The 144,179-nt window shown below is 35.5% G+C and overlaps 10 protein-coding genes, 1 non-coding gene and 1 pseudogene across 17 annotated transcripts; 4 read left to right on the top strand and 8 right to left on the bottom strand.

Annotated features, from left to right (window-relative positions):
- Positions 1-11,087: 11,087 nt before the first annotated feature.
- LOC110707400 lies at positions 11,088-11,946 on the bottom strand. Its single transcript, XM_021885433.1, has 2 exons — positions 11,862-11,946; positions 11,088-11,779 (listed from the first exon to the last, which is right to left on the bottom strand). Exons 1-2 carry the CDS (start codon positions 11,944-11,946, stop codon positions 11,088-11,090), a joined length of 777 nt encoding a protein of 258 aa, XP_021741125.1.
- Positions 11,947-20,540: 8,594 nt separating this feature from the next.
- TRNAS-AGA lies at positions 20,541-20,622 on the bottom strand. The gene has a single exon. It is a non-coding gene; the product is annotated as a tRNA-Ser (tRNA).
- Positions 20,623-36,543: 15,921 nt separating this feature from the next.
- On the top strand, positions 36,544-60,741 carry LOC110707373 (folylpolyglutamate synthase-like). 5 transcript variants are annotated; one of them, XR_002508474.1, is made up of 18 exons: positions 36,548-37,226; positions 37,623-37,785; positions 42,195-42,403; positions 44,072-44,137; positions 45,670-45,779; positions 46,560-46,620; positions 47,798-47,881; positions 48,739-48,795; positions 49,054-49,114; positions 51,468-51,514; positions 51,668-51,745; positions 51,946-52,104; positions 52,881-53,207; positions 53,332-53,410; positions 53,932-54,084; positions 54,330-54,535; positions 56,189-56,386; positions 60,634-60,741. XR_002508474.1 is itself a non-coding variant. In XM_021885401.1 (17 exons), the coding sequence occupies exons 2-17, from the start codon at positions 37,635-37,637 to the stop codon at positions 56,246-56,248; spliced, it is 1,896 nt and encodes a 631-aa protein (XP_021741093.1). In that variant the 5' UTR covers positions 36,544-37,226; positions 37,623-37,634; the 3' UTR covers positions 56,249-56,672. The 5 variants fall into 5 exon arrangements, 4 of the variants coding, with proteins under 4 accessions (XP_021741093.1, XP_021741096.1, XP_021741095.1 ...); XM_021885401.1 differs by lacking the exon at positions 60,634-60,741 and having other exon boundaries at positions 36,544-37,226; positions 51,946-52,092; positions 56,189-56,672; XM_021885403.1 differs by lacking the exon at positions 60,634-60,741 and having other exon boundaries at positions 36,547-37,226; positions 47,840-47,881; positions 56,189-56,672.
- LOC110707374 (glycosyltransferase-like At2g41451) lies at positions 58,671-63,751 on the top strand. Its single transcript, XM_021885405.1, has 11 exons — positions 58,671-59,174; positions 60,634-60,783; positions 60,894-60,946; positions 61,380-61,488; positions 61,616-61,750; positions 61,889-61,933; positions 62,140-62,327; positions 62,459-62,600; positions 62,703-62,749; positions 62,854-62,941; positions 63,047-63,751. Exons 1-11 carry the CDS (start codon positions 58,782-58,784, stop codon positions 63,302-63,304), a joined length of 1,608 nt encoding a protein of 535 aa, XP_021741097.1. The 5' UTR covers positions 58,671-58,781; the 3' UTR covers positions 63,305-63,751.
- Positions 63,752-63,853: 102 nt separating this feature from the next.
- On the bottom strand, positions 63,854-65,612 carry LOC110707375 (protein JINGUBANG-like). The gene has a single exon (XM_021885406.1). It carries the CDS (start codon positions 65,465-65,467, stop codon positions 64,049-64,051), a length of 1,419 nt encoding a protein of 472 aa, XP_021741098.1. The 5' UTR covers positions 65,468-65,612; the 3' UTR covers positions 63,854-64,048.
- A 635-nt stretch (positions 65,613-66,247) lies between these two features.
- On the bottom strand, positions 66,248-73,486 carry LOC110707372 (peptidyl-prolyl cis-trans isomerase PASTICCINO1-like). Its single transcript, XM_021885399.1, has 6 exons — positions 73,210-73,486; positions 73,018-73,105; positions 72,788-72,857; positions 71,445-71,542; positions 70,688-70,810; positions 66,248-70,379 (listed from the first exon to the last, which is right to left on the bottom strand). The coding sequence occupies exons 1-6, from the start codon at positions 73,284-73,286 to the stop codon at positions 70,353-70,355; spliced, it is 483 nt and encodes a 160-aa protein (XP_021741091.1). The 5' UTR covers positions 73,287-73,486; the 3' UTR covers positions 66,248-70,352.
- A 1,953-nt stretch (positions 73,487-75,439) lies between these two features.
- LOC110707370 (APO protein 4, mitochondrial-like) lies at positions 75,440-80,553 on the bottom strand. The gene is made up of 4 exons (XM_021885398.1): positions 80,286-80,553; positions 79,277-79,662; positions 77,806-78,672; positions 75,440-75,814 (listed from the first exon to the last, which is right to left on the bottom strand). The coding sequence occupies exons 2-3, from the start codon at positions 79,552-79,554 to the stop codon at positions 77,979-77,981; spliced, it is 972 nt and encodes a 323-aa protein (XP_021741090.1). The 5' UTR covers positions 79,555-79,662; positions 80,286-80,553; the 3' UTR covers positions 75,440-75,814; positions 77,806-77,978.
- A 632-nt stretch (positions 80,554-81,185) lies between these two features.
- On the top strand, positions 81,186-86,501 carry LOC110707369 (annotated as a pseudogene).
- A 6,881-nt stretch (positions 86,502-93,382) lies between these two features.
- LOC110707368 (armadillo repeat-containing protein 7-like) lies at positions 93,383-94,210 on the bottom strand. 2 transcript variants are annotated; one of them, XM_021885397.1, is made up of 2 exons: positions 93,827-94,210; positions 93,383-93,735 (listed from the first exon to the last, which is right to left on the bottom strand). In XM_021885397.1, exons 1-2 carry the CDS (start codon positions 94,192-94,194, stop codon positions 93,633-93,635), a joined length of 471 nt encoding a protein of 156 aa, XP_021741089.1. In that variant the 5' UTR covers positions 94,195-94,210; the 3' UTR covers positions 93,383-93,632. The 2 variants fall into 2 exon arrangements, with proteins under 2 accessions (XP_021741089.1, XP_021741088.1); XM_021885396.1 differs by having other exon boundaries at positions 93,664-94,210.
- Positions 94,211-96,120: 1,910 nt separating this feature from the next.
- LOC110707367 (actin-regulating kinase PRK1-like) lies at positions 96,121-100,062 on the bottom strand. 2 transcript variants are annotated; one of them, XM_021885394.1, is made up of 5 exons: positions 99,906-100,062; positions 98,670-99,220; positions 98,509-98,578; positions 96,952-97,076; positions 96,121-96,583 (listed from the first exon to the last, which is right to left on the bottom strand). In XM_021885394.1, exons 2-5 carry the CDS (start codon positions 99,035-99,037, stop codon positions 96,358-96,360), a joined length of 789 nt encoding a protein of 262 aa, XP_021741086.1. In that variant the 5' UTR covers positions 99,038-99,220; positions 99,906-100,062; the 3' UTR covers positions 96,121-96,357. The 2 variants fall into 2 exon arrangements, with proteins under 2 accessions (XP_021741086.1, XP_021741087.1); XM_021885395.1 differs by having other exon boundaries at positions 98,509-98,551.
- Positions 100,063-108,690: 8,628 nt separating this feature from the next.
- On the top strand, positions 108,691-109,872 carry LOC110707399. The gene is made up of 2 exons (XM_021885432.1): positions 108,691-109,080; positions 109,147-109,872. Exons 1-2 carry the CDS (start codon positions 108,691-108,693, stop codon positions 109,870-109,872), a joined length of 1,116 nt encoding a protein of 371 aa, XP_021741124.1.
- A 17,878-nt stretch (positions 109,873-127,750) lies between these two features.
- Positions 127,751-131,414, bottom strand: LOC110707398. Its single transcript, XM_021885430.1, has 3 exons — positions 131,399-131,414; positions 131,294-131,303; positions 127,751-128,243 (listed from the first exon to the last, which is right to left on the bottom strand). Exons 1-3 carry the CDS (start codon positions 131,412-131,414, stop codon positions 127,751-127,753), a joined length of 519 nt encoding a protein of 172 aa, XP_021741122.1.
- Between the last annotated feature and the right edge of the window lie 12,765 nt (positions 131,415-144,179).

The following is a 144,179-nucleotide window of genomic DNA, read 5'->3' as shown; positions in this document are numbered from 1 at the left end:
TTTTTGAATTCTCACTCTTCAAGAGGCCATGACACATTCCTAATTAAATAGGCAGACTTAATCCAATCTTGTGGCAACCAAAGCTCCCACTCAACTTTTGAAGTAACCAGGAAACACCTTTAATAGTCCCCTTTTACGGAATGACATTTCGATGTACCACAGTTAAATCAATTATTGAATGAAATCAATGTTCCACTCATGTCAAAGGAACCCACTAATATATCTGGAAGCTCTATACTTGAACTTCAAAGTAGGTCAATAGTTCGATCATGCATCATTTATGCATATCCATGTGATTGACCAAGCATCTCTATGCCCCTATAGCCCATGAAACTGCGCTATCCAATCAATCTTACATGCTAGTTCATTTATTGAAATCATTTATGTCCAATTTAATGATTTCAAACTAGAAACTTAAATAATTATGAATTCAGTTCACCTCTGGGGTTCATTCACCAAATCATCGATTTGGTGAACCCATCAATTCATAATTATTTTGGACACTTTATTTAACATCAAAAACCATAATTAAATAATAGAAATAATAAATTTCTGATTAAATATAATTCCGCAAGTAAATGTATTACATATGTAATAAGTTTTTCAAAACAGATACAACTTAAATTACATCACTTGCTTCAATCCATTTGCCCTAGTATGAGCCTCATGCTTGGGCTTGTAATGGGTTTAGTAAGTGGATTAGCGATATTCTCATTCATATGAACTTTTCTCATTCGTAAGGGGTTTAGTAAGTGGATCTCTCCAATGAAGTGATACTTCCTCTCAATATGTTTGGATTTGAAATGTGACCTTGGCTTCTTTGATTGAGCAATGGTTCCATTGTTGTCACACAACAACTCGATTCCTTCTTGAGAACTAGGTACACTGTCTAGCTCTGTAAGGAACTTCTTAATCCAAACTGCTTCCTTAGCTGCTTCTACCGCAACTAAATACTTAGATTTTGTCGTAGAGTCTACGACAGTGCTTTGCTTCGAACTCTTCCAGCTCACTGTTCCTCCATTCAGACAGAAAATGTACCCAAACTGGGATTTTAAATCTTCTCTGTCTGTTTGGAAACTCGCATCCGTATAGCCCTTGACAACCAACTCATTTTCGCCACCATATACTAGAAACATTCCTTTAGTTCTTCTCAAGTACTTAAGAATGTTCTTGGCAGCTGTCCAGTGTGCTTCCCCTGGATTTGCCTGAAACCTGCTACACATGCTTAGGGCATAAGCAACGTCTGGCCTTGTACATATCATGGCATACATAATGGACCCTATTGCAGAAGCATAAGGTACACTAGCCATACGCTTTAGCTCTTCTAGCTTTTGAGGGCACTGAGTTTTACTAAGCGTAATACCATGAGACATGGGAAGAATTCCTCTCTCGGATTCTTTCATGTCGAACCTGTCAAGGATCTTATCAATATAAGTCTCTTGACTAAGTCCAATCATCCTTCGAGACCTATCTCGATGGATCAAAATGTACTCGGCGTCACCCAAGTCTTTCATGGAGAGACAACTCTTCAACCATTCCTTGACTGATTCAAGCATTGGTATATCGTTCCCCATGAGCAGTATGTCATCTACATACAAGACTAGAAAACTAGGTTGCTCCCACTAGACTTCTTGTATACACAAGGTTCTTCTTCGCTCTTGAGAAAACCAAATTGTTTGATCGCCTCATCGAAACGAATGTTCCAACTCCTTGATGCTTGCTTCAGTCCATAAATGAATTTCTGAAGCTTGCATACCTTTCTAAGATTTTTTGGATCTTCAAAACCCTCAGGTTGTGTCATATACACATCATCTGTCAAGAACCCATTCAAAAAGGCAGTTTTGACATCCATCTGCAAATTTTCGTAATCGAAAAATGCAGCAATTGCTAGAAGAATCCGAATAGACTTAAGCATTGCTACTGGGGAAAAGGTTTCATCATAGTATATACCATGAATTTGTCTGAACCCTTTTGCAATCAGTCTTGCTTTATAGATGTAGGCATTTCCATCTTTGTCTATTTTGATCTTGTAGACCCATTTGCAACCAATGGGTTTGACCCCATTAGGAAAGTCTACTAGGGCCCACACATCATTTTAATACATGGAGTCCATTTCGATTTCATGGCCTCAAGGCATTTTTTAGAGTTGGGGCTCACCAAAGCCTGCTTGTAGGTTGTGGGCTCCTCATTCTCCAACAGGAAGATTTCGGAATCCTCAGTTAACAGAACATCAACAAACTGTTTGTTTCTGATTATGCTAGACCTACGTAGGGTAGGAGCAACAATAGAAATATTCTCTTCAACTCTTTGAAGATTTTAGCAAGAATTAGATTCAAGTGGGATGATAGGAGTCTCGCTAGTTGAATTAGCTTGCTCCGACGCATGATTTGTCAAACTAGTTGACTCATGTGCCCTCACCTCTGACATGGTGTTATCCACATCCATTTGTTGCTCATCTTAAATTTCTTCGAGAACCACTTTACTCCCACTTGGCTTTTTAGAAAGAAATTCCTTTTCTAGAAAGACACCATCGCGAGCAACAAACACTTTGTTATCTTCGCGATTGTAGAAGTAATACCCTCTTGTTTCTTTAGGATAACCCACAAAGAAACATTTGTCTGATTTAGGGCCTAGTTTATCGGCTTGTAAACGTTTTACATAGGCTTCACAACCCCAAATCTTGAGAAAAGATAATTTTGGAACCTTTCTATTCCACATCTCATATGGAGTCTTTTCAACTGCTTTGGACGGGCTTCTGTTTAGCACTTTGCAGCTGTTTCTAATGCAAATCCCCAAAATGATATGTGAAGATCAGTAAAGCTCATCATGGATCTAACCATGTCTAGAAAGGTTCGATTCCTCCTTTCTGACACACCATTTAACTGTGGTGTTCCTGGAGAAGTTAATTGTGAAAGTATTCCACAATCCCTCAGATGACCATCAAAATCTTGAGTCAAATACACCACCACGATCAGATCGTAGTGCTTTAATTGTCTTCCCAAGTTGATTTTGTACTTCATTACGGAATTCTTTGTACTTTTCAAAGGCTTCCAACTTGTGCTTCATTAAGTAGATATAACCAAATCTACGTAAATCATCAGTAAAAGTAATGAAGTAATTAAACCCACTTCTAGCTTTTGAACTCATTGGTCCACACACATCTGTATGCATGAGTCCCAAAAGGTCACTAGCTCTTTCACCTATTCCTGTAAAAGGTGACTTGGTCATTTTACCTAACAAGCATGACTCACAATTTTCAAATGATTCATAATCAAATGACAAAAGGAGTCCATCCTTTTGTAATTTCTAGATGCGCATTGGTTAATATGACCTAACCTACAATGCCATAAGTAAGTTGGGTTTGAACCATCTGTTCGTTGCTTTTTGTGATCAATGTTATAGACGTGGGTTGTATAATCTAATACATATAAACCATTAACCAATTTTGCGCTAGCATATAACATATATTTCCTTGAAATAAAACAACATTTGTTTTTAATTTCAAAAGAAAAACCTTCAGTATCTAAAACAGGAACTGAAACAATGTTTTTAGTAATCGCAGGAACATAATAACAGTTATTAAGAACCAAAACGAGTCCAGATGGAAGCTTGAGTTCATAGCTTCCAATAGCAAGTGCAGCAACATTTGCTCCATTTCCTACTCGAAGCATCATCTCTCCCTTTGCTAGCCTTTTACTCACTCTTAAGCCCTGCATGTTATTAACAATGTGAGCACCACAACCGGGTATCGAATACCCATGTGGAAGAGGAAGTAAGGTTAATTTCTACAACATAAACATTAGGTAACTCCTTACCTTCCATTTTCAACGGCATGTTGTGGGGAAATCCTGGTGAGTGGTAAGACCACCTACCGCAATAGAAGCACTAGCTTCCTCCTTTCTTCAAGTACTCCTCTATGTGGTTGATCAATAAATCGACAAGCGTGACTGTAGAGCCTTCATAATCATGAATTAGCTTGACGAGATCAAATCCAGCATGGAGTGAAAACAAAATAGTGTCATGAGCAGAGTCATCATCAAACGATCTCCCTAGGTTATCCATCTAATTGAGTAACTCAATCAGTTCCTTGACATGAGACCTAACTGACTGACCAAGTATGAGTTTCTTAGCCATTATCTTACAATGAATATTGTAAGTCTCAAACCTTACATTGTCAGTCCAGGAGTAATATACCATAGGAATCAAATCAACAATTTCTTTGACATTCTTGTCAATGATGCCTCCACTGCCTAATGCCCCTATGCCACCTCTATAGATAGCATGTAGGCATTCTCGCAGTAAGGTTGGCTCATAATCCTTAAACCTTCTCTTCTAACAAGTTAGAATAGAAGCTAACATGAGATTCCTGATTTTCTCTGCATTTGAAACATCTTTCGCATGCCTTTCAGGAGTTAACCCCACTGTGAATTTGCTTTCAATGGGAATGTATAACCGAGCTTTGAGCTTGTGGCTCTTAAGAACATTTCGTAGCTCATTTTCCCAATCCTTGAAATTTCTGAGATTTAGCCTTGTTTTCAATTTGGTTGGCAAGTTAGTGTTATCGTTAAAGCTATTCATCTACAAACAAAAACGAGGCAAAGTTCAATAATTATGTTTAATAAAATTTAAAGCACCATAAGCGAATTAAATAGGTTACTTTAAAACACTTTATTCAATATTAAATGATCCCAATTGAATTAAGTGATTCTAAGATCCTTTATTTGTGTAATAGTTGACCGGACTAAGGCCCTACCATCAAGCATTACATTTTCAAGGTAAGTAAACTCTTTACTAATTACAACTCTTGTAACTCTTGGTTAAATAATTACCCATCACATGTTTAATCATTACCCTTTGCTTCAAGGTTCTAAACGCTTTAGATAACCTTGTTGAGCACAACCAATTAAATGTGTAAAACGTGATTTACCCCAAATTACCTAAGATAACAAGTGACACCCTGCGGAGGCAGATCCACCACTCACGATCGAAGGGTTGTTGGGTATCTAATTGGAAAAGCAATCTCAATATTACTAGGACCTAGATTTATTATGTTGTGATTATTTAGTGAACTCTAGCTCATCATCACAAGCATCAATAAAATCTAACATGCACTACTAATTCATTAATAAAACATGACATAATATGGCCCCTTAATGCTAGGAAAACTAATAAAGCAAAAAGCTCCCACTTGAAACTTCATGGATCTCATCCACCTTGCTCCTTTGGGCCTTTACTCCATTGGCTTCTTGGATTAACTGCAACCTGTAATACTATTCTAATATATCTACTACTTAAATAAAATAAAATAAATTACAAAAATACTTAACGGTACGCATACCGTATTTAGATTACAAAAATACATCACGATGCACAGATTGTATTTAGAATCTATGAGCCATACTATTCTATATATGGCAAAAATAATATCATATACCATAAAAATTGCCATATAATAAATCACTCATCATGCTTTCCTAAACTACAACATCAAATGTTCAGGAAACATGGTACCTAATATCTCATATTTTAAAACTGTAATTAGATAATATCATATATTATTCATGACCAATTATAAAACATCATATATTTTAATTTAGATATATCAAATCTTATTTTAATCAGGAAAGATAAATCATATTTATTCTCCATGATTATCCTAACTAATTTAGGAGATTCTATCCTAATTACATAGCCAATCACATAGTTTTAAATCAATTATATCCTAAAATAATTATGGGATAATCTTATTATTTAATCAATTATTATCCATATAGAATCTTTTGCTAAAAATATCACAAAAACTTATCAAATTAACAACTTTAATTTTGACAATTATTTTTCAAAACTAAAAAATGATTTTTAAAATCTGAATTTTAAAATAAATAAAATAAAATAAAATATATTGAAAAATGCGCAAGCCACTGTGGTGTGGCCAGCTGAAGCCAGCCACGATGATTGTACACCGTCATGTGTACACTGCAAGCAGCGACGCGCAACAGCAGCAGCAATGCCGCGCAACGGTTGCATGGTGCTGTTGTTGCTCCTTCGCTGACCGGACCTGTTGCCCGCCCCCAACCCTCCCTCTTGGACCACCACTGGCGGCAGCCACCGTGGCTACGCCACCCAGCCGCGACTGCCGCCCAAAAACAGCCCCAAAAACATTTTTTTTTTTTTTAGATTTAATTTAATTAAACAACATTTGTTATAATTAAATTAAATTGGTCCAATTAATTTTAAAATTAAATCACATTCAATCTTAAAATTAGGGTTCTTCATGAAATTAATTCCCAATTCAATTTAACACTTAAATTAAATAGTTGATCATGCAAAATTCATAATTTATACAAGAAATCAAATTAATTAAATTCATGAAACATAACACAATCAAAATAATTCAAAAACCACAACACAAAATCAAAACTTTAGGGTTAAGGTTTCGAAATTTTTCAAATTAGAGTTTGGGTGGTCGAAATTTTCGAACAAAAGGGGAAAAATTCGGTCCAATTCTAGGCTAAAATCGAGCAAAATAAATCAACTTTAATGATTCCATATGTTAAATCACATTTAAAATAATAATTGCCCCATAATTAAATTATTCTCCCTCTTAATTGAATTAAAAATTGTGGACATTAAGGAATTATAATCAATATGTATATATGCATTAGGCTAACTGATACCACTGTAGGACTTTAGATACTATAAGCGGAATTGCATGAATCATATTCATAAGCATCAAATAACCAAGATCTATGCATAACACACAAAGAACACATAATTATACCTTTTAAGCGTGATTCCACGAGTGATCAAGCAAGAACTATAAGGAGAACGTAACTAGAACCCCAAACGTGATTCCTCTACTTGGTCTATGGGCAAGGACTAAACCTCCACTAATGCTAGTTAGTTGTGATTGAAAACTTTCAATCAACCTTCTACGGAGAGGAGAGGAACGAACAAGCCACGAACCACCACACCACCACCAAGTACCACCTTGGCTGGCGTCCGTACTGTAAGGATAGGGAGGAGGAGAGAGAGAAGGGCGTGCGTGAGAGAGAGAGAAAGAGAGATTAGGGTTAGGGAGCTTGGTTGCTTGCTTCACAATTCACTGTATGGGTAAATTATGACTTGTCATCAAAACCTAGGCAAGGACTCTATTTATATATCCCATACATAACTAGAGTCCATGTGAAGCCCAAACTCCTAATCCAATTCAATCTACTTTAGCCTTACTACTCACATGGCTTGTCATTACCTCATGAGGCCCATTAATGGGCTTCATACTTGTTCAATCCAATACCCTTGTGTGTGACCTCATAGGATCCATTCTATTGGATTTTGGACTATTTGACTAGCCCATAGATCATTTATAATATCTAGCAACAGACAATGACGACCCAAAAGAATGAACTAATTATCTCCATAATAGTGATCCTTGATATATCTAGTAATTGCACTTGACGAAGACATAAATCTTTCAGAACTAACTAAAGATATATACCAAAAACTATGGTAACTAAATATAAAGATATACATAATATAAATAATTATAGAATATATTGTAAATATATTCTAACACACCCCGTCAGTCGAAGCGGGAGGTTCTCGTATGCTTAGACTATCCCTGAAATCATTAAATAAAACGCGTGGAAGCCCTTTCGTAAAAATATCTGCAATCTAGTAACGGGACGATACATGAAGCATACGAACTTCGCCACGAGCCACCTTCTCACGGACGAAGTGAATATCCATCTCAATGTGTTTAGTGCGTTGATGTTGTACTAGATTACCGGATAAGTATATTGCAATCACATAGTCACATTGTAACAATAAACCAGAGTAGCCTTTTGAATAGGACAATGCAACTCTAGAAGCAAGTTTCGGATCCAACATGAATCAAAAACAACATTAGCAATACCCCTGTACTCCGCCTCAGCACTACTATGGGATAAAGGGGGTTGCCGTTTAGAAGATCAAGAAATCAGATTATCTCCAAGAAACACACAATAACCAGATGTCGAACGACGAGTGTCGGGACAACCTCCCCAATCTGCATCTGTGTAAGAGACAATACGAGCAATATTGGACTTATATAAGTGGAGACCAAAAGATAAAATACCCTGAATATAGCGTATTATGCACTTAAGTGCACTCATATGCTCATTAGTCGGAGCATGCGTATGAAGACAGATTTGCTGCACAACATAAGAAATGTCGGGCCTAGTGAAGGTGAGATACTAAAGAGCACCTGCAAGACTACGATACTTAGTCGGATAATCATACGGGGTATCTGCGCTGGCACCAAGTTTGGGCTTATTATCAACAGGAGTAAGGCAGGGGTTGCAATTAGTCATTCTGGCACGTTCAATGATATAAGCAGCATACTGTGACTGGAATAAGAACAGACCATGGGCATGACGAGTGACTGCAATACCCAAAAAGAAACTCAAAGGACCAAGATCCTTCATAGCAAATTCAGATGCCAAGAGAGTCACAATATACTTACAAAGACAGTCAGAAGAAGCAGTAAGTATAATATCATCAACATATAACAGAATATAAGCCATTTTAGAACCATTCTTGTATATGAATAAAGAGTTATCTAACTTACTGTGAGAAAACCCAATGGTAGCAACAAAATCAGCAAATCTTTGATACCAAGCTCTAGCAGCTTGTTTAAGACCGTATAAGGACTTCTTTAAAAGGCAAACATGATCTGGAAATTTTTGTCATGAAATCCCATGGGTTGATGCATATAAACTGTTTCATTTAGATGACCATGTAAGAAAGCATTCTTAACATCCACTTGATGAATATGCCAAGATTTAGAGAGGGCAATGCTGAAAACCGTTCTAATGGTGGCCGGTTTGACCACGAGGCTAAATGTGTCATCACAATCAACTCCCTGCTGCTGAGTTTTCCCATCACCTACAAGACGAGTGCTCAAAAGAACCGTCAGATTTATGTTTATGACGAAAAATCCACATTGACTGAATAACATTCACATTAGGCGGCCTTGGCAGTAATTCCCAAGTCTTATTTTCAATTAAAGTATTAAACTCATCCAACATTGCATTTTTCCAATTTTGATCATGAAGAGCACTAATAGGATTTTTCGGGATAGGTGATATATCCGTATTAGTGGAGATGTGGAGATTAGAGAAATATTTTGGATTTGGTTTGTATATGTCATTGTCTGCACGTGTGGTCATGCGGTGGGACACGGGAATAGTGGGTGCAGATTGTGGATTTGAGGGTCAAGGAGTTGGGTCAGCTAAGTTAGGAAGGTCCAAGATAGGCGTTGGGTTGCTACTGGGCCGTGAGTGAGGTTGGCCCATGGGAGAAGTGATTAGAGAAGAATTATGAGTTAAGGGTGACTCACGGATTGGGCCTTTGTGGGAGTGCGGCCCAGGTGCTGGAGAAGAAGATTCGGTGTGTGTATTTTGGCCAAATTCCGTGTTTGTTGGATTTTGGTGTTGCAGAATTAAATTCAATATAGCTGGATTGAAATTATCACCAAAGCAATCATAATAATAAGAGGGAGTGGTTTTGTGAATGTTTGAAAACGGAAACTCATTTTCAACAAAACGAACATGCCTACAAATTATGATTTTACCACTAGACATCTCATAGCATTTAAAACCACGATGATTAGGGGCCGGGCCAAGATAAGCACAAGGGGTAGATCTTTCTTGCAACTTGTGAATAGTAGTAGATGGGAACAATGGGAAACATAGACATCCAAATACACGCAAATCCGAATACAAAGGGTCACTTTGATATAGGATTTGAGTGGGGGATAAGTAATTTAATACTTTAGAGGGAAGAATGTTGAGTAGGTATGTTGCCATGGAAAGAGCATGATGCCAAAATGAGAGTGGCATAGAGGCATGTGAGAGAATTATGCGGATGATATTATTTATAGATTTTATGTGCCTTTCGGCCTTTCAATTTTAGGGAGAAGGATGGGGATAAGAGAGGCGATGAAAGAACGAAGGCCATGTTGATCAAAGAATTGTTTAAGAGTGCCATTAACATATTCCGTTCCATTGTCACATTGAAAGGTTTTTATATTACGTTCAAATTGGGTCTTGACTAAAGCATGAAAAGATAAAAATAATTGCTTAACTTGTGATTTGTTAGCAATTGGAAAAGTCCACAAAAATTTGCTATAGTCATCTAAAAAAAGAACATAATAACGGTGCCCGGAATTGCTAGCAATAGGAGAAGTCCAAAGATCACTATGAATAATATCAAACGGCAAGAAAGTATATGACAATGAGTTATTAAAAAGAAGTTTAACATGTTTCCCAAGAGGAAAAGATGAGAAAAAAGATTTACAAGCCTTATTAAAATCAATAAACTTATTACTACGAAGAGTATTGATAATAGCATCGCCAGGATGACCTAAACGAGTGTGCCAAACATCATGAGATAAAGTAGTAAAAGCTGAATGGTTAGTTGAGGTGGCTTGTGAGTTTAAGAAGAGAGGATATAAGTCCCCGACACTGTCACATCTCATTAGTCTGTTCCCCCTTTGTAAGTCATAAACAGAAAAACCAAAAGGGTCAAAAGAAATAGAAACCATATTGTCAGTGGTGAACTTACGAACAGAGATTGGATTTTTAATGAGTTTAGGTGCATGCAACACATTTTTTAGGACAAAGGGAGGATGATGTGGTGGTAAATTAGTGCTACCGTGACCAAGAACGGGAACTAAATGACCACTACCAACTACAATGTTATGATTTTTATTGCTTGAATTGAAATAAGAGGAGAGAATACCTACATTCGCCGTCATGTGAGATGTTGCGCTGGTATCCATGTTATAGTTCCCATCGGGCTGTGAGAACGAAAAAGCATGCATGGCGGCTTCAATGTCGGTCAGAGTATAGCTGGCTGCAAAAGGATCCAAAACAGGAGCAATTGCATTGAATGCTTGAGGCCTCGGCCCAAGCACACCAGGGCCCACCATAAGATTTTTAGGCCGAGTATTGTGGTCTTAGCTGCCACGAATATGCAGGGAATGGACATGGTGGAATTGTCCACCCTCCCCAACTTGGCTGCCCCTGTGGCCACGGTGACTAGGCTTACTGACGTGGTTGTTGTTTCTGATTTGGCGGCTGATTGGACTGACCACCATTGGTCCTACCGTGTTGATTGGTCCCCTTCCCTTTCCCTTTATTTTTAGAGCTATTCGTGCGCCCTTTATTATTGTTGTTGTTTCGCTTGGGAACAGAGGAAGGAGAGTCAGTTGATGTAGCCACCAAAGCGCCGGTGCGGATCCCAGAGCCACCTGACTCGCGGGCTGTACAAGCCTTAATTGTACGCTCTGCCATCTTCAACCTTGAGCGACAGCTTTCAAAGGATGGTAACAACTCCTGGTTTTGGATAAAATCCACGGTGCCACTAAAAGCTTTCGGTAGAGAGCCGGTTAGCCGTAATACCAATCTGTTGTTTGACACTGGAGCATCAACGTCGGCAAGTCTATCGGCAATAGATTGAAGGTAGTTGCAGTAAGTGTCAATGGAGTTATGGTCCTCGAAGAGAGCATTGGTGAATTCCTCATCAAGGTGTGTAGCCCGAGACGCCTTATTGTCCTGGAATAGAGCTTCAAGGTGTTTCCATGTCGCCTTTGCAGTGTCATCACGTTTGAGGATAGCATAGAGAAGGTTAGAGGATATTGTGCCGTAAATCCATTTAAGGACAGTGGCATCAAGGCGTTTCCATAATGAGAGATCCTCGGATTTAGCCTTGTTATAAGCAGCCTTGGCTGCCTCCTCTGTTGGGGGAACCAGGTGATCATAGAGATCGTGAACCCTAGCAAGAATTTGTGAATAAGGCAGCCCAAGAATGGTACATACTCTGCTCGTTGTCTAACGTGACAGGGACAAGAGATTTCACATTGCTAATGGTAAGTGCAGGATGAAATTTCTGGGACTCGGCCATGGAGATGAGAGGAAGAAGAAAGAAGAGAATAGAAGAAGCTAGGGTTTAATGGAGAAAAGGATCGAAACCGTGTCTAATACCATTAAGGAAATCAATTCCGTGCCATTTCATTCCAAGTCACTTGAAATTATACAAAAATACAAGCCTCAAGCTAGGCTACAAAATCTCTAACTGATTATCCTAATCGGTAGAGTTGACTATCTATAAGATATACATACAAAACTAACTAAAGATATATACCAAAAACTATGGGTAACTAAATATAAAGATATACATAAATAATTATAGAATATATTGTAAATATATTCTAACATACTCTCACACAGAAAATGCGCTAACCGACTGAGTAAGTAACCCCTACAAGTAACTCCCAAATAAGTAACCCCTACAAGTAACCCCTAAGTAAGTAACCCCTGAATAAGTAACCCCTACAAGTAACCCCCGAATAAGTAACCCCTACTAGTAACACCTACAAGTAACCTCTGAATAAATAACTCATACAAGTAACCCTCAGTCGGTCAGGAGTTACTTTCACACAGAAAACATGTTAACCTACTGATCGAGTAAGTAACCCCTAAATAAGTAACCCATACAAGTAATTTTTGAATAAGTAACCCATACAAGTAACATCTGAATAAGTAACCCCAATAAATAACCCCTGTCACACGTTGTGGCCAGCCACACAGAAAAGTTGTTGTTCCATAAATACAACTACTTTTTTAAAAATTCTTTCATCCCCATATATCCCCCAACTCGCCAGCCACCACTGCTTGCAACTCAATCACCACATTCCAACAATTACCCCTCACCACCCATGCCCAGCCACCACCATCAAGTCGCCACTGACCATGTCAATAAAACTCGACCCCACCATCCCACCCTTCCTCTTTAAATTCTCCCAAGCAACCACCACTTCAAAGCGAGGGAACCGAGGAACAACAAGGAAGCATGGTTTAGGTTTGGCTAACGGTGGTTTGGGTGACGACGGAGGTTTGGCTGACAACTACGGAGGGGGGAAGAGAAGGAAGCCGACATTTAATTTGGGGATGTTAACCCCAAAATTGGTCAGGGTGGGGAGGGAGAGAACCAGATAAAGGGAAGGGTGTGGTCGACAGTGGAGGAAGGGGTCGGCAGGGGGTTGGTCGGTGGGGGGGCGACTGCCGGTGCGAGAGGAGAGAAGAAAGTGGACTGGGGTGGAAGCGTGGTTGACGGCGGCTTCTCTGCGGTGGTTTGGGGATTTTAATTGTTTTTATTAATTATTAATAAAATTACTTAATTATAAAATAACCAATCTTATTTTGACACTTGGCATAATTGACTCAAACAGTCGATTACCCCTAAAACCAACAGGTCACGACTCGTTTTGAGATAATATTATATAAAGGTCGACTTATTTTAAGTTAATTTAAAAGTTGACTTATTTTAAACTAACCGCGCAAAAATTGTTTTATTTTTGACAAATTTTCAAAAAAAATAAAACCTTGCATTCTGACTTTCTCATTCTCCTTCACTTTCACTTCCACTTTCTATATCGTTAAGATCAATAGACCCCCCACTCAAATTACTCTCATATTCAATCTACAAATTTCATTCTCCATGTCACATCATCTTCAAATTAAATCCATTTTGGGCATTGATTTTTTGGGCATGGATAATTAAAACTTCATGGGATTTTCTTGAAATTCCCTATCTCAATATTTTCAGTCAATTCTAAAACTCAACACCACCGCATTTCCGCCTTCGCCACTGCCAATCTTTCGCCTTCTCCACCGCCATACGCCACTGCCGATCTTCCGCCTTCACCACCGCCGTCCGCCGCTGCCTTTGCCGCCTTCACCACCAATTTAGTTTTTTTCACTTACCAAGATTTGATTTTGTTTTTTATTTTATGTTGCTTGGTTTGGAGGAGTATAATTAATTTTGCATCTGATTATCCCCGAATAATTGAAGATATTTTTGGAAAGAATTCTACATCCTTTCTTGTATTACTCATTTCCTAAATTTTTTTTTTTTTTATAAGTATCTAAAATGGAAACCGCTACTTGAGGGTTAGTTTGGCATTGTTTTTTTTTTTTAATTTTCTGTTTTTTTTTAAAAAAAACTAAAAAAGGAAACAAGAAAAAAGTGTTTTCACTTTTTTATTGTCAGTTTTCTAAATTATCACGATTGACTAATTTTTTATTCATTATATAACATATATCATATGATTTTGAAAATCAAAAAACCAAAAAACAGAAAACCACAACATTAACCATGTGATGTAAGCATAAACTAAAGAATCTAAGTGTTAAAAGTAAAGGTATATTGGGTATTTGCAGTGTAAACAGAGACATTTTGTTTCCTTAAATGGATATGGTGCAATATTTGTAAAACTTCCTTAAAAGACAAGTGATGCAATAATTAAAAAACGAAGGAAGTATACAATTAATTACTATTTTTTAAAAATAAATCTTTCAAAAAGTTTACTCATATCTTAATGAACATATACAAATTAAAGATGAGCATTGAATACTACAAAATTTAAAGTATAAAGAATAAAAAAAGACGGAGGAAGTATCTATGTTTTGACTGTGCACATTTTTAAAGATGTATTAACCATAGTTTTTTTAGCACCGTATTATTAACAAATTTTATAGTGAAATATGTTGTTAAATAAGCAGTTTGTATTAGATTAAAGTTTTATAATATCAACTTTTTCTGTTCTTTTATAATCGCAATATATGTTTGAAAATTTACGCTATTCACACACAATTTTTTGTTCGTCCTTTATGGTTTATACGTTAGAAAACAATATACGGAGTATTCATGTGTGATATTGTTATGTCTCAAAATATACTTTTATAATATCAACTTTTTATCATTTTTACTAAAATAATACAACTTAAGATATTTTAGTTATAAAATGTGCTTTGGCACAGGTGAAATCCCCATCATTGCAATTGAAAGTAAAACAAATGGAGGGAATATATTTAAGGTCAAATCAATGAATTTGACATGTGTGTCAAATTTCACCGTGTTAATTATTCTAAGAAAAAGGTATATAAAATAACAAAAAGTGGTGTACTATAATATTAGGAAATCGAGTGGTGTTGTGTTTGATTAATGCGGAACAAGTCAATGAAAATTAAGAACAAGACTAGCGATAAAAGAAAATAAACAAAGAAGACACAAGGATTCACGTGGTTCGGTCAAATTAGACCTACGTCCACATGTGGGCGTATTCGAGAGGTTCTTCACTATAATGGAGAAAGAACGAGAGAATAATACAAGAAGTCCTAATATTAGTGACTCTCTTAATTGTGATCTAATTAATCGCCTAAAAGGTCCTTTTATAAAATAAGATAACACTAATAAACCCTAAATTATTCCCCAAATTTGAATCAAATAGCTGCCATAGAAAAAATATAATATAGTTTTAGGAAACATTATGTAAAATACGCTATGCTTCAAATTGGACCAAAAACGTCTCACTCGACCAGGTACAAACATGCCATGCAGATTACATTCCATACATGCCCCTTCCAAAAGGCCAAGGCAGAAACTTCAAATTTAGAAAGTCTGACCAGGCACGAACGTGCCAACTTCGTTAGCAATGTTCCAGCTTCCTCAATACTTAGTAAAACTGCCATTACTTTCTCATTTCTAATCGGAATTGTGCGTATGGGTATGACCAGTCGTTAGAGAACTTTTGAAACACGAGTTGTCACCTACAACTTGAATCACCTCATAATTACTTAATGATTGAGAGATATCTGCATTTAAAGTCAGCTCTACTAGATTTCGAATCACAAATTAACATAATTTATTCTTGATACCATTGTTGCTTTATTAGTCATGCATGCAATTATTACTACTTTTTTTTTCTTTTTTTTTTTTTTTTGTTTTTTTGAAAGATACTTCCTCAGTTTAATTACACCTATCATTCTAAATTTTACAATATTTATCATCCTTAGTCGTCTACTTTGTGCGGAATACATAAGAGATTAGTCCCAATAATACACACTCGATCTAACACTCGTTCAATAATCACTATCCAAAAAGGGGGGGGGGGGGGGGGGGGGAAATCTGACATGACCTATATACATATCACAAGTGAAAATGATTGTTGGTGAGAGCTCGCTATCAATGGATTCATATGAGACCGTCAATTATTTTTTACATATTTTTTTTATGGATCAAACTAATACTACTAATTATTGTACTACGTTAATTTTGCCTCACCACAATAATTATTGAGATCAATGGGTTTGTTTCTTGCTAGCTTGATTTAATTGATGTGATGGATTTGAACACGAGGCTCAACAAAGCAAATTTTAGCTATAAGCATTGTAAATTATACTTGTAATTATTTTTGTTACTTAGCCCTATAGTATAATATTTCGTATTTGGTTTAATTGATTGGGCAAAAACTCCACCGCGTTTGTCACCCAATTGATAATTTAGGCGTTGGGGTAAAGGATATATACTCCTCGTGTATAAATAAATGAAACGTTTTGCCTTTTTGCACTATTTATCTAATTCATTTTGACTAATATTGTGATTTATACGTAAAAATAAATATAATCATGTGAGTACTTGTTGGAATCGTCTCAATCAATAGTTTATTAATATTCAATTGTTGTAATTTTTAATTTATTTATTGATAACTAAAGATATTTGAAGTCACAGTTTTGCAATGGCATATGTACACAAGAGAAACATTTCATTTATTTAAACACAAAGGGAGTAACAATCTCGTAAAATATAGATCATTATCCCTTAAAGTAACAAGTTGATGTAATGAGCCTAACAACAATCAATAACTATATACTAAAAGACACACCAGCAATGACACATGTCAATTTCTGGTGTGTTCTTAGTATATTTTTTTTTTAATAATTAATTACTAAATATTATTTAAGGAAGTTATTTAAAAAAAAAAAGTTTGTTTTTTTGGCAACTATATAAATGAGCAATAATATTTACCATTTTTATGTTGATACTCAATTAATTACGGAATAATAAGGGAATATATAATCTTTTTCTAGAAGATTTATTTTTGATGGAATATTTTTTAAGAATATGATCTTGATCAAATATTCCATGTTACTTCAATTTTGTTCAAGATATTAAATTTTTTTTATATTTTATGCTATAAATAAATTAATTTGTCAAAAGTAATTAAAATAACGTACCGTGCATGGCACGGGATCTAACCTAGTTGATAATAATGTGAAGGTACATTTCCAATTTCTTCTTTCAAAAAGAACTAGATATGAAAGTAGCTGGTCTAATTGTGACTTAAGATCACTAGATTTCCAATTATGCATGAATTACTAATACAAAGCACTTCTCCCACATTGACCAGTAATAAGAAACGATGGAGATGTCACTCAAGTTAGAGTATAAAATATGGGTCAAACAATCGATTAAAGCATACCTTTCTCGGCCTTTTGGCTAAGATCAAGTGTAGTATCTGTTCTTATCAGTTTAATATCTGATACGTGAGTCATTGACTCACAACGATATTAAATTTATTTTTTAAGGGGGAGGATTCATCACGGTAGCTTGCTATCGGGATCCTTAAGCGTCGCCTTTGCGTTACACTATTGCAAAGGCCTGGCGCACCTCACCAAATTGAAACCAAAACTCTTGTTGATTTAGACTGTTACAAATAAGGACTCTTAACATTTATTTATGGTGAATGTGAGCCAATTTCCCTTTTTACTTTGTTTGGTTTTCTGTAAGGGTGTATATAAGCCGGTCCAATTTGAGATCAGTTCAATATTGATTCGTGAATGAGGCATAGTTTATGAATGGTTTGTGAAAAACTCTTTTTTTTTTTTAAATTTTTATTACTCAAGCCGAGTTCATTAAGAAGCTTTCTTCATGAATGAACTCTTCATGAACGAACTATTTAAATGAGATTTGCGCTTTTGACATTTGCTGATCTCATAATCGCATAGTATTCAATATTTATTTATTTTTTATTTAATTTTTTTTTTTTTTTTTGAAGAAACGCATAGTATTCAATCTTATCATATAGTATAGCATCATTTTATTTGATAAACCGACTAATTTAAATCAATAGTTAATGACTCGTACACTTAACTCCTTACATATACCTCTTCAGTCTTCATTGCCCTTTATTCTGGAAAACACGAAACCCATTAGTATGAAAATAAGCGGTCTAAACTCCACACTAACCTTTCCATTTATTAAATGAAAAGCGTAAAGAACGAATCATTACTTTGATACGTAGTACAAGTATATTAATATACTCCCTTCGTTCCTTAATTACAGACAAATATCTCAAAAATTACGGGAATTAAGGAAGATGGAAATAGTTGAAAAATATTACATGGGAAAGATAAAAAGTAGAAAAGGTTATATCAGAATAATAAAAAATAGAAAATATTGTATAGGAAAGATAAAAAGTAAGTAATGATTTTTTTAGTATATGTGTATTTTATATGGAAAAGATAAAAAGTAAGTAATGATTATGTGATATTTTTAGAAATAGGCATAATATTTTGAGAAACCCAAAATAGAATATTTGCCTGTAATTAAGGGACGGATGGAATAGAAAGAATTTCTCAAATTATCCCACATTGAGAAGCTACAAAAGTAATGAGAAGAATCCAGTATAAGAAGGAATTGAGTGACATTGGAGACTTACCTGGACGGGGTCAATGAGTGATCAAGAACACTCATGGCCTAGGATGATAGCTTACATTGCACTCGGGAAGCGTATCTTCTGAAGATCTTTCCAAGTGGTAGAGTCTACGTCCCTCTTTTGTATTAATCGCAACACAAGGGTGTTCACAAAATTTAAGAAAATTTATAGGATGGGGCCTAAAAGAGAATTTTTTATAATATAAAGCATTGTTAGGAGTGAGAAAGAGTAGTGTAAATGAGGTTGGTATGAAAAGGAAATAATAAAATATTTGTGAAAGTAAGGTTAGTGGGAGAGAAATTATAAAATAATGATGGGTCCTTTTCAGATATTGAAGTGTTGCAATTAATATAAAACGGCTGTAAAAAAAAAGTGTTGCGATTAATATAAAGCGGAGGGAGTAATTTGTAATAGTGGAGGCCTGCGTTCGCGCGGCCTGTATCCATTTCTATTCTAAAAATTGTAGCTCTAAGTTTATCTTTTTTCATTAATAAGATTCTAAAAATTTTATTAGAAATGTCTTTGGCCATAAATATATATATATATATATATATATATATATATATATATATATATATATATAACGAACCATAAAAACTTTATATTAGCTATATATATAAACAACGAAGTTTATGCGTAATCTATTCAAACATTGTCCACGACAAGCTAAGATCATCAATTTTAGACAATGTCAGATATGTATCCTTCTTCTCATAGCTGATATAAGACTATAGAGGGGGATACAGGAACCTAACCATCAAACAGCGAGGTTAAGTCTAAAGGGGGAGGACTATAAAAAAAATTACGTGAACGGCAGGATTTGAACAGCAACATGATTTTCTGTCATGTTTGATACCTAATTCGGCATTTCCATGAATCATACCAGATTTGAATGGAGAGGTTATGACTTTACCTAGTTACCCTGTACCAAAAAAAAACTCAAAATCATGGCCAATTACGAGTATAATGATCATCTACTTAATTTGAGGCAATATGACCTATAAAATTTAACACATAAATTTCACTCAATTTTAACATCACACTGGTTCCATATTTTTAAACTAGATTTGCTGGGAGTTTCTCCACTTAATGAGCAAGCACACGGTATTCTTTAGTAAAAGGCGAAAGAATAGTTTGCTCTGTGCTCACTACGTAGCTGCGTGAAGATTACAAAAATGAGGCGAACTTATTTATACCAGTTTTGTAGCTTCAATCATTAATCTAGTCCATGTGGGTTTAATCTGCTTAGTTTTTTTTAATCATTTATTTATTTTCTTTTTTTTAACTTACTTCCTCACCTCTAATAATTCATCTATCAGCGTTTTTAGGATAATTTTTTTTTTTTAATTATCAATTTTTGATTTTTTTTTTTAATTGTTAATTTATGATTTTATTAAGTCAGCGTTTTTAGTGTAATTTTTTTTTATTATTTTAAAATTAAAAATTACGATTTTTTTTTTTAAAAAAAGTCAACATGTAAAACGTTGTCTCAGACAGTGTTTTACACTTTGAATTTTTTTTTTAAAAATGCAGGTTATAAAACGCTGTCCGAGACAGCGTTTTATCCCTGAATCTTAGTTTGGTAAATACTTTGCCACGCATCCATTTTGCAAAATACTTTGCAAATAGGACTTAGTTTGGGAAAATGTCCCAGTCATTAACTATCGTTTTACAATCACTACCCATGAATATAACTTCAACCAGCAACGGATGAAAGTTCTACATACAGTTCTACGAAGTATATTGATACTAGTATTAAATTCACACGCAGTTTTAATTACTCCCCCCGCTCTTAAATATTTTAGACGATTTGGCTTTTATTAGAACTTTAACTACAAATATTTTTATTATACATAAGTGATAAGCCAACAACATTATCTTATTACTTGTTAACATAAAATTAACAACAGTATTAAAAAATACATATATATATAAAAAGCGTGGACGGCAGGATACGAACCTGCGCGGGCAAAGCCCACATGATTTCTAGTCATGCCCGATAACCACTCCGGCACGTCCACAACATTTGTAAAAATTCATTCATATTAATTTTGTAACCTTCTTTCTGTTAAAGATGCTAATTGTGAATGCATCATGCGACATTTTAGACCTGTATTGGCCAGTTAAATATATTTTGTATCATAATTTAACATGCATTGATCCGAAAAAAAAAAAAAAAAAATAGTAAAATTATTATTAAATCTTCCTTAGTTTCATTTTTCAAGCATTACAGTTTGATTTATACATTTTTTTTTTCTTTAGGTATTTATTTTGTCTGACACATAGTTTTAATCTATTGGTCATGTACTCCCTCTGTGTTTTACAAGTGTTGCAGTTTGACCGGTACATACTTTTAGACAATTTAATTGACTTAAATAAAATAAGAGGTAAGTGGGGTATTCAGAGTATTAAAAAATTATAAAAGAAAAATAATGGGTTAATAGTTTATTGAAAAGTAATGAATGTGAGAGGAAAAAAGTAGTAGTGGATTTAGGTGGGTATTATAAGAGGAGAGATATATAATATTTAAATGTAGTTTTTGCCAAAAAAAAAAGTGTAACACTTACTAAAATACGGTCGAATTTAGTAAGTGTAACACTTATTAAAACAGAGGGAGTAGGTATTTTATCATTTGACTTTCATTACAAATTTATAAATATCTCACATAATTATATATTTTTTTATTTGAGTGTGCATCGTGCTAATGCAAGGGTATTAATAATAGTATCATAGAACTAAATTTGGAGTAACTCTTTTTGAGAAAATTATCGGGATAAAAGAATATAACTTTGTATTTAAAGATACTTTGGCCTAGGAGGAAGTAATAATAATACTTTGGCCTTTGCACATTCATAGTTCTATACGAAATATAGCAAAAGCAATTCAAACCAAAATCGAACCAAATCGTACATTTTTATCCATTAAGAAAGAGCATGCTATTAATTTGACTAGTAGTCTTACTATAAGTCTATAACATAAATTATTTTGTGATACAAATGATTAAAATGAATAATACGGCAGACACATGTACATACATACGGAATAATTAATATGATCCCAAGATTCTCACCACTCTTAAGTTATGAATCGGAGGAGAAAATTTTTACTTTTGACACAGTCTTATAACCTCTACACTTTAGACCCCAAGAAATACTTTTTACTATGAATTCGTAGAACTTTCCCCTAGGAAAAGGGACTCCTTCCAGAAATTCTCAACGGCCACAGTCAAAGCCGAGGCCGGAGAGGGGGTTTGGAAATAGTTTTCAACCAGCAATTGACGCGCCTCGGTTATTACCTCACTAGCTGCGTCATTGCCCCAAACGCAAAGATGAATAATACACTGAGAGTTTTCTCGGTTATATACTGGTCTCATAGGTTGTTTATGTTTTGAACTATTCAAAAATAAGAACCTCAATACTACCCACTACACGAGAAAGTCTATGCATATGATATGACTTTAAAACCCCAAATAGAATATGCTAGACAGCCTAACTAAAAGTATTGTGACTATTTTTTTTATGAACAACAGTTAATTTGTCAATTCGTTGTTGATTGATTATAGAAAATGAAGAATGTTAAAACTAGATTTGCTAGGATGTCCTTTTAAGAACTCCCTTCAAAAATAAACGTATGCCACTAAAAGCAGCGAGCACACGGTATTCTTTAGTAAAAGGCGAAAGAATAGTTCGCTCTGTGCTCACTGCATGGCTGCGTGAAAATTTTAGAGATGAGGTGAACTTATTTATATCAGTTTCGTAGCTTAGTTCTTACTTTTGGTCCATGTGGGATTAATCTGATTTTCGGGATACTGCTCTAAGTATTGGGGTGTGAATGTGTGATCTCTAACCCACTAGACTAAATGGGAATGTATAAGTCTGAGCTGAGTTGAATTTGGATTCTAGTTAAAAAAAAAACAAAAAAAAAAAAAAAAATGGTGATGGGTTATTAGTCCTAAACTAGGTTGAATTCGATTCAAACTCAGCCTATTATCGCCTTGGTGTTGATATTTTTATTTAGAGTTATGCTATAAGAAACAATTTGGTGGTCGAATATGAAACACAAAGTAATCTTTGTTTTTTTTTTTTTGGTGTTTAGAGCGCTACAAGGACTGGTGATGACAATCGATGCTAAGATCTCTTGAAACCGAGATAGAAGCTCTAACCACTTGAGCTATCCCTCACTCTCATAAAGTAATCTTTGTAAGATTGGATTCAAATACTAAATGAAAGTGGGAAATTGGACGAATCAATAAGTTGTAAAACTTGTAGTAGACTTAATTGGGTATGCAATATAGTCGAATCTATTGGAAAATTTAACAATGCAAGCAACTGATTCTATCAAAAAATAAATAAATATTTGTTTGTGAAGACTCTATCTTGATGTGCTTAAGTTATTCTAACTTTATGATGATGGAAGTCAAACCCAAAACTCAATTAACCCAATATGTAACAGGTTATGGGCTGTGCAAATTGTTCAATATTATGTTTGAATTTAAAGCCCAATACACATGACAAAGTTAATGCTTTGGGTTGGACGAATATTTTGGGCTGGATGGTTGTTGAGCCTATTTCGCATATATACTTATCTTGTGATATATTCTGATTATATTTTTTTTTATCAAGATAAATCTTTGATAATGATAAGATAATATTCTCTAACAGATTTATTTTGCAGATTCCACGAAATAAAGGAAAATGATGATTTTATCATATTAATATTTGAATGTGTTATTATCCTAACAACTTCTGTTTTCAGATTCAAATAAAGCTGTTTATTTCCCTTGAAGATAGGCTGGAAATTTTTGCTGATTTGAACGTTAGTTTTGAAGCCTAACTAATAGTGAGCGTTGAACAATTAAAACAACGTTGAAGATTAAACGGCTGCTTCAAAATTCAAATTAAAAGTTCCAACTCTACAACTCTTATAAATAGCGTACAAGACTGCTGAAGAATTACAAGAATTATCAAGCTTCATATTCTACGCTAAAGCAAGAGTTGTTTAAACACATTTTCTCTCTAGTTCATAAAATAGTTGGACAACCGTAGGCGGAGATGTAGGCATATTTATTGCCGAACTTCATAAAATATCGATGTGCCTTGTCTCGTTTTTATTTTGCTTTATCTTACTCGTTTTTTATTTCTGTTTCAATTCGCAAGTTTATAATCTGAAGTATTTACAAAGTCTGTTTTTAAGTTTTGAAATAGATCTCAAAGCCTTGACATTGAAAAGTGAATCAGTTTATTCCGCTTTGAAACTGATTTCAAGACCTTGAGATTTATATTTACGAAAATTTTCCATACTCTATTCAACCCCCCTTATAGAGTATATTTATTATTTATTCCATTACCCTATTGATCCTTTAGTTTGAACTATAAATTTGGTAAGATTGTATGAAGTTCGAACGTATAATTTGAGAAAGATCTAAGATATTTGTTTGCATAACGTTCAACTAGCTACAAATTCTTATAATTGACAGACAATAAATACCTTAAAGTTTATGGGAATGTTAAAGTTTATGCAGCATGGGCCATCCTCATACTCAGGCCATCGCTCAATAATTCCACTTGAAAGTGAGGGTGGATGAGATTTGAACTAGTGACCTTTGTGTCACGTTGGCTCCGATATCATATTAAAAGACCAATTCAACCAAAATCTTATGCTGATGGTTGAAGCCTAATAATATGTTTTATACTCTATCAGGGAAGACACTTAAGGATATCGTTTTATAAAATGATTGTATAGGGCCGCTTAGCTTGTTTAACAAAACTAGCTATAGGGATTAACCCTTGTTTAGTTGTTTGGATACAAGAGTAAAAAGTGGAAATAAGAGAAGAGACATAATAAAGGAAGACATATAATCTACAGGTTAGCTAAAAATTGTAGGGGGCTGGTGAGGGAAATGGATGGGAAGGAAATGAAAGGAAATTTTCTTTTATCAATTGTTTTAGAATAATTTGTTCAAATTTATAAAGATTTGGAAGGAAAATAAATTTTACAAACTAAAATTATTATGAGAAGACACATTTACCCTATTATTTTTTCTAAAAATAAAATAAAATAAAATAAAATAATCTATGCTCTCCAATTCCTCACGAAACTCTATTTGCTAAGCTTCTCTTTAATTCTGCGCTCTTCAATTTCCCCCATTTTGATTCTTGGGTTTCCAAAATGCAATTTAACTTTGATTTTGCTAGGTAATTTAATTCATATTTTGCGATTTTTTTCTTTTTATCTTCGGAATTGTACAATAAACCAGCAAAAATATTGTAAAAGAGGTGGTGATTTTTTTTTATGTAGGTGCTTAAATAAAATAAATGAAAAAATGGGTGGTTAAATGGTGTTTTGAGGGGTGAAACAAAGCAAATTTTCCTTTTTTTTTAAAATAATAATAATAATGATGATGATGATGATGATGATAACAATAATAATAATAATAATAATAATAGTAATAATGATAATAATAATAATGATAATAATAATGATGATGATGATAATAATAATAATAATAATAATAATAATGATAATAATAATAATAATAATAAATCGCGAGTGCACATCAGTTGTTAAACGACAACAGCAACAAAAGAGTATTGCTAATGTTATTCGTACTTGGAGTGAGCCGGGTGGTAATATGTTGCTTTTGCGGGAAGCTTTGGCAGCTGGGTCTCCTCCTTTGATGGATGCTGACGAGGACCTTGATTTGGAAGAGCGTAATATCAAGCAGTGTCACAGGAAGATTTGTGATGGCCATTACACTGCTGCAGTCCAAGTTCTTTCTTCTTTTGGCTTTGCTCCTTATAATGAGGTCACTCTTGTGAATTTACAGTCAAAACATCCTTCTTCTCCAGCTCCATCCTTGCCTGATATACCTGTTGATCACTTTCATCTCGTTGCTACTTCTGCTGTTATTTTGGACCGGCTTAAGAGTTTTCCATGTGGCACTTCATGTGGTAGCTAGGGACAGTTTACGTGCTCAACACCTTATGGATTGCTTGAGTGGTGCTGCTGTGGTTGTTTCAAATGAGTTAGTTGATTCTATTTTTGGAGTGGTTAATCTTTTTCTAGCTGGAAGATGTCCTATGGAACTGGTGGAGTATATTGCTAGTGCTCCTCTCACACCTCTAGTTAAGCCCGGTGGTGGTATTGGTCCTATAGCTTTGGGTACTGTTTGGCGGCGTTTAGTTTCGAAGGTCGGTGTTGTTATGGTTGGCCAATCTTTGGGAAGTTACTTTGATGATCTTCAATTTGGTGTGGGAGTTTTCGCAGGTGGTGAGGCAATTCTTCATGCTGTGAATCGGTTAATTGAAGATCGCGGTTCTGATGTTGGTCTTTCAATGTTGTTGGTGGATTTTCAAAATGCTTTCAATTAGTTGATCGTGCGGTCATGTTACGTGAGGTTCGTCTTCGTTGACCGAGCATTTCGCGTTGGGTTGAGTTCTGCTACTCTAATCCAGCCAGATTGTATTATGGGGGGCACACCTTATGGTCGTCTCAGGGGATGCATGTAATACTCCATATTTTTATAATATTTTATATATAATTATTTATTTTATTTATAAATTAAAATAATTTATATTTCATTTTAAATGAATAAATAATTTAAATATAAAATAAGTGTGTATAAAATAATATGAGTTATTAATTTAGGTAATAAAGTGTTTTAATTTGGGTCAACATCAATTAAATTGTTGGATCAACTTGTTGGGAATCAAAGAGTTTTTAAGAGCCCAATAAGTTGGTCTCAAAGGAGAATTCAATGAGGAGTAGAATTATTAATGGTAGTTTTGTAAATAAGTGTTTTTATTTTTAAAAAGGGGATATAAATACCCCAAAACCCCAAGAATTTCACACTAACCTCAAACTTTTCCTCTTATTTTCTCTCTCCTTTTTCCTCCCTTTTTTCTCCTCTCTATCCCATGCATCTCTCTCTTCTCTTTCCCTCACAACCGACAACCGCCAACGCCACTACCACCACCGGCGAGCAACCCACGGCCAACAGCAGCACCGGCGCACCACCGGCAGCCGGCCGTCCCTCCTGTTCTCTCTCCTCTTTTCGGTTTTGGTATTAAAGAAAAAAAAAACTCTTTTCTCCTAATTTAAATTCTAAGTTGTTTTAATTAATTCAAAGCATGATTTTGATTATATTTTGATGTTGATTTTGGGTAGTTGATGTGTTAATTTATTCCTATAATTTTCAGATTCTAATTTATCAAAAACCCCTAATTTACAAACCCTAGAATTTGGGAATTTAATGTAACACCCCAAATCTCCCTTTACGAAAATACTAGAATAATACGTATAAAATATCGTAGAGATAGAATTGAGCGTATTACCGCCACGTGAAAACGTAAGGCTAACTCAAACCAACTAACTTAGCAACGGAAATAAAAACTAACTTTATATTATTAAACACTTGACCGAAGTTGGTGCATACAAACTCGTTATGAAACTTCAAAAGAAACCCTAAACTAAGTGATCAATCCCGAACTCCCGATACACGATGCAAGACATAGACTCCACCTGAAATCACGACTTCTTACCAAAATTGGTAAAAGGACTAACCAAACACAAATAGGAATACGTGTTAGCAAAAACGCGAAGTACATACAAATGCAAGACATGTCAAATTCTTTTATTAGGCAAACATGCTTCCGAAATAGTTACATTAATTCAAATGCTAAAATATGACTTTTCCAAAATTCTTCACTTTCTGTAGACTTTCCAAATATAGGCTTCCAACAAAGAAATATTTAAAGATAGAACTTTCCAAAAATAAATTTCTCTCCTAAGTGAGCAAACCCTCCCAAGCAAGTAAGACTATACTTGAGGAAAGAACAGATCATACAAAGTTCATGGTCTTACTTAACTAGTCCCGGGTAGAGGGACAATAAATATTTAATACTCAGGCCCATAATGAGCTGCAAATTTAATTCAATTCCTTTAATCATAAATAAATTCAATTTAATTCAAAAAAAGATTTCAAAATCAATCTTTTAAATAATTTATTTAAACATTCAAACAAACAATGATTCAAACAAACAATGATTCAAACATATACATATATAGAAAAACCTTTATCAAAGGTCTAGCCATCTATACGTACTTCATCCTTCACAAATTATTATCCCACCAATTACAATCACAGACGATCTCCTAAACAAACATTATAATATGTTTTAAAGGTAAAAACGGTACAAAGTTATAACTTTGAAAAGAAATATATATTTTAGTAAACTAACCATAGAAGAATTAAAGGAATAGGACTAAGAGATTGAATTCGCTTTGGAAGGAACAGGCAGAACTTGCAAAGGCCAAAACTCCGGATTGGGTGATTTTGTAGCTAACCTCAAGGATTTTTCGAGAGGAACAACAATCTGTGCAATAGTAAAAAGCTAAAAATGAGCAGAAGTGCCCGAAAACTGGCTTTAAATGTATATGGGCTGATTATTCTACGAAAAAGGTTAAGAAAAGTAAGGAAAGATTTAGGGAAAGTAAATTAAAAGAGAAGAAGAGAATTGAGTTTTGGTGTGAAGAAAATGAGAGGTGAGGAGGGGTATTTATAGTGTATAGGGAGTATGAAATTAGGGTTTTATAGCAAAGGATATAATTTAGAGTGTGAGAAGAAATAAGATTATCATTGATATATATATATATATTTTTTATTTCTACAAAGATAATTAGGAAAATACAATAGTTTATCATTTAATAATTTAAGGCGTGAAAAGATAGAATTTATAGTGTGAAAAGGAATGAATTTAAGTTTGAAAAGAAATAGGATTTACATTGGTTTTTAATTTAGAAAATTAATTAGAAAAATACAAGAGTTTATCATTTAATAAATTAGGTAAAATAACAACTAAAAATCTGGTTAAATACATCAAATATTTGGCAGCCATAACCTAATAATTATCATATAATTTTTATAATGATAAAATCAAAAATCATAATTAATTCGAAAATTCAATAATTAATTAATTTAAAATCCGAAAATAACTTTATAAAATATGAAAAATTTAGGATAAATATGATATCATTTAATAATTATCATGACCAAGAACTTGAAGCTATATAAGTTTTATAAATCGGAAATGTTTAATTTTGACTTGCACAGTAAAAATATTGTAAGAAGCTCAAGATATTTCAAAATTATTAATTAAAGATTGATTTTAAAAGATAAAATCACTTTGAAAATCTGAAATTTAATTTCCATAATTAATCATTACTTTTCGGAAATTTTAAGATAATAGTTAAAAATTAGATTTAATTAATCTATAAATCCATAATTAAATAAATAAAATCTGAAAATAAATTCATAAAACACTAAACTAAATTACGTAGTTTAGTTAAATAAATTTTGGAATATTATTATGTGATTAATTATGAAATTAGACATTAAAATCCAAATATAACTAAATAAGACTTTAAAATCCAAAAGTGATAAACTATTCATATCTACTCCAATATTTTGGCGCCTAAATTTGAAAACTTAATTTGGCTCTTATATTCAAATAATATAAAATTACTAAAATACCCTTTCTAAATTAAAATAAATAAGAAAATAATATTCAAAATTGTGGGGTATTACATTTAATGTTTATGATTTGGGTTTGATCCTAGGTTGTTGTATGTGGTTGTTAAATTAATGATTAGAACATGTTTTTAATGAGCTTTAATCCCTCAATTAATGCTAGAATTTAATTATACACACTACTTTTTAATTTTTATGTTAGTGTTTGATTACCCAAAAAGAAAAAGATTCTTGATGATTTAAATATGAATTCATAGTATTAGTGATGTTTTATATTAAATAAGTTTGCTGGAATTTTATTTAAGTCATGAAAACTAAGTTTTTTTTTTTTAAGGATTTAAAGTACCCACTTAAAGAAAAGGTTTTAAGGCTTTTAAATCATTAAATTGGGTTAATTAGTGAGGTTTAAGGTATATTATAGTTGTTGAAAATTTGTGAGAATATTGGATTAATTATAGTTATGTATTTTTATTTCTAGGAAAGTTTGGGCTAAGTGATTTCTAGCGAGTGTGGCCGAGTTTAGGCACTATTTAAGGTACGTTTGCGTATGAGAATATTTGTGTATGTATAGTATATGCATGCTAGGATTGTAAAGTATGTTTCAAATGATGAATTAGTAGCAGGTTTGATTGAATATATGCTTGGATTTGATGTTGGTTGATCATGAATTATTATGAAAGCATGTGAACATGTTATTTGAGGTATGATACAAGTTAAGTATGTATGAATCATGGAAGTATGTTTATTTTCAAGTATCAAGAAGGCATGAATTTAATAAGCAAGGCTTATGTATGTTTGAAAGAGCTAAAGTTAGAATTATTGAGCATGATTCATGATTTTATTTCTCACCCAATTATCATTGGAATTGAGTCAAGAAGTTAGTTTAATTATTTACTCACTCATGTAAGCTAAGATTGAGTCAATGAAGTTTATTAGTGCATCTTATGCACCAAAGTAGTAATAGTGCAATTTTGTGCACAAAGGTAAGGAACCTTAATTAAAATAAATAGTATGTGCTCACTAACTAATTCAAGAATGAAATGGAAGTATGTGTTGATTGTTATTATATTTGTTCTTGATTGATTGGTTGGAGTCATCACAAGTTAAATTGGTAATAAATCACGTAAAGTGTAAGAGGATACGCATCAAAACTCTTGGAACGTATACACGCATAAAATAAAAACAAGAAACTACAACTAAAATAATAAAAAAAAAATAATAAAAGCAGGTAACCAAATAAACAACTACTATTAAAACAGGTAATACCAAATAAAGTAAAAAAATATAGAAAAAAAGTAAGAAAACTCACATTCTTTGAAATTGACAAATTTATTCATTTGTCTGAATTTCAGAAAGAACTTGAAATGAAACATGCCAAGAAGAACAAGCAATATCCATATTTTGCACAGCATCAGCTCTCACTTCAGAAATAGCTCCATCAGCAGCTCTAATATCTTCAAATCCATCATCTTGCTCATCTTGAAATGAAGTAGGCTTATATTTCTAAATTATATTTTCAATTTCAATATCATTAGCCTTTTGAATCAAACTTCTTCTTTTCAATACATCAGAAGTTTTGTATTTCTGAATAATTTCCTCTAATACATTTGCATCATCCTTCTTATCAACCTTTTAATCCTCATGTTGACCAATATAAAATTCAGCCTTCCTTAAGAAACACTTTTTTTTTTTGCTTTTGCTGTTCTTTCTGTTCAGCAACATCAAAATCCTTTTTTCTTATCAAATTTTGTTTCTTTAATTGCATTTTCTCTACCTCTCCTATTTTCTTTACTTCCTTTTTCTCTTCATTTTTCTTTTTTGAACTCACAAATTCAATCTGTTTTTCTTTGAATTCTTTTTTATTCTCTTCCTTTTTGTCTTCTTTTTTCTTTCTCAAAGTGGCACACTCTCTCTTTTCTGCCTCTTCTTCTTTTTTCTTGTCAATCCTTTTCTTTTCAACACTAATAACAGACTCTTTCTTTTTTTCCCTTCTTTTTTTTCTTGTTTCTCATCATTTTTCTTAGCAACAGAAGAAACCACAGACTTTATTTTCTACATTTCCAACTGTTTAGTCTCATCTGCAACACTAAAATCAGCCACAGGATGTGTATCCTCATCTAAAATTCCATTACCATACTGCCCCTCACTAGTGGAAAAAATGCTATTAGCAGCTGTAGACACCCAAATGTGTCTCCCCAAAACCAAACCTAGTGATGAATACCTTTCATGTCATTTTATTATCGAACAAGGTGAAAGTGTGAAAATTCTAGTGATGAGGATGTTTTTATTAAAATATCTCTTCTTTCTGTTTTTGAAAGTATTTCTTTTCTTACCCTATTTATGAAAAACGTGTATACCAGTTTAGTTTGGTCCATGATATGGATTCAATAATAGTGTAGTTGGATGGGATTTGAAAAGATCTTTCCAATGATACATTATAAGCCCAATTCCGATAAATAATGAGGAAGTTATGGCCAAAATACTAAATTGGGCCCGGTTTGGTTCTTACATACGGCCCAATGATCTAGAGGAGGGCGTATTATTAATTATCATTTCTAAAGCTATTAGGATTGATTATAGTCTTCTAGAATACTCTAGAACGTTCTCTTAAATCCTAATGGAGTTAGGATTGATAATTATATTTCAAAGAGTTTGAAATTGAATAAAACTACTACTTTTAAGAATCCTTGTTTTGTACGAGATGAAATATGTTCAGATTTTATTTTTGTGCCTCATAATATTTATCCAAATATTATATGTTTGGATAGATATTGAAATTATCTTTCCAATTATATATTATAATATTAATTCCTAGTTATAACGAAAAAGATATGAATGAGATATGAAACTCTATCCAAAACTGACACCCTTCCACTATTTTGGTTATATCTTTTTATCTACAAAAGATTTTAATCTGATTCCAATTGGATTGGAAATTAGACTTCAAGAACTTTCCAACGACATATTATATTTCTTATTTGGACTTTTGTATCAAACGATATGATAAAAACAAAATCCGCAAAAACTGTCTTGCAGAGCCGGACGACAGGCCTGTCGCGCGGCGCTGCACCCTGTTGCGCGGTGACAGGGGAAATTGTGGCGACATTGTCATGTTTTATTCCTCTTCAAACTCTGATTCTTTTTTATCATATTCCGGCTTATTTTCATTATAAATAGTCTCCTTAGACCTCCGTTTTTCAAGAATACTTAACCAAAACTCTCTAATTCTCTTCTGTCTCTAAGCTAAAGCTTATTCTCTCTCTCTCCCTCTTTCTAATCCTAGCCTTTTACAAAGAAAATTCCGCATTCACAAGATCTAGACACACCTAACATAATTCAAAGTTGCCTTCGCCCTAGACGTGAAAGGTTTGATATTTCTGAGGGTTTGGTCCCAAATCTAGTCTAAACTTTCTTATTCTCTATCTCAATTATTTAATTTAATTAATTGTTTTAATTTTATTATTTTCCTTGAAGTTACTAATGTGTGTATTTTGTTATTAGAAAGAGATACGAGACATCCAAGTAAGTGCTTTAATTGTTTAATGATGTTATGATATAGAAATCATGCTTAGATTTTTATTTTGATTTCTAGTATCATGTTTAGGGTAATTCCTAATATCAAGTATGATTGTTGTGACGCTTTTTATTTTCTTTCCTAATATCATGTTAGTATCATGTAAGGGTTAAAGCTTTGATTTTTATTGTTTAGTGACATGCTAGGGTTTATTATTAATCTTGTTAGTATCATGCCTAGGATCTTGCTATATTATGCTTTATTGTTAATATTAATCATGATTATAATTTAATAATTATGCTTTGTAGTTGTTATTATTATTATTATGTTGCTTGATATTTATTGTTATTGCTTGATCACACCTTTTATGCATGTTTAAAGGGAATTGATACTTATAATCACGCTTAATAAGATAATCAATAATCTTGTTTGAACACATGAGGGGAGTTATGTGACTTTATATTTGATCATAACTTCTGCAGGGGTACAAGACGATGTACTTTATTTTATTATTAATGCACTGGAATTCCGTCACAAGGTGACATAGTAGGTGCTAATTGGGATAGCTCCCTAATTGGAAGCTCAATATTTAAATGGGCTATATTCAAGGAAGGAAACCCATTCGATGCGTAATCCAAAGCTATTTATTAATAATTAATATTGTTAGTTATGAGTCAAAGGTAAGTTGACTTGTGAATTGTTTAGCGAGCATGTTTTAATTATTTATTGATACTAGGATATTCATGTTAGTGTTGTGCATATGTACTCGGCTTTTAATGATTCGTACTTTTGTGTTTGTGTTTGGCTTTCATTTGGATTGACCCTACTATGACACGGTGAGTAGAGGGGTTGAAATAAAGAGAAAGTGACATGTACTTAAAGCATGAAGAGCATGAAGGGAATGAGTGCAGAGAGTTACTTATTATGCTTTCTTAGTTTTATTTTGACTTGTTGATTTATTATTCATGGACTAACATTGTTATGTTTTATTTTAAGTTGGCTTTTAAAGGGCCATGTTTATATTGGTTCCAACTTGTGAACGTTTTATTTTACTTATGTTTAGAGGTTGTAAACTCAAGTTTTATTTTGAAAAGTTGATTTTTAGTTCTAGACTTATGCTGTGTGACTTTGAAAATAGCTTTAGTCGTTATCACATTGGCGGTAATATTTTGATTATTTCCTAAAATGAGTTTTATTTAGATTAAAAAGAGTATTTTAAAAGGTGGAAATTTTCAGGGTATTACAGTGCAGCAGGGTGATCCTTTTGGTCCTCTGCTTTTTGCTTTGGTTTTACAACCCCTGTTATGTAAAATCGGAGATGGTTTTGATGTGTGTCTTTTCAGGCATGGTAGAGCCTTTGAAGATGCGTTGAGTCTATTTAATAGAATGGTGGAGTCTGACATTTTGAGTAATCATAGTGAGACCGCTTCCCCTAAACTCATGAAGAAATTGATAGATATATATTTTACAAAGGTTACCGCTTCAACATAATCCACCTTTTTTCCATCTCCTCGATAATCAACATTGTGGAAATCGCAGCAGGGAGATCACACCTCTGCTTGGCTTCGGGCGATCCCTATTTCAGGGTTGGGTCAGACGATGAATGCAAAGACTACTTACCGATTTGTGTTGTGCTATCGGTTGGGTGCAGTGTTCCATTATTTTCTGTCTCGACGCCGTGCTGTGCTTGTTCAAGAGTTTTTAATGGGGATATTTTTGGTGATCACGCGGTGTCATGTGCTGGTATTGTGTGTATTAAATATCGGCATAATGTTGTTCGGGATACCCTTATTGATGTTTGCTATCGATCTGGGATTTCAGCAACAAAGGAGGTTGACATTGGGTTATCAGGAGAGAACGACGGGGTCCTCAGACTTGCAGATATGTTACTTTATTCGTGGGATCGTGGTCGCAATGTTTGTGTTGACTTGACTGGGTCTTATCCTTTGACACAGTCTGGGTTATCTGACTTTGTTCCCAGACTGGTTGTGGCGGATGCAACTCATCGAAAACGCGCCAAGTATGAATCTAGTTATCGGACAATTGGATGGTATCCTTCCCTTCTCCTTTTCTTCACTTGGGAAATTAGAGAAGGAGGCTGTTGCGTTGCTAAAACGGGTACAGAAGTTCTCGACAACTCAAGACATTGGGGCATGTACTGCTGCTCATATTTTCACTAGGATAGACTTTGCTATAGCTATGGGATTGGGGCCCAAATTGAATCTCGGCTTCCCACTAATTTTTTAATAATAATAATAATAATAATAATAGTAATAATAATAATAATAATAATCATCGTCATCATCATTTATAACTATTACTAAAATAACAACCGTTGACATCATCCCTTCTCATAACTATACACATGTCAAACTGTGGTAGATTATTTTGCCACCTAAAATATATATGATGTCATCACTTTATTTTATATTTCTTTTAGTTAAAACTAGATAAAGCCCGTGCGATGCACGATTTATTTGTATTTTTTAAAATAAATATTTTTGGTATTTATGTAATAAATTTTGTTATTTTAGTAATATATCATTTAATATTTTTATTTTAAAATAAATTGTGAATTTCCTTTCATTCGTGATATATTTAGATAAAATTCCTAATTTTAAAAGATAATATATTATATTTAATTAATTTAAACCTTAAAATCTCATTCGCCAAAATTTGCTTATGCGGCATTTGAATTATTTAATTCTAAAATAAATTACAAATATCTTATTTAATTGGCTATCACTAAAATTAATAATTCTATATGGCGCGTTAAGAAAATTTTATCCGGCTCGAATTTTAAAGGATAATATATTATATTATATTAATATAAACTTTAAAATCTCATTCGCCAAATTTTGCTTATGTGGCATTTGAATTATTTAATTCTAAAGGAAAATACAAATCTCTTATTTGATTGGCTATCACTAAAATTTAAAATCCTACATGGCGAGTTAGGAAAATTTTATCCTACGACGTGGCTCTCTAACTCGGGAAAAAACTCCCCTTTATATATATACTAGTTTTGTGCTCGGCGATGCCCATACTGTTTCATATACTCCTTTTTGATAATGCAGGATATTTATATACGATATCATATCGCTTATATTTATATAATAGTATACTTTTGTAGTTTTGTTTTTATTAACTTTAAATTATTTTTATTGAACTTAAATTATTTTTACGGATTAAAACTTATTTTTACTATTGCTCTATTTTTTTTTAATATATTATAAATGGATCTTGTTTTAAAGAGCTTTTTAAAACGAATTTTATAATGGAAATAGAACCGAGTTATAGAATATTATTAAAAGTTATGATTCATTTTGTATATATGAAATATTAGAAGTATATAGATAATAAAACTCTATGCAATATTTTTATCTTAAAAACTCTATCCATTAGCATTATATGTGTCACAATAATACCTATTTGTCACCTACGTGACGTAACACTTGACGAAACACAATGCCCAATGTCGCTGTCTCATAGTCTGGCTGCGAAACCGGCTTTATTTATTAGTGATATGATATTAGATTTTTGGTCATCTATTTCATTATTCATTTTTTTATATAATTTGGAAATTCAATGTAATAATTAATAGGAAAAATTGCAAAAAATAATACTTCCTCCATTTTTTTTAATTGCATCATAGGAGATTGGAGGTAAAATTTGATAGTGGGAAAAAGTAAGAGAGAAACATAAAAATACAAAATTGTCCATGTAATGTAAAGATAAAATAAAAAGTATGTGTGAAAAAGTAAGGATATGTTGGGTATTTGCATTGTGAACATAAATATTTTTTGTCCTAAAATGAAAGTAATGCAATATTTGTGAAACTTCCCTAAAAGGTAAGTGATGCGATATAAAAAAACGGAGGAAGTACATTTTTATTTATATAATTTGGAAATTCAATGTAATAATTTGGACCGTTCTTTTTAAATATACATTAATATTACAACTTTTGAGGTATCAATTTTAAACGAGACAAACAAATTTATAACTTACTAACCTGGCTACTCGTAACACGTGTCATCAGCACCACAATTGCAACAATCAGCAGCAGCCCGGAATCTTCAGCGGCGTCACATTGCAGCAACCTGCACCACCATCGCCACCAATTCGCACATCACAGCCACCCTCACCGCTGCAGCAACCACGCCACCGCAGCCCAGCTCTGCTTCTCTACCTCACAACCTGCACACACCAAGCCGCAACCCACTCAATCACCTCACACTACCACCAACTACCACCCGCCATCTCCAATTCACAAGCCCGCAATTGCAGCGGCAACCACCAATCACAATCGCACCAAAAACCGCTCAGCCACTACAATTCAAACCAATTTCAGCCAATTTCGGCTCAATTTGAAGAACCCATGGCAGCTATTCGGCCCCTCAATTAAGCCCCAATTGATTTGGTGCTGCTCGGTGTGGTGATTACCGGTGTCTGGGAAAGGAAAGGGGAGGGTTTCTTGGCACCGAACTAGCCGTTTTTATCACTCTTACGTTTTGCGTCTTCTGTGGTGATTGGTGAACTACTGAGCTTGAAGAATAAATTCTTGTATCTTCTCCTCTCAACTGGTAATCTCATTACTTGTTTACTTTTGTGGATGAAGGTGTTATCTTTTGCTTCTGTAATCTTGATAACTTGGAGAATAATTGAGATTATAATGTTGCAAATGATAAAGTGGTTATTATTGGCGTTGTTTATCGAAAAGGGTTATGTTAAATGTGTTTATAGAGTTATATTGCCTCTGAATTAGGATGAATTTTGGAAGAAATTAAAATGGGTTTTATTCAAAAATTGAATTTATGATGGTTATTGTGAAAATTTGAATTGGGTTGTGTTTAGAATTGATTCTAAAGTTGTAACTGGTTCAGTAGTGTGATAGTTCTTGTGAGAAATCGATTTAGGTTTAATTTCCTGCTGGCAATTAGGGTGTGTATTGAATAATCGTTTAATGGTTGATGTTGCAGGATTTATAACTTATGTTGCACATTCAATCAAATAATTTCCTAAGGCATCAATGGTTTTGCATTTCATGCTTCTGCCGGAGGCGATGGCGGTTAAATGGTGTTACGGCCCGTGGGGTTTCATGTTTACCTCCTTGCTTGAACAAACATGATCCTCTTGCTTCAAGTGAGTTATATGGTTAATTTGTAGTGCTTATATCATTGGTTGCCTATGCTTACCTTTTTGTTTATTGTGTGGTTGCAAATAGTATAGATCAAAGGGCTGTTTCTATCAATTGCAATTATATAGCACATGTATGTGTCCACTCATCACAGTCATGGCTGAAAGTCTGACATCTAACAAGGATACTTAAATGCGGAAAATTTCATGAATGAAGTGCTTATTTATTGACTTATTGCTTTTCCCCCTCTATTTCTGATTGAAAAGTATGAACACGTATTTTCTTAGTTTGAGTATGGTAAAAGCCATATATTATCGGATACTTCATTTAACCTCAAGTTATACTCTGACATGGGTATGGATTCTTGACTTCATGTTGGAAATTTGGACCAAAAACTTGGAAAATTTTAGGGTGTGTTTGACATCGTCTTTTGTTTTCAATTTTTTTTTTATTATTTTTATTAAAACCAAAAACAGAAAACAAGAAAAAGACGTTTCCACTTTTCTGTTGTCAGTTTTCTAATTTATCATGATTTTAATAAGTTTGACTAATTTTTGATTCATTATATGACATATATCATATGATTTTGTAAAACAAAAAACTGAAAACCAAACCAATACCAAACGAACCTTTAGTTGACCCTTAGACTAGAAGTGTTACCTAATTTACTAACCTACCCATCCATGAAGGAATAACAATCTTAGGCATGCAGATTGGTGTGTGCAAAGTGATATGGTTTGGGGCTAATTTATTAAGTCTAATAAGCAAGCACTAATCTATTTTACCGGACTTTACCGGTGTCAATGGTGCATGTCAGTGCTATCTAATTCGTAGTTTGAGCATGGATACATGAACATAAGTTATTGTTCTTCTTCTGCATGAACGCCTTAATAGCATAAGTGGGGTCAGTTACATGGACCAACATGAGTCACACATCCTAATACTACTCTCAATCATTGTGGCTCATGTCAAGTGATGTGACAAAGTTTTTTACTAGCTGTCACTGGCCTATCGTAACCCTCCTCCTTCTGTTATTGTTTTTGCATTATATTTGAAGCATTGTCTTCTTCTGTTTGTCCTTTTCTTTTCCCATGTCTTCTCTTTTTGGGGTCATTGAATTAGCTTGTTCAATACTGCTAACTTTTGTGCTTAGTTACTGTAGGCCGTCGAGCCTACCAAAGATATAATTCATATCTTGGTCTCACTAACTACTAGCAAGGGTAAGAAAGGGTCGAACCCAAGAGAGGCGTTGAATCAACCACCGAGATACTATCGTTTAAACAAGCTAAATGAAGTCGAAATTGGTTGAGTTTCAAGTAACTTCTACTAGTTCAATACAACTAAAAGCTAAGGGGAGATTAACAATATTAAGAGGAATCTAGGGCTCGGGTTATACCACTCAACTTCATCACAAATCACAATTAGCATGCAACAATCAAGGTAAACTAATGGGATAAATTAGAGGAAGTCATGTAAGGCACCCAACTACTCTCTCAAGCTAGAGGGATTACTTAATCATGAATACAACCTACTCTCGTGGTTACAAAACATAAAAACAAGTGTTAAAGCATAATCACGATGACATAAACATTCCCTTGATCGGAAATTCCTATTCTCATGGCATTTCGGGTCAATCAAGCATAAGGGAGCTAACTCAAGTTCATCTCTCGATCTTTCGTTGAGAAAACTTGGATAAATAGTTCTAGCAATGGCCATATACAAAAACTAAGCAATTAAACCACTTAAGCTCAACTAATTAACATCCCACAACAACCAAATTAGCACATGCAACTAGTTATTAGTGACTACATTGAGGGTTTTACCCAAACCCTAGAGATTAGACTACTCACAATCCATGGAGGTTAAAACAATTAAAGATTTCAAGCAATTCATGAACAAGTTCAAACTAGGGATTAAGCTAATTAACAATCTAAGCATGCAAGAATTAAGCAAATAATTAACAACAAAGTAGAGAGAAATGGAAAAGCTTCAAAGTGAGCAACAATGGTGGAACTTGTCTTCTACGATGATTGGATTTGAATATTTTCAAGCTAATAATTAAAAACTAACTAATGATTTGAGAATGTAATGTTTTAGGATTGCAAAACTAAGAAAAATCTCTAAAAACTTTGATATCCCCTACAAATGAGCTCCAGGGGGTATTTATATGACCCCCAAATAAAAAGGACGGAAAAAACGAGGAAGGAGCTCGAGTGCAGGTCTGCACGGACGTGCCAGGTTTGGCACGGACGTGCAGAAGGGCCAGAAAGGAGGCAAAAGCTACTGCCAAGGTCTGCACGGACGTGCATAATTTGGCACGGGCGTGCAGCCTTGCACAGGCGTGCCGTCATCTTGCACGTCCATGCAGAATGTCCTGCCTAGATGATTTAACTTCGGGAGACCATAACTTCTTCGTTTCTTGCCGGAAATGGACTTGTGACCAGTCGTTGGAAAGCTCTTGAGACGAACTTTAATCTCCAATTTGAATCGCTTCAAAAGGTTGAGTAGATAAAAAGTTATGGTCAGTTGAAGTTGACGCTTACGCAAACAACCTTTCAAGACTCTCCAAAAGCTCTTCATTTCTCTTTAAGGCACTCCTCCTTCTTCCTCCATTGCTCTATCAACCAAGCTTACCCTTATCCTTGCTCACTCATGCTTGATCACATCCATAGTGCTAAAAATAGCTATATTACATCAAAAACACAGACAACCCGTGAAGCATGGATAGTACAAAAAATGCATAAAAAATAGGATAAATAATGAACTTTGATTCCGATTAATAACGAAAACAAGGTTCAAAAGTACCCTAAAATCATACCAAATAACAAGTTATCAGTTACACCATTGATGTTGGGACTTAGGACTACATATCATGGATGTTGAACTGACCATATTAGTCTAGTGGACTTTCCTATCGGGGGGACTCTATAAGAGGGGGGGTGAATTGTAGTCGAGAACTTACAAAGAAATTTAAGCAAAATTTTATGCGAATGCTATGAGGAACTCAAGAACGCGAGAAATTTTTTTACGTGAAAGCTTCTTGAACCCAACAAGAAGAAGCAAGACCCACTAGGGATTCACTAAACTCTTCAATATCGGCAACAACTCTGTTACAACCTTAGCTTGGGTTTTTACTTTCTCAACAATCTCAAGTTCCCACGGCTGTAACCTCAGATAACTTTCTTCACAAGCTTTGACTTTGAAGCTCTGTCTCACTCTAAGACTCAGCTCAAAGCCTAACTACAACAAGAGTTCTCTCAACCTTTTGCTCTATAATATAGAGTTTAGTAAAATCCCTGGTGGGTTGTGTTTTTTCTTTTTGTTGGGCTCAAGAACTTTCCATGTAAAAATTCTCTCTTGCATTATAGAGTTTCTTATTGCATTCATTTAAAATTCTGCTATAATCCCTACCTCTTTAAAAGTATGAGTAAACTCTTATAAATAGTGTTAGAGACGATTATGTCCCTAAATATGTTTATTAACGTATTTACCCTTTTTAAAAGTATGGCCACACTTTTATGCATAGTGTTAAGACGACTATGTCCCTAAAGTGTTTATTTATATATTTGCCCTCATTAATGTTATTTTTTTTTTGAAATCAATAAGAATATAGTGTGGACATTTATACCCTTAAATATTTGTTTACATATTTTCCCTCATTAACACTACTAACAACTAAAGTTGACATGGCTAACTATTAGTTCTCGACTACATTGACCCTCCCCTCTTGTAGAGCTCATCAGGTTAACAATTGAAGTTTTGGACCCATGACAAGAACAAAAAAACGTTAAAGAAAGAACCTATACATTCTTTTGAAAGAGGCCTAAACATTGGAGGGTTGATACATCTCCTTTACTGGTTTGGATATCAAGTTAGGGATGGCAGAAGGTTACCGAGAATATTTTCTTTTAGCTGTTGAGTGCTGGATTGTTGGGTACTTGCCAGCAACGAGAAGCATGGTTAATTGAATGATAAATTGATAATGTAAGATGTAACCCCATTGCTTATTAGCTGGGTCATTTTTATTTTGCTGATCATGCATAGGATCACACACACCTTACTATATTAATTTTTCTCCTTTCACCATTTTTTTCAACCAATAGACATACGTTTTTCTTAAACTATCTGACGCCAGAGGTTTCATAGACTGAAGCATTTCCGATATATCATAGCTGTACACCTTGGTACTTGTACTACAGTTTGACCTACATGCTTGGTAGTTTTGCTTCTTGATTTGGCATGAGAAATGCTGTTTTCTGGTTCCATGAGTTCATAACTATCCTTTTTTTTTTTTTTTTTTTTTTTTTTTTTTTTCCGGTGAGGGGGAGGGGGTGGGGGGGCTTTGTTAGATCCATATGTGTATTATGACACATGTTACTCTCTGGTTTCTAACTTAATCTAGCTTCTGTCTCAGGTCTCATATCTAGGACGATATCAACGGATCCGGATGTTGTAGAAAACATAACAATGAATGAAGTAATTGAGGAGAATTTTTCCCATTCACGTTCTTATGAGGCTGCCATGGAAGCACTTTCTTCCCTCATTACAGGTCGGAAACGTGGGGAAAGGCCTACTATCAGGGGAAAATACAGTAAGCTGGAACGGATGACTATGTATTTGCAGGTAATATGAGTTATGTATTCTTGTGAAGTTGTGATTGATTATGAATTTATAATGCCATAACTTCCCTCTTGACCTAATTAGAAAAATCACCAGTTTATGTCCATATTACCATACAGGCATGGTTTGAGTGATTACTCTGACAAAGTATTTTAATTGTGTTATTATTTAAGAAAGCATGGTGTTTTGCTTAGCCATCTTGAGGAGTCTTCTAAAGCCAGAAAAAGACTGAAGTCTGTATTTTACAAGGAGGTAGAGTGGTTTGTTCTTGTCTGGGGAAAATTTATTTGTGATGTCATAGGTTAAAATAGGTTAAGGTTTTGAAAATTCCTATAAGCATACTAAAGCTAGTATTGAGATGAGAGCAGTATGATCTCCTTATTAAACTGCTGCTTTCTATTGAAAGAGATTTCCCTATGCTTTTACCCATCTTTTTCTATGTCTTTAGTGATCTTATATTAGCATGATAATTTCATAGGTGGTATCCCCCAGCGAATTGCAAACCCTTTTGCTTTTGTCCATGGGTTCATACGAAATCTGAATCCCATAAGTGGATATCGTGTTGGGTTTTAGTTCTAACCTTTATCTACTATTAGAGGAAATCAATCAATCAATCAAAACCTTAATCCCATAAGTGGGGTCGGCTACAGGAACCAAATTTGATTATTCCGTGTAGTCATCCACAAAAATCTTCCTCCTCCATCCCTTACGATCCATTGCTTCATCCTCATGCAAATCCATATACTTCATATCCTTCCTAACTCCTTCCAACCAAGTCATTTTCGGTCTTCCTCTCCCTCGTTTAACCCCTCCATGGTCCCACTCTTCCACTCTTCGAACCGGTGCACCCTCCGGTTCTGTCTTACATGCCCAAACAATGCAGGCGATTTTCCCTTAGTTTGTCTGCAATGCCTGCCACACCTACTTTCTTGCGAATAACCTCATTTATGATTCTATCTCTTAGAGTGTTCCCGCACATCCATCTTAACATGCGCATTTCTTTAACCTCCGTCTTTTCAATGTGCTCCATCTTAGAAGCCCAATATTCTGTACCATAGAGTAACACTGGCTTATGACAGTCTAGTAGAATTTTCCCTTCAACTGTAAGGGAATGCTTCGGTCACATAACACTCCCGTAGCCGCTCTCCATTTAAGCCACCCCGACTTAATCCTGTGGGCCACGTCTTGATCAATGTCATCATTTTTTTGGATGATCGACCCAAGATACTTAGAGGAAATATCAGGATTAATATCAAGTTCTCATGAATCTTCTGTGTTCTGAGTTTAACTTGCTTAAAAATATTTAAAGTATACAGAAGGTAGTTTGTCACAGCTAACCTTATGTTTATAGTGCTTAAAGAGGTGACACATGGCAAATATTGGTGACGTGGCATGTTTATAGTGCTTAATTAAAAAAGGGTGACACGTGGCACATATTCTGTATTAGGAATGCTTTTTAATATATTACGTATAGATTCTAGTATGCTGAGCTAATAATTCTTCTAGATTTATTGGAGTTTTGTACGTAAACTATACAACGACCTTAGCATGTATGCCACTGTTTCAATAATGTTGTGATGCGCAAATTGTATTTCCTATGCACTTGACAGTTTTCTCAGCAATCATCTGAATATGAGCATATTCCTGTAATTTCTGTTTTCTCTGAACCAGATATTAGGATTGGAGGATAATATAGCTGAACTTAACATCATCCATGTTGCTGGAACAAAGGGGAAGGTAATGTTTTTTCTCCATTTTTTTTTAGTGAAATTAGGACTACCTCCGTTGCTTCATTTCTCCATGCGCGGAGTTTTAGGATGAGTAATAATATATGATGGAAGTGGGGCTGGTCAAAGAATAAAAAAATCTAAAAAAACAAATGTGAGTATAAGTGGGGAGGAGAGAGAATATGAAAAATATTAAAATATGATATGAGGGGACCACTAGTGGAGAGGAAAATAGTAAAATGTTGTTAACATTTTTCAAAAAAAGGAAATGAAGCAAGTAATAAAATACGGCCGCGAAAGGAAAGTGGAGCAAGTAATAAAATACAGGGGGAGTATTATCATAAGTGCAAGTTTAGAGAATTAACTTCATACTCGAGCACAACTCCAACCCCAGTGCTTCAAGCTTAACTTGAGCACTATACTGCGATGTCTTTGCATCTTTCCAAGTGGAGGTCTTCACATTATGATTTCGTGTATAATTGTTCAGATTGGAAAATTGATGAAACACCTTAAACTCTTTTGAATTTAAATCATCTTCCACATGAATAATAACCTAAAAAAAGGATCTAAAATCCTAGAAAAATAAATAAAAAGAAAGGTCTCTCACAAGGAGAGATGAAAAAACCTTGTCTTTTGAGGAGAAAATGTCCTTGCAAAAGGAGGAGGAATTATTAAAACGTGAAAAGAAAGCAAAATTAAAGAAATAAATCACAAAAATAATAAAGTTTGGGGCTTTCTACTGGAAAAACCAATGGAATTAGAATTCAATAATGGAGGCTTGGGTTTGAGAGAGAAGAAGAGGGAGAGAAAAGAGGTGGCTATGTGAGGGATCATATTTGGTCTTCCTTTTACACTTTTTTTTTTTTTTTTTTGTTTTTTTTCTCTCCTGGGAACAAGACTTGGCATGTCATTGGTATTCACACAAATCAATACTCTGGGTCGGAGTTTGTTTGTATCTTACATCTTGTTCTCCCTATCTAAAGGTAGCCTGCAGTCATGCATATGTGGCTGAAATGTGAAAGTACTTTTTGTTCTTTCATGTTAATGTGAGTTAATATATTACTTCTATGTCAGCCATTCAGAAAGCTCTTATGGACCTTTTTCTCTCCTCTTGTTCCTTTAATCTCCTTTTGATTTGCCTGTGAAGGGTAAGTCAAACCAGCATCTGTAGGAAATACTGAAGGTTGATTGGAGTTTAACCCAAGGTCATACGACTCATACCACAGGGAAGTCAATTAAAATTAGTAGAATGAACCCTGGCTACCCAGCGGAGGAGTTGCTCTTAATTTTTGTTTATGGGAAGAAAAGGGGGGGGGGGGGGAGGTGGTGGTCAGGTATGATGATGGAGGTAAAAGAATTTACGACTTGCCCTTGGGAGGACTTGGAATTCTCAAGTCTCAACTAGACAAGCAGTTAAATAAGTTATGTGGGCTATGCGCTCATTGCAGACCCTAGATCTATTCAAACGACGTTTTTTTTAAAATTAATATCTTTCTTTTCTTTCCCTTTGCCCCTAACATGTACATGATGTTCTTTATCCAGGGGTCGACATGTGCTTTCTCTGAAGCAATTTTACGCGAATGTGGTTTCCGGACTGGCCTTTTTACATCACCTCATTTAATTGACGTGAGAGAGAGGTTTCGACTTGATGGGTTAGCATGCTCTTCCATATATATAATTGCTGTACATGATTTTCATCTTTTATTTATTCTTTCCTGCTTATTGTATTCATGGAGGCAATATTTCTCCTTACAAAAAAAAAAAAAAAAAAATGCCGTGGAAAGCTTGGCATTTTAAATGAAACATTCTACAACTAGCTTGTACTCTAGAATGTTGATAGTTACAGTTGTCATTAACCATCCACTCGTCATGCTTTGAATTGACAAGTAGGAAAAAGTTAGTTATTTTCAGAAGTACTTTCTATTTTATACTTGATGATAGAAGAAATGAGGGGTTCTGTACTTTTTGTCTTGTTTTGTGAATATGATATTAGTTGGCGGGTTCTCTTATATGTGGAATGGTTTTAGTGAAGACTTTTAATGGCGGATAACAGCCTTTCATGGAGTTGGGTTGTGATTTTAGAAGCTGTGTTGTTCAATAGCTTACTGCATATCAGCTGTTTGACAAATGATGTGCAATATGGCCTTTTACGAAGTAAAATAAAAAGTTTTCCATGCCTCGGCTATCAACTTAAGAAGTATCACTCAATCCAAGTATTATCTTTATTTCTCTATGAGCCAAAGGAGTGATGTATCACAACTGCAATATGTAAAGTTTGCATATAGTCTTTGTATGTTTGGAAGTGGTTTTAAAGATACTTTTTGCTTTGTTTTCAATCAATTCACCTTGATGCAACTTCATGTTTCTTAGCTTAATTAGTATTGGTTACTCCATAAACTGCTAAAATGTTTACTATGGGTTTGCATGTGTAGGGTTGACATTGCTGAAGAGAAGTTTCTGCAATACTTTTGGGACTGTTGGGATCAATTAAGGGTACAATATCTCTACTTTCTAATTGTAGATATGATTCATCTAGTTCTCTTCTCTTAATCTTGGATTTTTAACCCCAACTCTCCTTTGCTTTTCACACTACTTTTAGGTTATGTAAAGAAAAAAAAAAAACCTTTATTTTTTTTTTTAATTTTTTATAAATTTTATTACTGTAGTAAGATGGGTCAAATTTTAGTATATTCTTAATGATTGTAGGCCCAATTTGTTAAGTTCTGTATAGATCATTTGGGACACTGTTTTAAGGTGTAATCCTACCGGTAGAAACGTTTTATTTACTTTTGCATCTTTAACAAAGCATTGTTTCTGATTTAAGATCCCTAGATAAAAGTTATATAGTATCACTACCTATGTTTGAAATTGTTTGTAAGTTACGATTGGTGTCCAATGCCGTATGTCACTATTATTTAGATTTATATACTTCGTATCATTATTCATTAAACATTTTATACAGTTGACCTAACAAGTTTATATTTACTTGTTAGTTATCAGCATATCCATAAATATAATTATGATCAAAGTTAAAAAGCTTTTGCCTCATAAGTTTCTGATGTGTGGACATTTTGTGGGATGGTGGACTTGAAATCTACTGAGAGTTTGAAGCGGTGGTTAAGTGTGTTCGAGTTGTCTGTCTAATTAAGAGGCTATACAGCCTATCTTATAGTGGCGCCTGATATCATTAGCCTGTACTGCTCTAGAATGCTTCCTATAGCTGTTTCTTCTAATTCTATTAGTTATTTAGTGTGTATGCGAAGAGTTTCATTAACTAACATTAGTATACTCCGAGTTTGGTTGTTTGCACTTGGCAGCATATGCACTTGTCTATGACGGAACTTGGTTACTCCTGTCTGTCACTGGTATGTGTCCAAGCGTTGGCCTAGGCTATATTATGAATCTCCTTTAATTTTAGGATTCAAGATGAAGTGTCTAGGGTTCTACGTTCTACCCTTGTTGGAATTTGAGGATTCAACAGAGGTAATATTGACTATGAGTAACGTGTAGCAATTGTGTGGTGATTGTAGCGAGTCAGGATCCTGTACATATTATGCTTTCTTGGGTTTCTTGATTTTATTTTGTCAAAGTTCTCATCTAAATTGTAGATGGTAATTCTCTACCATTTTGAGCCAGTTTTCGTAACTGGACTCTGAAATTTGCGCTGCAGATTAATGTAACCGATGATTTGCCTATGCCTCCCCTATTTCAGTTTCTCACTTTTCTGGCATTCAAGATATTCATTGGTGAAAAAGTAAGTTCCTGACATCTGTTGCCTTGTTAACTACCCTGTGCTATGAAATTTATATGGGATCTAGTCTTTACACCATGATTTAGTCTAATGGGTTAAACTCATTCTTATTGTAAAAGTTTAGCTACCTTTAGCACTTCATGTTATTTAGTCTGGTGTATTACTGTGTCTTAGCAAGTTCCACGATCCTCAACACTTTCTTTTTTACAATTCACAGCATACTAAAACCATATGTAAAGGTATAGTTTTGTTCTGCATCATTAGTTGTAAGCATGACTGTGTGAGGAGATTCACAGGATCAACAAAAAAAACCTGTGACTGAGAAACAGCACTTGAAATCTTTAATATGCAAGAAAATGGTTTTGTTCAGTACTACCAGCTTTAGGCATGAGGAGACTCACAGCATCAAAGAAAACCTTTGTGACTCTGAGAAACAAAACTTGAAAAAGTTAATATTCCCTTCTTCCTCTTGAATTTCCCCATGTTCTATTTTGGGATTAAGTGTGTTGATGAAAGAATAAGTGAGTTGTCAGCAAGAGGAATCCAGAATACAAATTAGAGGATGGGGACCTCTTGGTAGCCTGTGCTCTTACTCTATTAAATCCTTAAAATGAGTGTCCCTAACTGGATAAATATAGCTGATGGAGTACTTCATAAGAACTCCTTTTAAAAAAATGTGACTGCAACTACTCATGGCTTAATTGAATACAATAGTTCTCTTAAAGATGGTTGACTGTTGTTTACTGTTCATTATAGCTCATGTTGTCATATATTCATATGCTCCGTATTATATGAGACTTCTAAAAGAGAGCCTCCTTAATATATCATAAATTGGGATATCTATTGATTTTTGTTGACAGGTTGATGTTGGAATTATTGAAGTTGGTTTTGGAGGGGAAAAGGATTCCACAAATGTGGTATGTATCTTTGGTAGTGATCTAACCCTATAAGCATTTTTAAACTACCACTTCCTCTCTCTCTCTCTCTCTCTCTATATATATATATATATATATATATATATATATATAGAGAGAGAGAGAGAGAGAGAGAGAGTTCAGAATATGAAGTAAACCTACTCAGTATCGAAGTTTTTTAATGGATGTTCCTTATGGTTGATAATTTAAAGTGGATATTGATGTCTTTACTTGCTAATCTAATGTAACATGGTTATGCAGATTAAAGAACCTGTTGTTTGTGGAATCTCTTCATTGGGGATGGACCACATGGAAACCTTAGGTACTTCTTTCCATTCAATTGACTAGGGAGTCAAATCTCGGTTGCAGTCACAATTGCAAAACCACTTTGCATGGTAATGTAGATGGTTTGCAGCTGTCACGGTCTAATATCGTGACGCGGTAAGCTCAAAACCCTATACAATGTGGTTGGGATGTGGATTTGTGGCCGAGGTTTAATTCTCTGTTCCCTTTCCATTTATTTCCTTATGATGATTCATGCTAGCTAACCCCAATATATTTTGGGACTAAGTCTTTGTTGTTGTATAAGTCTATGTCTGCTCTTTGTCACTATTGTATAATTATCCTATTCATTCACATGCCACCATCATGTATTGGACACCATCACTCCATACTTTCTGTTGCAATCCCTTGTGAGGATTACAACAACAATAACAAAGCCTTGGTCCCAAAATGAGGATTTAATTGAAAAAAAAAATCTGTTGCATTTTTAACAAGGCTGCACCGAGATTCCAGGCTTTGCAACTGTCTTTTGCTTTGATAAACCTGTTTATCATAGGTTTTGTTATTTATAGTGGCTTTTGTGAGATTCACTCATTCACAGAATATTCTTTGTTACTGATTTGTCAAAGAGATATTGTTTTAAAGAATGCAATACTGTGTCAAATTACTAATTAACTACAAATTGATTTTCCTGGACATGCCTGATTTACCTTCATACATCATGTGCTACTGTTTTATGTCTATATTGCATATACCCCTTGTCTATGAATAATCTGGCAGTGACATTAATTCTCATGAGAGATCTAACCTTATCTTCCCAATTCATGGGCTTATAAAATTCAATCAAGTATAATTTACAATCTTTAGGAGTATTATATAACTATTGTAGGTTAATGGAAAAGGTTCATGAAACAGTAACTTGTCATATAAATACAACACTTAGCAAGAGATGTGTTTAGCTCAAGAATGAACATGTAAGGCCACAAAATTGGACGTCTACATGTTAGTCAAGGATCTTAGTAAATCTTACTGCATAGTGTTCTGAGTTGATCTGTATTACACGCATATTCAACTTGCAGCATGAGATTCATGCACCACCTGGCCAAGTAATATTCTGGTTTGTAAGAAAGAGAAATGATGACTTTTTAAAAATAAGCAACAACGACAATTGCCCCTAAAAATTGACACAGGTTTAGTGTGTTGTACTGTACATTTTCCCCCTTTCTCAACCAACTTTGTATTATAATACTTTAATATATTTACTCCTTAAATTCACATAATTGACAAAAATTAAATTTTATCTAACTTCCTAAGTTAAATACTTCCTCCGTTTTTTATAAGACGCATCACTTTTGAAATTGCGGACTCCTAGGCAAATTTTTGGAGTAGAGAGAGGTAGAGAGAAAAAATAAAGAGGGTCCATGTGATATGAGAGAGATAGAGAGAATTTATCGACTTAAAGGGAAAGTGATGCATCTAAATTAAAACTTTCACATATAGAAAGTGATGCATCTAATAAAAAACGGAGGAAGTACTAAATTTTAATGTGGTTGAGTTTAGTAATCTCGTGGAGTTTATATTACAATATTTATACAATTTTGGACTAGGGTAATGGAAAAGTGAAATGTTCAAGCTACCTACAGTCGACATGTAGGTGTATTAGTCTTCCTCATCCTTTAAAAAAAGGTGCTTCCAGGTCATTAAAAACTTTGAAGCAAGGGGGCTTGATGAAGTTAGTGCTTCATGTTAGAAGTTAACATCCTTATTCTCAGGGGCAATTACCTTAGGCTGTTAGGAGTCAGACAAGTTAATCAATAACCGTGTTGATTGTTATTACTGGTGGACGTTGTGCGTGAGTCACTAATCTCACTTTCTTAGTTTGATGTATGCTTATACAATAAGCTCCTATTATTTGTTTCAAGCTGAATGAGAATGAAGTAGTAACTTATATTCCAAAATTCTCTTCTGCTTTCTTATATCCATCACAAATATATGTACCAAAGTTTTTTTTTACAAGGATCGTGGAAAGAAGGAAAAACAAATTTGTCATGGTGTAGTGTTACTTGTGTCAAAAATGGACTCGTAGAAAGTGTATCAAGCATAGAGAGAATAGGAATTGAATAATTATTTGGTGGCATATATCCTTAATCCCCCTTCTGATGGAAAATGCTGTACTTGATTGGTGAGGTATCATCCTCCATCCCCTTTTCAGTTCCATATACTAAGTCTTAACTACTTCTTACCCTGTATTAGCTAAGATATCTTCTTTGTGGCACCTGTGGATTGTTTGTGTCTCCTTTTCAGTATTTGAAAATGTTTAGATGTAGTTATTGTATATGGCGTATATCTTAGATAATACATGACCTTAAAAGTGTTGAATAATATATTTTCAGGTGATACTTTGGGAAAGATTGCGTTCCACAAGGCTGGTATCTTAAAGGTATAAAACCTTGCTAAGGGGGACTTTATCTATCGTCATACCTTTTCGTATGAATATAGTATCTATTCAAAATTTGTTGCATATGATTGGTCTGCTGTCTTATTTTGTTCGCTTGTTACCTGAATTGGCCTTATGTCATTCCTGCTCTTAAAGCCCAGTGTTCCAGCATTTACGGTACCCCAGCTTCCTGAAGCGATGGATGTTATCACCGAAAGAGCTCACCAATTGAGGGTAAGGTTGTTTTTCATTAACTTAAATTAGCCATAAGCACTACACCAAATCTGGCTTGGTCTTATTATTAGCTTGTCATATTTTGACCTTGAAGCCTCAAGTTTCAGTATCGAGTGGATTATATGAAAGTTTTTCATGTTCAGTGAAATACCATATTTGATTGCCATTTGATCTGTCTTTTCTGCTCTTTATGATTGCAGATTCCCTTGGAAGTTGTGCAACCTTTTAGCTGTGGACAGTTAAATGGATTACAACTCAGTTTGGCTGGTGATCATCAATATATCAATGCAAGCCTTGCTGTTTCCCTCTGTAAATCTTGGCTTCAACAAACAGGGAACTTAAAAAAGGTGTTTACCAATGTAGGTTGACAACTTTTTCCTCTTTTTATCTTGTACTGTACTACTGTTTCACTTGAATAAACTATAATGACCTTGATGTGTCTCCCAATGTATTTTTGACTTCTGTCCTCAGTTTCTCACTTCAGCAGAGAAATATATTATGTAACCTTGGCTTTGATATGAGTAATTGACCTTGTACTATGTCTTTATTGTTGACTTAAGTATACTACATAAACTGCCTGCAAACCTCTGTAATCTTTTCTATCTCCAAGGTAATTTTCTTTGTTACATTAAAGATGAACCTTTTGACTTTTTGAGTGATTACTATTGGTTATGACCTTGTTTGGCAATCTGTTGTTGGCTGGTTCAACGTGCTTGTTTGATTTGCCGATAGTATTAGCTGTTTTTATCGTTCAGATGTTAGCAATTTAGCATTAGCAGTTTGTAAAGATGTTTGAGATTTTAGCTGTAGCTGTTTTTGTGCAATACTTGTGCAAAAGAGCCAAATTCCTATGAGAAAAAAAGCTACTCCAGGTAGTTATTTTTGTATTGACTGGAAAGTCATTTACCAAATATATTTATTTGGCTGTTTGAACACATGAAAAAGCCAAAACCTTATAAAAACCTAGCAGAAACCACTTACTAAAGAAGGCGTATGTTTGTTCATATCTTTGTGAAACTTTAATAAATGGTTTGTATACTGCAAAAGTGCAAAGTTTATATTTATGTTTAGTTTTTAGTGTTTGATCTTTCACCTATTATATTTTTGGTTTCTTATAAATGTAAGATGCAACCAGGATGGTTGTGAAGCTGATCTGCCAGATGCTTTCTTGAGAGGTCTTTCATCAGCACGTCTTCCTGGGAGGGCTCAGATAGTCTATGATGACATATCTAGGTCCTCTAATACACCTACAGGAGACCTAGTGTATTATTTGGATGGGGCACACAGTCCTGAAAGCATGGATGCCTGTGCTAAATGGTTCTCAAAGGTTGTGATTGGCGATCATAAGTCAACATCATTATCCTCCTTAAAGTCATCTTCCGAGGATCATTTTGGAGAGGCATTTAGCAAATATGGTTTCACCAATTGTGAAAAGGGAAATAGTGACAAAAATTCCAAGCAGGTGTGAAAATGCTTTAAAGTTTTTATCTATTTTTCAGGATTCCTATGAAGGGATTTCTCTCTGTTTTTTATTACTTGCCATTGTTTTAACTTGTTGGATCTACTGTTCATTCATGGCTCTGTAGATTCTTTTGTTCAATTGTATGGAGGTGAGAAATCCACAAATCCTGCTCCCAAACCTTGTTAGGACCTGTGCTTCCTCAGGTACTGCTATTGTTGGTGTTATTCAAATATGACGCAGTTTTTTTTTTTTTTTTGAACTCATAATCTTCTTCTTGTTGTAATTTCTCATCCTCTTGAACTCTATATTTATCTTGCTGTAACTTCTAAAGTTTTGGAATCAAATGGGTCACATGTTTTCTGTTACTTGTCTCCCATAGCTCACTGAGTGACTATAGTTTCTATCTTCTATAATACTATTGTGCATGGCTTCTCAAATCAGATCCAAAGGGTAGGTCATATGAAATTACTTTATAAACTTCCATTTATGGAAAACTTTCTATAGTCAGCATCTCCAAAGCTACTACTATTACCTTGCATACACTTCAAACTACATGGCATACGATTGCAAAGAAGTCTGGCTTCTGGGGTAGCTTTTAGCCATGTTGCACCTTCATGGTTATGTCTCTCATGTTGCTTGGTGAATAAATGATTCTGTTCTGTATATACTATCTAACTAGATGCAGTTAATTCTGGCTTTACTGAGGAATCCTCTGATCATTCAGGTGTTCATTTCTCTGGAGCCTTATTTGTTCCTACCATATCCACATACAACAAAGTTGTTTCTGGTTCTTCAATCACTTCTTCAAACACACCTAGAAACTTGTCTTGGCAATTGAATCTGCAGAGAATATGGGAGAAGACAATTAATGGGAAAGGTATTCTTTATCATTACGAAAGAGGTTCTTTGCCTTGCAGTCCTCTCAATTTCATCAGTATTCTATATAACTATTCACGTATGTTTTGTTAGATTTATTATTGCTTTTGTTCTGTACTTAATACAAGTATAAACTACTACAGTCTCACACAGTTTTATATTTTGTGAGGAGCTGGACAATCTTTGATGCTATTACAATATTAATTTCTTCTTTTCCCTAACTGTGCCTTTTTTGTGTTCGAACAGATTTTGATCCAGATAGAAATAATTTCACAGAGTGCTTAAAAAATGAGAGTAGTGATGCCTTGTCACCACCTGTATTTCTTCATGGTGATTATCATCAAGTCTTTCCTGGTGATTCTCCTCGTGCCAGTGCAGTTGTTCCTTCATTGTCATCAGCAATTAAATTGTTGAGGGATTGTGCAAGGGAAAACCCTTCTGTCAGATTGCAGGTAAGATCTAATTATGAGGATTTTAGAACACCTGGAATGAGCGGTATTGTATACACATTTGCTTTACTTTGATGAGTCTGAAACCCTTGAGAATTAAGGACCATACTGAATCTAACACAACAATGGAGTGCAGATTATAATTAGTGCTAATAAACTTGTATTTGGCTGTATGCTGCATTTATACGTGACCATTCTCTCATGTTGCTTGAGAGGAATTGATTTTATCAATGGTAATTACTGGAGAACTCACTCAAATTGCATCTCACTCTTGTGGTGTCATCTTTTTCTTATTGTTACTTAATAGCCTCATCATGGCCTATGTATCTATTCCAACCTACTCATTTAGCTTTTTTTTTTTTTTTTTTTTCTTCTTGACTATGTGACTCAGAATCTTCATTTCACATAAAGTACCTATGTCATAGCTCCGGCACTTGTACATGGTTTGGACAGTTGCTCTTCATTTCCGACCAAATTTATGGGAATGTCTCATAAATTACTCAAGTTTAACCTTGTATGTGCTCCTGGATTAACTGAGTAATCGAGTCAGAGTAAAATAATCTCTGACTTTATAATAAGAAATTGTATTTTTACGTAGTTTTTTCGTATGGGTTTATTGGGCGGGTGGATTTTGGTGGTGGGGGGGGGGGGGGGGGGGGGGGGTGGGAGGGGAACCCATTGAAGTTCTGAGGCGGCTTAACATTACTCCAGTCATAGGCGGAACATAGGGGGATTGCCGGGAGCCTCGACAGTCAGCACCCCACAATTTCCAAATTTCTTACAAAAATGAAGGCTATTTATTTATTTATTTTCCATTTAAAAAAAATAGGTTATAGCTTTTATTTGGTCCCTGTAAATAAACTTAAATGAAACTTTTGGTCCCCCGAAAATACTTTGGTTCAGGCCCTGACTCCAATTCTGTATACAGTTTATTTTACATGCTAATATCTAAAATCTGCAATGGGTGGTTGAAGGCATACACCTTTGCAACTCAAACTAAGTTGGCTAGTAGTCTTTTTTCCTTTTACTCCTCGCTTGTGGTCATAATTGAGTGACAAGTCATCTAATTGGTTTTGAAATATGAAAAGATTAGTTTTACTTATTAAATCTTGCAGTAATTTAGTTTATGAAGGCTATATAGACAATGTGAACGTGATAGCTTTCTTCAGAGAGGATGCTGGGATGTTAATCTTTCTCTTGTAACATGAGAAATGGCTGGATGTTACCACTAGTAGAGAGCCTGAATTTTGCTTCTATGGAGATAGAGATAGCTTAATCAAATAATTGGAATCTGTCATAGACAGGAATAGTCAAATATACTGTGAGAACATAATTGTGGCTGGTCACTGGAGATATAAACAAAGAGTGCTGTCCTTAGAGAGAATGCTGGGATGTTACCTTTTTTATTTTTGGTCTAGTAGAACCCTTAGCACCGACTACTCCAGCAAAGAAGATCCAATCCCAAAACCTGCCAACCTGGGATCTGGAAGGCCATTGGCTCTAGCTTTAAAACTAGCCAGGATCTTCTAATTCTAAGCTTTCTTAAGTCACGCGTTAAAAATTCCTCCTTGTTTTTTTTGTTTGCATAAATGCATGCCCATAGTTGATTCTCTTTTTTAAAGGTTATCTTACTTGCATCTCTATGTGCTTTGGCAGGTCCTTGTGACGGGATCATTGCATCTAGTAGGAGATGTTTTGAGGCTGCTAAAGAGATAACTTTTACGAGCTCTGGTTTTAGCTTTTCATAATTACTCCGCGGATCTGCCACCCAGAAGTCATAATACCTCAGTTATTCAAGGTTCTACCAAAAATAGCTCGTGTCAAGTTAACTTAAAATCACAGTGCCATAACTAGGTACTATGTTTTTCCTTACTTCATTCATCCTCCTTATGTATAAGGATCTTGGGTGTGCATATTTTCGTGACATTCTTTTGCTCATACATATATACAAGCTTTGGAACTGTCATATTCTAACTTGCTTTGTAAAATTATCAGCTTATTCCAGATTAAGACATCATTAATTTCAGGAATTGACTATCATTTCATCTAAATAAGATTAAAGCAATGGATTTGTGTATGCTTGTTAACTTGTTAAGTGGTTCTGCCACTATAATTTAAAATTGTGCATCACTTCTTTTTATTTCAGGCTTATGCTAAGCTTTTCTGAATTAATAAGATATTCTCTTGATTTAATTACCACATTATCTGCCTTTTCAAACTATATAGCAGAAAATGCAGGAAATCTGTTGTTTCAGTTATGTATTTCTCGTTTCCTGCATTACAGTGTGAATTTACAATGCGTAAATATAGGCAGCTCATACTCACAACACAAGCGTGAGGCTTAAAATTTTGCCTGATGTTCGCCAATTAACAATAGTATATAATATATTTTTGTGAAAATGCAAAGATTGACAGAGCTTTATGAAATTAGAAAGCTAATTGCTCATTCGGTAACATTGTCATTTTTCAGTATTTGGTTTGTATATTATTCAAGTCATGCTATTATTTGTAAAATGAACTTGAAATGAAGCATACATAAACTAGTGATAAGATTGATAACTACTCTTGCTTTTAAATGGTTGTGTTTAATTTTCAAAAATCTGATATATGAAAAAACAAAAGATGATAGCGAACGAGCTCTAAGTTACTCCTAATCCCCTATACTTCAAGTCTACAACTGTAGCTGATTATGGAATATTAATTGTATTTATTTATACAAGTGAAAAAAAGATGTCTTATTTCTTAGGTATGAGATGCTGAAACTAAAGTGACGACTAATTTTGGACCGAGGAAAACAAAACTATGTCTTTTGTTAGGGATCGAGTTTCACATACATCTTTGTGGCTCAAGTTTCATTAAGACTCATTGAGGCAAGATTTCCTTACCCTTCTCTCAACGACTCAAGGTACTCCATAAGAGGCCCGACTCGAGATATATTTTTGCCAATAACTAAAAGTACTACCAGTAATATGTGCAACAATGAGTCAATGAGGGCAACTTTTAACATGCTCTTTTATCTCACAAAATAGAAAGTACTATATTGTGGTAAGCTATAGTTCCTCCACCAAACACTTCCTTCACCCCCAACCCCAAAAGGCCAAAAGGAATTGAAAAGAAAGGAAAAGAAAAGAAAAAGACTGGATCATTTCCAAAGAGATTTAGGAAAAATAGGAAAACAAAGAAAAGGACAAGAAAAAAAATGTTACATGGCACATGTACAAATGAAAGCTAAGTACGCTAAAACATTGATTAACCACTTATATTATTGCTACGTGTAAGACTTTAATTAAAGATTATAATTATTAATTATAAAATCTGCCACATGATTATTATACAGTAAGTTACGAATCATAAAGGACATGAAAAGCATAGAATATATTGTCACAATCGAAGCCGATGAATATGCATTAACATTCCTAAATTGACACCTGGAAAAATTATTTTGTTGCTTACTTCTTACTTTTATTCATTTTATTTAATAATTTAATATAAAAGTTCACATTAGTTTATAGATTAGTGTATGTATCTTAATTGCTATACCTTATATTAAGGACAGGTTACATTAATTTTAGTGTATCAAGCTTGTTTAACATTTTTCATCGTTTGACCAAATTTGTATTAATTAGTCATTATCATGTGTAGTAATTAATGATTGGCTTTATTTGGTATATTTTGTATTATTAAAAATAATTTATGGAGTATTACTCACAATATCATTACTAATAAGGGAAAATTCAATTTGCATTCAAACTTAAGATATTGAAATATTCTTTCTATGAATCTAAATGAATGACATAAATTGTTCAATGTAATCAAAAGCATTTAGAATGATGCTTTTGTTGGCGAGGTAAACTACACTCACGAAAGTAATGATCTTTTACACGTGCAGACATGCTATCATATCATATACGCATATACCAATACGAATATGATGTTTTAAATACTAGTGCAACAACTAATTTTACCGAACACTTATATTTTATGTCATCGATAGAAGTGCTATGGTCCTTCACCATTAAGCTTACAAGAAAAACATTTGATTTAGGTGTTAGTCATTTTTCCATGTCAAAGATAATGCTTTTATCCCTTTTCATAGTCAGATAATATAAACTATATTACTCCATATAAATATAAATCCCAACGACAAAACGGCTATACTATTCATTTATATATACGTTTCCCTCCTTTAAATCCCAAATTTTCTCTCTCATTCTTTTAATTTCTTCTACTAATGGCGTAACACTTGTTCATGATCTTCAAAAACCCTCCAAAAATGGCGGGTTTTTACCAATCTTTAAGAAGAAATTCATCATTTTCTTCCACAATTCTTTCTTCTTGTTATTCATCTCAACAACACTTTCTTTATAAACTCATCTTCTTCCTTACTTTCCTTCCTCTGTTTCTTGCTCTGTTTGCCTTCTTCCTTCAATGGCGAGGCAGCGGTATCGACCCGATTACTTGGTGGTCCTTTGATCATACCAAAGAGTTTCCTGGAATGCTTGATTCCCCTTTTATCAAATCATCATCTTTTGATGATAATAATAATTGCTCCAATAATGCATCGGGTCAAACCAATTCCCCTGTTTTTCCTTATTTCAGAGGCTGGAATTTTAATTATAATGATTCTACTATTAGTCCCAAGGTTAGTATTTATACATAATTTCGTTGAAATTCATTTCGTTTTGTATGATTTTGATTAATCTTCCCATTTTTTATTTATTTTTTGGGGTTTTTCAATTTTAAAAAAAAAATTTAATCTTTGTTATTTAATTTTTTATTCTTAAACCCCGAGTTTTAATCATTTTGGTTAATGAATTTTGTTAAAATTGGGTGTTTTTCATTTTTGGGTGTATTGATCTTGCTTTTTTATCAGGGTTTATTGAATCTTGCTTAATTATTGGCTAATATCTCTGATTTCTGGATCAAATTTTCTATTTTTACAATGTTTTAATAATTTTTCTGTACTGAATTTGTTAATAATTGATAATTACAATCTTGTTCAATCGTAGATCGATTAAAACATGCGTGAAATCATAATAATCTGCATGCTTGTTCTTCTTTTAGTAATTAATTATCGAATTGAGATTGTCTATTGTCAGAAATGAGTTGTTAATTGCTGACTTTTAATCTCGAAAATATAAATATTATATATGTTAACAGGCTACTGTAAATTTAATAATTATTGGAGATTTAGGGTTTATTTTTCATCACATGAATGCCGAATTATTGTTATTTTAGAATTTCTTCCTTGTATAGTATAATATTACTCCTTCCATCCCATATTTAATTTCATGACGACTCTGGTTTATCCAAGTCAATTAAAGATTAGTGGTTAAATGAAGAGTAAATAATTTCGAAAGTCATAGAAATAGGAAGAGAGTATTGTGAATGTTAAAAAAAAAAAAAAAAAGAAAGAAAGTATATTAAGTGTGAAGTTCTTCTTGGGATTCTTAGATAAAAATTGATAGAAAATGATTGATAGGGAAATGTTAGTAATCTTATAATTCATGTTTAAACATATATTTATTTGGTTCTGTACTTACTGCTTATTTCTGTAATATGATTTTGAATGATTCTAAATTTGAATATGAGGATGAACAAATAAATAATGTAACAACTCAACCACTATTTTAAGTTGGCTGCTAGTCACCCTAAAAAAAGACTAATGAGTTACAAATCACATCTCCCTTAAGAATATTTGTTTTTCTGGTAAAAGTACTGAATTAGGGATTATTCTAAAGTGTGTTATCACCTTGATGTGTTTGTGTACTTGCTTCTTAACCTTATAAAGGGGTGTAACGTGTCACATATGTGCGATAGCCAATAGCACATGTGATGATGTGAAGCCTAGTTGAAGCTCTACTATAGCTTCTACTGAGTGTTGGTTGTTTTTTTTTTTTTTTTTTTTTTTCTTCTATATGATGTTGATTTGATCATTTTTTGACTATTAATCATCCATTCAATATTTCAATTCCTGAATTATGTAACTGGATATTGGTAAAAACTGTGTTATTTATCTTAATTATCTACAATGATGTAGTGTATCTAAGTACTATAAAAGAAATGCAGCATGTCTAAGTGATTTCTCTGTATTACATTAGGCATGTATTACGTCAACTACTTCAGCTGGCCTAGAACAAGTGCTACCATGGATCTTTTATCATAAGGTTGTCGGCATCACAAACTTTATCCTCTTTGTGGAAGGGGAGGCTGCGAGCACCAACGTATCTAGAGTCCTTGAGTTTATTCCTGTAAGTTTACTTATCTTACCTAGGGCCAAAAGTAGCTTCCTAACCTGTAACATAAATTGATCTCTCTGTTGCCGGATTACAGTCTGATGTTATATCCGATGCTCTCACAGGGGGTACAGGTGATCTACAGAACAAAAAAATTAGAGGAACAACAGGCTAAGAGGTTAGTTTTTGTTTGTAATCAGTTTTGTAAATACTGCTGCTTGATCCTTGGATGTTACAAATTTTTACTTCTGAAGTGTAGTTGGCGTTGATTGGAAGACCAAAGTGTTTGCTCTTTATGCTTCCTTCTTTCTCCTCATGTTGAGCAGTTCAATACTATGTTACTCAGACTTCTGTACTCATGACAGACATGAGTATGTGCCCAAGTCCTAATTCGGCTATCTTTTAGAGAAATTTCCATGATTTTGGTCCAAAATATGAGGTGTCAAGTGTCCATAGCGATGCTGGTTTGTCATGTCATAGTACTTTAACTGAAATGAAGTCCTAGTAACAGTCATTATAAACCAAATGTGAAATTATTAATGCTTATACTTCATAGTTTTGTACTGAGTACGAAAAATGCACACACTTACATTGCTTCTATTGATTGTCAGTCGAATATGGAGTGAGTCATGGCTTTCAAGCTTTTTCTACAAACCATGCAACAATGAGCTGTTCGTGAAGCAAACCCTCAACATGGAAATGGCTATTGGCTTAGCAAGAGTATGATTCATCAACTTATCAACCATTAAATTATTTAACTCTTATACGGTGTGCAGTTGTTTGATGTTCTTATATCATTATCTGATCTCTAACTTCTCGCTTTGCCTTGTGGTTTGATCTTATCTAGGATGCTGGCATGGAGTGGATTTTCCATCTTGACACTGATGAGCTCCTGCATCCTGCTGGAACACAAGGTTACTCTGTGAGTGAGTTACTGACTGAAGTTCCAGCAGACGTTGACATGGTTATTTTTCCGAATTATGTGAGTGATTTGTCAAAATGTCAATTAGTTGTAATGACAATTAAGTTCTGTTCAATAGCATTTGTTATTATGGCCCCTGCCATGTTTGCTTGTTTACTTAGCTTGATCATTCATTGTCCCTTTGCTTTTGAATTTCAGGAAAGCTCTGTTGAACGAGATGACATTAAAGAACCTTTCAGTGAGGTAAAATTTATGGATGAAGATGTGCATACTTGTTTTAGTACTCATTAATAATAGAGCTTTTAGCTTTTATTGTGTTGTATTCTCACTTCATAATATTAAAAAGTGGGTGTTTATTTATGCTTAACCTTCAGCTGCTAAGATTAATTATATTTCTCCTTTAGAATTCATTCCTTCTGCCAATAACATTTCTCTGACATTTGATTCAGATTTCATTGTTCAAAAAGAACTTTGATCATCTTCCAAAGGAAACTTACTTTAGATTCTACAAGGAAGCAACTCGGAGTAACCCAAATTATTTTCTGACTTACGGAAATGGAAAAGCAGCTGCAAGAATTCAAGATCACCTTCGCCCCAATGGAGCTCATCGATGGCATAACTACGATAAAACACCAAAGTATGCTTTATTATACTGCTGTTTCTTCGATGTATTTTTGTTCTGTTTAATGGATACTTGGTCAAAGTATACTGTTAAATAATCAATATGGTCGAAAATTAATATAATTAAGCTTCTGACAAATGTTGCAGAGAGGTGAAAATGGAGGAGGCTGCAGTTTTGCACTACACTTACTCTAAATTCTCCGACTTGACCTCAAGGCGTGATAGGTGTGGTTGCAAGCCTACAAAGGAGGACTTGAAAAGATGCTTCATGTTGGAATTTGATAGATCAGTAAGCTAAATAGTGCCTTTCATAATTTTCCTCTAATCTTGCTCTTATTTTGATGTGCCTTTAATTTAATGATGTCTGACAAAGGTAACTCCCATATTGTAGGCATTTATTATTGCCTCCACTGCCACTGAAGAAGAAATGCTCCAATGGTGAGAATTCAAACTGCAATATATTAATAGGTTGCATAACATTTTTTATAAAAAAAATCTAACTACGAAGTATTAATCTTGTGAATTATTTATTCCCGATGTAGGTACCAGGAACATGTAGTGTGGAATGATGTAGCAGCGAAACTCAAACTTCTGAAGTATGGCATTTTTGTTCGCATTTATGCTCCTATGGTGAGTCCAATATTCTCAAAGAAATATCTCCGTAACACATTGTAATCAGGGATAATCTTTTAATCTTTAGGTCATTGTTACTTAAGAAAGTAAATGTTTTGGCAGGACATAATTCAGGGATTAAGGGAATCCGGGGTCTTTGCTTCTGTTATTGAGTCAGCACTGACCGCTCCATCCAAGAGAAGCAATGATTCTCTAGACAATGTCGACGTAAAAAAAATGTATTTAAGGGAGCTTGATATCAATATCACAGAAACCGCACGAAGACTCCTGGAAGAAACTGGTGGACATGATAGCTTTCAAGCAATCCCACCTTTTTCTCCACCAGGCTTCAACGATGTAGATGTGATCGTATCAGCATAGGATGCTCTTAACAGAAGCAATGGCTCCTGCAGAGATGTTTGATGTAGGAAAAACGTTTTTGAAACAGATTGACTTCAAATCTACAAAGAACACACAAGATCCTGGAGGAAACTGGATGAAGAACTTTCAAGCAACCCCACCCTTCTCTCCCCCAGGCTTTGGTGATGTTACAGAACAAAAATAGGTGCGAATCATAGTACAATTTTTTGACAGGTTTTCATTCTTTACCTCATTGATTGGTTGGCGGGTAAACAGATATGTACATTGCAGGTTAGATAATACAATACTGTGCAGTACTAGTATTTTAGAGAGGCTAATTGGAATAAAACAATACACATTTTCATACCAATAGAATTAGTTCATAACATTGATCATAGAAAGATTTTAACCATGTACAACTAACACAATTTTCAGAACAGAAGAGATTAAGATGGAGTACTCTGACTACTTTATGATATAATATGTTGATTTTAGTTGCCATGGAACTCGAACAAGCCAGGCTTTGGGTGGTTCAACCACTTAGCCAAGTTTGTTCGAGTCTGGCCTTCAACAGGACTCGTTGTTGGTCTGGTCCATGCCAGGGACTGGAACAAGCTTGTTCGTCGTATGCAATTATGCATCATATACATTGCAGCTGGATGATGAATGAATTCATGAATGATAAAATTACCTTTATAATATGTAACAATCTTAACATACAATGTGCTTCTAAATTATATAACTAACATCGCAATAAACTCATGATTAAACTGAGTTAACACTGCGAGATTGAAGCTTCCTCTTCACCCATGAAGGAGACAGCACAGGGCCATTTTCAATCTCCACAGACTTTTTTCTTTCCATATCATCTTCTCCATCACCCGAAGAACTCTTCATTTCCTGCAAAAGCTTAACTCTCCACACCTTAAAAGTCTGATCTAAACTAGCACTAAACACCAAAAAGCTCACCACAAATTTGTCCTTCTGCAAAAAAGCAGACAAGCATCTCACCGGCCCTCTATGACCTTCTAGTACGGTGAGACACTCATGAGCACACCCTGCTTTTCTGTCTTCCAACGACCTCCTCCAAATCCTAATTGTCGCGTCCTCAGATCCACTTATCACAAAATTCTCAATGGCCACAAGGCAAAGAACCGCAAACTGATGCCCTTGTAAGAACCTGTTGCCTTGATTATATTGACAAGAAACCTCTTGCTCCCAAAAATTAATACACCCATCAAAAGATCCTGAATACAAGAAGCTACTACTTTGGTTTTGATTACTCAAAGCCAAAGCATAAATAGGGTATGCATGAAAACTAAGGACCTTAATTAGAGCATGAGAAGTCTCCCCATACACCCTTAACCACATTTTTACTGTCCCATCTGAAGAACAAGTAAAAAGATAGCCATTTTGTTGGTTAATTACCATATCATTTATATTATCTGAATGAGCTATAAATGAGTCGGTACATTTTCTCTCATTTAATTTCCAAGCTTTAACAGTTTTATCAAATGACCCAGTATACAAAATTCCTTCAATATGGTAATAAGCCATGCAAGAAATAATGTCCTTATGTTGTGGGGTAATTGGCTTACAAGTGAGCCTATTTTGTGGGACAGTTGGCCTTAAGACAAAATTTTTGAAGTGGTTGGTGTTTGGTAAGGTTGTAACTTTTCTAGGCTTAAAGTTATTTGTTGTATTATTGTTACAAGTGTGTGATCTCATGGACCATACCCTAATTTTGTGATCCTTATGAGATGTGAAGAGCATGTTACCTTGAGCAACCATGGCTCGGACTTCACCCGAGCTAGCTTGTAAGTAGCCTATTGCATGGCAGTCACCTGACTGCCATGCATGGACTCGACGACTATTTGAGCCAGTCATCACTATGTCCCCTGATACCGCGATGGAGTAGAGATCTCCATCATGGCGAAGAGAAGAGATGCAACAATAGAGAAGAGAAGGATGAGAAGAACTTGTAAAAGACGTACGAGTCCATAATGATTTGTCGAGGCGGCTTAGAGGGTGCAAAGGTGAGGCATCTAAGGGGAAGTGAGTATAACAAGAAAGCCTTCGATTTTGTAGTTGAGAAAGGTGATGAAAACTAGGTGACTGATCTTCTATATTATCATCATCTAACAAACATGAAAGTGATTTTCTACCACTAAATTGTCGATCCATTATTAATTTGAAGAAATAGATTTTTGAGTTTGGAAATTTGGGGTTTAAGATTCGGATTTAAGCATGCAGTATATATATATAATCATGCATTTAATTATCGTCAAAAAGATGGGTAATCGTTATATATAATGATCAATTTTGGAGTGTTAGTACACCTTGTTTTTATATATAATCCTAGGGTGATGTATATAATATAAGGACCATTGAAATAACGCTCCACTTGTTATATTATATCTATAGACTACAATGATGCATTGATAAGGGTTGACAATTGTGATTAGCCATAATTATTTCATGAAATTACTGCGTCATAATTAAGCTGGAGAATTTAAGCATGCAACAATTTCGTGGCCATTTGATGGAATCCCAAGTTTGTTACGAATAGCCTACCAAATCACGGTTATATGAGCCACTCATTTTTTTTATTTTAATTAGTGTACTTTTTTAATACATAATAGTATTCCGTAGAAAAGTGACTCTAACAACAACGTGCTTGGAGGGATTGGTGGGAACTCACCATGTGACTTTATAGCTACACATTCGAGTCCCACCAACTACATTTGCTTACTTGTAAAGGTAAATTATTTGCTTAACTTTGTTAAAGATGATTGTTTATAGTCTTTCATCTTACCTAAAAAAAAAAGTAATGAAGGTCTATACGTATTTTAATCTAATCTAGCATTCTAGCTACCCCATCGATTCTAATAAGACTAGTCGCATGACCATATTTATCTACTTATTTGCCCTCATTGATGTTTTTTTTTATAACTCTTATAAATAGTGTGAAAACATTTATGCTCTTAATAATACGAAATATTTGTTTACATATTTGCCCTCATTAATTAATTGCCAACAACAAAACTTGTAGCAAATGACCAAGCCAAAAGAGCTCCTCAGACATAGCCAACATGTTAGCTCCCCGACATATATATATATTCTTTTTTAAAACAAAACAATTCATTAATAAAAAGCCATACGATGACATTTACAAATGAAATCTAAATGAACAAATACATAAAATTGAATCAAATTAAGGTTTCCTTCATCAAAGCTACGACGTTGAATAAATCTTGCATTGAGATACATCTCTCGCACACATCGCTGGAATATACAGCTTTTCCGAACAGATGGTCTAACAATTTGTTGTAGCCGTAAGGATGATTTTCACCTGATTCACTTGAACACATTTGAAACTTTGACAACCGTTGTGATCCCGAACAAATCTTTACCAACGAATTGATATTAGGGCAAAAGATGACTACCTTTTTTATAAACTCTAACACACAAACAAACTCTAAATATAAACAAACAACTAAACTAACAAAACCTAACGACTCCACTATAGGGAGACACTCCATCATAGGGAGACAGACGAATATTTACACTACTCGTGTAGATTTATTGAAACCTAAAGAAAATTAAGGGGAAGGGTCATAAATAGTCTAGTTTTCAAAGAAATTTGACTATTTCCGGCCTAAATGGCCAAGAATTTAAAGAAACCCTAGAAGAGATGAGTAGAAAAGAGGCGATTGTTTTCCCAGCCTAGTAATATCAAAATTGTAAAAATTAATAATAATTAGGTTATACGCAGATGAATTATCCTTTAATATTTAATTTTTTTTTTTTTTATAAAAAGCAAATAAATCCAAATTTTGAAATTGATGGAGTAATTTGTAAATTAATTTTGAAATGTTTATTGCAATGATGATGTAGTGAATAGTGATGTACTCAAATCAATTGGGTAAAATAAGATTAAAACGGCAGTATGACTGGCTAAGCTCTAGCTAGTTGTCAGTTAGTCCTAAAACTTTTTTAATAAACGTTTATTTAACAAATAACAACCAAGTTTGTATAGTTCATCGATTTATTCGTACACATTTATAATTAAGATTTAAGTAGGTAAAGTTTCTATCGTATGTGTTAACGTAGTCTTAGGCGGACCATTGTCATACACAGTGGCGGATCCAGGATTTGATTAATAGGTTGTCCCATCATCGTCCATCGACCGCATATAATATCAAAAAATAGTCAAAGCTTGTATAATAGTTAAAGCTTGTATCGTCGTCCATCGACCTTGTACTATACAAAACTTGAACTCTAAACTAAATCCCTGAAAGATCTCAACCTAAATGTTCAACAATCAACACAAACTTAAATACACCTTTTTTGGGGTCTATGTCAATGCAAATCTACTTCCCTTGTACGGTATACATGGTCTCATGACAATTAGTCAATGTTTGTTCAAACAAATCTCTTGCTTTAAAACACCAAGTTACCAGCAAATATTCTACCTCAAAGCTCAGAATGTCAGAAGCATTCATATCTATAAACATCATTTTCTATGGATGGCAAGCATTACCATTTAAACTAAAGTAATATAAATAAACTCTATAAGACACTCCCATACAGTCACAGGAGAATTGTGCATAAGTCATTGAACAATGCTACCAAGACAAAGTTCACCCCTATTGGCCCTATTCAATCATCAACAGTCACCAATCCTTGATCAACTACCCATTAACTATAAAAATAACACCTTTACACACATCTTATGCTAGGACTGCTCATAAGTTAATTAGGAAGCTCAATTCAGCAAGCTATAGTTCATGTCAACTTACAATCAAAAACTCAGAAAAATAATCCAATCTAAGTAATAAAGGATGCTCTAGAAATGAGTCAATGCTAGTGAGTTTCTCAAAAGTAGGAACTCAGCGGGCACTACATTGTTATTAATTTGCCTTTCTTAGTGCCCATGGCCTCACACAAATGCCACTCTATTTCTTAATATCTTCAAATCTCTAGAGCGTTCATCTCAAATTAAACCAGAAAAAATAACATTAAGTTATTTTTTCTCAAGTAATCGTACAGGGCTAAAGTAAACATTGCCCTCCTACATATCCAATCAGAGACTAGAAACTTCTTACCATAAATAAAGCTAGGTTCTGATCGAGCTTCTTCTACAATAAGACTCCTAGCAAAAGCACACCTGCAACTATCTCAATTAAGAGCTACTTAATATTCAGGTCTTAAATGGGTATGTTTCTGGACCCTGCTTCTACAAAGAAGGCAGTCAGATGAGATATACCAGATATACCACAACACTAAACTTCTCATAAGTTCATTTGTTTATTTCACTAACATTTTCATTTTACAAGTTCATCCAACATGAGTTACATAACCCAGTGAGTGCAACGGGAAACTCAAGTTATGAGGAAAGGAACAAAAGGAATTCCTAATCAAATCTAAATCATACAAGGGTTCTTTCAAGGTTATTAAAACAAAGGTCCCCAAGTCGAGCAATTCTACCGTCTAATATAATCGCTGGTGAATGAGAAAAGGTGAAAAGATTAGGCCACTAAATCTTGCTCATCAAACATTTTCACAATTCCTAGCTTCACTCTGTTAGGCTAGAGTAATGGCCACTACATGTGGGTCCGCCTCTGCCTGCACCACCACCGAAACCACCCTCCTTCCAAAGCCACATGAGCGCAATAGACCCCCCGCCCCAGCCCCACCAACGAAACCACCCAAAACTTGAATTCCCCAACCCGAAACCACCCTAAACTCCCATCCCTTTCCCCACCCGAAACCCCCACCCCTTTCCCTGACCCGAAACCGCCATAAACTCAAAACCCCTACCCCTGAAACCATTCCCCCACCCCTCGGAATTTGTGAATTTGTGTTTTCCCTGTAAAATAAAATAAATAAACTACAATTCACAAATTAGCAACCAAAATTGACTCAATTATCAAACTAGACTCCAAAAATTACGTTCAATTCTTCGACTATCTATAACCAATAGTTCAATTATCCAACTTCGAAGAACCCTAAATTGAGAATATACTGACAATTAAATACACGATTAACACTAGATTGTCAAAATTAATATTAGATGATTAAAGAAAAAGAAGCATCTAACCTTAGAGACTGCTTCAATGGAGGAGAGAAAGCTCAGAAGCCCCTTCAATGGAGAATTTCGAGTACGCTTAAATGGAGGAGAGAGAGAGGAAGGAGTACAGCAAGAAATAGATATAAAGGAGTACAGAGAGAGGAAAGCGTGATTCGTGAAAAAAAATTAGTTTTTTTTTTTTTTTTAAAATAAAATAATAGGTTGTCCTGGGACCCACTATGACTACACGTGGGTCCGCCACTGTGTATCATGCTAAAAGAAGAGAAAATGATATGTGGCTCTGTCAACTGGTTTAACTTCTCGACACTTATTATATCGAAGAGCATCACTCAATCACATATACCACAGGTTACCTGCCGGTATAATTTATACATATGTATACCTATCAAAACACTCAGACCAGACAAGGATCAGAGGAAACCAGAATCTGAACAAGTAATTCTATTGCAGACTGTATTAACAATCCAAAATCATGAGTCAAAATAAATAAGACAACCATTCTGCACTGTGAAACCTTTTCATACTTTCTTTTTCTCCTAGAACACGTCTCTAGAATATTATATTCTCAGTTTTACGACAAGTTTGCTATGTGTAATGCATTGGGGATAGGGGATGGACAAATTAGGAATTGCTTTACAATTCGATTAAAAGTAGCTTGAGCAACAAAAAGAGGAAGATCAGTTAATCTATTATCAGAGGAAATTAGGAAGACATAAATGATGAAGAATTTTATCAAGTGTTCATTTTAGTTTCAAAGAGAGACTCTCAAAAGCTCAATATCAATTATATCTTCTGTAATTCTCATATTATCAATCAAGTTCATCTCCCTCTAATTTATGCCCAAAATTTCAGTTTATTACACTATAGAAGAGAATCTAAAAACCTTTGCCAGACAAGAGTTTCAGTTCATTACACTATGATAAGAAAAATGGAATTTATATGCCATACAAGATTGTGATCATTTTCATACCTTTTTCACAACTCCAAGATCTTCAGAAATAACTGAAAATTAAACAAGTTTGATGTTGTAAGAATAACTGAAATTTTTATACAACAGAAGCTAAACTTCATGCCTGAATATTTTATAGGCACTTAAACATCACAAGGTACTTGAAATCAAAAAGGACAAAATATGATTTATATGATCTTCAATGTTACCTCACAAAATGTAAATAATCTCATTCTTGTCTTATTATAAATATTGTTTGTCACAATTGTCAGTAATTTCCTTTCCAAAATTTGTCACCACAAAGTAGACATTATAGTGTTATCATATCAACATACAACATTTAGGGAAAAATAAATCTTACCTTAGCTTTGCCAAAATCAACGAGTTCAATCTCAAAGTTGAGATCAACATCCTTTGGGAAGCCCTCTGAGACTGGAACTGGGCAATCAGGCTCACCATAATGCATCCCAGATTTCATCCTGAACTGCATACAAATCATAATAGCAGAATGATAAACCCAAAGAAGGAATTTCAGAACCTATAAATCATCAAAATGCATGCACAATACAGAAGCAGAAACAGCAGGCCAGCATCTTCCTTAGATATGGATTATTATTTTTCATTACTTTGTGATGCAAGCAGAGATCATCTACGAGTCAGCACTCAGCACCAATAACCAATAGCCAACTCTAAGGTGCGTCAATAAAGGACCTATCACTTTGGAAGTCCCATGTCTAACATATAAAAACAACTTGAGACATTGGCTTATTGTCAAAATACAGTACCTATATAGTATCACAAGGAAAGTTCACATGATCAAATGATACACATCCACACAATTTTGGAAGATACAAGAAGAAATCCTGAACCCTCAACACCTATAGCTAACGCATCTCTTTGCAGCAGGCATATATGTCCTTACAATCTGAAACCACATCTTTCTTTGCTTTTCTGTGTTATTTTCCCCAACACCCCCTCCCAAAGATGAGAATATCCACAAATTGGACTTTCCTTTATTGCTGTTAATATTGGCTAGAACATTATATGTTTATATATTAAGTTGATATTGTATAAACAGCTTACAATGCAATTGGTCTGTAGCACTAACAGAATATTACCATGCAAACTTCACCCTTCTGCATTGTAGGTATTCCTTCAAGCAATCCCAGTATCATCTTGCTTTTACCCAAAACTTGCCTTATAGGCGCTCCCGTACCTGCTAAGAGCAGAGAAAATAATAATATATATGGCATCAAGGTGTAAATTTAACTTTTCAAAAAGCATCAAATATCAAGTCACCAAAGACCATATATGATAGCTAAAAGAAAATTCTGCAAGAACTATAGATGAATAATATCAGCACCGAATCAAAATCCATTGTAATTAGTTGAGATTTAGAAAATCACAACCAAAAGTTCTACGCACAAAAATTATCAAGAACCAAATAGCCATCTAGGATGTATCACTAGAGAATAGAGACTCAAACAACAAATTCCTTTCCTACAGATGATGACAAAAATAATCTCAGAAAAGCATAAAAAGAGACCAATGAAAAGACAGAAATCTAGATAGCAACTTCTGGTTGCTGCACATGACACTGTACTAGCCAATATTTGTTGCAGTTGGATGAATCTAGAATATTCTAGTATCTAGAAGCTATTTCTAATTTGCGGAGGAGTAAGAGACATTCTTGGAGCCACTTTGGGCGAAGGGACTTTGGATATAACACTTTCCATTTTCCAAGGACACCCTTTTCCAGTCTTTGTTTCACTTAGAGGATGTCATATCTTTCTTGCACTTTCTTTTTTCTTCCTTCGTCAATATAGCATTTTTCAACCTCGTAGAGTCAAGGAGAAGAAACACTGAGATGCAACAGAAAAGTGGCAGACACAAAAGCAGGCTAACAGGAAGAAACAAATTGTTGCTCATTTTTAATAAGTTGCCTCACGACAATTTGACCAAAGATTGGAGACTTACATGCACAAATTAAAGGAAGTTTCACTAATCATAACATTCCCGTGATAAGTGACGAGAAAAAGATTAATAAGATCATTTGATCACAACAAGGAATAGTCATTAAAGAGAATGACTGAAGTACAATGCTTTCAGTGTTACTCTTGTTAGTCACTGAAGTACAATGCTTTCATCGTTAGTGGAAGATACGGATATAAGGTGAAAGATAATTATAGCAACCAACAATGTAACTATTAATTACTACAGCTTCTATATTCAGTGATCAAAATAAGGAAGAACACTGACATCCATTATGATCGATTGGTCCAAGCAACAGGATTCAACAATATATATAACAACATTAGTTAGTCTCGGAGGGCAATACTCAAGACTTCATATCGTATCCCGTCCACATTCTCTACACCACTGCCCTTTGCGACTCTAAATACACCCCAAAACAACATTATATTCGAGTTAAGACGAGTGAAAAATGAAAGGTTATACGCACCTCCAAAATCTTTTCTGGTAGAGTAAACACCAACTCCTTCCATTGTACGCACAGTGCAATGGTAGATTACCTAATTATGTGATACAAACAATTTCATCAAAATCATAATAAGAATTTTTTTTTATGTAATAAGAAATAGTTTACTAAACAATAATTATGTGATACAAATTATTTCATCAAAATCAATTATCAAAATATGATGTAATTATGAAAAATTACTAACTAAAAACCTGATCACCATCAGAAGGTGTAGATTCTCCTCCACCAGGTCTCAATTCAGCCTTCAACAATCCTCCAGGCACAAGATTCTTCTTCCTTCTGAAAATCAAAAACAAAATTTATGAGAAATTCTTCACAAAATAAAGCAATTAAATCTGAAAAATTGCAAACGAACAAAAATAGCTGAAATAATTGAATTGAACCTTTTATCATATTCAGAAAGCTGTTTCTTCTTCGGCGGAGACATGGTGTCCTGCTCCGCAGGTTCCAAGACCGCCATTAGACTACACTGAGGAAGAAATTGCTTGTAATTTGGTAGAAATTGGCGTAGAAATCTTCAATTTGAGTGAAATTGCCCCAAATTTTGCACTCCAATAGCTTAATTTTGAGTAGAATTTGGTATATAAGAAGAGATTAACGATAGAAATTAGGGATTTGGATGATTGATCTAAAAAGTAGATAGTGAATTTAAGTGAAAAATTTAATAAATGTAAGCAAATTATAAAGATATATGTAACACCCCAATAATTCTCTCTTTAAAACCTGTAAATACTTTTAACAAGCTGCAAGAGAATTACTGACGTGCTACCGCCACGTGTTCAAACGTTAAGGCTAGATCAGAAATTAGAAGCGGAAAACTAACTTAGTTAAAAATAAGTTTAAAACTAATAATCAAAACTAAATTTAGTCTTACAAGTTGGAACCATTACGGCCATTAATCAAAACCAAATCAAATAGTAAGTGAATAAAAATTAGAGTCAAAATAAAATCAACTTATGAAATGAAATGAAATAAACTATGAGATTAACCAACGCTCCACTCAAAATCCCATCACCTTGATGCAAGTTCTGATTATGTAAAAACCTGTGATTAATCTGCTCCCCAATATTACAAGTGTAAAAATTGGATCATTATAGGGTCATTGAAGGGCGAAGGCCATGACCAAGAAAAAGACACACAAAAGCACGCAATCAGCAACGCTGAGTACATACAAGCTACGAATGTGGTAAAGAGCCCTAGCATGTTACTAAAAATCATTCTGCACACACACAATGTAATCATTGACTCGAACACATGACTCAAATGTTAGCATTACTAAGATTTCCCTAAATAGCATTGATTATTTCATTAATTGATTGGATTAAGCAATAGACCGGGTTGTCCCCCTATGCACCATTTCGGAACATTAATAAAGAAAACCCTACGCCTCCTTTCGGAGACATTAATAAACATCCAATGGCAGACGGGCGCGACTCCGTGGCCATAGCTAGTATGAGATCTCATCTAACTCATTATAATTTTAAAAGTATTTGAAAACAAGAGACTCGTAGATCAGCGACCTCTTACACGGCTAATACCCCGTGAACCCCAACCCCTGTTTGTCATTACTCTAGATGTGCACAAATCCAGAGTTTTATTGCTCATCCTTCTTGCACTTTACGTGATTTACCGGTTTAAACTTGGTGATGACTCTAATGCAAAATAATACAAGCAATTAAACAATCATCACTCAAGCAATTCAAGTTTCCAATTCAATTCTTGATTTATTAGTGACAAACAATACTTATTATTGAATCCTTTAACTACCTCGGTGTATAAACACCTTAAGTGCATAAGGCACCTCAAATCCTCGACCTTGTCTTATAAGACTTTAATTCTTCCTTTACTCATTCCATTTCAATATTAGTGAATAGTAATAATTCATTCCATATATCCTTGTACCTTTGCCTCTAAGCTCATCTTGCAAATTATTGCATAAATAATACTTACAAGGAAAATCAATACGAATTTCTCATACATAAATCAAACCAATCATCAATCAAACTCACTACCAAACAATTTCAACCAATCTACAAGTTCCCTAGCATGATTCTAAGTTTTTCCAAGTCCTTAAACATGCTCCTAAAGTCAAGATTTTTCGTATTCTTGTACGTACCTTGAGTACACGAGTTGGTTGGCCACTTTAAAACTAGAAGTCACCTTCTACGAAGTCCTCTCCTTTACAAAACAACAATAGTTCAATCAATACCCAAGCAATATGATTTACAGCAATACTAACTACTACTTGCACATTTTTATAAAGTGTATTTTTACAAAGTGTAGTATCCGTTTACTCCATATCTCTCTACAGTCTATACTCATTGTTCTTTATAGCATGGAAAATATGGAAATACTTGGGTAAGATATGAATTGGTAGCATGTACTCAATTTGGTTGTATGAGATTGCCAAAATGCATAGTTTGAAGGGTAAGTTACCAATTGTTGAAGAAGAAAATTATATTTATGACATTAGGCTTTGGTGAACGCAGCCACATCGTGCAAGTTTGGTCAGTTTCATAAGCTCCATACAGCACCAAACCTTTCACCACAATTTTGTATTCAAATGACACATTTGAATATTTGCTTGTGATGAATTTCTGCTTGTAACAATAACAACAATATCAATATGGTAGGTGGTATTGGTAAACCAAATTTGGTAATCAAAGTATACAATTTGCTGTCCTATTAAGATGATGATGATGAGATATCTGTCAATAAAACTATAAGTTGTACTTTTGTCTCCACAACTTATTCTTTTAAAGGATAGTTAGCATAACTAAAAACAATGCACAAATCCACAATGGCAACCGACAAGTATCCAACTATCAACCATTTAGAAGCTGTTAAGAGGTTTGAATAGGTGCGCGAGTAATTCATGAAGGAGCCTCTTCACTTGACAATTTCTTGAGGCTTGCATGAGCAAAGTCAGAGGTTTGAATAGTTGCGATTTATAGACCGGGGAGTAATATACACTTGGCATCACTGCACCTGAAACTCATTATCAGACAATGATAGATGCAAAGTCAGAGGGTAAACTATCAAAATCATCAGTGAGGTATTAGGTATACCAAGTTATGCATGATAAAATCTGAGCAATGATAAATCTAAAATCGGACAAAAATCTCAATGGCATTTTCAATATTCTGGACATAACTACATACATTATGTGGCTACCTGATTAAATTACTAGGGCAGCTTTAAAATAGAAGCACCCTAAAATAAGATCAAATTTCTCTTTTCGGGAATAAAAAAAGAGATCCTCACGTAAGTACAAAAGTATATACATCACCTCAAACATTTCCAAAATTCCTCCTTACTTTCCAGGGTATATATGCCCACAATACATCAAACCTGAAACCCTATAATTCCTTAATAGCAACTTCCAAAATTAACAGAATTTGACAAGGTGATTCTCATGGTCGCTGCATTTCACAAGGAAGAATTGGTGACATAACTGTTAGTTACTGTCACCAAATTCCAACTACCAAGTTTCGAAAGGATGAAATTTGGCCTAACAAGATCACTACTCACTTCAATTCTTTAATATAAAAAAATATAAAAAAAAAATTCCCTGTCAAGATCTGAAAACCAGTATCCTTTGGAAGCCAAAGCAATCCCTTAATTGATGAGGAAAAGGGGGAACAGAGAGGCCAAAAAAGTAATGTCAAACCTGGTGCATTTTTAGGATTTTAGGGCACTAACCAAGAGAATCGTTGTAACATGCCTAAGAGATGAAAACACTATTGACCAAAATTCCTATGCAGGTCAAATTACATGTCCAAAACATGCAGATAAAGCAAGTAATTCAGAATCTCCAGTTACACACAGGGTAATTGGTAGGAAAATCAGAAATCTTCTCGTTGAGTTACTTTAGCCCAGGTTCACAAGTTAGGGGTGTTATTTCTAAGACAATCAAAACTGTAAAAGCAAACAAACTAGACTAGTAGAGCAAGAAAACTACATAATGGGATTCCAAGATTTCATAAAAAAAATTGAATCACTAGTCATCAATCTTGAACATGATTTTGGTGGACAATTGGACATGCATCAGTCCAAGATCAGAATACACTTTAGTTACAATCAAACGGGAAATTCTTTTAATAAGATTTCCGCACACCTTAAATTAATTTCTACACTATATTTTAAAGAGGGAGAGTGCAATCGCCAGTGGAAATCAGCTCCGGATCACGGAAATCCCAACTATTTAAATGCCTTGGTTTTTACCCAAATTATATCATATTAGCACAATAATTTCTCTCATTATTTACAATCCATTATACTTTTGTGTCATTGTGGTGAACTGATTACAGACTCACAAGGTATTAATTTTCTAGATACCTGCATTATCTTACAAAATTAATAATCTGACTTATAAATTATAAACTTCAAAAAAATATCACCAAAATCCTAGGATTTACCTTGGAGGTGGATTTTACATATTTCACATAATTTCTCCCCTCATATCAAGACAGAGATTAAGTGTCAAGAAAGCTAATGGAAGCTTGCTGATATTTATCTTTTGGGTGGAGCCACGAAGAAGTAAATCTAATCTGCCACATATCAAGTGGTAAGAGATCTTTTTATTTGACTTACCCGTCATAATTCATCTATCAGAAGACCAAATCGGCTATGGAAACAAAACCCAGGCGAATTTCAGCCTAAAAATCAAGAGGGGCCACATTTTTTGACCAGAATAGACTAACTGGACTAGAAACTAACGCACATTAGTCCAACCCACAAGTCAAAATCGAAAATTTCAGCCAAAACCTGAACTATATCCTGGGCCAGAACTGATCAGCTCAAAAATTCAGCTAATCTGGATAAAATAACAACCCCCCCTCTTTCCGCCACTTAGATCCAAACTTTGGTGGGGTTTGCCAGTCCATTCATTTCAACAGGCATACAAATGATAAAATCAACTAAATCTAAATATCTTAAACAAAATATTATTTACAATGAATTTGGTCACACGGACATACCAGACTGTCATCCAAAAGCTTCTTTGGGGATGTAAGGTCGTGCTAAAACAGAATTTGCTTGATCTCAAAAACCATAGACAATGGCAAGTGAATGCAAAGCCAAGAGCAGTCAAAGATGTGCATTTAGCCAGAAGCCCTATATGGAGGCGGCCCTTTTAAACCTTGAGCTTTCATCATACACAAATACTTGGGGGTGACACAGCACCAGCCTTCATGCAGAGATCTATTACAGCAGGTGCGTGTCCATAATAATTGCGGTCTTCATGCAAAAGTGCTGGAGGGTCTTGAGGCCGACGAAACCACACCATTTTAGGTGGTACCAAATCATCTACACCTGCCTTTTCCCAGAAATGATTACCTCGCCAATTCTGATACTTGAATACTCCACAAAGTCGGGCCTTATGGCCTGATGGCCCCACATGAACTTCTGAACAGTATTTGCAGACCTTAGCTGAATAGACTAACAAGAGCTTTTGCACACCATGTCTAAGAAGTTCCCATGCGCTTAATGTTCGATTTCCTATGGCTCTCAGTTGATCTGCAGACAAGGAATCAGGTCCGCTCAAAGCAAGATGTACAGTAGGGTCAGACAAACAGTTCAAAGATTGAATATCCAAATCATGGGGAATAGCTCCTGCCTGACAGCACAGTTCAACAACAGCAGGAACACGATCAAAATCAAATCTTTGCTGGTGCTTGATCACATCTTGGACCATGTTATCGAGATGGAATGTCTCCACGGGGACAAGTATATCATTTAAACTTGCCCTGATCCATTGATGAGCCTGATTCTTGTTCAATCGTCTGTGGCCATGGCACGAACGAATAAGGTGACCTGTCTCACCAACATGTACTTCCGTACAGTACCTGAAAGAAGTTGCACCAATCAAAAGTAGAAAAGATGATGTAATTACAGAACCTGAAGTAGATAGTACCCAAAAAAAGTATTTGAAAACAGCGTTCAAGAGAGAATATTTTACTTGAATCTCATAACTCATCAAAAAGGACAGTGATTTATAAGCTGCAAGACTTCACAAATACACAACAAACAAATGAGAAATTTTCTGAACCACTTTTGGACAATGCTGGATGAATTATTGGCATCCCCTGTTATACACCCATATATTTATGTTCCTATATAATTATTTCAAGAAAGTAAGTTTGACTTAAGTCTCTTAACTCAACAGAAAGGGATTGCCAAAGATACATAAGCTTCAAGATTTTAAGAATACACAACAAACAAATGAGAGAATCATCCGAATCACTATCTGCCAATGATAATTAAACTAATGGGATCACTTTAAGTTTTAACAGGCTTAACACATATGAATAAATGTTGAAACAGAAACCCAACAAGAGTCATTCTTCAACTTTTTGTATTTAAATATCAACAAGGACTTAAATGCAACACAACTACGCGCAAATAACTCAATATGTTAATAAAAATTAGTAAATAAATAAAGAAACCTACTTGCAGGCTACTACTGGCAACACCTTGAGGAGTGCAGAGACACCGCGGATGACGTCAGATCGAGCTTGAAGAACTTCTTCTGCAATAGGAATCATGGATCGGATTGGATATCCTCTAGACCTGTTTTCTATCCTCTGCTTTATCATTGGCCTCAGCTTATTCCAGTCAAACTTTGTATTATTAGCATACCATCTTCTTCCCATCTCATTAATCTCTACATTAGCTATCAACATTCCACTCAAGATTTTACACCAGTTCTTATGCTTAATTAATGCCATGTCTTGAAATGAGTAATAGTCGAAGGAAAGTTTGCACAGTCTGGCTTACGAGTCTTATTGAGAGTGCAAGTTTAGGTCCACAAAACAGTCCAAACCTGGCCCAGACATCTAATACAGGAATACATAAACAAAAAAATTAAGAGATATTCAAACTAGATGGAGACAGAGATCAGGTCAAATCTAAAAATCAGGCAAACAGATATCTATAAATTCGATCTAATGCAGCAACAATGTAAGATTTAGTGCCAAAAAAAAAATATATATAGAGCAAAGAAACAGTGCAATTAAAATCAAAAGTAGGGAAAGTACTTATAATTTGGAATGAGGATGCAATTTCAATATCAAATAAATATATCATACAATACAATGTTCAGTTATGTAATTCAATTGAAAAATTGAATTACAACCAATTTCTTTATCTTCTACATACTAGCATTTCGCTATGAATAACTACTTTATACAATCATATTCTCTTTTTTCTTATCTGATAATTATAAGTTCTTAGTATGAAAGGAATCAAACTCAGTACACTATGAAATCGAACCTCAACACACCCAACGAGGTAAAGCCCATTACACCTTAAAACACCCATGAACTTGTAAAGATAAAAACACCAATCAAATCGAAACTCATTAGACATTAAACTATATACACCTGTTAAATTAAAAGATAACTGACAATTGAATCAAACGATTAACACTAGATTTTGAGATTGATATTCGATATTTTACCTCAGAGGTGAGGGTTTTTAGCACATTTTGATGTCACTGCTGAATGCGATTGGCCCCACCAATGGCAGCAGAGCGGCGACTGATATATTGATCGACGTCCGAGCTTCAAGAGAAGAGAGAAAGCTCACAAGCCGCTTCAATGGAGTATAGAGTGCACTTCAATGGAGGAGTGAGGGGGCGAGGTGCTGCGAGTCAGCGCAGACGTAAATAGGATCCAGACGGCAACGGGTAAAAGAAAAGAATAAACTTGAAAGGGGTGAATGGGTGATAACTAGACCAGCTTATTTAACTTATTTTTTTTAAGGTGAAAAGATTACGCCTCAGACCGTTTATGAGTGATTACTAATTTATTTTTATATTCCTTTTTCAAAAATTAGAGGTAATTATAAAAGTTTGATAATATATAATCTGATTTATGCATAGACTAATGTGATATTTTTAGCCAATATAAATTTAACTTTTTTTTCAATTCATTAATTGTCTAATTAAACTACAGAATACTCTGTATTAAATAATTTTAACATTCTAAAAAAATAATAGATAACAGTATTGCAAAACCCAAAACCAAACCAAATCACACCAAAATATCACATTAGTCTATTAAAAAAAAAAAAAAAACCAAACCACACAAAACCGTTTTAGTTTGAGAGTCTGTACACCCGAGTTTATATAACAAATTCTATTTAGTTTAGGCCAGACATAAAATATGATTGACTTGCTTCTTTAAGTCTTTATTCATTCTTTAACCATCTTATGGGATTTATGATTGGACATAAAATATGTGTGTGTGTTTTTTTATTTTTTTTAAAAAATAACATAAAATATGGTTTGGTTTGCCTCTTTTAAAAACCTTCATTTTGATAATTTTGGTAAAATTGTGTTAAATTGTCTAGTTTACCGCCTTCACCAAATTAACTGCACTTCTGTCTTAATCTGATCGAATACTCCCTCTTATCGCCGCCGCCCCAACCACCTCGCTGCCGCTGCCTCCACCCTGGAATCCGACGTCGTTCACCGGCCCAAAGGCAGTTAGCTACTTTCACTTTCCATTTTTCCAAGTTTCCGGGATTCTACTCATCAATCAAAAGGTATATTCTTTACCAATTTGTTTCAAAACCTAAATTTAATTAGCTATTGATCTTTGTAATCTCTAATTAATATGTTTCATGTTTGCTAAATCATAAAATCTGCTACTTCTTACTATCAGTTTGATTTTACCCTAATTTTGAATCTAATTTGCACCAAATTTCTGCACAATTATGGCGCTACTTAGTTGATGAATTGACGTATATAATTTAGTGGTTTTGCTTATTTGTTTTAGCTTTTGTATTAGATGTCTCGGGTTTGGACTAATTCGTAAATAGTGCTAAGTTGCAATGATTTTTTCCACTCCGGAAATTTGAAATTTTGAAGTGGCTTTTTTCAAATGTGTTACTGATTATTACAGAAAATAAAAGAAACAAATAAAGAAGAAAGTTATTTCATGTTTGAAATTTGAATGTATTGTAGATAAACAAGTTTTTTTTTTTTGTTTTTTTTTGCAAGTTTTTCTGAGATGCAATATGTTGGATCAAATGATATCTTGACTAATGTAGAGATAAGTTGATAAATAAAATGTTAAGAACATTGTATGCTAGTAATATGAAAGTGGAATTGAATAATTAAAGGACCCGAGTTTTTCAGGCTCGGGTATACCCCCCATCATTGGTGTTCCTGCACTCTTCAAGTTGTTGCAAATAGCAGACTTATACCATTGAAAGTTTTCTCGCTTGGTGAGGCATCTTGTGCCTATGTGGCTCACAAAAGAAGGGAAATTTTGTTGTGTATTTAAGTTGGGTGTAGAGGGATACGAATGGATGACAAATACATGCATAGGTTCTATATTATAGTACAACTAATGTGACCTGTTCTTTATTTCTCATTATTCATTGACCTATAATTCAATATTTGGTCAACTCGATCAAAGTTCTTATTCAATCTGGTGAATATGAAGTTTGTAACAGTACAAATTATTGTCATTTTTCTTAATATATTGGGTTGATTACAGGTGAGTGAGTAACACTGTAAGGGAGCACTTTGAAGTAGGATGCTTTGAGGAAGACTTTATTATTCCCTTGCATCTGGTATATCTTTGAAGTCAATTCAGATATGGCTGCGCTCGAGGCCCTGAAAAAGAAGCTTACTCCGTTATTTGATGCCAATAAAGGTTTTTCGTCTGAAACCACCCTTGAATGTGGTGATTCTGACATGGTAAAACTGCCTATCCCTAAAGTTAACAAGAAGGTGTCTTTCAAAAAAATAAAAAATAAAAGGCAGTCATGTATAGAATGTTTCATTATTTTAACATGCTATTGTGTTCTTTGCAGCTCTCAGATGGTGGAACCATTAACTTGCTGAGCAGATCATATGGAGTTTACAACTTTAATGAGTTAGGATTGCAAAAATGCTCTTCATCTCCAGTGGATGAAAGCAGTCCTAGTGAAAAGACATATCGGATTGCATGCCGTGAGATGAGGGTTTTTGGAGCTATAGGCAGTGGTGCAAGTAGTATTGTTCAAGCTATACACATTCCCACTCATAGAATTATTGCATTGAAGAAAATTAACATTTTTGAGAAGGTGGGTTTTCTTTCTACTTATGGCTTGTCATCATTACTGAATTTATCTGTTCATCACTAGATGATAAGTGACACTTTAAATTTTTACTTATATCTTGCTCTTTTCTTCTTGGTGTTATTCTAATGATTGTTTGATTGAACTTTATTTTTATGAAGTTTTTTGGTGTGATTTGTAAAATTAAAAAGATACTATATGTGTCACTCAGGAGAAACGATAACAGCTCCTTACCGAGATCAGGGCGCTCTGCGAAGCACCTTGTTCTGAGGGACTAGTAGAATTCTATGGGGCATTTTATATTCCCGACTCTGGACAAATTAGTATTGCTTTGGAGTACATGAATGGCGGATCTCTTGCAGATATCATAAGAGTTCAGAAGTTTATACCAGAACCTCTTCTTTCATCTATTGTCCGAAAGCTTCTATTGGTAATTTGTTCTTTATTCCTCTTTCACTTAATTGTACCTAAGATGTTTATGGTGATGTGATGTGGTTTGTGCTATTTATCTGAAGATTCCTATATTTTGTATTTTTCTTCAAGGGACTAAGCTACTTGCACGGAGCTCGACATTTGGTGCATAGAGACATTAAACCAGCCAATTTGCTTATCGACCTCAAGGGAGAGCCAAAGATAACAGATTTTGGTATAAGTGCTGGACTGGAGAATTCTATGGCAATGGTTAGTTCCTATTACAACATAAGATAAATTTACTTAAGATATTATCGCTTCACTTATTTGATTCATGAATATTTATGTTTCAGTGTGCCACCTTTATTGGAATGGTCACATATATGTCTCCAGAGAGAATTCGTAATGAGTCATATTCATATCCAGCTGATATTTGGAGCCTTGGTCTTGCACTTTTTGAGTGTGGTACAGAAGAGTTTCCTTATATTGCAAACGATGGACCCGTTAATCTCATGCTACAGGTTATTTTTATTCTTCTTTTAAGTCTTATGTTTATTCTCCCTCTTTGTATAATATTTTTTTTTTCTATTATTATTGTATTCTGGCCTCCTACTTGAATACTTTTTGAAGCAATTTATACTGTTTTTTATAATTTAGGTTGTTCATTATTGCCTTGGCTTTGTCAACTCCATCCTTGTTATAATGGAGGGGATCACTTGTTTTTAACAATATTAATTCCCTTTCATTTGTACAGATCTTGGATGATCCTTCTCCCTCACCATCCAAGGAAAAATTCTCGTCAGAATTTTGCTCATTTATTGATGCTTGTCTACAAAAGGATCCTGAGACACGGCCCACAGCGGAGCAAGTGAGTTATATGTCACTTGTGTGATGCTTGCAATAGAATTAGGCCTTATATCACATATTATGTGCCGATGTGCCAATTTTCCCTTTGTATGACACTTGAGACTTACACAGGCTTATGCTTGTTGGTGACTTTTGGTTGGAACTTGACTCGCCAGGACAATTATAATTGTTGGGACTATTTGTCAAAAAAAATAAAGTTGGGACTAGGATATTTTGCTAGTGGAGGAAAAGAGCTTTTACTGTGATCTTGTATTGATCTGCATTTAATTTCTCATTACAAAATGAGCTCCCTAAGACCCTAACTTTGTCTTGTTGACCATGCTTATATAAAGTGTTCAAGTGACAAAGCCCTCTATAAAGTCCATTCTAGAAAGGTCCCAAAAATATGCAATGCTTCATGGAATTTTAAGTGTAGGTACTCTAGAAATGGCCTTTCTACAATTCTACCGCATGGGGTGTGAATGTGTGATTGCATATTTCATTTTCCATACATAAATTGATAAATATCCCGAGTATCAAATTTTGGTTGGATCATCTTATTGGTCCTTCTAATATGCCCAAATAGCGTTTTGCACACTTGGTGCTCATTCGTAGCTGGCCTATAATTTTTATTAAAACTTTTTATAAGGAAGTGCTTGCAGGGACAAGCATGTCTCTGTTGTGAGCCTTGGACTTGTGAGCTACCCTGGCCTTGGCTTGTTACTTGAATGTTGAGACTACCTGTGACTTATAGGCATCTGAGTTTATCAGTGTCATTTCTCTGGGTGCTATTTCAGGATTGAGTAAAGGATCTATGATTTGAAATTTATATTTTGCTTTTGTGCAGCTTCTTTCACATCCATTTATTACAAAGTACAAGGATTCTCAAGTTGACTTAGCAGCTTTTGTTCAAAGGGTTTTCGATCCTGTGCAGAAGTTGAAGGATTTGGCTGACGTAAGCTTCTCGTTCTTATGTACCTTTGTTTACCTTTTAAAGTAATAATATATTGGATGGTTTGAAATATGGTTTAAATACATGAAAAGCATGAACTTTTCTTTCATATGTTTATATACTCTAGGAACTGCTGCTGAATGGTCACTTTGGAAGTTATGGTTAGTCTCTAGGGTTACTATTGTTTCTTTATACTCTATACTAGTTCTAAGTCTTCAAACCAATCTAGCTAGTTATGAGATTTTAGTTTTAAAACGTAAACTTCAATAAAAAATATTAAAATTCTGAACTGTTATCGTTTATTCACCTGTGGTGTCTGCATTAGAATGTTTTTTGGGTGTAAAGAGAGCGCAAGGGCAATGATGTTGATGGATTTGACCTCAGGTCTTGGCCTCTTGGGTACCACTCCCCCAAGACTTGAACAGCTTCACTAACCAAGTTAGTGGCATCCACTGTCTGCATTAGAATTTGCAAATGCATGAATTGCTATTGAAGCTTGAGAGCTGACAGCCTGATGCAACTTGAGCTGAGAACATATAGTTAACTTATAGTTCATGAATTTGGTTTTTGCAGATGCTTGGTATCCACTATTACTTGCTCTTTGATGTACCTGATGATGAAGAGTGGCAACATGTGAAGTCGCTCTACAGCGAAGAAACTGTTTTCAGGTTTGTATATTCCTTTTCTTTATTTAGTTTAAGTACACAAAATAAATGAAAACAATTTGAGAAGAGAGAAGAAAGCTATCTCATGTTCAAATGCATAGTAGATATAACAGTTTTTTTCATTTTGCCAGTTTTTCTGGGGCGCAATATGTCGGATCAAATGATATCTTCACAAAATTGTCGGATGTACGGAGAACCCTAGCAGGCAAATGGCCTCCTGAGAAGCTCATCCACGTTGTAGAGAAACTGCAGTGTCGTGCTCATGGTAGAGGTGGAGTTGCAATTCGTGTATCCGGATCTTTGATTGTTGGAAACCAGTTTATTATATGTGGTGATGGTATGCAAGTAGAGGGCTTGCCAAATTTTAGAGATCTCAACATTGATATATCAAGCAAACAAATGGGAACATTTAAAGAGCAATTTATCATTGAAGCAGGAGATGCCATCGGATGTTACTACATTACTAGTCAAGAGCTTTACATCATGTCATCGAACAGTTAAGATCGCAACATACCTTCTTTTAGTCACGAGGCTATTGTATTCCACTAAGAGTTATAGTTCTTTAAGTTGGCAAGCACTCTTGCAGTGTGTTTGGATTGAAGGAAATGGAGGGAAAGGAAGGGAAGGGAAATGGAGAGATGGGGTATCTTGAATTTGGATAACAAATGAGGAAGGAAGGGTATTGGAGGGGAGAGAAATGGAGGGATTAAATTGTAGGAAATTGATCCCTCCAACAATGGAGAGATTTGGAAGGAAAACTCACCATTCTTCCCTCCCCTCCCTTTCTCTCCCCTCCTCTTCTCCTCCCTCCCCTTCTTTTCCTTCCCCTTTCTTTATCCAAACATACTCTTAAATCATTAGAACTATGTAACCTGTAAATCTAATTTGTATAGTGATACTAGCTACAGAGTAGCATCAATTATTCAATTACAATTCAAATTGTAGATATATTAAGCTGATTTTGCAACTACTGAGAATAATGTATGTGTAAAATTGTATTGTAATTTTAACAAAAATAACATATTTCTTTTTTTTTTTTTGTAAAAATTATCAAAATTAAAAAAAAAAAAAAAAAAAAAAAAAAAAAAAAAAAAAAAACAACTTGACCAATGATTTAATGACAAGTGGATTTTTACCTGATACAACAGGTAGGGTGACCTACTTAGTTCATTTTGAGAGAAAAAAATGCAAACTTCTATTTATTTTGGGAAGATTTAAAGGTTGGTCTATTTTGGGAGAATGGGACAAAGGTTGGTTTGTTGTTGTTAAATTTTCTGTTTTTTTTTTTTTCAAATAAGGTTTGTTTTATTAACTTGATTTATATTTAGGGTTTGTTTTTGTTCACCTAAATTTTACTTATTTCAGTTAATATTCATTTTATTTTAACAAGACTAATAAATTCAAAAAATAAAATTCTTATTTACTCAATTTTAATATTTCGGAAGTGTATTTTATTATAACCTATAAGTATGAAATAAATCCACTTTACATATCTTGAGTATTCATTCACATGAATATCACTTCCAAGTTCCACAAGTTTTCAAGGGAGCATCTCATTGTTTTGTAAAAATCCCGATCCGGATCTTACAATCCTACGATTTTACGATCCAAAATTGCATGATCGATCCGGATCTTTGGTAGGATCTTAAAGTTTGTAGGATCTTACGATCCTACTCTGATATTAATTATGAGTAGTAGGATCTCAACTCGATCGTACTGAGCCATTAGGTACATGAGGTTGGTGTAAGCCATTAGGTGGTCTTCCGGGTTGGTGGTACCGTCATAAGTACCAACCAACACGTTCTTAACCTTGGTCGGCTGAGCCGCCTCGGTTATCTCCCGGGAGAACGCCGACGGCTGTTCCCCTAGGTGCAGCAGCCGGAGCTGCCAGTCCATGGGCTGGACCTGATGTGCCGCCTGACCCTCGAAGAGGGCCGGCTGCATGTATGTTGATCCATATGGCATGTATGGCTGTTGGGGCACATACGGAGCCGGCTGGATAATCTGAGGGCCAGTACGTGCGGACATGCCGCGTGACTGACTCTCTCGGTTTGTCTCCTGATACTTCATTGAAGTATTACGGAAACTATCTGGGTAAGTCGACGTTGAGGCCAACTCAGACATTTGTTGACTTCTCTTCTCCTGGATAAACATCCGGGCATCTGAGTAAGTCTTCTTTGACCCATACTTGTCGGATGGCCTTCCTTTGCCCTGATTCAGGGAAACGAAGTTTGGAAAGGTCGATCTGGGGCCCGTTCACCCCTTTTGGTTTAGGGTGAGGAGTAGACACCTAGTCTTTGATGTGCTTCTTCCCGGAGGGAGAAGGCTTCTTGGCCGACTGACCCTTGTTGGAGCCAGTTGACTTCTTTATTATATCTTTGATTTCCCTTTTAAAACTCGCCATGAATCTCATGAGCTCATCTCTGGTGACGGGGGATGTACCCTCCGCCACCTGGGGTTGCCCAGCAGGCTTGCCAGCTGGGTTGCTGGGACCAGCTTTGTCTCGCCCCGTTCTCTTGTTTCTTTGGAACGGGTGTGCCTTGTTCGAAGTGACCCGTCCGAGGCCACATAAGTGTCGACCTCAAAGTCGTCACCACTATCCTAGTCCGTATGGACCTTAGGGTCAAGCGTAGGCCGTCTGCCCTCACCAGTCGGTACAGTTTCGGATGCCATCTCGGAAGTACTCTCCCCACAGACGGCGCCAAATATTTCGGGGTTTTTGGAGTCCCTCGGGAGAGTTACAATTCCAAGAATGCGCGTCGACCGTCTGTACCTGCAAAACAACGAAACTCCGGTTGGGTGGAGTTCCGCCTCCGACGATCAAGTTAGATTGATTCCGGATGTATAAATGTGCGGAAGGTAAATGGATTTTCTCTCTGATTCAGAGAGAATTCTGCAATTAATATTGCTCGGTTTTTTGTGTTTGTATTATGAATCTCCAATAAATGAGGATTTTCCTCTATTTATAGTGGAAGAAGATATGTTCCCCTATTAGGGTTACAGTGCCACGTGTCAGCATCCGATTGGATCCCATTGGGCCTCTCTGGGGGGCTGACACGTGTCAGCTTGCTATTGGGCCACGTGGCATAGGGGATTTTTACCCCAAACAGAGGAGAATCTAAACAGATCATATTTAATTATATTTTATCTTATTTATAAATAGCAAACGACAAAAATTATTAGTCTTTGACTCTTTGTCGCTATTGGGGATTGATCCTAGGATCAAAAATCTCTAACAATGAGCTTCAAACCACTGTGGCAAATATTAAATACATTTAAATTTGCAAACAAAAAAGTATTTATATTAAAAATAGCTAGGGGTCAACAATAAAAATAGTAAGCCGCGAAATTGAGTCATAGGGGCCGGGCCACCACCCGCCCCCCATGTGCCTCCGCCCTTGCATATACTCCCTCCGTTTTTTTTATAAGTTAGAGTTGAGATTTTCCACCATTCATAAGTCATCATAAGTCATCATTGACTTAATTTTTTTACCAAAAATATAATATATAAATATGATTATATAATATGTTAGAATTGTCATAATGTCTACTTTTATAAAATATTTTTTTCATAATTTTTACCAACCTCTAATTAAAAATAATGATGGTTGAAATTGTCTTGGAAAATGTGCAAATCCAATTCTAACTTATAAAAAAATATAGAGAATACATATGTTAAAAACTCTATCACCTGACTTGATTCTATCCGACCCGGTTTTAAAGTAACCGATTCAAATTTCAACCTTTTACTATTTCTTATAAATCAAAGTGGAATTACTTTTGTTCACTTCAATTGAGTAACATGTGGAATATCATACTTGTATATGGGAAGGTTCAATATTAAAATATCTCAATAAAAGTTATAATGTTATGAATTCTGTATTTGTTTGATCTATATGCACGCCATTCGTCTAATCTATAAATTTATAAATTTGAAGTATAGTATACACAAACCATCTTTAAGAAATATATTTTATCAGCTATCTTAAGTGGAACACAAATACTTCACTCATTGCTTGGGAGTAAAGATCAATGACTTTTTCAAATGACAATTAACGATGTGAAAATCATTTTATGCAAATGCCTTAGGAAGGACTCTGAACATATTTTTAATAAGTTAAACCTACATTATTCGAGGCAAAAAGCTTTAATAATTTCCATCTCATAATTGAAAACGATTGAACATGTATATGTATGAGGCGCACCCAGTTCATTTGCCAAATGAACAATACCTTGTTTATCTGGGGGTATTTTTGGCTTTTCACTTGAAAGTCAGGGGTACATGCGTAAATTGGTACATACTTCTTTGGATGGCCATTTAACAGCCGTTGAACAATTAAAACTCCCGTTTGTTGCATTCTTCTTCTTCCTCCATTGAAACTCATTTCTTCTTCTTCCTTCCCCGATCTCCACCAACACCACCATCTCCGGCGGCTTCGCCGCCAAATAAAATGAAAACCCTATGAAAAAGGGAGTAATTAAGGGTATGGCGAACCCCTAAGGGTAAGGTTGGCCTCGTCTTCCATTAGAATCCTCCATTGAGGTCCTCCATTAAAGCTAATTTTCAGCTTCAACTTTTTACCCCAAAGTTCAAAATCTAGTTTCTCTCTCCTAACCCATGGATGGCAAATTTATGAAATGGATGTTAACGGATAAAGTTAACTTCTGTCATTTGCTATATTGTTGTTATTGTCAACTACACATGCAAGTTGAATAAAGTAAACTTCCAACTAAGCAATAATATGAATAAAATAAGGAATATATAGTACAACAATATTTACAAGTTTGCCATCAAGATTAATAATATTTGTTTATCTTGGTGATAAACTTGAATTTTCTCGTATATGTATTGTTCTCCTTAAGGATTCGCAAGCATTTAATTTCTCTCCTTCTAGTGATGAAAATTGTTGGATAGGAATTGCTTCCTTAACATTTTCGTTGAGCTGATGCATTACAGCAACAAAAATTTCCCTTCTCTGCTTCTGAGCTTCTCATCATGGGAAAAGCCGCTATTAGTATACGATCACTTTCAACTTCCACATGAAACACGTTAATGAAAAAAGGTCATCCATTCCAAACACACTCTATAAGGCCAAAGCTTCAGTAATGTCAGAAACATAACATGCTTGAAATTTTCTTGAAGACACCAACAAATACAACAATCTCGTAATCTCACATCATCTCCCTTCTATTTAATCCACTTCGAGCCTCACACCATATACATTCACTTCATCACATTCATTATTGGCTTAAACCATTTAGTTTTTTGGGAAGCAACGGCAAGAGCCTTTCCCTGGTCACTAATATTCTGAAGATATCGGTCACTATTGGCATCAAGCGCACGAATGTGACAAATCATAAGGGCCTCCAATAGCTCCTTCCTGTAAAAAGGATTTATTGCCTATGAATGAGAATTCTTCTTAGAAACAAAATTTAGGACACCATGCATACAAACAAAAGCTTAAAGCAAATGAAGTTTCAAAATACTACCTATTTCTTTTAAATCTATTAATCTACTTATTTTGACTTTTTACATTTGTCAGCAAGAAACTTTGACCACTAATATCTTTAATTATCAATAATTAAACATCATAAAAAGTTGACATTTAGAGACTATAGGTTGAGATATTTCTAACAAGATCCTAAATTATTACGATTTTCTCAAGAGAACCACTAATATTAGTCAAAGTGGAGCATGTGAATAGCACAAAAGGTTAAAATGGGTAAATGAAAAGAAAAAATGGAAGGAGTAACACTTGTGAAAAAAGTCGTCCTTCCCATCAATGCACAAGTCATACAAACATACTTCCAACACCTCATGTTATAATGTTTTAGAGGGTCTTATTATGTTTAGAATGACATAATAGTGAGCTCTCAACTAAATGACAAAAATATGAGAGCGAGAGGGGTGATGGGACAGAAGAGAAGTTGAAAGCGCTAACAACAGATAAGCATTCACCAACAAGACCAGACAGACCGGCTATTGCAAGAACTCACAAGTGTCAGCATGATTGATGAGAGGAAATAGTATATTTAGCTATTCATTAGTGTGTTAGATAACAAACAGCTAGGTAAACAGCCACTCAGTATTCCTCTCTACATGTTATCTATTAAGTCACTAGTATGTAACACTTAAACCCATAACAAACTGCTAAACACTTACAGATAACAGCTGCAGTACTACCCCCCCAGGGCGCCTCCCCTCTTGCAACCATCTCCCACAAGCCCCATTCATAGCGTCAACCATAACTCCATAAGGGCAAGCATCTTAGGGCAAAATTCAAGCCACCAAAGATTTTCAAGTGGTATTCTCCTCTTTTTTTGGGGAAAAAAAGTACCTTTTCGGCCCTTTCCTTTTATGAACTTCAAATTTCCCTAAATCTCTCATACAGGCACTATTTGTGTCTTCCACATTAGTCTCCACCATTAAATCTTTCCTCTCTTTTCCTCTTCCCCAGTTACCTAAATGATCCAAAAACTCATCTAGCTTATCAATTCTCACCAAGAAAGAAAGAAATACAAAATTAGAAATTTAGAACCCACAAAGAACCAAATTTCTATCCCCAACAGTGCCTGCTCAACCCTATAAAATTCCCATTCCACACATTTCCAAGTTGGATTAAAGGTTAAAAAAAAAAGGAAGAAGAAGAAGAAGAAAAGAAGAGAAGAGAAAAAGTGGCACCCAAAAATGTGATATTAAGGCCAGATGAGTTTGGGATGAGGATTTAGTGATCTGCGAGATGTTATTAATATTATTATGAGAAGAAATACTTCAAAAATTTGCAGCTTTCTGATGGTTTCCCTCTATGAAGTTGGTTGTATATAATATATGCAGGGAAGCTATGTTGTAAAGGGTCATGATATGACATATTGATATGGTTCCTTCTTGACTGCCCTACCTTTGAAGTAAATATGATAAGCTATGTATTCAATAGATATAACCGGTAAACAAAATATAATAGCCTACAACAGAGATTCAGATGTATTTCAGCTAAGCTACACAAAGATCTATGATGTGCAAGCTAAGAATCCATATTACAGAAGCCCTAATTCCATTGTACCATTGCATCACCAAAACTCTCCACACAATTTTAAAATATTCAACATACCCAACAAAGGCCTCCAACCCATGACATTCAACAAAAGCATGTTGGATAACATCCCACAAGCCCTGTTTTCCAGAGAGGTATACAACAAAGAGGTTAAGGCACAACAGTGTGATAAGAAAGAGTAATGATTGCACTAAGCATGTGACACGGATTTACAGCATTCTTAAATCTCGGAGAAAGGGAAGTAGAAGCAGCTAAAAGGTTAATCACCTAGACTTTGAAAGACCATGAACAAGAAAGGGGGACGTATTGGAATGAGCGAATGAAAAAGAATGATGGACCATTTCCCTTATTAATCCCAGCTATTCATAGTATGGATACTATGGAATCAATAGCTTCACTCAAGCATAAGCCTCATCATCAAAACTGATCTCATTTTCCAATCACTTCACTGATCACACTCTAAGAAACCAAAAATAAAACCACTAAGGACCCATCATCACTATGGATTTCAGTTCGGATTACAATTTTTTGTTCTATGATATGAAAATTTGTATGACTAACGGGCTTGAAATTAGTCATACTTAAACTAATCATGTTTACTTCACTGTTAACGTACGAGCCCTAATTATTCATACCCAAAAATCAAAATTCACAAAGAAATCAACCAAATCAACACCATCAAACTTCCCACAAAAATCCCACAATTTCAAACATCCTAAACCCACAAAATCATCATAAATGTCAACTAACTATAACAAAATTCAAATCCAAAATCAAACTTTCAACACAATATAAAACCATTGAAATTACTAGCAAATAGAAAAAGAGGGATAAAAATTTACCTCAACATGAAATTCATGTTTTCGAAATCTTGTCCAACAAAGCCTGAGCAAGATTAGCAAACCCATCAACCTGAGAATACTTACTAATCAAATCCACCACATTTTCCTTCTCTTTCAAATCAACCAAATCAACTAAATAATACAACCCCGCAATCGCATACTTGACCGTATTCCTCACCGGACTCGAAAGACAGTCAATCAACGCCGCAACACCGCCGCAATCACAAACAATCTGAGCATTTTGTGGGTCAGCGACGGCGTTGCAGATTCCGCCGACAGCGAACTCAATGAGACGTTCATTAGGCTCAGTTAAGCAGTCGATGAAAAGCTCTAAAACGTTGAGGTCACGAAGAATGGCGTAGTTGTAAGGATCGTAGGAGAAGTTAGCGAGATTAGCGACGATTTTTTCTTTGGATTCGTTGGAAATAGTGGAGTTTTGGAATTGGGTGATGAGTTGTTGAAGGTGTTGCGGTCTTGGTGTGCCGTATTTGCCTGTTCTCTCTGCTTGCCGTTTGTTGTTGGTGAACATTTTTTTTGTGATTGTTTGATTTGTTTCATTCACTTGAGAGGTTGGTTTTAGGAGGGAGGTTTTACATTTGGGTTGGCTAGATTAAACGAAGGGTATGGTTCGGGTTCGAGGTCAATTTAAGGTTTTTTTTTTTTTGGAAAATTTAACAACAAACTAACATTTGCCCCAATCTCTCAAAATGCACCAACCTTTAAATCTTCCCAAAATAAACAGAAATGTGCATTTTTTCTCCCAAAAAGAACCCAAATGACCAGTAACCTGTACAACCGGTCATTTTTTTTTAATTTTCCTTTAATTATTTTTTTAATTAAAGACCTTTAATTATTTTTTACAAATTAACAAAATAATTAAAAAAATTCAAATAAAAAAAAGACCATTTTCCCCTCACCCAGCTGCCTGCCACCCCCCTCCTCCACCTCTCCGGCCACCACTCCCCCTCCCCCTTCACGGCTTCCCCTCCCATTTTCGACCATCTCCTTTCCGGCTACCATTCCCCCTCCCCTTTTCACTGCATTTTCCGACCACACCCGCTCCCCATTAAACCCCCAAATCGACAATCCCTAAATCGGAAAAAAGTGTGAAATTGATGTAAACAGAAAGAAGAATTGGAAGATTGAAAAACACCATCATAAATCATAAAATCAATAAGAACAATAAAAAAAGGCAGCAAAATTCAAGAGTAAAGAAAACATACAGGAGCTGAAGAAGATGGATAAGAAGAAGATGTGAAGAAGAGTTTAAGAGTGCAAGGAAGAGGAGAGAGAAAATGACGGAAGATCGGGTATGACATTATGCTTCGTATACCCATCAAACCCGACCCGGACCCACCTCTTCCTCCTCTCTCAGCAACCGCCATTGTTGCACTTCTTCAGAGATCTCAATATACCCTTTTCAATGGATGATTTCAAACCCGAATTTCAGAATCTGGGTTTTTGCAATTATCAGCTCGCAGAGAAAAGGTGTATTTGAGTGTAAAATGAGAGTGAGAGTGAAGAAGATGATTTTGGGTTTGGTGGTCGGTATGTTGGTTTCTATGGTAGCTGTTGCTGGTAGTGTACATAGGTGGTGGTGTAGTAGGTGGAAGTGATGGTGGTGAAGGTTAAGGGGGTGGCCGGTTGGGGAGGAGGGTTGGTAGTGGTGGGAAAGGGTGATTTTGGGTTTTTTATTTTATTTTATTTATATATTTCTTTTTTTTTTTAAATTAACAAAATTAAAAAAAAATAAATAAATAAATAAAAAAATAAAAAAACCTTGCCCAATGATTTAATGACAAGTGGATTTTTATTTGATATAACAGGTAGGGTGACATGCTTGATTCATTTTGAGAGAAAAAATGCAAACTTCTGTTTATTTTGGGAAGATTTAAAGGTTGGTCTATTTTGGGAGAATGGGACAAAGGTTGGTTTGTTGTTGTTAAATTTTCTGTTTTTTTTTTCAAATAAGGTTTGTTTTATTAACCTGATTTATATTTAGGGTTTGTTTTTGTTCACCTAAATTTTACTTATTTCAGTTAATATTCATTTTATTTTAACAAGACTAATAAATTCAAAAAATAAAATTCTTATTTACTCAATTTTAATATTTCGGAAGTGTATTTTATTATAACCTATAAGTATGAAATAAATCCACTTTACATATCTTAAGTATTCATTCACATGAATATCACTTCCAAGTTCCACAAGTTTTCAAGGGAGCATCTCATTGTTTTGTAAAAATCCCGATCCGGATCTTACGGTCCTACGATTTTACGATTCGAAATTCCGTGATCGATCCGGATCTTTGGTAGGATCTTAAAGTTTATAGGATCTTACGATCCTACTCCGATATTAATTATGAGTGGTAGGATCTCAACACGATCGTACTCCGATATTAATTATGAGTGGTAGGATCTCAACACGATCCTACGATTTTATTACGATCCTACGATCCGATCCAACATTTTACTATAATTTGCAGATTTAAAATTTGTGTTTACAATCCCAATATCAATACTAACTTACACGAAGTATTAGACAAAGTAAATAAGTGCGATTGATAACCCTTTGTCAAACACAGAATTTACTAAACTGTAATGTGTCTATGACCAGAATAATTTGTATAAAAATCCTTCAAGATACACCTGTGCATACAAGTTTGAGTTTGACGGCCGCCAATAGTTTGGAGCTAATCAGAGTACTTGGATATCAACTTGTCAACATGAATGATGATATCATCAATGCGTGGTCGAACAGCAGCTTGAGGCTGAAGCATCCATGTCACAAACTGGTGAAGTGTATCAGGATATGGCGGCTTTGGTCCGGCTGGCCATTTTATCTGAACATTTACAATGGCCAATTGTAGGCTTCCACCAGATTCTCCCAACGCATACTCAAAGGGCGAGACACCATACCTGCAAATAGCAACATAGGTGATGTGACAAAAGATGTTTCTTTTTGCTAAACATATTATCATTCAAAATCCATTCACTCGGTTACTCAAAAATATTCAATCAGTCGGATTTCTCTCTCATTTTCCCACTTTTTTATCGGGTTATTCCTACATTGTAATCGTAAAGGTACTCTGTAGAATCATAAACGCAATGAAATCTAGCGGAAATTTGATGCAACAGGATCGAAAAGGAAACTTTACTCCATAAAATTAACAGAAACCAGACAGAGCAAGTTGCAATATAGTAATCAAAGTAAAGATATTGGTGAATGAGTCGCATTATGATCTTCACAGAGAAGGCCAAAACTGTGTGTTAAAAATGGTACTTACATTATTGCGTACAATGTGCATCCTAGTGACCATATATCAGTTCTTTCATCGATATTGCACTGACTTGGACAATCCCACAACTCAGGAGCACGAAAAGGGGCAGAACAGTGTTCAGCTGCCCATTCCTGCAAAATGTATCCCAATTTTTTAAGTACAATCAAGAACAAAATTATAAGAACAGAGAACCTAGTCCTAGTCCAACCACATCTCATCCCTTATCATAACCCTTATGTATGCAGACAAATACGCTACATAAGATGATGTTTATAAACCTAGCTATAATGATTATATAGATGAAATTTTTTTATCACCAGATCCAATCAGAAAGGGCATTCCACCATTACTAGACAGCAAAATAGTAGCAACCCTGCCTCTCATGCAAGCATAATAGATTATAAAACGGAGAAACAAGTGCCTCTGATACTTTAACAAGTACGGGAAATTATGAGGTTTCATACTCAGAAGGACAATACAAGGTATACAACATTTATGGAACTATTTTGTTGGGGACATAATGGAAGATGCAAAAGAACTAGAATAGAGATTAATTTCTTGATATTTTGTTGCCACAAGGAGGTAAATCTAGTAGATAACTCCACTCTTTAAGAAGCTCTTCTCTTATGTTTCAAATGTTTGAAAACTCAATAGCTTATGCTGTTACACAGCACAAAATGTTCATATTAGACAATTTGAGACAAGCATGCATTTGGTCAAGGGTCTACTCTAAATAGCCTAACTCCAGATAGTTGTATAGGTTAGCTTGGCTTCTTGCTTTAGCTTGATGCCATGATCTACTACATTCCATTTGTAACATATCATATGAGCACCTTTAGATTGGGCTACTATGCCTACTGATATTCCCAAAAAAGACACTAATGCACATTTACTAGACAGCTCCAAAGGTTAATTTGATAAAATGGAAACATTGACATCATAAAATCATCCCACTTCAGCATAAAGCCAGGACCCAGGAGGTGCTCGAAAATTTTAATATATAAATTTACAACTCATGGAATAATATGAACAATTCAACGGTCAACTTCAAAGAAATAAAGACAATTGCCTCAGCAAGAAGACATAAAGACGATTTAGCCTAGTGATCAATAGCTTCACTCAAGCATAAGCCTCACCATCAAAACTGATCTCATTTTCCAATCACTTCACTGATCACACTCTAAGAAACCAAAAATAAAACCACTAAGGACCCATCATCACTATGGATTTCAGTTCGGATTACAATTTTCTGTTCTATGATATGAAAATTTGTATGACTAACGGGCTTGAAATTAGTCATACTTAAACTAATCATGTTTACTTTACTGTTAACGTACGAGCCCTAATTATTCATACCCAAAAATCAAAATTCACAAAGAAATCAACCAAATCAACACCATCAAACTTCCCACAAAAATCCCACAATTTCAAACATCCTAAACCCACAAAATCATCATAAATGTCAACTAACTATAACAAAATTCAAATCCAAAATCAAACTTTCAACACAATATAAAACCATTGAAATTACTAGCAAATAGAAAAAGAGGGATAAAAATTTACCTCAACATGAAATTCATGTTTCCGAAATCTTGTCCAACAAAGCCTGAGCAAGATTAGCAAACCCATCAACCTGAGAATACTTACTAATCAAATCCACCACATTTTCCTTCTCTTTCAAATCAACCAAATCAACTAAATAATACAACCCCGCAATCGCATACTTGACCGTATTCCTCACCGGACTCGAAAGACAGTCAATCAACGCCGCAACACCGCCGCAATCACAAACAATCTGAGCATTTTGTGGGTCAGCGACGGCGTTGCAGATTCCGCCGACAGCGAACTCAATGAGACGTTCATTAGGCTCAGTTAAGCAGTCGATGAAAAGCTCTAAAACGTTGAGGTCACGAAGAATGGCGTAGTTGTAAGGATCGTAGGAGAAGTTAGCGAGATTAGCGACGATTTTTTCTTTGGATTCGTTGGAAATAGTGGAGTTTTGGAATTGGGTGATGAGTTGTTGAAGGTGTTGCGGTCTTGGTGTGCCGTATTTGCCTGTTCTCTCTGCTTGCCGTTTGTCGTTGGTGAACATTTTTTTTGTGATTGTTTGATTTGTTTCATTCACTTGAGAGGTTGATTTTAGGAGGGAGCTACGTTGCACAGATACCGACACGGACACGATACGAACACGGGAAAACGGCAATCCTGAATAGGGGACACGGGTACGGCGTATAACAAGGCATATAATATATCAAAAAAACGAGAATTTGACAACCTGTTCAATAAAACACTAAATATTTAGCCTCAAAACACACAAATCTGTTTAAACAAAGTAAATAAACAAAGTGTACGAACTAGAAGACATTCCTGACAATTTCAGCAAGACAACAATACAATTTCAGTTCTTCATGCTCATATCAAATGCATTAAAGTTCAATTAAACAAGTCCAACAACTCAACAAGTCCAGCAACACAGGCTATACATGATATCATATACAGTATACAGTAAAAATCAAATTTCAGTTCTTCATTCCCAAATTACATTACAGTATACATGAAGGATCAATTATGTACGCTTGTTCCTGATTCTAATCAAATTAAAGTTAAATTAATTGAATGTATAAAAAATTTCAGAAAATTAATTGAATTTAAAAAAAAATAAAAAGTAGAGAACCATACAGGCCCGTCCCTGAGGCAGGGCAGGAGGGGCGGCCGCCCTAGGCCCAGGGAAAAGAGGTTTGATTTCATATTGAATTATCTCGAAAAATACATAATTTTAGGGATACTTGATTCAATAATCAAATTACGCTCATAATTTTCTTTTCTTTTGGATATGATGTTTCATAATCTAAGAATTTGCGAACCCTAAACTTAAAGCACTGATAATTAAATTAGATTAGATCAAATATAAACCCTAGATTGTGAAATTGATGTGATGATAACAACAACAAACAACTTACCTTAGAAGCTGCTTCAATGGGGGTTACAAGAATTAGATTCAACGGAGAACGCTTCGATGGAGAACGTTGAGTGCGCTTCAATGGAGAACTTGAGTGCGCTGCAATGAAATAACTCAGAGACTTAGGACATAGGAATGGAGGCCTTTAAAAGCCATGACCCGCCATAGTTATAATATGGGTTAGACCCGTTTGATAAATAAATGAGGCGGATTTTTATATGATCGTCTAATTATGAGACAGATGGACTTTATAAAGGTTTTATGTAAATATGTTTAAAATATTTTTTGATATTTTCATATGTCGAAGCTTGTATCAATTCTTTGAAAGTTTTTAAGAGTTTTTTTTTTTTAAAAAAACAGCTGAAATTACATTAATTAAACTGAGTTTACAACAAACAAAAGGACAGTAACATAAGTTACTATTGGCATAAGAAGCCCTTACGCAATATCAATTAAGGTCATTAACGACACTTACTATTTAGCTATTACAACGAGTAAGGACAACGCATATAAGGCTTACCAATATACATTTAAACCCGCCTCCCCTAGCAACCGATAACAGCCAGTCGGCCCTTCTCTACCCCTAAAAACACTCTGGCGACCCACCTACACCATAGAAACCACCCCCCTTCCCCATCCCCCAAATAGCCTCTCTCTTCTCAGGTCGATGAAACTGCCCCTCCTCCCTTCCCTTTTCATTGAAACGACCGATTTTTTAGCTCCCTCAGTTGGAGATTATTGCCAAGAAATTAAATGTAGTTGTGTTACTCAAGGTTTTTGTGGTAGATTTTTTTAGATTTTTTTTTTTACAAAAAAATAAATAAATAAATGGTAGTTAGTTATTCTCAAAGTAGTCATTATAATGATAGTTGTTGGTAAAATTATCTTAAATTTTCACAAAATTACCCTATATCTAAAGTATAATACTCCCTTCTTCACTTTTTATTGGATACGTTTTGACTTTTACACGTTTGTCAATACACATATTTGATTATATTCATCACATACTTTTTAAAATTATAACGATTGAATATTAATAGAGCATTCGTTTGAGATGAATCAAACATGATCTCACATGGCTCTTTTACTTTCGTGAGTAAATTTAAATATTATCTAATTTCCTCTATCCCATAATACATGACACAGTCAATATTGCACGCATGTCAATGCATTACTTTGAATTTATTTGTATATAATTAATTATTATGAAAATTATTTTAAAATTATATTTTGAAACTTTATATATATACCTATTTAACAACATATTTTATGATAAAATAAGTTTTTATTATGTTAGTAAAAAAATATGATCAAAACTAATACATATATAGTGACAAAAGTCCAACGTCTCATATATTTTGGGACAGAATGAGTATTATGAATAACCTTTAAAATCTAAACATAACCAATAAAAAGAAACGGTTGTAGTATTATGAATAATATTTAAAATCTGATAATAACCAATAAAATACGGAGGGGTACCCTACAAAATTTATCATCCTAAAGTTTTTGTAAAAAAAAATCATCCTAAAGTAATTGAAACACTTTAATATACATTTTGTTGATACATAACATTATTTTACCTTTAATAATTTTGATCATATATTTATTATAATTAGTTGATACTATGAAATTTTATACAATGTATCAATTTTTTTGTGCGTATTATTTATAGAATTCAAGTCAATCTCCTAACAAATTATGCCTATTAAAGTGATGCGCACTTTAAAAATTGGAGGAATCAATTTCACAAGTGATTCCTTCATCTACCATATTCACGGTAGATGTGCTAGGATTTCCATCCTTAGCTCCTTCCATGGCACGAATCCCTTCTTCAATTTGAAGATGGGTGGCCAAACCGGACAAAGTCATGTCCTCCTTTTTATGTTTCAAGTCATGCTTCACATTTTTCCAACTAGGGGGTAATTTATCAATAATGCTAGAAACAACAAACAACTCATTCATAGCAATACCATGTTGTTCCAAGCTACCATAGATACGTTGCAACTCATGAAATTGGTCCATTATGGACCGACCATCAACAAACTTATAATTATTAAAATTGCTAACTAAGAATTTCTTACTTGATGCATCTTCCGCCATGTATTTGCTCTCTAAGGACTCCCAAAGCTCCTTAGCCGACTCAATGTTTTAATAGACATCAAAAAGATCATCCTCCATCCTATTCAAGATGTGACCACGACAAATGAAATCGTCGTTGTCCCATTTCGATCTTTTCCGAACACTCTCCAAGGTCTCATTCTCATGTTCACCCGGCCTTGGAGTGCTTATCACATAGACAACATTAAGAGATGTAAGAAGAAAATACATTTTCTTTTTCCACCTCCTAAATTCAACACCGTCAAACTTCTTAACAAAATTAGTTGTTAATTCCTTCACACTAGACATACTTGAAAAATTCTAAAAGTTAAACCTCTTTAGATTGTTAGGTTTTACAGTGATTTCAAACTAGAAAACACTTAAATGTGTGTGGGAACAAAACCTATGAAAATATGATTACAATATAATAATGTTATGTAAATCAACAAATACTTCAAAAGTATTACAATCAAGTATTAATATCTAAGAAATTACAGAAAATTTCTAAGACTACACTAATGTGAAGATAATCAAACTTGCCTTAACTCCAAGCCGTACAAACCACGCATGAACATGAGAATTCCGATGTCCCGTAAGACTACGACCTTGATACACTGTCTAAGGCGTGTAAACACTTTCCTAAAGAGGTTTATTTCTCCCACACGGTGCTTGGGTTTAACCGAAAATCCTCTTTGAGATACAATAGACAGCAATTTCGTTCTTAGCACAAAGAATCGAAATCAAGATGAATAATTCACAAAAAAGGCTAAAAATCAAGAGTATTTCTCACAAAAGTTTGCAAGAAGTTTGAGAGAAATTATGGAGAAAACTTAGGGAGAGTTCAAGAGAATAATGTTCTGTATATTTCTTGTTCGAAAAACCAAGTCTTATAATAATAGACTCAACCGACGCAAAAACCGCAAAACGGCAAGAAGCGCGGACGCGCCACTCTTCTTTGCCCAAATTCCTGAGTTTCCAGAAAACTGACGCGATTTTGTCGCACTTTAGACGCGGGCCGCGCCATACGGGGGCGCGGGCGCGCCACTCGGAGGAGCGGGCGCGCCTCCAAAATCCGCCAGAATTTCCGAAAAACCCAACGCGATTTTGGCGCGGTTACATCGCGGGTCGCGCCTAGCTAGCACGAGCGCGATTAATCAGTAGAGCGGGCGCTCCACTGCGACACTCTAAATTATCAACAATCCTCCCCCATTTAGAGTGTCCCTATAAACATTCTCCAATTCTATCAATTTAGCCACATCTCATGCATCAATGTCAATGTCCCTACGGATTGAATTGACACCTAGTACAACACACTTAACGATGATCATATCTCATGATTTCCATATGGATTGAATCACACGGATATATCCAACCATTCGAAGGTGAAGTACACACAAGACAAATCGAATCAATCATCACTTGACACTTTTAAACAACCATGTGTCCGTATCTTTCATAAGTTCATTAAAGTCTATATGTCCATCTAGACTTCTTGAAGCGGCTAAACTTCAAACTTATGTAGGTAGGTTCTCATATACGTGTATGTGCCCTTGTGACAAGACACTTTCATTTAGAGCTTCTCAACTTTAAATCTTTGAGAACTTTAAATTGACGCTACCTTGTACATCACAAGTACCATAGAATATGGGTCATCAAACATTGCTAACAAACAACAAAAATGCAATTCAACCACATTGAATCTAAGACTTGATGTTTCTTCAAGCGTTAGATTAGGTTTCACAAATTCGTGTTTTTGGACATAAACCCATTCCATTCATGGCAAATATGATGGAATGCTTTGGCATAGCCTTTGTAAGGCAATCCGCCAAATTTAACTTTGTTGGAACATAGTCAAGACTTATGACCCCATCATTAATAAGCTCTTTCACTAGGCTATGCCTAAGTGAAATATGCCGAGACTTACCATTGTACACTTGACTATAAGCCTTTATCAACGCCGAATTGGAATCACAATGGATTGCCACCGGTAGCATTGGCTTAGGCAATAAAGGAAACTCTATCATGAGATTTCTCAACCACTCAGCTTTCTTACTAGCTGAAGCAAGAGCAATAAACTCCGCTGCCATAGTGGAATCCGCAATGCAAGTTTGTTTTTTGGAAGACCATGAAATGGCACCTCCCCCAAACATGAATACCCAACCACTTACATAAGAGTCATCCTCTTTGTAAGTGATCCAACTTGCATCAGAATATCCTTCTAAAACTGAAGGAAATCTACTATAAGATAGACCATAGTCTAACGTACCCTTAAGGTACCTCAAGACCCTCCGAACTGCAAAGCAATGCTGTGCACCTGGGTTACTAGTAAATCTACTTAGTTTCCCCACAGCCAATGCAATATCTGGTCTTGTACTAGTCATGGCATACATCAAGGATCCAATTATCCTTGAATATTCCAATTAGGAAACCGTTTTCCCCGAATTCTTAACCAATTTAACATTAGGTTCCATGGGGGTGTTCACGGGACACTTATCAAACATATTAAATCGTTTGATCATCTTCTCAATATAATGAGATTGACTTAGGATAAGTCTTCCATTGCCCCTAATAATCTTTATTCCAAAAATGACATCCGCCTCCCCCAAATCCTTCATCTGAAAAGATGAGGATAAGAATTCCTTGGTCAATTCTACTTGTTGTAGACTTGTACCAAAGATAAGCATATCATCAACATATAGACAAATGATGACACCATGACTTTTGTCATCAAATTTGCTATATATACACTTATCAGCTTGATTCACTTTGAATCCAAAGGACAAAATTGTGTCATCAAATTTTCGATGCCACTGTTTTGGTGCTTGTTTAAGTCCATACAATGACTTAACCAATTTGCACACCTTATCTTCTTGTCCTTCCAAAACAAACCTTTCGGGTTGTTTCATGTACACTTCTTCCTCTAGATCTCCATAAAGGAATGCCGTTTTGACATCCATTTGATGAATCACTAGATTATATACCGAAGCCATTGCAATCAATAACCTTATGGAGGTAATTCTTGCAACCGGTGCATAGGTATCGAAATAATCAACACCATGCTTTTGCCTAAAGCCTTGGATAACCAATCTGGCTTTAAATTTCACTATGGAGCCATGCGGTCTCCTTTTCCTAGTGAAAATCCACTTGCAACCAAGAGGTTTGCAACCGGGAGGTAAATCCTCTATGACCCAAGTATTATTTCCCATGATGGAATCCATCTCATCATTTATACCTTCCTTCCAAAATGCACTATCTTGACTAGATATTGGCTCGCTATAAGTCTTTGGGTCACTATCCACATTGAAACAATATAGAGTAGTAGAACTAAGGACATCCCTAGATCCTTCAACCAAATAAATTATGAAGTCATCTAGAGGATTCCTAATTTTCCTTTCTCTAGTACTTCTCCTCACTTGAGGAGTTTCAACATTCTCATTATCGAATGTACTTTCATGAATTTCAAGTTGATCATTTAACTCTACTATATCCTTATCATTAGCACTGATTTGTAGATCTTTCGGTCTACTCATTGATGAAAATCGATTTTCATCAAAAATTGCATCTCTTGACTCAATAACCGAATGAATCGATATATAGTCATTTTGTTCTATTACATAGAACCTATAGGTTTTGCTATGCTCAGCATAACCTATAAATATGCAATCCAAGCCCCTTTCACCGAGCTTTCTTTTCTTGTTGTCGGGCACTCTTACGATTGCCCTACAACCCCAAATCTTGAGATACTTCAAGTTTGGTTTTCTTTTGTACCATAGTTCATAAGGAGTAGATTGTTTTCCCTTAGTAGTGATATGTCGTGTTTTGTGTATATTATTTGGCTTATTTTTAGTTAGTTTTGTTAGTTTAGTTGAGTATTTGAGTCCGTTTTGGTGTAATTTGGTTTAGTTTCGATGATTCGATGCTTTTATGGGTAGTTTCGTTGTTTTTGATGTATTTCAGGATTAACGGAGCTAATTTGGAGATTTTACGAAGTCACGAAGCTATGCCGAGGCCCACGAATATTAAATCATGTGTTCGAGACGAACTTGAGTGAAAATGAAGCAAAACGTTGATGAAATACTTGACAAATATGACATCTGTTCACTATTATGCTCATAACTTTTAGTATACAAATGATAATGGAGTGATTCAAATTTCATTGGAAAGTAGACTTGAAGACCTTTCCAACGATATATTACACGTCTCAAACGGAGCTCCGGATATGAAGTTATGACTGATTTAAGATGAGTGATACGCGCAGCAGAGCAGGCACGTCCGTGCCCAGCATCAGGCACGTCCGTGCCTGGAAGACAGAAGCTGCAACAACTTTGCTACGTACAGAGGCACGTCCGTGCCTATGGAGAGGCACGTCCGTGCCTCCTGGGATCCTTGTGCGCCAAGCTTTTTGCCGACTTTCTTATCTTTTCTAGGGCTATTTTTATACTAAGTGGTGTTTTATTATTTCATTAGTTTTATTCTAGCCTTTTATTTTTACGTTATTAAGAACTAGTTCTCCATTATTATTTTCCAAGTTTTTGTAATTCAAGATTCAAGATTCAAACTTTCTACTTTCAATTTTATTCAAGATTTGGTATTTATTTTTCATCCTTTGTTATTTAATTATGTTTTCATTATTTATTATTGTTTTTGTATCTTTAATCATGTGTGAGTAGATTCTTTAATTCAAGATCTAGTGTAGCCCAATTATTATTAATGCATGAATTAAATCTTTAAATTCTTTAATAACTTTAACAATTGAATTGCTAAATTGATTGTGATTATGCCAATGCTAGGTTAGACGTAACTATAGTATTGCGATTATTCCATTGTTTTTATCACAGCGAGAGTTGGGTATAAACGGATTTGAGTAAATCAATTTAGGGTTTGATTCTCAACACGAGAGTAGTTTGGTTTGATAATTGGGAAGTGAGAGTAATGTGTTTAATGTCTCTAATATGCATGATACCATGAGAATAGGATTGATTGTATGTTAGGGAAGCCATTGATACTCGAGAGAGATCGTTATTAGGGTTTACTTTTCCCCGTTCAATTGAAATCGTATGTTAAGGGTAGAATTACAATTGCATCGATAATAGTTGTGGTGAAGCTAGATCTTGGATGTTTTTAATTGCTTGATTTAATCATCTTAATTAGTTTATTTTCGAATTTTTCCTATATTTTAGACCCTTAGTTATCGATTATACTTGATTTTTGCTTAGTAAAGATTTGAGTCTAATTAATTGTTTCTGAACCTTAGTCTCTTGGGATCTGACCCTTACTTGCCAGTCTACATTAGTATTGGTCTGTTAGGTTATTTTTGATAGGTACGCGACACGCCTACCAAATTTTGGCGCCGTTGCCGGGGACTAACGGTTTCATTAGATTATTTGTGATTCATTTTTGCTAGGCTTATTTCGTTGCTTCAGCTATTTTCTCTTGTGTTTTTGATACTCTTTCTCTAGTTTTCTTGTTGGATGCCCACACGAAGCTCAGGTTCGGAAGATCTAGTACCTTTTGATTCTGAAATCGAAGCAACCGCACGAAGACGAGCAGGTAGAAGAAGAAGGAGAAATCAAACCAATAGAAACATGACAGACGCCACGAAATCCCTTTTGGAGTACGGTATTCCTGATACGACTACTTGACTTCTTTCTAGCATTGTCAGGCCACCTGTAACGGCTCAGCACTTCGAGCTTAAGCCACAATTCATTCGATTTATCTCTAATGATTCATTCGCAGGCTTACCGCATGATTGTCCGGTAAGTCATATTGATAGTTTTCTGGAGAAATGTGATACAATGAAAATGAATGGTGTAACAGATGATGCTATTAGACTACGCCTTTTCCCCTTCTCATTACGGGATAGGGCAAAGGAGTGGTTGAAAGATGAAGGCGCTGGCTCGTTCGATATGTGGGACAAGCTAGTGAAGGCCTTCTTAGTGAAGTTTTTGGGACACGAGAAGACTGCTAGGTTGAGGAATGAGCTATTCACTTTTAGACAGTCAGATGATGAGTCTCTCTATGAGGCTTGGAGAAGGTTTAAGAGGCTACAGAGACAATGCCCTCATCATGGCATTCCAGAGTGGATATTAATTCAAACCTTCTATAATGGCATGACTCATGAGTTCAGAATCTATATTGATGCTGCGTCAGGAGGCTCTCTCTTGACAAAGAACCCCACTGAAGCAAAGGAACTTATAGAGAAGATGGCAGCCAATGATAACTATCATCCAGGAGGCCGAAATACTGTGAAAAAGGGAGGTAAACTTGATGTTGATGCCTTAACTATGCTAACCAGTTCTGTGCAGGCACTAACAAGCAGGTTTGATAAGTTCCAAGCTGGAACCTCTACTAGCCCACAGGAGTTGTGTCAATTGTGTAATGTGCAGGGTCATATTGCACCAGATTGCCCACAGATTTCGCAGAATACAGGTGAGATGTCCATTGAACAAGCCAATGCTTTCTACTCCTCAAATCCTAAAAATCCTTATGATCCTTACTCAAATTCCTATAATGAAGGTTGGAAACACCATCCAAACTTATCATACAAGAACACCCAAGCACAGCAGAATCCATCACCACCACCCCAACCCAACAACTACAACCAACCACTACCCGGTTTCCAACAAAGACCATCCGTGAACCAACAACCAATGTAACCACAACCCCAAAAATATAGCCTTGAAGTGATGATAGAAATCTTTATTACCACAACCAATAGTGCTATCCAACAACAAGGTAACTTCATCCAACAGATGCAAGCCCATAGTAAGCTCATGGAAAGCCAAATAAGCCAACTTTCACAACAGGTGAGTCGCCTATCAACTCTTCAAGATCAAGCAAAGGTTCAAAAAGAACAATGCAATGCTGTTTTCTTGAGAAGAGATGAAGCCTTTCCAAGGCAAATTGTTGAGAAGGTGTGTAGTGAGGAGTCTAGAAAAGACGAAAAGGGCAAAGATGTTCAAAGCTCCAAATATGTGGCTCCACCGGCTTATGAGGAACCGATGCCTTTCCCGCAACGGTTGTCAAAAGTCGTGCTCGATAGACATTTTGGCAAATATTGTGAAGCCCTCAAGAAGGTACACGCTTCTACTCCCTTTTCTGATCTTTTAGTTTAAATGCCTCAATTTGCAAATTTTGTAAAGAATATCAAAGATCAACATGAGGATAAGGAAGTAGCACATAAGAAGGGCCCTACTCTCTTATACGATAACCTACCACCTAAGCTGCATGATCCCGGTAGTTTCACTATTCCCTGCACGATAAACGAGAAATTTTTCGATAGGGTTCTATGCGATTTAGGTGCTAGTGTTAACTTAATGCCCTATTCATTATATGAGAGTTTAGGCTTGCAAGGACTTAGGCCTTCCCCTATTTCTCTTCAATTGGCTGATAGGACCTCTAGACTCCCTGAGGGTGTGGTTGAAGATGTATTAGTTAAGGTTGGTGAACTTGTTTTTCCTGTTGATTTTGTTGTTACGGACATGAAAGAAGACCATAAGATCCCGATTATATTTGGTCGTCCATTCCTTGCCACAAGTCAAGCTTTAATAGATGTTCCTAAAGGACAAGTAATCATTAGGGCCCAGGATAAACAAGTCATGTTCAAGCTCTTTGATGAACATAATTCTATATTTGATGGTGGTACTTGCTTAAGAATCGATGCTACTAACCCTTTGTTTGATAAGTATGTATTTGATAGAAATTTCGTGAGAAGCAAGGACAAAATTCCACCCGATGATGTGCTTGGCCACATGAAGGTGAGTTCGGATATAAGGCAGGTAAACAATAAAATGAAGGAGTCACTTGGAGGCAATCATTCCCTTGGGCAACATTGCGGAGTTCCCCCTTCGTGTGGTGATCCCGGTTGAGCCAACAAGGGAGGTCGAGCTATAGACCTTTTAAACAAGCGCTAAATGGGAGGCAACCCATTCTCGAGTTCTTACTCTTATTTCGTTAATTTTTCTTCTTTAATTTCATTATTTTTCTTGATTTTTTTTGGTTTTGATTCTTATAACTAGTTTTTGATTTGTCTGTGGTTTTTTACATAGGTGAAAAGTAAGCAAAAAGAAGAAGAAACAAGGAAGAAATGCGCAAAGAAGAAGGAAAAAATGAGAAAATCACATTTCTGCAGAGGCACGACCGTGCCCCTGAGGAGGCACGTCCGTGCCTCGAAGGCAGAAACTTTGGGGACTATTTTTCTAGAGAGGCACGTCCGTGCCTCAGCTCGTAAAAAAAAAATAAAATAAAAATAAAAATCTACAGAGGCAATTTCAAGGCGGTCCTAGCACCGACCCGAGGTATGGCTTTCCCCCCACCCCTCCTGATCAGTAGGTTGTTTCCCCTTCCCCTTGTTCATTTACCACTGTTATATGCATACATTGAGGACAATGTATGATTTAGCTTGGGGGAGGATATGCTTTTCACCTTGTATATATTAGATTTATTTCAGTTTTTGGGTAGTTTATTTCTTTCTAGTGTCGAATAATATGCCATTGCATGACTATGCTTCTATGATTATAATCACATATGTGTGCTTTTTGAAAGAAAAAAAAAGAGTTTTTGAAAACCCATTCATTGATGTGCTTGGATTTGAGCTAGGTTGTGGCCAGGATGGTCTCCCCGCTTTACTTATGTGAATAGTTTGTGTACCCGGTGAGAGTCTTGAGCCTTATATGACTGATTTCACTCTACCTCAGTCATTTTTCTTCTTGTGTGATTAGATTGTCCTTCATATAATCGAATTCTTGGTCTTGCTTTTTGACTATTTGAGACTTTATGATGCATGTCGCGAAAAGATGATTGAAATTTCCTTGTAGAAATTAGAGCCTCCACATTTTAGGCCTTCATGTTTTTTCTTGTTGTTTTTATTTATTTTTATTTTACATTCACCCGTAGGTTGAACCAATTTGAGCCATATTAACCCCTTCTTGATACCCTACATTTAAAGCTTTAGAGCTATTTTTCTAGGTTTATTTTGAAGGTGTTTTACATTTGTTAAGCCCTATAAGTGTGAATGATGTTGAAAAAAAAAAACGAAAAAAAAAAATGAAAAAAAAAGGAAAAAAAAAGAAAGAAAACAAAGAGAAAAGAAGGGAGATTATGAGAAAGAAAAGGAAGAAAGAAGAAAAAAAAAAAGAAGAAAAGAAATATGGTCTCAAAGGCCTTTGAAAAAATAGAGGAGTCTTCCTTTTTTTTTTTTTAATCCCTTCCTCTTTGTGTGAAGGAAAAAAAAAAGGAAGGAAAGAATAAAGGGCTATGTTTATAATTGTATGAAGTTGGAGGAAATAAGGTTGGCTTGAACCCGACATTTGAATGTGTAGTGGGATTAGAATTTGTTATATTTTGAGCACCACATTCCCAAATTACGTCGTCCAACCCTTATTTACCGAGCTTACCCTTTATGGATTTCATGATTTTCGTAATTGCATCAGTCACTAAAAGTGGAGAAAGTCACATTGCAAGCCTAAAGAGGCCAGTTGTGTGAAGTTGATATGCATGCTATGCTTAGGTTGAGTGGCTTCATATTTCACCCCGAAAACACATGAGCATTATTGTTTTTATTTTTCACAACTAAAGTGAGAACTATTCATGTTTGTGTGAGTATGTATGGGGAGATGTGTGGTAAGATTGGTTGTCAAGTCCAAGTATATGAGATGAATGGTGGTTTTTGTGCATGTTGACTCTTGATTTCGTTTTTTTATCGTGGTTTTGAACTTGATGGCACATTGTGATTGTTTGAGGAGTTGTCATTCTCCTCCTTTGTGATTCATGGTTAAATGCTTGAGGACAAGCATTAGTTTAGCTTGGGGGAGTTTGATATGTCGTGTTTTGTGTATATTATTTGGCTTATTTTTAGTTAGTTTTGTTAGTTTAGTTGAGTATTTGAGTCCGTTTTGGTGTAATTTGGTTTAGTTTCGATGATTCGATGCTTTTATGGGTAGTTTCGTTGTTTTTGATGTATTTCAGGATTAACGGAGCTAATTTGGAGATTTTACGAAGTCACGAAGCTATGCCGAGGCCCACGAATATTAAATCATGTGTTCGAGACGAACTTGAGTGAAAATGAAGCAAAACGTTGATGAAATACTTGACAAATATGACATCTGTTCACTATTATGCTAATAAATTTTGGTATACAAATGATAATGGAGTGATTCAAATTGCATTGGAAAGTAGACTTGAAGACCTTTCCAACTATATATTACACGCCTCAAACGGAGCTCCGGATATGAAGTTATGACTGATTTAATATGAGTGATACGCGCAGCAGAGCAGGCACGTCCGTGCCCAGCATCAGGCACGTCCGTGCCTGGAAGACAGAAGCTGCAACAACTTTGCTACGTACAGAGGCACGTCCGTGCCTATGGAGAGGCACGTCCGTGCCTCCTGGGATCCTTGTGCGCCAAGCTTTTTGCCGACTTTCTTATCTTTTCTAGGGCTATTTTTATACTAAGTGGTGTTTTATTATTTCATTAGTTTTATTCTAGCCTTTTATTTTTACGTTATTAAGAACTAGTTCTCCATTATTATTTTCCAAGTTTTTGTAATTCAAGATTCAAGATTCAAACTTTCTACTTTCAATTTTATTCAAGATTTGGTATTTATTTTTCATCCTTTGTTATTTAATTATGTTTTCATTATTTATTATTGTTTTTGTTTCTTTAATCATGTGTGAGTTGATTCTTTAGTTCAAGATCTAGTGTAGCCCAATTATTATTGATGCATGAATTAAATCTTTAAATTCTTTAATAACTTTAACTATTGAATTGCTAAATTGATTGTGATTATGCCAATGCTAGGTTAGACGTAACTATAGTATTGCGATTATTCCATTGTTTTTATCACAGCGAGAGTTGGGTATAAACGGATTTGAGTAAATCAATTTAGGGTTTGATTCTCAACACGAGAGTAGTTGGGTTTGATGATTGGGAAGTGAGAGTAATGTGTTTAATGTCTCTAATATGCATGATACCATGAGAATAGGATTGATTGTATGTTAGGGAAGCCATTGATACTCGAGAGAGATCCTTGGTAGTTATTAGGGTTTACTTTTCCCCGTTCAATTGAAATCGTATGTTAAGGGTAGAATTACAATTGCATCGATAATAGTTGTGGCGAAGCTAGATCTTGGATGTTTTTAATTGCTTGATTTAATCATCTTAATTAGTTTATTTTCGAATTTTTCCTATATTTTAGACCCTTAGTTATCGATTATACTTGATTTTTGCTTAGTAAAGATTTGAGTCTAATTAATTGTTTCTGAACCTTAGTCTCTTGGGATCCGACCCTTACTTGCCAGTCTACATTAGTATTGGTCAGTTAGGTTATTTTTGATAGGTACGCGACACGCCTACCAAGTAGGAACCCGATTAAGAATGTGACATACAGTCAACATTGCTTCACCCCAAAACCCTTTACTCAAACTAGAGTAAGATAACATAGAATTAACCATTTCTTCAAGAGTTCTGTTTTTCCTTTCAGTTACACCATTTGATTGTGGTGCATAACCAGCTGTAGTCTCATGAATTATACCCAAAGATTGGAAATATGTTGGATCATAGTATTCCCCACCCTTATCAGTTCTTATTCTCTTAATAAATGAATCTACTTGCAATTCTACTTCTCTTTTATAAATATCGAACTTTGTTAAAGCTTCATCTTTGGAATGCAAAAGATACACATAACAAAATCTAGAATAATCATCAATAAAAGTAACCATGTATCTTTTGTTCCCCAAATAAGGAGTACTATGAAAATCACACAAGTCACTATGGATTAGTTCTAAAATATTAAAACTTCTCTCAACTCTCTTAAAAGGAGTTCTAGTGATCTTGTTCAACATGCAAGTAGAACACTTATTAGGAGAAATATCACAAGAAGGAATCAATTCTTGTTTTGACATGAAAAGCATCTTATTATAATTCACACGTCCTAATCTTGAATGCCATAAATCAAATAAACTCAAATCAACATGATTATCATTGACATCAACATTCAAACATAAACCATCATCAAATACATACTTGTCTTTCAAAGAAAGTTTAAACAAACCATTATCTAAGTAACAACGACCTATAAACGTTACACCCCTAGTAATTATGCATCTAGTAGCTTCAAATACAAGTTTATAGCCAAGACTATTCACGGAAGGCCCATACACAAGATTTCTACTAATTTCCGGAGCATACAAAACATTCCTAAGAAGAATTGCAGTCCCTGAACTAAACACAAGCTCAACTTGCCCTCTTCCAAAGACCTTGATGGTAGAATTGTTCCCCATGTAGAGGTCTTCTCAATCAACAACCTTTTGAAAGGTTTTGAACCAGTGTTTACTCTTGCACACATGCCTTGAAGCCCCCGAATCAATCCACCATGAGTCATCATCCTGCACCATAAAAATGTTAGGATCCGTTGCATTTAAATCCAAACCGGAATTAAATTCAACCTCATGAAATGGATTACCTTTGGTGGATGGGTCCTTGCTAGTGTTAGCACGACCCTCCTTGGCTTTCTCCATTCTTTTCTTGAAAGAAAAGCAGTCCTTCTTGCGGTGACCAACCTTACCGCATTCCCACAAGCAAATTTATTGTTGTTTGCTTGCTTTTTGGACTTTCCCTTGGAAGAATTATTATTCTTCCTCTTGAAGCTAGTAGAAGCACTAGTCCTTCCTTCATCTACCATATTCACGGTAGATGTGCTAGGATTTCCATCCTTAGCTCCTTCCATGGCACGAATCCCTTCTTCAATTTGAAGATGGGTGGCCAAACCGGACAAAGTCATGTCCTCCTTTTTATGTTTCAAGTCATGCTTCACATTTTTCCAACTAGGGGGTAATTTATCAATAATGCTACAAACAACAAACAACTCATTCATAGAAATACCATGTTGTTCCAAGCAACCATAGATACGTTGCAACTCATGAAATTGGTCCATTATGGACCGACCATCAACAAACTTATAATTATTAAAATTGCTAACTAAGAATTTCTTACTTGATGCATCTTCCGCCATGTATTTGCTCTCTAAGGACTCCCAAAGCTCTTTAGCCGACTCAATGTTTTGATAGACATCAAAAAGATCATCCTCCATCCCATTCAAGATGTGACCACGATAAATGAAATCGTCGTTGTCCCATTTCGATCTTTCCCGAACACTCTCCAAGGTCTCATTATCATGTTCACCCGGCCTTGGAGTGCTTATCACATAGGCAACATTAAGAGATGTAAGAAGAAAATACATTTTCTTTTTCCACCTCCTAAATTCAACACCGTCAAACTTCTTAAGTTTGACAAAATTAGTTGTTAATTTCTTCACACTAGACATACTTGAAAAATTATAAGAGTTAAACCTCTTTAGATTGTTAGGTTTTACAGTGATTTCAAACTAGAAAACACTTAAATGTGTGTGGGAACAAAACCTATGAAAATATGATTACAATATAATAATGTTATGTAAATCAACAAATACTTCAAAAGTATTACAATCAATTATTAATATCTAACAAATACTTCAAAAGTATTACAATCAATTATTAATATCTAACAAATACTTCAAAAGTATTAGCAATTTCGTTCTTAGCACAAAGAATCGAAATCAAGATGAATAATTCACAAAAAAGGCTAAAAATCAAGAGTATTTCTCACAAAAGTTTGCAAGAAGTTTGAGAGAAATTATGGAGAATACTTAGGGAGAGTTCAAGAGAATAATGTTTTATATATTTCTTGTTCTAAAAACCAAGTCTTATTATAATAGACTCAACCGACGCAAAAACCGCAAAACGGCAGGAAGCGCGGGCGCGCTACTCTTCTTTGCCCAAATTCCTGAGTTTCCAAAAAACTGACGCGATTTTGTCGCGCTTTAGACGCGGGCCGCGCCATACGGGGGCGCGGGCGTACCACTCGGAGGAGCGGGCGCGCCTCCAAAATCCGCCAGAATTTCCAGAAACCCAACGCGATTTTGGCGCGGTTACATCGCGGGTCGCGCCTAGCTAGCGCGAGCGCGATTAATTAGTAGAGCGGGCTCTCCACTCCGACACTCTAAATTATCAACAGTATGGGCATACATAGGGTTTGGTTTGATGATGTTGTTGGATAAGCGAGTGGTAATGGTGCGTTGTGGGGTGGGAGGAGGGGGAGGAATAGAGTTTGGGGATGCGTTAGGGGGAGAGGTGGTAGGAGGAGGAGATGGAGGGGGGGTGTGTGACAGGCGGTTCTGTTTGGGGGGAACATGTGGTTGGCGAGTTGGGGAGGGGGGATGGGTAACAATTGGCGAGGTGGTGGGGGAGGGTTTAATTATGGATAAAGTGAGGTGACACCATTGAGAGGGTGATATGGGATCAGGGGAGTGGGAAGAGGGGTTTAGTGTCGGGTAAGGGAAGGAGTTCTCAATGAATTTGACATGTCTTGAGGTGTAGATTTTGGAGGAGGAGGGGTCAAAGTAGTAATAGGCGCTCTGGGTGGGTAAGTAGCCAACGAAAATTCAAGGAGTGGATCGAGGTTCCATTTTGTGGGAGGTGTATGGACGTAGCCATGGATAACAAAGACAGCCAAAGCTACGTAATTTGGTGTTGTTGGGTGATTTATTGAAGAGTTTTTGGAATGGTGAGTTATTTTGGAGTGTGGTTGTAGGAAGGCGATTAATAAGGTAAGTGGCGGTGGTGAAGGCATATGGCCAAAAAGTGAGAGGAAGGTGGGCATGGGAGAGTAAAATAACTTCAATTTTGACAATATGACAATGACGACGTTCAGGGTAACCATTGTGTTCTAGAGTGTGGGGAGGGGAGGTGAGGTGAGAGATACCATTATCAAGAAGGTTAGGAGTGAGTTTGAGATATTCTCCACCATTGTCGGGGTAAAGTTGAATAATAGGACGTTGGAAATATTTTTCGAGTAATGCACAGAAGCGTTGGAAGGTGGGGGCGATGTCAGATTTGCGTTTTAGAGGATAAAACCAAATATATTTGGTGAAGTGGTCGACAAAGATGACATAGTATTTGTAAGAATCATGAGAAAGTGTGGGAGCAGTCCATAAATCAGAATAAATTAATTCTAATGAAGCAATAGAAGTAAAAGAGGATTTGGAGAAAGAATTTTATGAATTTTATTAATATTGCAAGAGTTACAAGAGGCGAAAGAAGATGGAATATGTAAAGAAAATTGATTGCTAATTAGTTTTAAAATAGAGATAGACGGATGGCCAAGATGATGGTGCCAATTATTATTTGGAGCAGAGGTGCTTAAATGAAGTGTAAGTGGTTGCAGTTGCTAGTCATAGATTCCGTGCCTAAGTTGACCTTGGAGGAGAGTGCGGTTCGTTGAGATGTCCTTAACACAAAAAGAATAAGGTAATAATTCAACAAAGGCATTATTATCTTTACAAAGTTGGGAGATAGAGATTATGTTATGTAAGATAGATGGAACATGAAGAACATTATTAAATTTTAATGTTTGAAGAGGAAGAGAGAGTGAAAAAGAACCAGTATTAGATATAGGAGCATGAAGGGAAAGATTAGTGAGGTCATTGGTGATATGGTGGGTGGCGCCGCTATCCATAAGCCAAGAGGACGAGGGGGGAAGAGGGGACAACTGCAGTGTAGGCTTGAGGGGGGTAGGAGAGACGGGGTTTGGAAGATTAGTAGGGTGAGGATGTAAGGGAGGGGAACACAATGTGAGGGAAAAGTTGTTTGAAAACCGAGCATTGTGAGACAACATGACCAGTGTTTCGACACCATTGACACTTGCCTGTAAAGGGGTTGGGTGGTCGGTAGGTGTTTTGTTGCGGGCGAGGGAGGAGACCATTGGTATAGTAGGAGAGGATGGAGTGGGAGGGCGGTAGTGGTTTAGGCGATATTGAGCAGCATTTATGGAGGTCGGGAAGGTGAATGGGGTTAAGGTGTGTTTAAGCTCAAGTTCATGGTTTATAAGTTTCTCATGGAGAGCTTCAAAGGTAATGAGGGTGTCACGAGCCTTAACGACATCGATGACAGGTTTATAGGTCTCTTGGTCAAGGCCTTTGAGAACTTTTGGCAATGATGTCTTCATTGTCCATGGGTTTACCGAAGAGAGAGAGTTAAGTGGTGCAAGCTTTGATGGCTTGCATATATTCGGCAAATGGATTGGGAGTTTTTAGTGAGAGAGTCGAGGCGGTCTTTGATTTGGAGAAGGTGGCCACGAGAGGGGTTGGCGTATGTAGTTGCTAGTATTGTCCAAGCTTCATGAGAGGTGTTGGCTTGGATGATGAGAGGAGCAATGGCTGGAGTAAGGGTGCCAAGAAGAGCACCAGTGATAATTTTATCTTGACGCTGCCAAGAGAGATAGGCGGGGTTAGGTTCAGTTGTAGAGTTTTTGGTGATGGTGGAGGGTGGGGCATGATAAGAACAATCAACAAACTTGAAAAGATCGTAGTCGAAGAGAATAGAGTATATTTGAGTCTTCCACGAGAGGTAGTTTTGTGGGGTGAGTTTGATACAGTTGGAAAAGTTAACAAGGATGAATGGGTGGGAAGGCTCATTGGGGTTGGGAATAGTGTGGGGTGAGTCACCCATGTTTGTTGGTCGGAAAAAAAAAGGAAAAAGGGATCAAGGCTTTGATACCATGTGAATGCTTATATGAATTGAATAATTACTTTACAAAGGGAATGGCTATTTATAGCCTTTATAGTAGTAGCTACATCTAAAAATAAAGTTTGGCAACTAATATACTAGATACAAAGCAATCTAATACTAACAAAAAGATAGGATACATAGGTGATTACACTAGGATATTAACAATATTATAAAAAGATAATTAGCAAAGCTAAGTAGTAGGATCTTTATCCTTATCATAACAAATCAACGATGCTTCAATTTCATGGATGAACACATCAAAATTCTTGAAACATGACCTAGAGAAGATACAAAGTACATAATCAAATTAATAAAATTCTGAATTTGTTCCACATGTCAAATGTACCAAGTGCCCTCGGTTATTCGAATCCATTTTTTAATGTCTATGTTGAAATAATTAAACAATACAAATATTTTTTTAGTCAAAATTTTTATATAGTTTATTTTGATGCTTAACCTACTAAAATGAAAAGAAGTTTGATGGTAAAAGGCATTAATGCCTTGATCAGTGACCAGGTCTATCGTTAATGTCTTTATAATCCACTCATATAAATTTGTAAAGAAAACTTTATAACATCTTATGGATCGGAATATGTTATTTTGGGTTACTCATGTATGGCCAGATTATCTTCAAGTTGATTTTGGGTTCAAGTCCAACTGAGTCCTATTTGGCTCTATTGCCAAGCATATGAACAATCACATTGATCAGTATAGGTTTATATCATCCCCATTTATGCATATTTTGAGTCAAAGTGATTCCAAAAAGTGATTCAAGCTTTGAATCAATAACCGAGTACGAGTCAGTTTTACCAGGTCTACTCTAAAATACAGTTTATTTTAGTAATTCAAAATCAAGCAATGAACAAAAACTCGATCAACGAACGACAACTCTTTTATTCTCTACATGGTTACGTTTACCCATTATTATAATTTATAAATACACCTTTCACTCCTTTCTCTTGAATGATCAATGCATGGCTTGTAACAACCCTGACCTCTTCTTCATCTTACACCAAATTCAAACACCAATTCCTTTGATTACATATTCTTTCATTCATCAATGGCAGGTCTCATTATTCATCCTCCAAAACTTCGTTCGTCGTCATCATGTTGTTCATTACCTTCGTACAAGACCAAAAACTCCGTCTTTTATAAACCCTCTTGGCTTCTCTCCTCCTCATCTTCTTGTTTTCCTTGCTCACCTTCTTCCGACAATGGCAAAACAACGATGTCGACAACGTGACATACGTTTTCCATCTGCAACCCCCTCATTCCTCTCTTTTGGCTAGTGAGTGCACCACTAGAGGGCTAGGTCAGAGCTCTTCCCTTGATTTTAAAGGTTGGAAGTTTTTTGATGATGACTCTAATCTTACACGAGTTACACCTAAGGTTAGTTCATTTTTTCGATTATGACCATCATACAAGTCCTCAATCATATACCAATCTATTCTAGGCCATCCCGAAGTTTTTAACTATAGGTCACATTTTAAATTTAGTAAAGCAACCTTTTAACGTGTTCATATTTTATATTTTCTCAACTTCGGTTACAATGTCATAGCTACTTTCTTAAATAATCAAACTACTTTCTTAATTTGAAATTATGGTCAAAGTTGGAATTAAATTTTACCACAGTCTTTGAAAATATCATAAATTACTTTCTTAAATAATTATTGTTTGGGGGTAAAAATACCCCTGACAAATGGACCTATGCTAATGCAACATGTGTCCCTTAACTCAGCGCTCAATGAGCCAATTAGAGCATGACACGTGTGAATCAAAGGGAAAAACGGGCTTTAGGCCCATAACCCTAGAAACCGTAAAACGGTGGAAGCCCATCAAACTAGGTTAAATAACCTAAGAGGCACCTTTCCCAAAAACTCTATAAATACTGATCATTTACATCAGTTGAGGGGAGATTCATATTCAATACACATTCATCCACACAAAAATCGAGCAATATTAGTTGCAGAATTCTCTCTGAATCAGAGAGAAAAACATTTGCATTCTGCACTATACTCCTCATACACGTTCTAACTTGATCGTCGGAGGCAGAACTCCCACCCCCGGGAGTCTCCGTTGTTTTGCAGGTACAGGCAGCCGGAGGTCAGTCTTGGTGTTGTAACTCTCCCGCATGACACATAAAAAACCCCAAAACATTTGGCACCGTTTGTGGGGAGAGTACTACTAAGATGGCTTCACAGCAATCTGTACCGCTTGCTGATAGGAGGCACCCTACGGTCGAGGTCAAAGACCAGGTGTCTCCTCCCCATCTTAAATGTCTGAGTCAACTTCTGTAACACCCTAGAATTTCCTTTCCTTCAAAGTACCTGTTTTTCCCTTTTTAAAATACGAAAAAAGAAAATCTAAGACATTACCGCCACCGTGAAAATGGCTAAGGCAAATATCAAAGACACACAGCGGAAGACTATCTTTAAAACTATTTAAAAAATCAAGTCTACTTTAAAAGTCAAACCAGCGAAAGTAAAAGTTAAGCAAAGTCAAACAAAGTCAACCTACAACTTGGAACCATTGTAGGCCCTTAAAGTCCAAATATTCAAAAACCTTTGCGTTAGTCTCATGATCAATAATTATTTAAAGCAAATAACACATCATACTCCTATGAGAACTAAGCATGATTCACTCTTCACTCGTAGCCCATCATGATTATGCTTCATCACTTGAAAAGCTTCTCTCTACTTGTCCCCACTACTCGCCATTAGAAATGGGTCGTCATAGGGCCAAGGTAAAGACAAGGCCAAACAAACATGCAAACACACACAATCAACAAAGCTGAGTACATAAGCGTAATAACAACACACTAACATGCTTTCATCCTATCAACACATAACTTACCTTGTTGCACCTGTTTACAAGCATACAAACATTCAACACTTAACTAGACCAATAACTAGTCCAATTATTTAGCTTGATTACGCATCGAACGGGTTTCCCCCTAACCTGCCCCAATAAAGGGGTACTAACACGAGAGCTAACCGTGAAAGTATAAAATAAACCACTCGTAAGTGGCGGAATTCCTGCACATAATAAAAAAGGAAAATACAGCGTCCTGTACTCCAGTAGAAGTTATGGTTAAATATAAAACCCCATAACTCCCCCCATATCTTCATTCTCAAGGTATATACGTTCCAAGAGTTTTGGTGCGTAATCTCTTTCACTTTATGTTGTTTACAAATTATTAGACTTGATAATGACTCTCAAACATAACACAAACCTAACACTATAATTTATTCAAGCAATCAAACATAGCGATTTAATTCTTGAATAATTAGTGACCACATAAATTTAATGTTGAACCCTTTTTAAACTACCTCAGTGTCAAAGACACCTTAAACGCATAGTGCGCCACAAATCCTATCCCTCGGTGTTAGAAACACCTTAAGTGCACATGGGCACCAAAATATAATTTAACCCTCGTGTGCAAAGACACTTAAATTATAGCATCAATAAAATTTATATGAACCATAATAAAATTCTCTTTTCATCTTCCAAACCAAATTAAACATCTAGTTTAATCAAACATGTTCTCTAAGATGCCAATAATAAAAGTATGGTTCACAATCAACATGCCAATATAATTAATTCCAATCACCAAATCACCATAACTAATTCATACATCACAAATCATTCACCAACATCAATCCAATCAACAAATTTCACCCAACACCTATCATGATACTACTTGGAATTAATTTAACAAAGCCTAGCATGCTTCTATACGCTTAAACATTACCAAGTACGCGAACGTACGACCTTGAATATGATCTCAAAATCGCCACGATTAAATAAAATCGCTCACTTGGAAATCTCTTACAAACCAAAATTATAAAGAAGTATTAATACCTCTTCAACACCAAAATTCCAGCAATATATACTCTCTTTAAATCGCTCACAAACCCTCTAAAATAAGCTGAAATTTTATATAAAACCCTTACTTTATTCCCAATTAAATGGGTAATTAAAAGTCCTTTCAAGAAACTTAATTTAGGCTTATATATAAAATTTCCAGTATTATTAAAACATCTTAAATTGTTGTAATTAAGTTTTAAAACACCTATTTCAATAATTTAAATCATCCAAAATCAAATCCCATTAACAAACATTAATTTAAAAACCTAAGGTTTTCAATTTTGGGCTTTTTAATTCTAAAACTAAATCTGAAATTTATAAATAAAATACTTATTATTAAACATCATAGAATCACCACAAAACCCAAAAACAATAGTTTAATTTAGGTAGATTTAATTAAAAAAAAACATAAATCCTTCATTAAAATCAAAAACTGCCCGATAACCATATTTAGAGGCTGAATTTGGCCACGAGAAGGTGGTGTTCACTACCATAGGTAATGAGTTTTGTTTAGAATGTCGTTTACACACGAAAAATACTATTTTTTGCGAAAATCGAACGAGTTAGAATCTAAACGTGATTAAGAAAATTAAGAACTGAGAATAGGCAACATGCAACCACCTGGGCCGCCGTTGCCACGCTGCCTGGTGGCTGCTGCCGCCGACAAAGGTTGGTGGTGGTGGCCAGCGTGTGTGGTGGTGGTGTGTCAATAAATAATTAAATTAATTAATCAAAGGGAAAGGGGAAAAATTAAGGAAAAAATAAAATAAGAGGAGAGAGAGAATTTACCTTTGGGTGCACTCCACCCTAAGCATATGATGGGTATTTATACCCTCTCTCATAACTTTCTACTTACCTCCCTTAAAATCTCTTTCCTGCTCAAACTAGACTTTTGACTTTTTAAATAAATTATCTTTTATAAAATAATATGCCCCAATATTTTTAAATCATGAAATAAAATATTTTCTAGATTATTAAATAATAAAATATACTTTTAATTAAAATCATTCTTTACGGATTAATAAAAACCCTAAATAATTCATTTCGAATTATTTAAATACTTCAAGAAATACTTATTTAAATTTAAAATACGTATAAAAATACGGGGTATTACAGTCTACCCCCCTTAAAAGAAGTTTCGTCCCAAAACTTGGGCAACGAAATTCAAACTTTTTCCTCACTTTGTATAATATTGCTGTACTCTTTTGTCATACTTTTCCTTAATCGTTTCTTATAAAATCAAAATTTCTTGAATTAATCCTTAGAAATGTGCAAGAAACACCAAAATAACTGTAAATATAGGTAAAAAGCACGAAATTCTACCGCGTTCTACCCACCTAAAGAGCACGAGTTACGCCCTCGTGACTCAACATACCTCAATCAACTCGGGATATTTCTTTTTCATTTCATCCTCGGCTTCCCATGTCGCTTCTTCATGCTCATGGTTAGACCATAGTACCTTAACAATCTTAACCTCTTTGTTACGTGTGCTACGCACTTTGCTGTCAAGGATTTTGACAGGTCTTTCCTCATAAGTTAAGTTTTGATCTATCTCAATGGTTTCGGGTTGTAACACATGTGACTTATCCGGGATATACCTTCTTAACTGAGATACATGAAATACATCATGCACTTTACTTAGTTCCATAGGTAAGGCCAATCTATAAGCTACTTTGCCCATCCTTTGCAATACCTCATATGGTCCAATATACTTTGGGCTAAGTTTTCCTTTCTTTCCAAATCTCATTACACCTTTCATTGGTGACACTTTTAACAATACTTTGTCACCGACCTCAAATTCCTCCTCTCTACGCTTCAAATCCGCATAGCTCTTTTGGCGATCTTGAGCCGCTTGAATCTTAGCTTGAATCTCCCTCACTTTCTTAACTGTATCATCGATCATTTGAGGCCCTAGAATCATTGTTTCACTTATGTCATTCCAACAAATTGGACTGCGACACTTCCTTCCATATAATGCCTCAAATGGGGCCATGCCAATACTCGCATGGTAGCTATTATTATAGGAAAATTCGATTAAGTCCAAGCTATCTTCCCATCCCCCTTGGAAATCTATTACGCAAGCTCTCAACATATCTTCCAAGGTTTGAATGGTCCTTTCAGTCTGTCCATCTGTGGCAGGGTGAAAGGCTGTACTCATCTTAAGTGTTGTACCAATGTTTTCTTACACACTTTTCCAGAACCTTGAAAGAAACCTAGAATCTCTATCAGACACTATATCCTTTGGAACCCTATGTAATCTCACCACATTTTTTATGTATGCTTTTGCAAGTTGTTCCATCTTCCAGGTCTCCTTCATTGGTATAAAAACTGCAAATTTTGTGAGTCTATCTACCACTACCCAAATGGTGTCATTTCCGCTCTTTGACTTTGGAAGGCAAGTCACAAAGTCCATTGAAATACAATCCCATTTCCAACCACAAATTTCTAAAGGTTGCACTGTTCCTTGCGGTCTTTTGTGTTCTATTTTCACCTTTTGACAAGTTAAACACTTTGACACAAATTTCGCAATTTCATTCTTCATTCTGGGCCACCAATACACCTTTTTCAAGTCCTTATACAACTTGTCCCCTCCTGGGTGTACTGAGTATGGTGTATTGTGACCTTCTTCCATTAATTTTCTCTTTACCTCCTCACATTTTTGTGGTACCATACACACCAACGACCTTTGTACCTTAAACTACCATCGTCATGAATCTTAATATCCGTGGCTTTTCCTTGACTTATTTTCTCAAGAATCCTATCCAACTTCACATCTCCCTTTTGATTTTCCTTTATCTCATCAAATATTGTTGGTTGAATACTTAGATTTGCTAGTATGCCTGCTGGCACTCCCCATTCTACCACCTCTAGGTTCATTTTTCTCATTTCCCTATATAACTCATCCGCTACTATCAAGGTATTCAGTCCATGACTGGATTTACGACTCAGAGCATCCGCGAATACATTCGCTTTCCCCTCATGATATTGTATGTCTAAGTCATAGTCTATGGTGTACTCTAACCATCTCCTTTGGCTTGAGTTTACATCCCTTTGAGTGAAAATGTATTTCAAACTCTTGTGGTCTGTGTAGATCCTACATTTCACCCCATATAAATAGTGTCTCCAGATTTTTAGCGCAAAAATAATTGCAGCTAATTCTAAGTCATGGGTTGGATAATTCACTTCATGAGTTTTTAACTTCCTTGATGCATAAGCAATCACTTTCCCATTTTGCATAAGTACACATCCTAGACCATTTTTGGATGCGTCGCTGTACACATCATATATACCACTATCGTCTAACAGTGTAAGCACTGGCGCTGTAATTAGCTTTTGTTTCAAGGTTTGGAATGCCTCTTCACATTTGTCATCCCATTCAAACTTTTTGTCCTTTTTCATTAATGTGGTCATAGGTTTAGCAATCTTCGAAAAATCTTTCACAAAACGCCTATAATACCCTGCTAAACCTAGGAACTCCTAACAACAGATACTGTTTTTGGTGTAGGCCAACTCTTTACTGCCTCAATATTCGCTGGATCTACTTAAGCTCCTTCTTTAGACACGAAATGTCCTAAAACTGCCACCTTCTCTAGCCAAAATTCGCACTTAGAGAATTTGGCATAAAGCTTAAATTCCCTTAATGTTTGCAAAACTGTCCTCAAATGTTCTACATGTTCCTCTTTACTTTTTGAATACACCAGTATATCATCTATAAACACTACCACAAACTTGTCCATAAATGGATGAAATACCCTATTCATCAAGTCCATAAAAATTGTTGGAGCATTCGTCAGCCCAAAAGGCATTACTGTGAACTCATAATGACCATATCTTGTACTAAACGCAGTTTTGGGAATATCTTCATCCGCGATTCTAAGCTGATGGTATCCAAACCTAAGATCAATCTTAGAAAATACTGTAGCGCCTCTCAACTGGTCAAATAGGTCATCAATCATTGGTAAAGGGTACTTGTTCTTTATGGTGACCTTATTCAGTTCCCTATAATCGATACATAATCTCATACTTCCATCTTTCTTCTTCACAAACAACACTGGTCCACCCCAAGGCAATGCACTAGGTCTTATATACCCTTTTTCTAACAAATCTTGCAATTGTTCCTTCAACTCACTCATCTCCGTAGGAGCCATGCGGTAAGGTGCTTTGGAAATTGGTGTTGTTCCTGGAATTAGCTCTATTGTGAAATCAATTGCCCTCTTGGGTGGCATTCCAGGAATCTCTTCTGGAAAAACGTCTAGAAATTCATCTACTACCTCTATATCCTTAGGTGTAGCTATCTCTTCATGCACCATATTCTGCACACTACAAAAATATATTGGATGCTCCTTCTTAATGTATTTTGCCAATTTTAGCACTAATATGATCCTTGCGTACTTGGTTTCACCATGCATCCAATAAGTTACCAATTTGTTATTGGTCGTACGCATTTTTACTTTCTGCGATCGACAACTAATCTCTGCACTGTACTTGCTCAACCAATCCATTCCCAAAATGACATCAAAGTCGCTCAATCCAAACTCAATAAAATTCGACAGGAACACTTTTCCTTCGATTTCTAAAGGTATATCTCTAAAGGTCTTGTCACACCTTACTACCCCGCCCGTAGGAATAACTATAGGCAAATCTACCTCATCTACGATTTTCAAACAGTGTGATAATTTGGAAACAATATCCTTTGAAATGAAAGAAAAAGTTGCACCAGAATCAAACAAGACTTTAACAGGAATAGAGTTGATAGAAAAAGTACCAGTGATAACATCTTTCGTGGAATCAGCTTCGTGCCTACTCATAACATTCAACTTTCCTGTTGCTCCACCTTTTTGTTGGTTGCTTCCATTATTGTTATTGGTTTTCGCTGCATTCTATGGTGCCCCATTGTTCCTAGAATAGTTATTACTTCCCTGAAAATTTCTTTGAGTCCTGCCTCGATTACTTCCCTACTTGTTTCTATTGGGGTCCTTGGAGAAACAATCATACTCCCTGTGTCCTAGTTTGTTGCAAGCACGAAAGGCAACCAAATTCCCCTCACAATCTTTTCCAGGGTGGTTATTCTTGCACCTTCTGCAAAAATAGCGCCTTCCATCCTTATTATATCCCTGGTTAGAGTTTTTAGCTCCACCATTAAAGTTCCGCCCACCTTGGCTATTGTTCCCTTGGAAATTATTGTTGTGGGAGTGGTTATTACCAAAGTTATTGTTGTTATGGTGATACCTTTGCTTCTTAAAGTTGTTCTGGTTACCTTGTGGGTTTCCCGGGTGTTAGTTCACTTCCTTTCTCTTTTCTTTCCCTTCCATCTCAGCTAGTTCTTTTCTTTTCTTAAGCTCTAACGCATAAATATGCGCAGCTCTACCATACACCTCATCTAAAGTCTCAAAAACTTGCCCACACAGTTTTAACTGCAAGTCAGTAGTCAGGCCACTCTCAAATTTCCTAGCCTTGGATTTTTCTGTAGAAACAGATTCCATAGAAAATCTCGTCAGTTCAATAAACTTGGTGTAATATTCAGTGACTGTCATTTTCCCCATCACAAGGTTGGCAAACTCCTCAGCTTTCTGTTTCTGTAAGAAACTAGGGTAAAACTTGTCCCTAATCTTCTCTTGAAACACACTCCAGTTAAATCCAGGTAATGCCCTAGTGGTAGCTTCAGTTTGTTGCCACCAAAGGTCTGCTTCACCCCTAAGGTAGTAGGTAGCACAACCCACCTTTGAGTTTTCTGGGCACCCTACTGCCCCGAACAGTTTCTCAAATTCCCTTAACCAGTTTTCCAATGCAGTTGGGTCAGGTTCTCCTTAATAGGTTGGGGGCTTACTCTGCGCCACCTTCTTAAATAGTTCACCCTGAGTATCTCCATTATTAGTTGAATTCCTTGCTAGTTGTTGGGCAATAACTGCCAATTATCTCGCTATTTCACCTAGGTCTCCTCCGTTATTGTTGTTTCCACTCCCCGCCATATTCCTTCGCCTGAGTTTAAACAAAAGGGTCTTTTTTAAACATGGTTTTGGCTAGCCCTCAAGTTAGACACTCACTTAACTAATTAACACTCTTGAGGCACACACATTGGACTTTTAAGCTAAAAATTTGGAATTTAAAACTCCCAAAATTTGTAGCTTTTAACCAAATATTGATTGCTAACCAACCACACACTTAATAAAGCATTACATTAATAAAAAAAAAAAAAAATTTACATAGATTTCCCCGAGCTTAGAAGTGCATTATTGGAATAATTGGAGTGAGAAATGGCTTTTTGGAGTAGTGATACGAAATGAATGATTCGAGAACAAAATGAATGAATTGTCAATAAAATAAATTAATTGACAAAGAATTAAGGGAGATTTTATTGATAGGTAAGAAAATAAACGGAATACTGAAAATAAATGAGTTTGAATAATAACTTATGCAACTACATAAGTTTATTGACTCGCTGTGAACATGCCACTTATTACTTTACTGAAACCGAAATAACTAAAGTGCGGAAATGAATCTAGGAATCCTAAAAGAAACGAAACTACATAAATCTAATGCTTTCGAACATTGTCTCTCTTGTCGGTAGATTGTTTGTAGCTTCCAGGATCGAATTTAGGGTCATCTTCCTCTTCCATTGGTTCAGGCGATGATGTGTTCATTTTATATAGTATTTTATCCCCGTCCCTTGATCATAGTTAGGAGTATTTTTGGCTCTTTAAAGCCACTTTTATTACTAATATGCGTTTTCTAGTGTTTCCGTAGTTGTGGTATTATTTTACAGGAAATTGTAGATTTGGAGCATTTCCCCGTACTTAGTGAGCCACCACGAGCATTGGAGCGGAAACGCATTGATATGATCGTATTCCGAAGCCCAAGACCGTGTTAGAGAAGTTAACCCGGTGATTAAGGACTCGGTGATGAATAGAGGAGCTCGGGCATTGGACCGCAATTCAAGACCCAAGAGGAAGAAATTTGGGCCAAGAATTCAAGCCCAAAGTAAAAGAATAAGGCTTGCCCGAGCACTCGCCCGACCGGGCAAGGGCTTAGCCCCAAGGCGCGCCCGGCCGGGCGAGGGAGATAGGCTAGGGCGAGACTTCGCCCGGATGCGCGTCCGACCGGGCGCAAGCAAGCATCATTGAAGAAAAAGGCGCGCCCGGCTGGGCGGTGCCTCGCGCGACCGGGCGCGCGATATTCTAGATATTTTTTATTTTCTTTTATCTTTATTTTATTTTAGGATTATTTATTAGTATAAATACGTTTTTAGCTTAATTTTGACGATTACGCATTCATTATCTACAATTCCGTTTTCTTAATTCAAGATTGAGTTTTTGAGTATTTTCTTGTTATCATTATTCTCTCTACTTTCCTTCATTAATACTAATCATATATTCCGTTTGATCTTGGTACGATTTCTTCCCTTGCTTTATTTTCAGCAATTTAATTCCTTTAAGTTAATTATGTCTTGCTTAAATATTTTGTTTAGTTTAGATTTAATTATGTGTGAGTAGATTTATTTCTAGGGTTGTGGGGATCCATGAATAATAAGAAGGGGTAATTTATTTTTGTTAATTATTAATGATTAATTAATTTCATATTGATTGATTTAATACTATGCAATTAGATTAGGCCTGGTTTAATTGTATGAGTTTTTCAATATTGATTCGAGATTCGAGAGATGAGAATTGATGTTTAGGCTTAGTTTCAATAGGCATGTTAATCTATAAATGGTTAGGTCAAGATTCGAGAGATGCGATTTAATACCGGTAGATTAATTCTGTGATTATAATACGTAGCGAAAGCCCTTTATAATCTGGTTAATTTATACATTGATGATTGATTGTTATTTTTACCCTGGAGTATTATATATTGGTGAACCTATACCCTAGACCTTTTATTATTTATTATTCCCTTATTTAATTTGCTTAGTTTAATTGTTAGTTTAATTCTTACAATACAAATTGGTTACTTGATAATTTAGATTATAATAATTTATTAGGAGTAAAAGAACATTGTTTCCCTGTGGATTCGACCCTACTTCCCTATCTACTTTAGTTAGAGGACTTAGGAATTACTTTTGATTAGGTGATACGACTTTAGCCTGTCAGGCGACTCTGATTCTTGACTTACTAGCACAAAATCTTCGTCCTCCTCATCATCAGATGAAATATCAATTATGACTGGAGTTGGAGGTGGATTTGGATTTGGAATTTCCATGATGAAACTATCAATAGTGTTATTACTCTGAGTAGGAGAAGAACTCCCTGACTGATGATTGGAGGAAGGGGGATTAATTCCTGCCGGAATATTATAGTAATAGGTGGGGTATGGAATATTTGAGCATTGACAATGATCCTTTTCAACCTTAACAAGATAAGAGGTTAAGTATCTATAATCAGGGTACCACTGTCCATGAATTTTTTTATATTTGGAGTAATTTGGAATGTCCCCTGGTAAGTAGAAATCAGAGAACTTTGATTTGACAGCTAGATATGGAGGTTCGTCGGGAAGGCAATGAATTATCATGGCGGAAATGCGATCAGGAAGGTCATAAAGCTTGTTTCCAAACACATTGCTCATTCGGGCACAATAAAACTGAATTTTGTTGACATAGTCACACGGATGCTCGTGGTCTTTTTTTATGAGAGTACCAATTTGGGTGAATTTGCTAGGAAGGATTGGCATCCTGTAAGGAAAAGGTTTAGAAAAGAATTCCCTTCCCAAAAAAAATAAAAACAATACAGTTCTAGCATGAATTAGGTTCAATGTTCAATCAAACAATTTCACTTATTCTAATCATATAATCTAATGCTTTCAATTTATCAATCCACACAACTTACCTTGTTGCACCTGTTTACAAGCATACAAACATTCAACTCTTAACTAGACCAATAAATAGTCCAATTATTTAGCTTGATTACACATCGAACGAGTTTCCCCCTAACCTGGCTCTGATACCATTTTGTAACACCATAGAATTTCCTTTCCTTTAAAGTACCTGTTTTGCCCTTTTTAAAATACAAAAAAGGAAAATCTAAGACATTACCGCCACCGTGAAAACGGCTAAGGCAAATATCAAAGACACACAGCGGAAGACTATCTTTAAAACTATTTAAAAAATCAAGTCAACTTTAAAAGTTAAACCAACGAAAGTAAAAGTCAAGCAAAGTCAAACGAAGTCAACCTACAACTTGGAACCATTGTAGGCCCTTAAAGTCCAAATATTCAAAAACCTTTGCGTGAGTCTCATGATAAATAATAATTTAAAGCAAAAAACACATCATACTCCTATGAGAACTAAGCATGATTCACTCTTCACTCATGCCCCATCGTGATTATGCTTTATCACCTGAAAAACTTCTCTCTACTTGTCTCCACTACTCGCCATTAGAAATGGGTTGTCGTAGGGCCAAGGTAAAGACAAGGCCAAACAAACATGCAAACACACACAATCAACAAAGCTGAGTACATAAGCGTAATAAGAACAAACTAACATGCTTTCATCCTATCAACACACAACTTACCTTGTTGCACCTGTTTACAAGCATACAAACATTCAACACTTAACTAGACCAATAACTAGTCCAATTATTTAGCTTGATTACGCATCGAACGGGTTTCCCCCTAACCTGCCCCAATAAAGGGGTACTAACACGAGAGCTAACCGTGAAAGTATAAAATAAACCACTCGTAAGTGGCGGAATTCCTGCGCATAATAAAAAAGGAAAATACAGCGTCCTGTACTCCAGTAGAAGTTATGGTTAAATATAAAACCCCATAACTCCCCCCATATCTTCATACTCAAGGTATATACGTTCCAAGAGTTTTGGTGCGTAATCTATTTCACTTTACGTTGTTTACAAATTATTAGACTTGGTGATGACTCTCAAACATAACACAAACCAAACACTATAATTTATTCAAGCAATCAAACATAGCGATTTAATTCTTGAATAATTAGTGACCACATAAAGTTAATGTTGAACCCTTTTTAAACTACCTCAGTGTCAAAGACACCTTAAACGCATAGTGCGCCACAAATCCTATCCCTCGGTGTTAGAAACACCTTAAGTGCACATGGGCACCAAAATATAATTTAACCCTCGTGTGCAAAGACACTTAAATAGCTCTTTCCTCATGCTTATAGCATCAATAAAATTTATGTGAACCATAATAAAATTCTCTTTTCATCTTCCAAACCAAATTAAACATCTAGTTTAATTAAACATGCTCTCTAACATGCCAATAATAAAAGTATGGTTCACAATCAACATGCCAATATAATTAATTCCAATCACCAAATCACCATAACTAATTCATACATCACAAATCATTCACCAACATCAATCCAATCAACAAATTTCATCCAACACCTATCATGATACTACTTGGAATTAATTTAACAAAGCCTAACATGCTTCTATACGCTTAAACATTACCAAGTACGCGAACGTACCTTGAATATGATCTCAAAATCGCCACGATTAAATAAAATCACTCACTTGGAAATCTCCTACAAACCAAAATTATAAAGGAGTATTAATACATATCTAACACAAAAATTCCAGCAATATATACTCTCTTTAAATCGCTCACAAACCCTTTAAAATAACCTGAAATTTTATTTAAAATCCTTACTTTATTCCCAATTAAATAGGTAATTAAAAATCCTTTCAAGAAACTTAATTTAGGCTTATATATAAAATTTCCAGCATTATTAAAACATCTTAAATTTTTGTAATTAAGTTTTAAAACACCTATTTCAATAATTTAAATCGTCCAAAATCAAATCCCATTAACAAACATTAATTTAAAAACCTAGGGTTTTCAATTTTGGGGCATTTTAATTCTAAAACTAAATCTAAAATTTATAAATAAAATACTTATTATTAAACATCATAGAATCACCACAAAAACCAAAAACAATAGTTTAATTTAGGTAGATTAATTAAAAAAAAAACATAAATCCTTCGTTAAAACAAAAAACTGCCCAAAAACAATATTTAGAGACTGAATTTGGCCAAGATAGGGTGATGCTCATTACTATAGGTAGTGAGTTTTGTTTAGAATGTTGTTTACACACGAAAAAACACTACTTTTTTTTGTGAAAATAGGACGAGTTAGAATCTAAACGTGATTACAACATGATTAAGAAAATTAAGAATGGAGAATAGGCAACACGGAACCACCTGGGCCACCGCTTCCACGCTGCCTGGTGGCTGCTGCCGCCGGCAAAGGTTGGTGGTGGCGGCCGGCGTGTGTGGTGGTGGTGTGTGGAGGTGGTTAAACAATAAATAATTAAATTAATTAATCAAAGGGAAAGGGGAAAATTAAGGAAAAAATAAAATAAGAGGAGAGAGAGAATTTACCTTTGGGTGCACTCCACCCTAAGCATATGATACCCTCTCTCATAACTTCCTACTTACCTCCCTTAAAATCCCTTTCCTACTCAAACTAGACTTTTGACTTTTTAAATAAATTTTCTTTTATAAAATAATAAGCCCCAATATTTTTAAATCATGAAATAAAATATTTTCTAGATTATTAAATAATAAAATATACTTTTAATTAAAATCATTCTTTTCGGATTAATGAAAACCCTAAATAATTCACTTCGAATTATTTAAATATTTCAAGAAATACTTATTTAAATTTAAAATACGTATAAAAATACAGGGTATTACAGGCAGCCTGCGTAATACATGCCCAAGCTTAAATGTCAGCAACAAGCGGCATCATACGCTAGGCATAATATGGTATATCATAAAGAGCAGCCAGCCTCATGACTATAAGAGTCGGTCAAGCACCCGCAGCCAATGGGGTCAGCCGACACCTTGCTCCAGGTGTTGTGATACGTCAAACAAAGCCAACCTTTGAGCATCTGGCTATGCCCAGTCTCTGACCAAGCGGCAGACGGTTTACCACTCTAGTAGCACAGCCGGTCTTCTACTCAAGTAACTCAGCCGGCCAAGTATAGTGCCGCCTAGGGTAGATCACGGCATGAGTGTTGTTCAAAGATGTACACTTGTATAAATTTGTAAGTTATGGGACGCATGTAGTAGCCTAATCATTGAGCATAGAGTCTTTAACCGAGCATGGGTCCCCTCAATAAGCATACAAGTGACATTATTGTAAAATAACCATCATTTTTTATGATTTTGATATAATCATTATTATGATTTTTATATTGTAAAAAAATAAAAAAAAATACTTGTGTAAAGCATGGAGCCGCCGGCATTACCGTCCATGAGTGATGGGTCCTTGTGTGATCATCAAGGGGGTCAGCCGGTATTTTATAGCCGTATGTCCAGCAACCAAGTAAATACTTGTGATGGAAAGTCTCAACAAACGACATCATAGAGACAGCCGTCACTACCTCAAAAAACCGTGCTATTGCCTTTACAGCTGGCATGAGAAAAAACCAAGCAACCAACCAGCTCTAACCACGCGACCGGCTGTGTGTATATGAGTTAATAAGCGTTCAAATAATATGAGCATTTGGTGGCAGCAACCGCATGAAATAAGCTCCAAGGTGGTGATACAGCCATCCCAATCCCAGGCCCTAAACATCCGGCATTATCCTTGCCAACAGTCGAAATGTTGCTATTGTTTTCAATGGGATCAGGCGGCAATAACGGGAGTGCGACATTAATATCGTCTCAAGTTCGCGAGACGTTAGTAAGTCTTACAACAAGCCTCCATTTCCACAACACACAAGCGGCTGTGGAGTTTAAAAATCAGCCGCCGCTACCTATTGCCTCTACATCCAACCAGCTCTAATCTCACGTCCGGCATATATATTCCGGCTGTGAATGCAGTAGTCCGGCTGTTGGTGGGCAAGGTAAGCCAAGATCGGTCCAAATGGCTGGCCTCACCAAGAACTTGTGTATACTTTGAATAAATCCCACAGCACCCGGACCGCAACCAATCAAGCAAAACCGGCTGTATTACTTGTGTAATTGGCTGGCTGAATTAATGACAGGCAGGCAGCATTTAGCCCAGCATATCTAAGGGAACTTTGGATGCAAGTTGAATGGCTTGTTATTCCAAAAGCCCACAGCCGGCAATATCCCAGCCGGATCAAAGAAGTCAGCCGGCTGTGAGTGTGAGCAATGTGATGCACCTAACAAGCCAAGCATCCGGCCAGCTCTAAACATTGCACCTGGATGTATATACTTTGAATAAGCAGCGTGCAATTGGCATCATCAAGCGTGAGCATTACAGTTATGTTATTGTGATCATTAGGCATAGCCGGCAATATCCCAGCCACCGACCATCCGGCCAGGCGACAAAATGTTTAGCCGGCTGTTTGAAGGCTAGATGAGTTCGATTGCTCGGAAAGGTATCGCATGGGTTACATTAATAGTAAACCCGGATGTGAGTGTTGATGCTAAGACCGGCTGTGTATATGCGAGATGAGCCTTGAGATTTCCGAATGAGTTGCGCATATATTGCACCAATAAGCTTGCTGTGTGTATGCAAGTTAAATCACGACTCGTCGCTCCAAGAACATACAACCGGTATCCCTCCTGATTGAAATAAAACCGGTTGTGAGTGCATGCACTTCATGGAGTCTTGCCTCATGTGTGTGGGTTCCCACCACGATCATTATCATGATTAAAAAAAAAAGATGATTGATCATTATTATGATTATTTTAATCATTGATCAAATCGTTGATCAAATAATTATTTAGAAAACGGTTGGTCATTATTGTGATTATTTTAATCATTGATCAAACCATAAAAAATAAAAAAAACCGAGCAGCCAGCTAGCTTTAACCACCATTGAAGCCGGTTGTGGGTGCATCCTTGCTAAGCAGGCTGTATGTATGTGGTTTGAGCCATGAGCTGTCCGGTTGAGTGATACTCTTGCCACACCATTGAAGCCGGCTGTGGGAGCAATGATCAATGAGCAGCCGACACTTAATGGCATTATCGCAAGTCTTTGAAGCTGAGCATTTGAAACTGTCGGCCTTATCATGAGGCGGTCTCCGAGTGTAAGCACAAGCGTGGCTTTAAGCGTCGCTACGAAGCAAATAGATTGGCCGTATGTATATGGGTGAATGCGACCTCATGAAATGCCATGGGTAATGGCCGAGTGTGGGGCTGGACGCCTTTCTGCGTTGGTAGAGTTTGAAGTCTTGCCTCATGTATAAATGTTGCCAGCACAAGTGTCGCATGTGTTGCACCATTGCAACCGCCCGTGGTTGCATACTCTACAATGCGACCTCATGAAATGCCATGGGTAATGGCCGAGTGTGGGGCTGGACGCCTTTCTGCGTTGGTAGAGTTTGAAGTCTTGCCTCATGTATAAATGTTGCAAGCACAAGTGTCGCATGTGTTGCACCATTGCAACCGCCTGTGGTTGCATACTCTACAACATGACCATACTCCCATAAAGTCGGTTATATATATATGGGTTGAGGCCTTACCGCCTGAATCAACCGTCTGTGCCATCATCGCTCCCGGGTATACTTCAGCAAGCTCCCTTGATTTTAAACTACAACAGCCGGTCAACCGTCTAGGGTATCATCAAGTAAGGTTTCAGGGAAACGCCTGGGTACCTCAACAAATTCTTGCTCTCTTTCTGAGTGTATGTTGCTTGGAGCCTTGCTGCATGTATATGGGTTAACAACCCCCTAGCCCTTGAATTTGAATCTATGCCGCTTGGTTTAGCCCCCCGGCACTAAGTATTGTCCAAGGCAGGAGGCATCTCAATGGAGAGCCATCTGTATAATCCGAGAGCAAATTCGTTTCTCGAGCTCAGTTACTCGGCGTCTCATGGCCGCCTGTCACCATTTGAAGAGCTTGGTATTATGAATTAAGCTGGAGGCATCTCAATATCGTTCAGCATACTGACAAAAATCCTCCACCGGAAGGTACCATTCTAATAACTCAGTATGAGTATTGTGTGCTACCTTATTATTATTGATTGGTTTTCAATACCGCATCCTACTTGATTTTTTGAAAATATTTAATATTGGTTCAAGTCTCCATCAAGGGCAGCATACCGACTGAAAAAGGTCTAAAAGTATATTGAACAGGCTTAAGTAGAACCACCGCCTGTGCAATGTGCAGGCAGCAAAATTTAAATCAACCATTTGTTCCAACATGAGTGGATAAAAGCTAAGTCTAAACAACTTAGCGGCTGTATTGTTTCTTTTAGAACAATCAAATCAAGGCCAATGGGCGGATGATCAAATTGAGGCTAATGGCCGAAATGATCAAATCAAGGTCAATGGCCGGATGATCTTATTAAAATAAACAATCCGTCTGCTCCAACATGCGGAGGCGTTCGGCGACGCCCATTTGGGTGAATTCGTCGCAGAGAGCATCTCCCATTTTGGTGGTGCATTGCTCTACAATCAAATTGAGGCCAGTGGCCGGAATGATCAAACGAAGGCCAATGGCCGGATGATCATTAAGGCCAATGGCCGGAATGATCAAACGAATGCCAATGGGCGGATGATCAAATTGAGGTCAATGGTCGGAATGATCAAATCAAGGCCAATGGCCGGATGATCTTATTAAAATAAACAATCTGTCTGCTCCAGCATGAGGAGGCGTCCAGCGACGCCCATTTGGGTGAATTCGTCGCAGAGAGCATCTCCCATTTGGCTGGCACATTGCTCTACAATCAAATTGAGGCCAATGGCCGGAATGATCAAACGACGAAGGCCAATGGCCGGATGATCAAATTGAGGCCAATAGCCGGAATGATAAAACGAAGGCCAATGGCCAGATGATCAAATTGAAGCCAATGGCCGGAATGATCAAACAAAGGCTAATGGCCGGATGATCAAATTGAGGCCAATGGCTGGATAATATTGCGCGCTTACCCCTACTCGATGATCGACAGTCCGCCTGATCTGGGGCTATCAGCATAGTGGGGCTAAAAGCAATAAGAGTCGACATCTGTCTAGTTCAGCGGAAATCATTATTATGATTCGATTAACTTGGAAAATGTCATACCGTTTAAGGTATCAAAATTTTCCAAGTCAATCAAATTCCTCCTTAATTGAACTAGACAAATGCCGACCAAAGAGGCTCAAGGGGTCTCATATTCGAAAGGAACAATCACTCTTAAAAGAGAGATTACTCCTTCCAAGGGGCTAATGTTTGGGGGTAAAAATACCCCTGACAAATGGACCTATGCTAATGCAACACGTGTCCCTTAGCTCAGCGCTCAATGAGCCAATTCGAGCATGACACGTGTCAATCAAAGGGAAAAACGGGCTTTAAGCCCATAACCCTAGAAACCGTAAAACGGTGGCAGCCCATCAAATTAGGTTAAATAACTTAAGAGGCACCTCTCCCAAAAACTCTATAAATACTGATAATTTACATCAGTTGAGGGGAGATTCATATTGAATACACATTCAATCCACACAAAAATCGAGCAATATTAATTGCAGAATTCTCTCTGAATCAGAGAGAAAAACATTTACATTCCGCACTATACTCCTCATACACGTTCTAACTTGACGTCGGAGGCGGAACTCCCACCCCCGGGAGTTTCCGTTGTTTTGCAGGTACAGGCAGCCGGAGGTCAGTCTTGGTGTTGTAACTCTCTCGCAGGACACATAAAAAACCCCGAAACAATTATATCTTATTTAATATTTGAAAATTCAACATGACAAGGATGATAATGATGATTATTATACTACATATGAATGTATTATTATTTTGAACTATAATTTCTTTTAGTTTTTAATAAAACTTCTTACTTAACAATGCTAATTTAGTCGATTCTAATAATTGTTTACACAAATTTGGATTAATTTTAAATTTTTTTACTAAGTTCCTAATCATTAAATCTTATCCCATTTTTCCAATAACACGTTAACACGTGAATATTTGCATTTGCATTTTACTCGATTACTTGTATTATAAGTGGTCGCCCATGACAGAAGCATTATTTAGTCAATATATAGATAGAATTATTGAAGGCATTTTCACGTTAATACCAATTTACCAAATAAGATTCCAAATGCTTTTGTACATTCTTCAACGATATGATCCCTCCACTTATTGCGATTGTAGGCGGCTAGACGTACATTCCTCGATTTTACCTTAGATCTATTACGTTACATACATACCAAAATTTGTTTCTCTATGACTCTATAGTGTATGGGTATATCCCTAAAACAATGAGGCTACTTAAACCCTTTTGGTTGTGGTGAAGTGGCGGTGTATGTATATGTAAAACACGTTAAATAAATCTTAATTTTTATATAAGAGACGAAACATCATTATTCTCTCACTTAAATTTTAAAATATGACTTTACTACCTCTCTTGCTGCTTTAATGTTTATGAAATTGTAATCATGAACTCATGTATTGTGTTAGATATATGTATTACTCATGTATTGTTGAAGGAAAGGCAGCTAGCCCTAATCAATGTATCTAAAGTCCCTGAGACGTACTATTCCTGTGAGTAATTCATTTGTATATATTTTATGGCTATATTTTGCCTTTGATTTGCAAATTTTTTACACTTCTCTATTATTGGTTTTATTATTTATCTTCTCTTTCTCACATATAGGGAGTAAAAGTTATTTCTAGAACAAGAGAACTAGAAGTCCAGCAAGCTCAGAGGTTCGTGTTCAGTTATTGTTTAGGATTCGATGGAAAATGAACTAGGAATATAGAGACACAATAAATTAGTTTAGGAATTAATCATGACAAAATTACGCATCGATGTATATTTTTAAAAAAAATTAATCTACGGAGTAATGATATTCAATTTTTGCACTTTATTAGTTTCATTTTTTTGACACGTAATTAATTTCATTTTAATATGTGCATCGTTACAGACTACACAATGTTTAATTTTTTAATTAATAAACTTGCTTTTTTTTTTTTTTTTCTTTTTTTCTTTTTTTTTGACAAGTAATAAACTTGCTTATTTGCCGTATCTAATCTAGTCTTAAACTAGATTGTAATGTTAGTTACACATGTTGGTTACTATATACAATAGACAGATTAAAGAGGAGATAAAACTGATAAATCCAATAAGTATGTCAAATTGTAAGAGTTACGTTGTAGAATGAACTTATCTCAACTTGTTATAATCTTTTTTTAAAGACCAAAAGAACAAACTATATTTGTCCATCTTATTATCCTCGTCTTGTAGCATGCATATACTACGTACAATTGTAATACTTGTATGATCCCAATGTTCTATGTTTTTATAAGTCCTTATTACATAAAATCCTACAAAAATCTCTACAAATTTGCTCCTAATTAATAATTTTGGATTATATATCAGTCCAATTTGGAATGATACATGGCTTTCAGCCGCCTTCAACAAGCCATGCAACAGTAGTGCGTTATTTGTGAAGCAAACCCTCAACATGGAAACGGCTATAGCCATGGCAAGGGTATGTATGATGTGTAGTATGATTTCAACCTAATAACACTATACTTCTTACAACTTCTATCTTTGATTAATTTTGATTGTCATTTTGAACCTACTCAATGAGAGAGTTATTAGCAAATGTACCTAGTGATGTTGACGCGGTTGTATTTTCAAACTATGTGAGTAAATCAAAGGATTTTGTTCAATTCTAAGGTAGCTATAGTACGTCTCTTTATCTCGAATTTTATTGTTGTGAGCGTGATTTGATTGGCGCGACTATCAAGTTAAGAAATACTTGTACATAGTATGGACACATGATGATAAAGACACAAATAAAGTTAAATTTAGGTTAGGTTGAAATTAAATAAATATATAACGTGATTGTGTGATAGCTCAAATATGTTCATTTGGGATATATATTTTAACCTAATAATTGGCAATTTTTTTCCCCCCTCGTTAGGAAAGTGCGGTTGAGGAATGACTTCAAGATCCTTTCTATGAGGTAATTTCAACTAATCAGTTTAGTAAGCACTAATATAGAGGGAAAAAAAAAATTGAAGTTATTACTACCTCCATGACATATTAGTTACAACTTTGGAATATTTTATGTCTCACAAATAATAACCCAAAGTTACAACTAATATGTAACGGAGGTAATATAAGCCCTAATGTCCGTATACACGTTTCTGTTACACGATCCTTACTTTTAATGTCATTGCATAGGTTTCATTATTCAAAAAAAAATTCGACCATCTTCCTAATGATTCAAATTTCGAACTTTACAAGATGGAAACCCGAGGTAACCCAAATTATTTCCTAACTTATGTTATGCAAATGGAAAATCAGCTGCAAGGATCCAAGATCACCTTCGCCCCAATGGTGCTCATCAATGGTATAACTATTTCAAAGAACCCAAGTATGCTTCATTCTCCTTTTTCATAAAATATTTTGTATTGATTAGTGTCTTTTTATTAAGATAAATGATTTCTTAGTAAGTATAAATGATGTAACACATCAAATTACAATAATTGCACTAAATCTTTTGGCTCATCACACCACCATGCACTAGTAGAAAAAAAGAAATAGGCAACCCCCCTATGGCAACGGTTCATGAAAACCGTTGCCAACTTAATTGAGCGCCAATTAAAATTACAAAGTTGGCAACGGTTAACCGTTGCCAACTGTTTAATTATTTTTTTAAAAAAAATAAAATAAAAAATTGGAAGAATTGGCAACGGTTAACCGTTGCCAATTGATGATTTTTTTTAAAAAAAAAAATTAAATTAAATGGTTAGAGTTGGCAACGGTTAACCGTTGCCAACTCCGTTTTATAAAAATAAATAAATAAAAGGTAAAGGGTCCAATTTTTTTTTAAAAAAAACCCCGAAATACGAACTCCCCCTTCTTCCTTCTGTTCTTCTTCATTCTTCATTCAATAAAAAAAAAAAAAAAAAAAAGTAGAATGCGCGTTTTCCCTCTTCTTCCTACTGTTCTTCATTCCTCCTTCTTCATTCAACTCGCTCCATTGAAGTGGCCTGGTGCGAGCTTTTTCACCTCCATTGAAGACCATTTCCGTGTCGTACCATTGAAACAGCGAGCTTCAACCTAATTCTGCGTCGTACCATTGAAGACCATTTTCGCGTCCATTTCTCATCGATTTTGGGTAATTGTTTTACTTTCCGCACTTTATTTCCTTCCATTTGGTTGTATTATTGAATATTATTTGCATTGTTGCAACTTATAATGCGGCTAATTTGGAGTCATTTTTGTGATTTATGTTGGTTGGGTGAGAATTGGTAACTTAGGTGATACAACTGATTGCTTTATGCTCCGTGTTCTTGAGTTCATAAAATGCAGCATTGGTTGATTGTGTTCATCTTAGGTTTTGTATTTTTTTGTTTTGACAGAGCATTGATAAGTCGACCAGGATAGATATTTGCGGGTTTAAACATATATCTTGCCGTGTGTGTTAGGTTTGAAAGGTGTGGAGAATGGTTCAAGGCATAAGGATGCATAGCTCATGAGTTTAAGCTATGGATTATTGTTTGATGTTGAGCAATAATGCATGTGTGCAAAGGGCTGACTTGAATGAGCATATCTCACAATCAAGAAATGATTTTGAGATGTTTCAAGTTGGAGGTGATAGCTTGGTTCAAGAGCTTTCCAACGAATGGTCATAAGCTCGATTTGGTCAAGAATCGAGGGAATTATGGCCGTTCTTGTAATTAGTTCTTCAAGTTGTTAGAAATTGATTATGTATTTTAAGTTATGTAATTCATTCAAAAGGGGAAATGAGGGACTTTGATTGGTGACCGAGAAGAATAGTGTTCTGATTCTTTAGAGAAGTATATAGAAGTGGATGAGGGATCGAGAACAATCAGTACTATTATATCTTCTTTTACATCTATTTGCTGCCAACAACTCAGGGTATTCATATGCAGGGGTGCAGAGTCTTCAGTTTCCTGCAGATGCAATACAAGATTTTGCTACGGCAAGAAGTGGAGTATTTTTGTGCATATTGATCCCAAAGCTCTCAGTCATGTCCAGGGTTTCAATATCTGCTTCACCAGGCAACATCCATTCAAACTTACGCATGAGATTTGCCAATAAAAGCTGACTGCTTGCCATGGCAAATGATATTTCAGGGCACATCCTTCTGCCAGCTCCGAATGGAATGAACTGGAGGTCATGCCCTCTGAAATCTGTTGAGGAATTCAAGAACCTTTCTGGATTGAACTTGTCAGGTTCATCCCAAGAATCAGGGTCTCTGTGGATTGCCTTCCTTTCTTGCTTGCAGCAACTATACTAAGTGTGTGTGTTAAAGGAATGTGGAGGGTGTGGTGAAGTTTATATTTGAGCTTATGCATGATTGTACGTATTTTATGTACTTGTATGATACTTTTGGTTTTGCCTTTTAATAATAAGCATTGTTGATTTGTTGTTATCAATGTCTTAATTAAACTTTTAAAATTGTAAATTCAAGCAGCAAAGCAGTTTAGTTATTGCCGCCAAAAAAAAAAAAAAAAAAAAAAAAAAAAAAACCAAGTTGGCAGCGGTTAACCGTTGCCAACTCAAGCAATTGGCAGCGGTTAACCGTTGCCAATTGCTTGAGTTGGCAACGGTTTTGAACCGTTGCCAACTATTTGGGGATTTGGCAACCCTCAAATACGCAACGGTTCAAAACCGTTGCCTTTGGAGGGTTTGAACCGTTGCCAAATTGACATTTTCGTGTAGTGATGCATGCATGCCTCATTTGCTTCAAATTAAATTATTAATAATTAAATGGATTATTTTTATTCCAATTTTTAATATATGAAAAAAATAAATAATAATACTCCATTATTCATCAGTTTTGAAAATTATCG

The sequence above is a fragment of the Chenopodium quinoa genome, unplaced genomic scaffold (genome assembly GCF_001683475.1).
Source record: "Chenopodium quinoa cultivar QQ74 unplaced genomic scaffold, ASM168347v1, whole genome shotgun sequence".
NCBI lineage: Eukaryota > Viridiplantae > Streptophyta > Magnoliopsida > Caryophyllales > Amaranthaceae > Chenopodium > Chenopodium quinoa.
The sequence above is the reverse complement of the archived record's forward strand: the minus strand, read 5'-3'. Positions and strand labels throughout refer to the sequence as shown.

Bases quoted from the DNA above. Each gene is read 5' to 3' on its own strand.
- LOC110707400 (XM_021885433.1), bottom strand. From the start codon at position 11,946: ATGGCCGAGTCCCAGAAATTTCATCCTGCACTTACCATTAGCAATGTG. The intron at 11,780-11,861 runs GTATGTACCATT...TTCCCCCAACAG, and splicing joins CACGTTAGACAACGAGCAGA to AGGAGGCAGCCAAGGCTGCT.
- LOC110707373 (XM_021885400.1), top strand. From the start codon at position 37,635: ATGTTGCACATTCAATCAAATAATTTCCTAAGGCATCAATGGTTTTGC. The intron at 45,780-46,559 runs GTTAGCATGCTC...TTGCATGTGTAG, and splicing joins GAGAGGTTTCGACTTGATGG to GGTTGACATTGCTGAAGAGA. The intron at 54,085-54,329 runs GTATTCTTTATC...GTGTTCGAACAG, and splicing joins GAAGACAATTAATGGGAAAG to ATTTTGATCCAGATAGAAAT.
- LOC110707374 (XM_021885405.1), top strand. From the start codon at position 58,782: ATGATCTTCAAAAACCCTCCAAAAATGGCGGGTTTTTACCAATCTTTA. The intron at 61,751-61,888 runs GTGAGTGATTTG...TTTGAATTTCAG, and splicing joins TGGTTATTTTTCCGAATTAT to GAAAGCTCTGTTGAACGAGA. The intron at 62,328-62,458 runs GTATGCTTTATT...CAAATGTTGCAG, and splicing joins AACTACGATAAAACACCAAA to AGAGGTGAAAATGGAGGAGG.
- LOC110707375 (XM_021885406.1), bottom strand. From the start codon at position 65,467: ATGGATCGACAATTTAGTGGTAGAAAATCACTTTCATGTTTGTTAGAT.
- LOC110707372 (XM_021885399.1), bottom strand. From the start codon at position 73,286: ATGGCGGTCTTGGAACCTGCGGAGCAGGACACCATGTCTCCGCCGAAG. The intron at 73,106-73,209 runs GTTCAATTCAAT...TTTGATTTTCAG, and splicing joins CTTTCTGAATATGATAAAAG to AAGGAAGAAGAATCTTGTGC. The intron at 70,811-71,444 runs GTAATATTCTGT...ATTTGTATGCAG, and splicing joins AGAAGGGTGAAGTTTGCATG to TTCAGGATGAAATCTGGGAT.
- LOC110707370 (XM_021885398.1), bottom strand. From the start codon at position 79,554: ATGGCATTAATTAAGCATAAGAACTGGTGTAAAATCTTGAGTGGAATG. The intron at 78,673-79,276 runs GTAGGTTTCTTT...AACTTCTTTCAG, and splicing joins TTGCCAGTAGTAGCCTGCAA to GTACTGTACGGAAGTACATG.
- LOC110707368 (XM_021885396.1), bottom strand. From the start codon at position 94,194: ATGTTCACCAACAACAAACGGCAAGCAGAGAGAACAGGCAAATACGGC.
- LOC110707367 (XM_021885394.1), bottom strand. From the start codon at position 99,037: ATGTTCACCAACGACAAACGGCAAGCAGAGAGAACAGGCAAATACGGC. The intron at 98,579-98,669 runs GTATGCGATTGC...AAGTATTCTCAG, and splicing joins CCGGTGAGGAATACGGTCAA to GTTGATGGGTTTGCTAATCT. The intron at 97,077-98,508 runs GTAAATTTTTAT...TACATTTTGCAG, and splicing joins AACATGAATTTCATGTTGAG to GAATGGGCAGCTGAACACTG.
- LOC110707399 (XM_021885432.1), top strand. From the start codon at position 108,691: ATGATAGAAATCTTTATTACCACAACCAATAGTGCTATCCAACAACAA. The intron at 109,081-109,146 runs GTACACGCTTCT...AATTTTGTAAAG, and splicing joins ATTGTGAAGCCCTCAAGAAG to AATATCAAAGATCAACATGA.